At 46.1% G+C, this 144,179-nt stretch overlaps 1 protein-coding gene and 1 long non-coding RNA gene across 6 annotated transcripts in view; both read right to left on the reverse strand.

Moving 5' to 3' along the window:
* Positions 1-2,129: 2,129 nt before the first annotated feature.
* LOC138258586 (uncharacterized) lies at positions 2,130-118,409 on the reverse strand. Its single transcript, XR_011198435.1, has 3 exons — positions 118,323-118,409; positions 83,356-83,423; positions 2,130-2,243 (listed from the first exon to the last, which is right to left on the reverse strand). It is a non-coding gene; the product is annotated as an uncharacterized lncRNA (long non-coding RNA).
* Positions 118,410-141,906: 23,497 nt separating this feature from the next.
* ITPR1 (inositol 1,4,5-trisphosphate receptor type 1) overlaps positions 141,907-144,179 on the reverse strand; it is a 1,104,774-nt gene continuing 1,102,501 nt past the window's right edge. For all 5 annotated transcript variants that reach the window (XM_069206352.1, XM_069206351.1, XM_069206348.1 and 2 more), the window contains one exon: positions 141,907-143,391. In XM_069206352.1, coding sequence (XP_069062453.1) covers positions 143,305-143,391 — 87 coding nt within the window. In that variant the 3' untranslated portion in view covers positions 141,907-143,304. The remainder of the gene's footprint in view (positions 143,392-144,179) is intronic.

The raw sequence follows: 144,179 nt of genomic DNA on the forward strand, positions 1-144,179 counted from the left end.
GGGTATTCCCTTATTCCCCGTAGGAGGTAACCATGATTAATGAGTGTCTTCATAATGATAATATTGATGGTTTACTTGTGTGTGCATGTTAAAAGAAACTACTCAAGGTCTTTCAAAAAAATCCTCACCCCATGTTGGATGTCATTGTTGTGTAAATTAAAACTCTAGCTTAGCTCTACACGGCTTGTTTTCACACCCCTGGGCGACACAAGTGAACTTAGTTCAATGTACCAACAATTTAATGTGAAAGGCAGGTTATTGTAGCCCCACAGAGCCCCACCAATACAAAGTTGAGGTGGCATCAATCCTTTTGGGTTACTAGCAGTCCCTAAGTAGGGATACAGGGACAACCTGGTTAGTTGAAAGACCAAGTTAATTCTTTATAATAGCTCTCACATAATTCCCTAAGAAAAACAGACTTTGACTAAAAAAACATTTATTTCAACAGGCTCATATTGTTGCTTAGCACATCTAAAATAACCGCATAGATATCATTAAAGCAGCACAAATACTTGTTGTGAATAATAAGAGTAAAATGAGCATTTCTACCATAGTTAAAATGTAATCTAACACCCTAACACTTACTTTTATGCGCTACACTAGGAGAGCATGGAGTAGCATAACTTTCATCTAGAGTTTCTTAGGGAGAATCAACACACTGCATATCTGTTTACAGCAAAACACTGTAGTTATCAGGCGTTGGGGAGGCATTGTTCCCTGTAAAATAGAAACGTGCCTCATATCTCTCCTCTCCTCATGGACTTGACCGGGTATAAACACAAAGCACGATGCAGCAATGTCTCTGGCAGTCAAGATCTTCTCTGGCACTATACTGCATGATAATCTGGGTAAAGGACCTCTCCTCCCAAGTAGTCAAGTGGCAGCCTTTTTTTATATCTAATCTACGATGGAAATTTCTGACATAACTTCAAGAATGTCTGACATCTATGAAGATGCAAGTCTTATACACATTCATATAAACAAATAAGGTAAAACACTTAAATTGAGGCTACACTATTTTGGTTATTATTCTTGTCTGACCTTGAAATAGAGATAACACATCACTCCTCTCAGACTGATGTTGCATCAGGTGTTCTTATCAATGTCTTTGTCTGAGTGAGTTGCTACTTTTACAAGTTTTTAGAAAGATGACATCTGCATCACAGGCAGACACATCAATGAGTGTGCAAAAATAAATAAAATAAGTTGTGGCCTGCTCAGTATAGAGTCGGCCCAATGGAGCTTAAGTCAATACCCCCAAGGTGTGTTTTGGGGTGATTTGTGTCACAGGTGCAAGGCCCAGCCACACAAATGGGGTATCATTCGCATCTGAATATAAATGTGGGAACAGGAATTGGATTTTTTTTTTTTGCATTTGTGCCTTCCAAATTTAAGCCAGTGTGTAAGAAAGGAGACATTTTGCTAAATGCCCTCTGAATCACATGCCAGTATGGGTACCTACAAATTTGCAGATGTACGAATAACCACAGCTTCTAAATCCAGTAGCTAATGTACATTTCAGAAACGCACAGGTTTTCTTCATGCCCATTTTTCACTCTTCATATTTTACCATATGGATTCATCTATACTCGGGGCACAATAAAAAACCATTGTAAAGTGTAGCTCCGTTGTTGGTTCTGGGTACCTTGGGTTAATATACTGCCTACAAGTCATATATATTCCAAAGACCTGAAGGATATAGGGTATGTACTGGAATATTGCTTTTGTAAAATGCTCATTGCAGTGGCGGCCCGTCCTTTAGGGCGGAGGGGCCACGCCCCCCCACCTTTTGCCCCTCATGAAGAGTGTCTGTCAGGCTGAACAAAGGTCTGCCTGACAGACACTCTCCATGTTCAGCTCAGGCAGCCAGGAGCAGACATGCGCGATTTGCGCACACTCCTGGCTCCCTGAGCTCAACTTTGCTGGACTGAGGAGGCCACAGCTCCTATGGGCATGACCTCCTCGGCTCAGCAATGGTGCCTCGAGGCCTTCCCATGGGTGACGAGGAAAGCGTCACCAATTGACACTGGCTCATTGTGACAAGAAGTTACAGGTGAAAATGTTAGAAGTAGCTATTGTTTCCTACTCATTTTGTATATTTATTTATTTCAAGTGTTTTGGGGAAAACCGTGAGAGATACACACAAATGACTTCTTGCTCAATTCAATATTCTGTCTGCTTTTCAGAAATTAAAAGTTTTTTCTGGTTTCATCTTTGGGTTTCACATCTGTTTCCACCACCAACTGGAAGTAAATTGAAAACCACAGAATAAGGAAACATTGGCAACCTCTTAGAAAAGTGTAACAAACGTACTTTACTTTTTATCTAAGTTTGTTAACATGCCAATTAGACAATACAAACCACACAGCACAATAAAAACAAACATAATAATTCCTAAAAATATATAAGATGGAGGAATAATCAATAAGCACTCACAACTACCAAGTACACATATTAAAACGAGTACAACACAAAAATACCCATAACACATGCTAAAATAAATACCTTACCAAGCTCCAACCCTAAATTAGAAAGCCAACAACTTTTGCACCCAACCCCAAACATTTAAAAACTACATGAATACTATACTGAACAATGATAGCAGTAGAGAAAATGGGAATTTGACAAGCCAGATAGTGCAATATAGAAAACTATGTAAGAATGCATTAAAACATTAATGTAGAGGAAAATGTGTCTACTACCCTCAGATGATGCAAAAAAGCACAACCCTATGTAAAAATACACCTCTTTAGCTAAAAACTGAAGAATTATAGCAGAATAAAAAAAGGCTATACCCCCTTGAGAAACACCATTGTGCCAAAAAAGCAAGTCACATTATGGGGGAAGAGTACCGAGCAGCTCACCGGCTATAATGGTCAAAACGTTGGCCAGCACCCAGCAGACCGCTATATTATCACAATGCAAAATTATATTCATGAAGTCACTAATACAACGGACCTGCACCTCTCTGAAAACAGGCAATAGTTAGCATTTTTTATGTTAGTAAGAGGTACAGAAAACAATAAGATGTGAAAATGATAATACATCAAGGTTGAAAAAAGGGCAAAGGCACTCCCACCCCAGATGGACCCGGCCCATTTTATAAAGCGGGAACCTGGCCCAACTGGACCTTCAGAGCCCATCTCCTCACAGATCTACTCTAGATGCCCCTCAATTAAGGCTGAATTAGACCACTACAGTCAACTTCCACTAGGTGCTGCGCACTGCCTCTCCTACTCACATCCATTGAATCACTATAGAGGGAGTGCTCTCCAATTAAGCATCTTAATGCTTGTTTCTATTGGAGCACTGACATCACTGCAGGAGAATACCAAGTGGGCAAATTCAACGATGCCTCCACAACCTGTCGGTTCTCATAGTCCCTTAGGTTTCCCTTGCAGGTGAATTATTATAAAGTGCTGCAAAGAGCTTTTATCTGATTTCACCAGATCTGCCCAGTAATTGAGCAACCTCTGGCTATATTTAAAAAAAAATTAGTAAGGACAAACTCTAATTTCAGCGCACTACTCACTGAGCCTCTTGGTAATCCCAATTATTTTTCCCAGATGGTAGTTTCAACACTTTGCAAGCACTTAGCTACTTTTTGTAACAAAACCTCACCCCCATCGAGTAAAAATCCTATTTTTGCATTATAATCATCTCTCAACACTTCAAATGATTGTGTCAAAAAACCAAATCTAATCTCAGTAGTTAGCCTGCAATGGCCTTACCTCTTGATTTTTGTGAAGAGACATGACCGCAAAAGTCTCGGCTCTCGCTACATACCACACCGAGGTATCTGTATTCCTTAACCACCTCCATTTGGGCACCATTCATCCACCATCTGAACCTCAGGAGAAGCCTCTTACCTTTTGTAAAAAAACATTACCTTCATTTTGGCCATATTAATCTTTGGATCATTCCCCTTACAATACTGAGAAAAGGCATCCAATTGCTGCTGCAGCCCCACTGGTGCAAGATTTAATAACACTGTGTGGTACGCATAAAATGAAACACCTATGATTTTGGTCCCCAGCTTAGAAGGGAAGGTCTTGACCTGCCTTAAGCCCTCCAAAGCATCCGCTATGTAGATTGAGAACAAGACAGGACCGGAGCCAAGATACACCCGTTCCAACCCATTATGTGTACTAATCTTTTTGGGCAGGTCCTCATTACTGCCCCCAAATCCCCCACCACCAGTTTCCACTCTGGTCTGGTCCGGAAGCCCTCATGCAATTGGGCTATCAGCTTCAAGAGACCCGGGGGCACTTCCATCTAGCCACCTTTTTCCATACAATATCTCTATTTACGGTGTAAAATGCAGAGGACAAATCAATACAAACTACATACAGTAGCTGGTTCCATAAAATGGCATCATTCTCCAACAGCTTTTTTAATATCATGTAGCCATCTGTAGATGTACCCTTTTAGAAATCCCATTTGGGTCAGGTAATATTCTAACTGTACTCACCCAGTCTTCCAAAGGGCCTAACAGATGCCTTGCAAAAATGTTACTTGTAATATCCACCAGGGTAATCAAACGATAATTAGATGGCTGGGCTCTATCGCCCATTTTAAAGAGGGATACCCTAATACTCCTTTTCCAAGTTTCCAGCAAATTTTGACCCCCAATTATTTCTCTAAACATTGGAGCCAAGGTCTGTGCCCTATGGAGAGAATTTAAGTTCAATAATATTCGCTGAAATATTATCTGGACCTTGTGGCTTGGAGCTTTGTAAGCTTTTTATCACTGCTTGAATTTCACTAACACTTAGGATTGGAATGCTCTTAGCTGACCCCGTGACCTGTAGGCTTATCTGTAACGTACTGGGGGCAACCCCATCACCACCTTTAATTTTATAAAGGTCTAAGATATAGCTTACCAAAGCTTCTTCAGGTATTCACACTGCTGTAATGTATGTGAAAAGCCCAAGACTACGGTTGGAGATGCGCCAAAGGCCCATAAGGTTAACTGTATGTTGCAAAGAGATAGCACTAGTCCATATGTTCTCCTTTTACCTCCACTTAATTTGCCACATTTCCTTTCTAAAAGCTTTCCCATGTTGTTTAATCAAGCTCTCCCAATATTTCCCACCTGCTCCACACGCCTGCCTTATGTTCTTATTAAACAAAGCTTTGGCCCGGGACTTTTCCAAGCTAAAAACAATTCCGTCCTAACACTGTACCCTAACAGGCCTGCGGCCACCCAAATCCTTATAGAGGAAATAAGGTTTTCAAAATCCTTTACTGTGTGTTGTAATGGTGCATTAAGTTGCTCTATGCGTAGCCCCTCAAGACCATTTATAACATGCTGTTTTAATTGCAAGGGCCAGCTATTAGTCCACTTTCGCTTATCCTGGTCCCCCTAAACAGTGTGAGTACAAGGGGCTTATGATCACTACCCCCAAGGTTATCTACAAAAAATCCTTCACCATGCCAAAATACTCAGCAGATATTGCCACATAATCAATCAGGGAAGTTACTCTCCCAATACCAAATGTCAGCTGAGCCGGCTGGTCTCTAGGACACCTCCTGTTTATTATCTCATATTACAACTATTAAGTAGGGTCTCCAAGTGCCTGCCAGACTGGTCCCCTCTCTGACTCCCCAAGACCTGATAGGAATTATTCAAGGTCATATCTTTATCCCTTTGAATTGGGTCCCTCATCTGCCTTGTAGGGATTTTTGCATTAAAATCGTCCATCAAAAGCATGGACACACAAGGAGAACGCCCTTGAATCTGGCTCACCAAAAGTGGCAATTCCCAGAATAAAATATTTTTACCAAGTTTCGGGAAGAAATATATGTTGATGAGAATCAGGTCAGGTGATCCCATGTGGACCCCTCTGCACTGATCAGGGCAACCCTTTTTTATCCCCCTACCTATCATGATAGAAGGAAGCCCAGAAACGGATACAACTAAAAAGTTAGAAGAATCACTAGATAGGACAGACACACCAACATCATGCATAACAGAAACCAAAAAGGCAAGGCCCCCAACAGGTCTCCCTAAATACAGCATAATCCGGCCACCTCGAGTCCTCACGTTTCTTGAATGGCTGCTATCACCACTTTATTGACCTTGATAATCTGCAAAAGTGATGCCATGTCCTTTTCATGCCTGCTATCTTCCAGGTCAATATATTGACTCCAATCACATCAGTACCTTTGAAGAAGGGCTTTTGAAAACTCAATTTTTACGTTGATAGACCCTGTTATTTAGTCCCAATCCTGCTCCACCCAGTTAGTGAAAATGTGCCTGTCCTTCTCTGTTTTCACCACTAGGATTATATCCAGACCAACACTCCCTCCCCAGCCTCCCGCAACCAAAGGCAGGGGGCCATTATTAGGAATGGAGGGGTAGGACCCTCACCTGGCACCATGCCTGTTGGTGGCTGTTAACTGAGATGGCGGGGAAGCCTTCAACAGGGAAGGAGACACATAGATATCAAAGCCTGACCACCTGAGCTCATCCAACAATTTCAAAACTTCTTCCACTACCACCCTGGAGTAAAAGTGGACCCGCACAAAAGGCAGGTTGCAGATAACTCCCAGGATTTCGGATGAACCACTTTGGAAATATCCTTTGTAGAAAAGTTCGCCAGCTGAGGGATCCAGTGCCGGAGAAATATCCTTCTGAATCAGCAAAAATTTCTACAAATTGGATCACCCAGACAGCATCATTGGTAGAATAAGTCGAATTTATGGCAGATTTTAACCCCCACTAAGTGTCTTCCTCCAAATTGTCTTTCCCACTCCAGCTTTGCCTAAATGAGCCCCCGTCCGCATTGGAAGCCAAGGGCATAACTTGCTCAGCGTGGGTGGTTCTCAGCTCAGCTGGCATTGAGGCAGGGCCACAAGGTGCTGGGCCCTGGGGAATAGTGCTGATTCAAAAGGCACCACAGTAACAGATGAAATACCTGCATCCTGAAATTTAATCTTTCTTGTTCTTTTCGTAGATATCCTCCAAACTTTCCTTTTTACCTTCTTTTCACTACTCTTTTGTTTGTTGTCACTTAACACCCTACCATGCTGCAGGCCTGAATCTTGGGTTGTAGCTTCAGGGGTGGGCCACATAGCTTTGTTGAAAACTGGAAACACTTTGCAGTGCTCCCCTAGAACCAGGACAGGGCCAGCAGGGATATCTTCAGTATTAATGCCCTCATGGACAGATTACCTTTCCTCTATAAACAGAGCTTCCAAGTAACTTAGGACCAAAGATTGGTCACAACTTTTTTTTCTTGTTTATGAGGCCTACTCCTAGAATCCTCCACCTGAGTACTCACATCTACAGTGCAAGTAACAAAGCTCTTTGAAACAGACTTATACTCTTCTCCTGTCCCATTAGTCAGCAGATTATTCAATATTACAGATAAAATATCTAAAATATGGTCAGAATTGTCTGTGTTCCCTCCTAATAGGGACAGAATAGATGCCAACATACGTTCAAGAGTCTGCAGTGATCTTGAAAAGGAACCAATCTGAGGAGAGATTCATTAGGGGATTCATCATTAAATCAGGAGAAACAGACAAATTAACATGCTCTGATGGTGTGAGGCTGGGAGTGCTCGAATACAAGTCTAAAGATTATTTCCTCTGCATTAGTGTATCAGACGGAGCATCCATCTTCTCATCCCCGTAGGGACATTGGTTTAAAGGGTGATATATCCAGTAGCGTGTTCCAAAGTTAGAGAAGACTGAGTGACCAGTGGAACATATGAGGCCTCAATAGCTTCCCCTCCAGATGTTACATACAAAGGGGACAGAACCCCCGGAGAACGGCACACTTCCCCTACTCCCCTGGGGGTGCCCCTTGTACTTGAGCGGGAGAGGGAGTAAGAAACCTCAATTGCTTTACCTCCTTAAGCTTAGGGGGAGCGCTGACCTCCTCATGTGCCATCAGCAATGGAGATGAATGTACCACTTCTCCAACCTGGGATTTGTCCACTGGTAATTTCTGGAAAAAGCTAGTATTTTGCCCTCCCCTCCCCCCCCCAAGCTTTAAGTATTGCTAAATGGGGGACACTGTTCCTCAGCAGGTTGGCTTTGGTCTTCTGACATTGCCTGGCAGTTAGGGCACGACCTGACTTCAATTTTTTGGCAGTCATTTTTACCAAAATTATAGTCTGCAGAACAAGATGTAAATCCAAAAAAGCCTAAGCCTCTCTTCCACAGGGCGTTAGTCCAGAGCAATAGGTCCAGCCAGGTCAGGGAAAAACAGAGCCAACCAAAATTATCTAACGAAGAAACAAAGGCCCGTTCAGCCCTGTACCCAAAATATGACTGGTGCAAGGTCTCTCTTACACTAACCTTTAGACACGCTCCTATCCATAGAAACTGGTACACCACAGCCTCAAACTTCCTAGGACCCCAAGACTCCACTTCGCCCTTATCAGGTGTCCAAGAACCCTACAAGCACACATGAAGAGACACGTATATGCACCCGTATAAGGGCAAAACCCAGCCCACAAGTCGTACCCAGGCCGCCAGCCCAGCGCAACCCCGCTCATTACCCAAACACACTCAGCGGTGCGACCCACAGCCGAGCCCTCACTTTCCACTCTCCCAGCTCAACTGACAGATCCCTCTTGCCCCGCTACTGCAGGAACGCCACTCAGCTTCCCACCTCCTACGCGATGAGAGGGAAATGTCATCACCACAACATACAAACAAGCATTTTCAATGCAACAGGTCTCACATTTGCTCGAGTTAGAGCTATTAGCGTTGTAAACTCCTAACCGGACTTTTCGTGTCTCACAAATTAAAAGAAAAAAAACGCAGCGCGATCCCAATATGTAAAACGCAGCGCGATCCCAATATGTAAAATGCAGCGCGATCGCTCTGCGTGAAAAATAAACAGATAGAATAGTCTGGAAACCATGCTGAAAACATCAAGCCTCGTATGTTTTTAGTAGTTTACCGGTGCTGTGTAGGTGGGCTAAACGTATGCATGCCTTTCACAAATGAAAGCAAGTGGATTTTAAAAGGCAAGCCCACGAACCAATGAAAGTGACTGACGTGACATGGGCGTGGTTGGAAGCAGAAAGAGAGATTACAGCATGGGACGGAACGCTTTGCCCTCGCCCATAAAAAGGGGGACACTAGTAGGGGCCACAACACCTCCGTGCCTGGAAAAGGAGATGGGCCGGCTCACCAGCCGCGGCAAGCGCACCCGGGCCGTTTTCATGGTTGCAGCTGGGTTCAGCAGAGTCCAAACTTTCAGAGCAGAGACCCTTCCCACAGCCTCTGGTCTCTTGCATGCTGCTCCTGTTCCCTCTGTTCCTGACTCCTGGTCCAAGTGGGCAGAAGAAAGCAAGCGGCAAACAAACAACAGCCTTTTGGCACAAGTTTAAAGGCAGCACTCAGAGAGCACTCAAAGCACTCATCCGGTCTGACAGCCCCCTCCGCTCACTCTCCGCAGTTTACTCTTCTCACCGCAGCTCCAGCAACGCAGGGCTGGGCTGCTAAGGTAACGCAGACCAAACAGACCAAATGAACCCGGTGACAGCAATAGCCAGCAACGGGTGGCAACAGCCAGCGTCAACAGGGGGTGGAGATGAGGAGAAAAGGTCCAGGTTCCAGTCACAAATGTGGTAAAAAATAGTTTTTTGTTGCAGCTCTGCGTGTTCCCAAAAGCTGGAAAGAAGGCAATTTTAGAACAGGAAACCTTTTGTTGATGCCATTTTTAGGGGGAAAACTATTTTTTTTACCATTTTCCCCCCAAAAAACACAATTTAGCTATAGTTTGGTTATTTTCTCAGTCCTCTCCAGGGGAATCCAGACACCCTGGGTACCTTTAGAATATCCATTATGTTAGGAAATACAAGGACACAAATTAGGCCTGGGTATCTTATGTAGGTAATGTAGGTGTAAGGGCAAAGTACCCCAAATAGCCAAGAAAAGGATTAGAACTAAGGTGGAAAGACCTCAGCAGTTAGGGGGTTAATAGGACTCTATAGACAGGCCTTTCTAAGAGGCTGGTCTGAACAACTAATAATGAGGAGTTTCTTTTTAGCGGAAACATCTGTGTAAGCAGTTATACGCCAACTGGCATCTCACTCCCCTCCATAGATGTCTTTTTTCACCCCAAACTGAAATCAGAAGGAAATCTAGACATCAGTGTGCTCATCATTCCCAGAACTACCGCTGTAGAAGTGAGGGACCTGAATAAGACCACAGGTTTATCACAGGTTAACAGAATCTTCTAAAGTCAGGTCACATCAAAATAGTGGTTGTCTTGGATGGGAACGCTACCCATCATCCTTTTGATTTCAGTCTTACTTTGCTTGCACAATACTTCTTTCATCGTGAGAACCAGTGTCTTGTCTTTCTCGTTCTTTGACATGCTGCTTCCCCTATAACAACAGCTAGCAATGGCTGATAAAACAGCACCTCTCCATAAGATTCCCCTAAACGCCCGCCACATTATACTAGACAAGTGCTCAATGCTCTCTCCCCAGGGTGGTGAGCACCTTAGGCAAAACCAGAGAAGAATCATTCACCCCGAGAAACCAGAGAATAATCATTCACCCATAGTCTTATCTCTCCTTTTTACTCCTTGTATGCTCTGAATCTCCTTTCCTTCTCTGGTTGTCCTGCATTCTCAAGTATCCTGTTTCTGCTTCCCATCCTGTCCTATCTTCAGGAGCTCTGACCTCACCTGCTCCATTTGTGATACAGCGCTTCTCTTTACTCCACCCCATGTCTTTTTATCCTTTGTGAGGTACCTGCCTCTTGCCTTCGACTTGCCCTTTCATTCTTCGCAAGCTTAATGTGTCTCCTCCCTACCATAGTTCTCTGTTCACCACTATTCTCGTTTTGTATTCTCAGCTTATTCTTTCATTCTTCAGAGGCTCATCATCTCTCCTCCTTACCATAACTCTATTCATCTGTCTTCTTGTTTCTCACCCCTTATTCTTGCATTCTTCACAAGCTTATTATCTCTTTACACCCCTCTGTTTGTCTTGGCTGTCTTGTTTTTCCTTCTCACCCTTTTCTTTAATTCTTCAGAAACCCATTGTATCTCCTCCTTACTTTAAATCTCCATTCATCAACCTTCTTGATTCTCTCACTCTAGTCTTTCATTTTTTCACAAGCTACTTCTCACTCCTATTTTCATTTTATTTGTATTTCATCAGAGGTTCTTTGTATCTTGCAATAATCCTGCCCACTGATCTATCATGGCTCCCTGCCTCTCCTCCTCACTCTCTTTCATTCCTCACAGCTCCATGTATATTCACATCCTGTCATTTCATAAGTACCCTGTTTCTCCTCCTTTTCATCCTTTCCTTCTTCACAGGTTCCCTGTTTCTCCTCATCTCTCCGCAGGTTCAAATTGGCCTATAGAACAACTATTTTGGCGGTGCACCACTTTGTTAGCAATTATTGAATCAAATGTAGAGGAAGTGAAATTCTTTTATGGTGTAAGTAAAGCAAATCTTCTTTTTATTTTTTTCCAATTCCATTAAATTCTTCCATAATGATCTTGTTAAAGCATGATATACATAATGGTAACAGCCAACGCATTTCGCCCTTCAACATTGGGCTTCTTCAGGGCTGTAACGTAACATAAAACAATAATAAACACACCGACACCATTTGAATACATAATAAAAACAGAACAAAATCATAGGACAAGACATGGAAATGTATAAACATATATATGTGTGAATAGGTACACAACATTAAGAATATTTACTTGAAAAATAAAAGAATTGGACTTTCTCTACATTTGATTCAATAATTGCTAACAAAGTGGTGCACCGCCAATATAGTTTTCATTTTTAGGTTTTTCTAACCTATTGAGCTCACTATAGATACCTGAATATTTTATTCTTGGATGGTTGGGAACTTATAGGGATTAGTGCATTTCCTATGAGCCTGCTGCACCCCGTTGTTGTATAGTGGTCTACAGAACAATCGAGCAGTAACAGAAGGGCTGATCAGAGGGGCCAGCATGTGGGCTATTTTCATTTGCTATTTGTGAGCCAGGTTTATGGTCTAAAGGGCCAGTTATTACTACTGATTTCTCTGATATTATCACAAATGTTGCCTGTAGCAAGCACAAAAACATGCGGTCTCCCATACCTTGCAAAACAGCTTTACTTTACAAGATCAAAACTATCCTGATTTGCAGATGTGGACCACTTTTTTAGCTATCTGATTCACTAATGGTTGATTTCTCTGATATTACTGCTAACATTGCCCGCAGACAGCACAAATGCATGATGTATCCATATGTTGCAAACCATTTTTTTTAGCTGTCTGAGTCATTAAATGGACCACTTTTATTTTGGTCCTCTGGTGTTTTTTCAGCCCTGTTTCAACACGGTATCACTGTCAACAACCCAGTTGTTCCTGACTGTGTGGAAAGCAGATTATTATGTGGTATGGTTGTGCGACCTCACCATGTAATAAACTCACAAATCCATCTTGGGTGCAGTTTGGCTTATTTGTAAAACCTTAGCTCAACCCTGGGTAGCCGTGTCTTCGAACAGTCAGGTTTTATCAAAGAAACAAGTGCAAAGCAATTAGGAGTACCAAAACAGTTGAGGAAAGAAATATGACAAAGGAAATCTCTTATTTTTGTGAATTTTTAGACTCCAAAAATGAACAAAATCCACCTGAGGGGCCAGAAATATAAATGGTTATGCAAATAAAACATTACTGCTTTTAATTCAAATCGCAACAAGCAGTAGCAACTACTGTGGTTAGCGATTACTTGGAAAGTGTTTGAAAACTTTTGGAAAATTGTGTTCAGTTGTTTTTTGGCCCATTTTTGGCAACCAACTCCAGCAGGAAGCATGTGACAGGGACAACAAGTATCTTGTCAAGGCAGTTACCTCAGTCAAAGCAGTCTCTAGTGCAGTTCTAGCCTCTATGGTCCTGATGCAAGGTATACAAGATGCTGAAGGATACAAATGCCTGGTTACCTTCTTGGCTGATTATTGCGCTATACAAATCATGAGGACATACCATCACAAGGATGCTGATCAGGTGACTGGGGTCTTCCTGTGGCCACTCTTTGGTCCATGAACATGGTTGGGCGAGTTTGGCCACAGAGGTAGATGCCCTATGAAGTCCCAACAGGCAACTATTGCTACTGGTCTCCGGTTACAGCGAATCCAGTGGCTCCCTTTAACTGAGCCACTCAGTTGGGACCATCTTGGGAGACTAAACTGCACTCTGATGACTCTCCTGGGTCCAGCAGACTTGGGTGCAATTTTTGAGTGTCAAGACTTGGTCTCCTAGGCTGCATTTCAGTGTTCAGTGGTGGCCAAGTGATTGTGGCTAACAACCTGCCAATGCAGACTTCTTTAGCTTTTGTGGCCCTTGAGTTGTAACAGGAATTGAGCCAACTGACTCTTGAAGTCCCTTCTGTCTGTGGCTCAGGGATGACTTTGCCTCAAGCAGGGCACCACAGGCACTGTTCTGTCTTTGTTATCCCAACGATCAGCAGGTGCAATCCAGCCTTTCTTTGTCAGCTCCGGGGAACAGCTGGGCAGTCCTTTATTGGTCCCCTCTCCAGTGCAGATGTGATCTGAGGTCTGGGTGCCAGGGGTGCAACTCTCATATCAGGAACGTACCCCTAGGATTTGCAGTGACTACTAGCCAATGGGCTACCATGTCCCCTCCCATCTGATGACAACTTCCTGCAAAGTGTGGCATCTAGCTATCCCGTAATGCAATATTCTGCCCTCTGCCAAGACAGCAGAACCCCTCTCTCGGTGTGTAGGGCTCGGGAGCCCACAATAGAGGGCTACAACCCCACAGGAAAACTGGTTTGGCAACTGTTTCCCACACTCTTTCCTAGATGCCATCCTATCTACCAGAACAAAAGAGCAGCTCCTCGTGTGTGTGTCCACTGTTTGCCGTTCAAAAGCAAATTCCCCTTTGAAGCTCGCCTTTTGGGCTCACACCCTAGTTGGTCTTCCTGCCAGGGAGAAGCAACACCACTTCCAATGGCAGACCCTTTGTGTACCTTCCTGAGAGTCGTTCACACCTCCCCCTCAGATGGCAGAAAGCAGATTTGTGGCAAGCAACTGTAAATGGTCACTGGTAAACGTTTGGGCAACAGAGTGGCAATTTTCCTAGAGTTGCCATTTGCTTAGGAGTTACATTATATGTGGCTTGGGCAATAACTGGGGTTTAATGCAACGATTTGTTTGACACCTTAAAGTACCAACGTTCACAGTCCCATTCAGGAGTTAGCACTGCTGAGTTGTCAGCGTGTAACCATGTACACACCAATGGGGCTACTAGTGTTTCTACAGTCAAAATCACGATTGGGATTTTTTTACTGCAAGAACACATGATCACACATGTTCTACTTTTTAATAAATAGCACTCTGCCTTATGGCTTGATAGGCCTGCCTTAAGAGTGACTTATGTATAGTAAAAAGGAAGGTCTGGAGTTTGTCATGATTAAAAAGGCAAAGTCAAATTAGTAGCTCAACAACTGTTCTGTCAGACATCAATGGCAGGCTGGAAGCCATGGTTTGCTTTGTGACACCTGTGGTTGCACAGACTGTTTTAGTCCATGAAGGGGAGGCTTTAACTTACTGGCAGCATATACCAGGGACCTATGAGAAGGTTAACTTATGCTAATTGTGGGTGAAGAAATCAGACATATACCTTATAAAGGTCAGAGCAATAGCAATGAAGCCTGGTTGAAAGGTCTCAGTGCACTTACAGAATCAAAAAACCAGCAGCATTGGTCCAATAAATGTGGGGGTGATCATGAAAAAAAGAAGCATTTCCTTACATTTACTGATTATACATCACTCCTTTTTATGCTGTCCTTGTGTTCTACACAAGCTCCATGTATCACTCTGTCTGTACACTTACGGGCTTATTTATGAGAGTCTTCTGCCCCCTAAGCGTCACTTTTTCTGACTCTCCAGCGGAGTAAATCTCTCAAGCATATCTATGAGGCCATGCAAAGCTACTTTGCATAGTTTTGCATGGCCTCATAGATATGGAGTAAGACAAAGCCTTACTCTGCACCAGAGAGATGTTCCATGGGCGATGCAGTGGGTTTTCCCACGTAACACCCATGGATTTTGACGCTGCCCCAGATTTACTTAATCAACCTGGGGCAGCACCAAAACCTTAGGGGAAATTCTGCAGCACACATGGAAAGAGGAACACGCCTCTCAGGATTGTTTTTGTACAGAAATGTGTCCCTTCCTGCACGAAAACAATCCTGCATGCAATGCAGGCACCTTTGCACCATAGTGCAAGGGGGTCTGCATTTGCGCTAGGCAGCCAATTGTGCACCAGCGCAGGGGGAAAGAACAGGAATGCACCGTACTACACAAATATGGTGCATTCCTGCCCTTTCACATTGGCATAGATAGTGCAGCAAGAAGACCTGCTGTGCTGCCCTACGCCAGTTCCCCATAAATAAGCCCCTCAGTGCCCCCAGGCTCCCAGTTGGTCCTTCTCAACCGGTTGCAAGGGTGTCTGTGTTAGCGCGAAGCAGCTAAAAGTGCTCAAGCGCTAGGTAAGATAGGAATGTGCTGTATGTTAGATATGGCACACTCCTGCCCTTTCATGCAGCGCAAGGTGGCTTCCTGCGTTGCACTGCATGAAAGAATGATAAATCGGGTCCCAAACCCCACCCTCACACCACACCATGCTACCCTTAGGGTCTGGTATGTCAAAGGCAGGCCTGTGACTGCAGACCAGGGCTGTCAAAAGGTACTAGTGGGGTAAAAGCAGCAGCGGCCTGTCTTTAAGGGTGGACGGGCCACGCCCCTCCACCTTTTGGACATAGAGTGTCTGTCAGGCTGAGCAAACGCCAGCCTGACAGACACTCTTCATTTTCAGGTCAGGCAGCCAGGAGCAAGACATGCACTAAAAGCGCTGGCTCCTGGTTGCCTGATCTGAACTTTGCTGGGCTGAGGATGTCACAGCCCTGTGGGAGTGACCTCCTCAGCTCAGCAAAGGTCCTTGGGGCCTTCCCCCTCCTGATGAGGCAGAGCGTCAGTGATAACCTCTTACCTAGCGCCCAGGGTTGAGTGTCTAACACTGATACCTCATCACAGAGTGGGGTTAGCAGTCTCTCTGACCCCATCCTACTCTGTGAAGAGATGGGAACTTCTGCCTGCCCTGGGGTGACAGTAGTCCCAATCCTCCTAGCAACTACCAAGGCTTCTTTTCCAGAGAGCTGCAGCAGGTAAGTATTGTTTTATAATGACTGGTGCATGCGTGTATGAATGTATGTGAGTGTTGTGTGTGTCTGCATGTGAATGCATGGGTGGAAGTTGGCGTGCATGTGTGTGCGCCTCCACACTTCCGCCCCCCTCGAATTTGTACCTACCGGCCACAACTGGGGAACAAGGGTACAAAATGGCATTATGACCCAGTTCATGTACTTTCCAAGGCTGCGGCCCTTCAGTAAAATGTATGTACAGATATTTCATAGCAAGCACGCCAGTCATCATCTTTTATATTGAGACCATTTACTGGTCATGGCGCTGGATGAAGCCAGCTGCCATCTTTTCCCTTTATGTTTTTTTCTTTCTTTTAAATGGACAAGTATTATGGAACCTGCCAAAAATGGAAGAAGCGTCCAGAGGTCTCCACAGAGCTTTGTCTCCAGCCCTCACAATAACTTCTGACAAGCATGCTGCAGTCTCGCGTTGCACCACGGTGTTTAGAGGCCAAGTAACTGGTGAACGTTAAAAAAAAAAATCACCCTTGTTCCGTAAATGCTTTATAGAATTGCATAGACACAAGTTTTGCTGCTATATAAATAAATATGTTAAATAAAAAGGGACCAGACGTCCCGGGTTTTCACCAGCTGTCCAAGCAGATTACGGGAAATTTAGCTCATGTCCCGGTTTTTAAAGAGTCACCTGAAAATGATGGGAGGTGTTTTTTTCGTTTTCCAAAGCAGGGATACTTCGCAGGTGTTATCAGAAAGCAAATTAACAGGCCTTACACTGACTTTAAAAATTGCATTTTATCTATGTTCTTAGTGCCTCTCCTGTAAAAGCGCTGTCATTCTGTGCACTCGGTTGAAGTAAAATTGTAGTCCTTGTTCTATTTTTGTGAAATTTCCTGTTTTTTGGCTTTAAAATTCTGGTCATCCTAGCAATAGAACAACAAACCTACTTTGGTCAGAGGTTCTCTTCCCCTTCTGCCTCCTCTCCTCCCCAGTAAAAGGAGCGGGGTGTGGGATTTGTGGTAGACGCCTGCGTTGAGGGCAGCTGAGGAACAGATTGTCCTAATGGACCACAACCGGCCTGTTTACGTTTTACGGTTTGTGGCGCAGACGCGCATGCGCCTGTGGTGCCCACAAGAGACCACTGTAAAATTACCAATTCCAACCTGTCCGCAAATGTATACGTAAGCAGCACTCCGCACTTAGTACAGGCAGGCTGAGATATCCAAGCCGGCACTTAGGAACAGAAAGTGAGAGTGAGAGAGCTAGAAAGTGAGTGTGGGGTAGAGCCTAGCAAACCCTTTAAAGAGGCGAGAGAGAGTGTAGGTGTGAGAGGGGTATATCCAAACAGTGCCTTAAAAAGAAGTGAAAGTGAATGTGAGAGAGAAATATCCAAGCCACCACTTTAAAAAGGAGAGAGGGGGATAGAAAGGAATATGAGAGAGATATATCCAAGCCAGCTCTTTAAAGGGGAGAGAAAGAGAGCGTATGAGAGAGAGATATCCAGGCCAGCACTTAAGAGGAGAGAGTGGGTGAGAGATACATCCAAGCCAGTGCTTAAGATGAGAGTGTGTGAGAGAGAGAAATCTAACCTAGTACTTTAAACAGGAGAGAGATAGAAGGTGAGCGTGAGAGAGCTAGAGGGTGAGAGATATAGCCAAGTCAGTGCTTCAAAGACAATAGAGAGTGTGTGTGTCTGAGAGAGATACATCCAGCCACCACTTAAAAGGAGAGACAGAGATGGTGTGTGTGTGAAAGAGAGATTTCCAAGCCAGCACTCAAGAGGCGGGGGGGGGAGATATCCAAGGCAGCACTCAAGAGGAGAGAGAGGGAGATAGTGTATGTGAAAGTGAGATATCCCAGCTTACACTTAAGAAAAAAGAGGTTTATAGAGTGTGTTAAGAGAGATATCCAACCCGCACTTAAGAGGAGAGAGGTAGAGTGTGTTTAAGAGAGATGTCCAAGCCAGTGCTTAAGGGAGAGAGGTAGATAGTGCCTGTGAGAGAGATATCCAAGCCAGCATTTAAAAGAGAAGAGCGGGAGCTAGAGTGTGTGAAAGAGAGATATCCAAGCCAGCTCTTAAGGTGAGAGAGAGTGAGATGGCATTTGTGAAAGAGAGATATCCAAGCCAGCACTTAAGAGGTGAAAGGTAGATAATATTTGTGTGAGAGAGCTACCCAAGCCAGCACTTAAGAGGAGAGAGAATGTGTGAAAGAGATATCCAAGCCAGCACTTAAGATGAGAGAGGTAGATAATATTTGTGTGAGAGAGATATCCAAGCCAGCACTCAAGGGAAAGAGGTAGATAGAGTGTGTGAGAGAGATGTCTAAGCCAGCCCCTTAAGAGGAGAGAGAATGTGTGAAAGAGATATCCAAGCCAGCACTTAAGAGGAGAAAGGTAGATAATATTTGTGCGAGAGAGCTATCCAAGCCAGCACGTAAGAGGAGAAAGGTAGATAATATTTGTGTGAGAGAGCTATCCAAGCCAGCACTTGAGGAGAAAGGTAGATAATATTTGTGTGAGAGAGCTATCCAAGCCAGCACTTAAGAGGAGAGAGAATGTGTGAAAGAGATATCCAAGCCAACACTTAAGAGGAGAGAGGTAGATAATATTTGTGTGAGCGAGATATCCAAGCTAGCACTTAAGAGGAGACAGAGGGTAGAGGAAGAAAGAATATGTGAAAGAGAGATATCCAAGCCCGCACTTGAGAGGAGAGAGGGAGATAGAATGGGTGAAAGAGAGATATCCAAGCCAGTAACTAAGAGGGGATAGAGGGAGATAGTGTAAGAGAGATAGTATGCATCCAGCAGCCCAGAGGAAGAGAGAGAGAGTGAGTGTGTATTTCTCTCTAGCTCCCAAACCTAATTTCCTAAATAGCAGGGCAGGAGGCGAGGGTAGACGGCATCTATCCACTTTTTTCACAGGGTGGACGCCGTCTACCCTGCCAAGAGGCTGAACACCAACTTGTCCCAATGTGATTTTTAGACACCAGGACTCTTTCAGCACCGCCTGCTTGATTCTTAGGAACAACAGCATTCAGGCGGGGAAGAGGCTTATCAGATTCTATCTGGGCCCATAACAAAGGCCGCAGTTAAGGGACCATCAGAACTCCTTTTGTTGCGATATCCTGGGTGGGAGCTATGGGGAGCCTCACACCTAATGCATGGAGGGGAAACAAAGGCACATTTTATCACTTCACAGGCAATTAAGAGGGCACACTTTTGACTTTATTGGTTTGTCCCAGTAATTACACAAATAACAAATCAAATGCCACTATTTTGTTTTATTTCTTTTATAGTGCTATAGCGCTACTCATCCAAATATAGGGTGTCAGAGCACTTTACATCACTGATGATTTACTGGGCATACACAGATCTCTGCAGCAGGTGGCTTAACCCCATAAGATATTTTAAAAAGCAGACTTTGCAACCAATTAAGCAGAACAGATTTACTGCCACATCTCCTTGTTGCCAATTTCTTTGTGGCAGGGTTTTAAAAAACAAATGTATAAGGTGAGGCCCAGATTTTGCGTCGGTGTTGTGTGACTTTTTTGGCCCATCCCTGATGCACAATCTTTGTTAAATATTGTAATGCGCTCCTATGTACTCATGACAGGCCTGCTAAACAGATGTGTGAGGTCTTAAGATCTGCTGTCACTTCTTGTGAGGTCACTTCCTGTGAGGACATGGGCTGTGATGCCACTTCTTGTGATCATGTCACTCACCATGATGTCACTTGCACGCTTCCTAACTTGGTTAGTCCCACCACTTCTCTTTTTAGGACATGTGCACAGCTAAATAGGTGCTTTGAGGAATGTAAAGATGGCGAACATCTGTGGATGGCAAATAAGATGAGTGGTGCCATGATCTACTGTGTCTGACCCTCCAATGGCTGTATTGTGTTTGCAATGTATCCCTTTTCCCTTTTAGATGAATGCAAATCCTCCTCTTCCCCAGCCGTGCCATTCTGCAGATGTCCCATCATTCCCCTGCAAGACTGCTTTACTGGACTGTACTTGACTTTCACACCCAGGCCCTCTCAAGACCCCCTCTGAAACATCTTCTTTGCAGACCCAGTAATTATCTGGTTCAGTCACAGTCCACCACCCTGCGGGAACCTGAAAGCCTTCCAGTTTCGTACAGGCCTATGCCTGGCTCTGCCCCAGCCCTTCCAACAGTTCAAATGCCCCGTGTTTGGCAGTCAGTCTTGTTTCCTGTCACACCTATGCTCGTCTGTTCCTGCCCAATTACTCTTGTGGTGCAGAGGAGGCCCCCATCACTGCCGACCCATTTCCAACAGATCGCCTGCTCAAGCAGACTGCTAGCCAAACCAAATGAGTTGCCTGGCTCAGACTCGGTTAGGTACCGACACCTTACCAGTTTCCTCCAGGCCTTATCTATGCCTGACTCTGCACCAGCCCTGCCCACTGCTGCCTTTCAGAAACCATGTAATCAATTCTGTCCATATAACTAAAGGCCTACCTGTTTAAGATTCAGGTTGACTCATCTGAAATGGGAAACAGCCCCGCATCTTGAATGCTTTATTATTGTTGCTCTATTGCTGTGGGGGACTCACATGCCCCAATCTCTTAGATTACTACTGGGCTGCCCACCTACACTACAGATCCGAGTGGTTGATCAGTGTGAGTGAAAAACACTGGCTGCATATGGACCGGGCAGTGGCCTGCAGGACGCTATAGGACCTGGCCTTGCTCCTATGTCAACATACCCCGCAGTGCTTCCCTGGCTACCCCGACCTGCAGTGGGTCTACAGATCTGGGATAGGCTGGTGATGAGGAGGGGCCTCAAATCCTTTCCATCTCCAAACAACCAATAGCTTGCAACTCAAGCTTTACACTGACCTTCATCCTCGGCTCTTTTCAGCAGCGAGAAAGGGACAACTGTAGGACCTTGCAAGGTCTCCTCCACGGACTGTGATGGCGCGGACTACTGCAGCGTCCCTTTTTCAGGCTAGAATCAGGCCGGCAGTCTGCGTTTCGGGATGCCGGAACTGCCTCAGCCCATTTTTGGGTGCTCATTTGGCGTTTTGTGCCACAGTGCAGCCCAGGAGGCACATTTCATGCTCCGGGTCGCCCCACGGCCGCTGGCAGCCTCCCTGACTTTCCCTTCCCACTTGCCTTACTTGGGTCCTTTCTCTTTTTTCTTCTTTTAATTCTGTCTTCACGTCTTCTTTCTTCTTGGTCATCCATATTGTCTTATTCTGTGGCGGTTGTCTTCTTATGCCTTGTTCCTTTTCCTTTTCTACTTGGCTTTCTTTCTCATTCATTTCCCAATCCAAGATGGTGTTGTCACTTCCTGTTTCATGGTATATAAGCACTTCAGTTCTCTCCTTCCTTGCGTTGCAAACACTTCCGTCCTGGTGGTGATCCTCGCTCCTGCTTCTTCTTGCTCCTACATTTTTCCCTGCGGATTTGATTTCTATGTTGTCTTTTTCATTGTTTTTCCTCTTTTTCAGGAGTTCCTGTGATAGAGGTTTTTTCCCATTACTTGGGTTTTTCCTCTGGGACTCCTTCTGGAGGGTATGGTCTGCCTTGGCGTTTTTCTAGTCCGCAGCACCGTGGCTACTAGAAGGGGTCACCCTTATCTTGGCCAGTCCAGAACCAGTAAGAAACCAGGTGTCCCTCCACGTACTACAGCCTACAGCTGTAAGAGACATGCAGACTGTGACACGGACAGGCCCTCAAACCCTTTGAGCAATGCAAGCTCAAGTTCGCAGACTCAGAAAAAGCTCAGCATCAGTACTTCCAGTTACATCATTGGGCTTTAATGTCACAACTGGAACCTCTATGCTTCATGCCCCCTAGTCTCAAAGCACTCCACTTAAATGATACCCCTAACCCCTAGTGCTTCCTTACCTGCTTATTTGCGCTGTGGAATAGAAGGACCTCCCCTTTTTTTCAGTTCTGGCTTCTCCCATTTTCTCTATTCCTGGTGTGGCCAGTACGCTCTGATTCCATGTGAAGGTGATGTATATCCAATACTCGTATTTGCATTGGTAATACTTATGCCACTGATGTTTATCTGTCTCTCCTAAATTACTGGAATTGTAATATTTGTTGAAAATCTAATAGACTGAGTAAGATTCAGGCAGGCTAAATGAGTGCCTGAACACTCACGGCTATGGGAACTCAGTAAAGAGCCCACTCGCAGTTCCATAACAACGCTCCTTTCCTCCAGCCCCATGTGTCCTCACCACCTTTTGCCACACTGTGTTATGCCACAGTCTACTGAAGGCCAAGGGCCATATTATACCTTGCGCCCACTTTGTGCTCCTCAGGGACACTTTGGTTTTACAGAATGTGCCGCACACGTTTGTGCAACTCCTTCTGTAATACCGATAGTGCTAGCACTACTTGTGCACCAGCCCTATCAGATTGTTTGCTTATTTGCAAAAAGGCCCTTAAGAGGTGCCTTCAGAGTGCTGCACAAAATGGTGGCATACTATCAGTGCACCGCCTGACAGCCCTACTTGAAAGTTCTTTGAAGTAGCCGCTCCATATTTCACTGAATGCGATATCCCCAGGGAGAGCATTAATTGTATCAGGGTTCATAGATACCGTCTGTGACTGGCACACCTGTCAAAAGGTGCACCATGGGGCAGACAGGAACAGTGCACCCTTTGAATAATACTGCCCCAGAAATGAATGCTAGGAACTGTGTGCGTCACAGGATGGCTGCACATCTGTTCTGCTTAAGAATTTTTTATCCATGTCATTGAAATGCTTTCGAGGAGGGAATCAGACCGGCTAGGCCAGACCAGTATCCTGACCACATCTCCCATCCCAGAGGTGGGAGAGTCAGCAAATTAATAAGGATAGCCGAGCCACTGATCCTTCTTGGCTTCAAGAGCCAATGTGCGAGACGATCTTTGAAAAGGTGTGGCATGTAAATCATGTAACAAGCATCACATAGAGCTAGGATAAGACTTGTGGAAGCTTGTCAGTCCAGTACAATCGATCAGTGCACTGAGTGGCAAGTATTAGAAATGAGTTTCTAAAGATGAACTTTGGAACCACCCCTCTTCTGCCCTAACAACGATGCCATTAGCGAACCATGAGAAGCAAGTCAGGTGACATGGACCCTTTGCATTTTAGTCCATGAAGCCACACACAAGAAAGTATTTTGTAGAGTGCACACCCAGAACTGATCTCAAGCAAATAACTAGGATCACACAATTTGATCAATGGAAGGAGCCAGGATTGATCAGTGTTTCTGGTTCCAAAATGTGCAATTCGACCACTTGAATTACATGTTAAATTAAGCTGGCAAAGTATGTTTTCTTGAGAATATGACACAATGAAGGGAAGGCCGGTTACCTCTAATGACGCCACCTGCTTCTCCTGACATAACAAGGAGCCGACTTTAGGAGCGGCCCAACACTTAAGCAACTGCCATTACAAGTTTAGCAAAACAAAGGTGGGGGCTCCGGCAGCATGTTACAGAAGCAGAGTGACAGAGCACCCACTGTGAAAGCTATTTGCCTGTGTGTTTACCGTGAGCAGCAGGGGCTGTGTGTAGATGGGCTCTAGTGCTCCTCACCGTCTCCCCTCTGTGTAATGGCGAGGGAGCGAAGCAGACGAGTGCACAATGTGAGAAGTGCGACAGTAGCAGGCAGAATCCGCATAAAAACGTAACTTGCTTTGGGCTCGAGGGCTCAAGCGAAGCCAGAGCCAGGCCTCTGGTTCGAGCCTTCAGTGGCTCACCCACCTCTACCTATCCCCTGTTGGTACTGGGTGTGTTCTGCATGGGCACACAGACCAGTGCTCATGCTCAGCAGTGACCAAGCATCATCACCCATGGCACTAGGCGAGTTTGGCTTAGGAGAAAGATGGCTTGGACTTGGAGCTCTAGTGTTCTTAGGGGCGGATGCACATATGTGTAGAGTGGCACATTTGTTAGTGGAGGGTAGCATTGTTATGCTTACAGCAGGTCCCCAGGGAAGCAGGGGAAGAAGCATTTTACAGGAGTCAGAAATAAAAGGCAGACACAAAACCACCATTCACATACCACTTTGGGATTACATATGGAATAAAGGTGTGGGCACTAATGGATATGAAACATGGTGGGCTGCAGTGTATTTTCAGATGTAGCAGTAGCTGGTACTGGGAGGGGATGTGGTGTGTTGAGAACCGACTTGTGCAATACAAAAAAAAGCCAACATATTATGGGTCAGGTTTTCAAAGATATTGCGTGAGGTTTTTCATCACTTTTTTTGATGCAGACAACACTCAAAAGCATTGTGATATTTATAAAACAACACAAATTGTTTTGTGTGGGTTTGTTAAAAAAACAAAAAAAAAACAATGCAGTGCGTTGCGCTGCCTTACTTTGTTTTGCATAGGTAGGTGTTCCAAGGGTGGTGCATGGGCGAGCTTGTGCATGCAACCATGGATTTTGGGGCAAACCCATATCTAAAGATACTTGTAGACATGGAATTGCGTCAAAATGGTGCACTTGCCTAACGCTGGCGTCACAAGGACAAATATATTTATTTCTCCTTGTTATTCCCTCTTTGCATGTATGCTGAATTCTGCAGCACACATGCAAAGAGGAAATAGCCTCATAGGGACAGCTTTACTGCAGGAAGGTACAAAAACCATTCTGATCGTAAGTCAGACACCCTTGCACTATGGCACAAGGGTGCCTGTGTTGACACTAGGCAGCCACCAGTGTGCTAGCACATGGGAAGAGTAGATTGCTTTGATGTTACGGCGCCATTTCTTTGAAGTTATGGTGTATTTCTGCTGTCTCACGTTCACGCAAAGCAGCAAAACAACTTTACTTGCTGCCCTGTGTTGGGTGAACTCTTTGAAAATCGGTTCCCTGTATTTCCAGGTTTTGGCGTCTGGTGGTTGCTATTGTGAGACAGGAAGTATCCAACATAAGCGTAAGTGTTAATGTGGCAATAAGAAGGTGAACATGTCCTCAAGCTATTAGGGAGATTTGCCTTGAGATGCAATAGCTACGGTATCTTGTTTATGGATAGACATTCCACAGAAAGGCACTAACTTTTCACATACATTCTCAGTCAGAGTGGCAAAATTCTGTGGCCTGGCACCACAAGCAGGCAGAAAATCAAAGTGCATGCCCCCTTGGACTGTAGAAGATGGTGCATTCCTATCAGTTGATAAATGGCCTGATTGGAATGTTAAGTGCGTTGATACAATAGCATCGCCAGTGTGTTATGGGCCCTAATGCAGGGAAGGAAATGGGCCTCCTGCTGCTGCTTGAATTATAACATACAGGAATACGTAGGGTTCAGTGGGCGCCTCTGGTCTCAGTGCCATTGTACCTGCTGCACCAGTGGAAGCTACGCCCCTGTGCTGATGAAATCATTTACTTTCCGGAGACATAGTAACTAAGAAGGTTGGATGTGATGAGGCATTGACTGCTTCTGAGCAGCAGGTGGCGCTTCCTATTGGAGAAATGAGGAACAAAGTTTCATTTCGTTTTACCAATAGTGGCACTGGAAATATGACCCAGTGTCAGTAAGTTCAAGGCATTGGAAGGTTGGTTGAAACTAGAGATGCAGTGGGTACAGTGCGTTGATTGGTGCCAATGGAAATATTGAAGGGAACCCTGGGGAGGGAAGAAACATATTGAGGGAGTTCTTTTCCAAGCAACAACCCTTTCTATAAACCTTTGAATAGTAGCAGGAATATCTACTATTTTTGTGGCAATTGCCGTCTGCAGTGGAAGATTTGGGACTGTCACAAAAGTTTGCAGATGGTATTTTTGTTTCCATCTCTCCTTGTTTACGGCAACAGATAATTAAATTTATTTTTGTAAAGGACATGGGTGGACATTTGTACATGATAATCGCAGAACTTTCAAAGCTCGTACACACACAAATATATATATATATATATATATATACATATATATATATATATATAGCTCCGACGTGAGTTTGGGGGATGAGGCACCATCAATGGTGCAAACCACATTGGACTTCTCAGAGGAAATGCAAGTGCTGCAGATGTCAACTCGCAAGAAGGGCAGAGAAATGTCAAAATCAGGGCAATTAAAAAGAACAAGGCGGAGCAGGAAGAGTAGGGGCGCAAGGAAATAAAATCAAATGTGAAAGAAAATTTTTTAATCAATCTTTCCTCAAACTTTTTAAATTATAAACATATGGATCTCTAGAATAAAGGATTAACATTTTGTCCAACTGCAAGTATGGACTTGGCAACAGCGAGGATTGACGTATACAAAAACTGCAGAAAGTTAAAACTAAAGAAGCATTTTGCAAAAAAATCAGGAGTGAATAAAAGATCAAGTGCGTCCCAGGCCACATCATGTTTGACAAGAATGATATTGCCCCAGTGCGAGATTTATAAGTTTGGAACAAGAATCAAGTGTAACTTTGATTAGAAGTGAAATAGATTTGTCTGATTGGCAGTTTTGCACAGAAGTTGGAGTGGAAACTGATAAATCGGTGGTCAGCGGCTGCAAATTGAAATACAAGTTTTGCCCACAACTACCACCAGGTAATAAGATGGATGTTTCAGGAACTGGTGGTGGGGGATCTCAGAAACAATCAAAAAAGAGAAACAAAAGCTTAATGTTCAATCAAATACGAAAGATGATTGGCGGGCATTGAAAGATTTTCAAGAGGACAGCAACATTGTGATGAAAGCATCTGATAAAGGGGGAAATATAGTTGTAATGGACCGCAGTGAATATAGTCAAGAAATAAAGAGGCAAATATCGGATCAGGATAACTATGAGAGACTAAAAGAAGATCCCACAAAGGAAATTTTGGGAGATTTTCATGAGAGATTAAATATATTGCATGAAAAAGGTCTGTTGGAGGATGAAGAGTTGATGTATCTAAAAAAAGACACATCCGATAACACCTACCATATATGTGCTACCCAAAATACATAAGAGTATGACCAATCCTCCAGGACGTCTAATAGTTAGTTCCTGTGATTCTTTACTGGCGAATGCATCAAGGCTCGTAGATATTTTCCTCTTCCCGAACGTAGTGTCACTTCCTTCTTGCATTAGAGATTCCATGGATTTTTTTTAGTCGAATCGAGGGCATACCATGGAAAAAGAAATACATAATGGCAACAGTAGATGTTGTGTCGCTATATACCGCAATAAAACATGAGGATGGTCTGGAAGCTTGTGCATACTTCTTACGAAGGAGATCATTGAGCTTATTGGAAGATACACACAGACTGCTGGAAATGATGAAGTTCTGCCACAACATCTTTATACTTGAAGGAAAATATTATATCTAAAAGAAAGGGACGACCATTGGAATATCATTTGCCCCGATGTATGCCAACTAAATGATGGGACACTGGGAGGCTGAATGCATGTGGACAGAAGAGAATGTGGAGGTCCTCAAAAAGGACATTTTATGGGTCCGCTTCATTGATGAACTATTCCTAATTTGAGAGGGTGAGCAGGATGAATTGGAGACATTTCTAAGCTCCCTTAAGTGTAATCTGCTTGGGTTACAATTCACATATGAAATAAGTAAAAAGAAAATAACTTTTTGGGACATAGAGATCTACATTGATAACGAAAAAGCATGTGAAAGATAATATCGCAAACCCACCAGTTGTAACTGCATTCTATTTGCAAACAGCACATATTCTAAAGCACTCAAGTGGAGTGTACCTTACGGAGAGTTTCTAAGAGTCAGAAGGAACTGTTCGGAGGTGAATGATTTCAAGATACAGGGTGAGGAGATGTTTTCAAGATTCATGAGACGAGGATACCCAGCATCTGTACTAGAGAACGCCATGAAGAGAGCGATGGAAAAAAATAGAGAGGACGTATTAGTCTCAAAGAATGTGGGAAAAGGATCAAGAAAATATAATTAGATATATTATGCACTATAATGGCTCTGACAAAGAAATTAGGACAGTTCTGAGAAAAAATTGGTATGTGATTAGAAAGGATGATGAGCTAAGAAATCGGGTAGGAAAACATACTAAAATAACTTACAGAAAAACACCATCCTTGAATGATCTTCTAGTTAGAAGTTATCTACAGGTACAGAAGAGCAGGACAAAGAATTACCTCCAAAAATAAAGGCTTTTTCAAGTGCCTAAAATGTAAGGCCTGTAGATTTGGGAAGAATATGACAGAGTTTAAAAGCCTTGACGGTTCCATAAGGAAAACTGGAGAACTGCTACAATGTGAAACTACATTTGTAGTATATTCCCTGGAATGTGGCTATGGCAAAAAGTACATAGTAAGTAATGTAAATAAATTGAAGCTACGAATATTGCAACATCTAAGAGCGATAACAAATAAAGATTAGTCCTATGTGATCACGAAACATATCTGGGAACAGCCTGCTGGAGAGTATAACAGCTTACGTTATTATGGAAGCCAACGTGTCAGGGCAAATGTAAGAGAATGAGGGTGGGAATTGGCCCTTAGAAGCTCGGAATCGGAGTTGATTATGACAATTGGAACAGAAATACCTTAGGGGTTAAATACAGATGCTGACCTTTATGTACATCTTTGAATCTACATGCTTCTATTTTATAGGAGACCGGTACCTTGAAGCTTGGGATTAGGAGTGTAACAAGATGCATTTTTACATTCTGCTTTCCTTCGCTGCGGCATGGTTGGTTATTCTCGCCCTCTAAACATTTTTTTACTTTTACTCTGGCACATCTATAAAATGTAATTTGAATGGATTTATCTCCCCTTTTTTCTATTAAGTATGGCTATGAAGTTGTTTTTAGTATCACATTGAGCACTATATGTATAAATCATTTTTTACTGTTTTAACTTTCGTGAACAGCTGGCACTTTATTGTAGGAAGCATGAGTACTTTACTGTAATTTCTCTGTAAGCCTCTGACAATTAGGGAGTATGCAATAGCCGTAGTACTTCACGGTGAAATTTTTGTATATGTATTCATAAGGAAAAAAATATATACATATATATATATATGTGGTGGCTTAAAGAACAATTGATGGCACATATTATGAATACATTACTTTTACAAGATATGAAAAACATGATTTCACTCTAAAGATTGTATTTATAGAATTTTAATGAAATGTAAATGTGGTCTGCATGTTTTCTTTTGCACAAAAGAATGGGAGTGGGTATAAGGAGGAGTCTCCTTTGAAGAGGTACTTGTCACTGTATCACGTGATGGCCCAGTTGAAGGCTTTTTGCCGAAACGTATAGGCCGGTTTGTTTGCAGCACCTCACACTTTTGAAATGAAAACAAAAAGATATATCCTAGGGGCAGTTGCCAGTAGGTAGTTGTAGTTAGGTCTTCTTTAACATAGGAAGAGCGTTTTTGGATTGCTAATAACTTTGGCCCAATTTGTTGAAGCTTCACAAAACCTTTAAAAAAAATGTCATCCACCTCAGCTCTTTCCTGGAATGTTTCAGGGTAATTCGTCAAGCGCAGGTCTAGAAAAAAAGGGTTTTCCAAAATGCAAAATCCCCATGCATTTTCCATAGGCTTTTTTTAAATGGGTTACAGCAAAAACTGCTGAACGGAATTACATCACATTCAGCAGGAAGCTACAGCATGGTCTGCAGGTTGTGCTTTTTGTGATTTGGAGTAAAATCTGTCCAGTATTTTTTGAGAAATTAAGGAACAAAAATAATCGTATATCTGGATGGTTGGGTCAGCAAGAGTCTCAAGAGACTCTTGCGGGGGCAGCACTTTAAAAACAGAGCATTTTGATTGCTCTGCGAGATTTATTTCTCCTAGGCCATCCCGCCCCCAGGGGAGTTAGACTCCTGTGAGCGTTTTGATTGGCTGGCAGCAACATGACATTTGTTTTGCTGGCAGCCATTACAGGACTCAGGGACTTAGTCCCCTGTCCTGAAGTTAGATTTTTTTTTATTTAAGGGGCAGGGGTAGTTATACCCTCAACCCCGAGGCCCCATTGGGGTTGGGGGGGGCAGAGGGATGCTGCGATTCCACAAGACTCTTGTGGGATTGTAAAAATAAAAATAAAATGGTGGCTGGGGTGTATAAAAGTGAGGGACCCCCTCCCCGAGCCTCCAGAGCCCCCAGGGATCCCTACCCGGGCTGACATTGTTTATGGGAAGGGGGACGCATGAGGCCCCTCCGAGCCATCAGAGGCTGGGAAACCAACATCTGGGGCCAACATATTGTGCATGGGAAGCAGGGAATGCGTGGTCCCCCTCCCCCAGCCATCAGAGGCTCCAAGGAGCCCACCCTTGGAGCTGAAATCATTAAACAATGAGAGGGAGCTGCCCTGCCCCCATCCCGAAGCCATGACAGACCCAAGGGAGTCCACCCCTGGGGCCAATTACTTCAAGGGAGGGGGATCGCAAGGCCCTTCTCCCTGAGCTATTAAGAGCCTCAGGCCAGCCTGGGGCTGGCTCGGATGCTGTGCCTCAGGAGCCCACCCATGGGACATACAGGTATCCCTGCCTGCGCTGTTGCAAGCAGGGAAATCGCTGTTTGCTCTTGCTTCGTGGGAGCATTTTCAAAACTCCTGCAGAGTGGGAGCAAACACCAAGTCTGCTCCCAGCAGATGGGAGCTTTGAACCTGCTCCTGTCTGCTGGGAGCAGACTTTTGATCTATTTCGCTGCCTGCACTCATGTGGGCAGGGAAACAGATCAAAATACTGCTCCTGCCCGCAAGGAGCAACATTAGGAGCTGCTCCCTGTGGGTGGGAGAAATACTGGCTCCCGCTGTATGTGGGGATCTGGCAGGGGCCACGGGGGCTCCCCCGCAGAACCATTGACAGTATGGTGGGTGCCTTGGGTGGGCACCAGAGCACCCATCTTTAACAGTACAGGCCCCCGTGGATGGGGTCCCCGTGCCCAAAATTGGTCCAGGGCTGGGTACTGCATGCCCCTCTCCCCCTAAAAATCATGATGGGCCCCAAGAGATTGGGTTTCCAGGGCCAACATTGTCACAAGGAGGGGGGAAGTGCCCCCCTCAATACAACACCAGGTCCAGAGGATGGGGTCCCTGGGGCTGAAATCGGCCAGGGGATGGGAGGTCATGCATGCCCCCCCTTTATTTATAAAAATAGCATTCTGGGAAGGGGTCCCTAAGGCCTACTAAGACTCAGAAAGGGGGTTCACATGCCCCACTGCCCTGGTGGATGGGGTCCCCAAGGCCTGATAAGGTCAGGGAGGGAGGCAATGCGGCCCCCCCTTCCCTTTAATAAAAACAATGGCCCTAAGGGATAGGACCCCAGGGCCTAATAAGGATCAGGGAGGGGGATCCCTGTCCGATCTCTCCTTTATAAGGCCTTGAGAATGTGGTCCCTAAGGCCTAATGAGGCTTGGGGAGGGGGGTCACATGTTCCCCCTCCCCCTACAAAAAAAAGGCACTGGGGTATGGGGTCCCAAGGATGAGTTCCTCTGGCCAACCCCGCCGCCACACACGGCTGAGCCTGTGTGGGGTTGGCTGCCTTAAGGGGGGCTACAGGATATGGCCACAGGCCAGGCTTTCTGGCCAACTGTGCACTGCTCAAGGCCATGTGCAGTGTGCTGTTGGCTACCTTGACAAAACCAAATGTTCGTTTGGTTTTCTGAAAGAGGACTGGCTATCTTTGGAGCCAATGCATTCCTTATCTCTGGAATTTCCCGGAGCGCACCCAGGCTGCATGTTATATGGCAAAAGGCAGTTTTTTAGCATTTTAAATTTCCAGGCACCAAATCCAAGTCCCACATTACATCCTTCATATCATGACTATACTGTCGTAATGATAAGATGCAGCATTAGTTCCGGCTGCGGTCGTCTATACAACATTATTCATTGCAACCATTCTCCAGGTCACCGTTTGTCCTGATGAGACCCTAATATCTCTTACAAGGATCGAATCGTCGACAACCAACAGGACAAACCTTGTATTGTTCCCTTGTTCCATATATGAACTGCTTTATGGACATACTTTGTTGTAAAAATTATATGGAGGCTGTCTTGATTTTTACTGGTTCACCCACCACTGATTGTTAAAAGAACAGTGAACTCCTATTTTTTCGGTCTTTGTGGTGTCCTTTCTTCACTTGGGGAGCACTTCCTTTGTTTTGTACCAATCTTCAGTGTTTTTAATTCAGAATCTTTGATTTTTATGGTGATGTACAATAAATGTCATTTGATGCATTTAGTACTGGTGATATAATAGATCATTCTTGACAGAATACCACTGTCCAAATGAAAGAATCAATTGGCTGATTAACTCAGTTGCAGGAATTCAATGAGTTTCATGTGAATGTGTGCTCCTTTATATATTTAACCCAAATTCATGTGAGCATCTGTGTTTGCTTTTATAGCTACTTAGACCCAGAGCAAATAAGGCTCATAGGTGGGGGGGGGGGGCACAAAGCCTGTATGCACCAGGTACTAATCTATGTACATGTGCTTCTTTTCCTTCAGAAGATGGGATATCTGTAAAGGTTTCACTACACTATGAAGGTTGCAGATTTTATAGTCTTCAGCACCTTCAGACCTTGGTTATTTTATGTGAATAGTGTCTTTTTTTTTTTTTTTAAGTGTTGCATCGAATGTGCAATGGTAGATACCTTTTAGTACTCTCTGGTATATTTCTCATGAGAGTTTCAATGTCTGCAAACAGTGTGGTACTTAGTAAACTCTTTCCATAGAGTAAACAGTGTTTAGAGTAACCACGTATATACTCATATCAACTTAATTTCTCAATGTAGATCTGGTGGTTGTGAGAGGGTTGATACAGGTAAAAGATATCTGTAGTAGACTGTTAATTTTAAAACAGATGTTGAGTATCTTGAGTAACTTGGTTTTGTCTGAATAGTTGTCTACATATTGAACACCATGTGCAGTGAGGGTTTCCTGTACATCTGTAGTTGATTGTTGATGTGATCTAGAGTATATGGTCAATGTTGCATATAACACATGCTCGCTACACCTAAGGGAGTTGTAGCTGTGATGACATTAATAATGTTTCATATTATTCTGTGCTATTTTGTACTTACCTTCAGGACTCTAGTGCCATACTAGTTTATAGAGTAATATGTACAAAAGAAGCTTGGAGTATGTCATCAGTCATGTCATATCTGACTATCCCATTAGAAAGGACTGCATTACGGTATAACCCCTTGTAATGCTTACCTTCAGTTTGAGAGCAACTAGAAAACTGATTCAAGGACCCATTTTAATAGTAATTTAAAATGCAACTTAAAGATTTTAGATCACTATTTTGAAAATTACACTTTTAGAAAGTTGCCATTTTCCTGCTTACGCCAAGTGTACTTTTCTGCAAGTGTTCAGTGTCTTTTAACTGTTGATTGATTCCCTGTGATGGGATGTGGATTGCTCCCTGACAGAGGACAACGGGCTCAGGTGTGTGACGTTTTTTCCTTGAGCAGAATGGACTCTGGGCTGTGCCCAGTCCATTCCTGAGCTTCAAATATGTCTACTCTATATCTGGCAAATGTAGCTCACATCTAGGCCTGCACCCCTCTTATCTTCATTGATAATTTGTCTCTAAACCCTGTGGGAGGGGAAGCCACTCCAGAACTGGTTTGTAGGGACCACAAAGGATGGTTTGATAATTTTCATAGCCACACCTCTGGGAGGGCACAGGAAGCTCTGCACAGGGCAAGAAAGCGTTTGTCAAGTTGGTTCTAACTAGTGTGTGGCAATATTGGCTAATGTACAGTACAACACACAAAGTTCTGCAAAAGTGGGTGGGGTCACCCCTAGGAACTCTTACCCCATTGCTGAGGGAGTGGTCAGGAGTTTCCCTTATCACCTGGCTGTCACTAAACATAAATGTGGCATCCCAGTACCCACTTCAGAGCACTGCTGGATCTGTAGAAGACAGAAGAAGGGCTGCACCTACTGCTGAGACTTTTTAGGAGAACCCTAAGTGCTGGGCCTTCTCCCACCTATACCCAGGAATAAGAGGTAGACTCCAAGGGTCAGTTGGCTGACCTCATGTTAAGTTACAAGGACACAAATGTTACAAAAAGCTTACTTTCCTGAAAAGCCCAGCTGACCAATTTCTACTGGACCTGTCCCTGACACTGCTGGTGGCTTCTGTTGGAGTGAGTCCTAAACCCCAAGTGCTGTTCCTGAGCCTCCTTAACCCTTGGGTGTGTTACAAATTGCAAAAGCTGTGACTTAGAAACTTTTGCCAACTTTTTCGCCAAAGAACCGGGAGGGGACCATAACCGCCGTTAAATCACCATTCAGGTTCAACTTGCTGTTATGTTCTGCTGAAGGAGACCTGACTTCCAGAAATGTTTCTTAGTGAAAACGTTAAGGGCTTCATCGAGAGTGACATCAAGCCGAAGCCGATCAATGTAGAGACCTTCCTGGGCAAAGAGACCGGACTTCACCTGCTCTGAGCTTTCCCACCTTAGTTGATTACCTCATTGGGACCCTGCTCTATAACAGCCCTTCATTGTCACGTCCCAACACGTATTCCGCTTGTCCTGCAGATGACTTTTCGATGACTACCTTTTCTCCAGAAAAATGTCTAAACCCTAAATTAACTGATCTAACTAGGTCTCCTGTTCAACACGTGCTCCTTTGCGGTCAATCGCAAACCTTGCCTTCATTCCGGTCTAGCACAGTCAGCTACCCATGGTTAGCAGTTTGCGCTTTTTGATGCTGAAATTTAAATCAAACTTTTAAAAAATCGAATCTCCCAGTTCCCTTTATTTGTTTTTTAGTGGTTTGGGTCTTTTTCTCTTGTATTTTAATAAATTAGAGTGGGATTTTAATTGTGTTATGTTTTTGACTTTTTAACTGTTTTGGTATTTTTAAATGCCAGCGGTATCTCCTCCACCAGCAGCAGCAGCAAACCTTTTACAATAAAACAATCAACTATGTTTATTATTGTTTTATTGTAAAAGGGGCAGGCCATTGGGCATGACAGGGAAGTTGTGGGAATGCGCTCCCCTCAGTGTGCATGTATGTTTCAGCGTCCGTCTCTGGCCAGCCAAACACACATGCACACTGTGCTCTCTCCCACCCGGCACAGTGTTGCCGGGTTGGAGACAGCATGCAGAGGCTCCCACTCTGCCTCGGAGCGCCAACCCAGGGCGCTCCAGACAATCCGAACACTGTTTAGGATTGGCCGCAGGGCAGGCTGGAGCCTGCTGTGTGGACCAAGGAGCGGCGAGGCGGAGGAGGCGAGGAAGGTACGTTTTTTTTTATTATTTATTTTTTGTTGTGTTTTTCTTTCACCCTTGCCACGCGCTGCACTGCCTCTTCCCCCCTGCGAACCACGACTGCTAAATGCTTTACACTTTTTCTTAAGTTACCTCTGTTTTAAATTATTGAAAACTTTAATGGAGTTTACAGGACTAGTTCCATTATTACAGGCAGTGGACTCCTTTTTCTACAACGAATAATCCACGTTCTCACATCTTCCAGTACAAAACCTTTGCAAGCTAGCACATGTGCACCTTTGCACTGAAGCGCAAAAGTGTGTGTGTGGTGCTAGGCAGCCATCAAGAGCACTAGCACAGGAGAAGAGAGAAGCAGCAAGACTTGTTTAATAAATATGGTTCTGTGCTGCTCTCTTCCCCAAGCGAAGCATAACCAGCAACTTTGGTTGCTTTGCCACTCTATATATTTGTAAATCTACCCCCTTAGCCTCTGGAGCACACAAAGGCTTCACAGAATGCCGGTGCCAACCACCTTCAAGTATCAGCACAAATTAAGCAGAATGCTTGCTCTGTGCCACAAAAACTACATAACTACTCCCACCAGGAGCACCAGTGCTCGCTGCATAACCATCTACTTGAGTTGTCACTACCTGCTCCAAGTTAGAGTGCTCACTTTGCAGATCTGATGGCAGCACACACCGAAAACTCAGCCAGAGTAAATTTTAACTTAATTTCTGTGTTTCCACCTATTGGTCTACTGTCTGATCTACTTTACTTTAGGTTGCCCAGGTTTCTCTTTTGGTGTTGCTTTCGTTCAATCAATGGCTGCGAAGGAATAGCCACTGCAGACAATAACAACAAGAATTTATAAAGCACAACAGATGCTCCGAAGAGTGTCATGGCGCTAGAAATATAGGGAAGTCACTTAAGCCAGATCAAAAAGCTAAGTCTTTAACTTGTTCTTAAATGCTGATTCAGACATTCCAAGGTCCAGCTCAAAAGGTAATTTATTCCAGGCAGTGGGTGCCTGAAAGGAGAAAGACCGACCATCTCTCCTTGAGTGATTAATCCTTGGCACCACTGCCAAGGCTAACTAAGAGAAGCGTAGCTCTCTGATGGGCGAATAAAACTGTAATCTAGCTCCAAGATATTGAGGGCCTACGTGATATAAGGCTCTGTGAGTCAGGAAAAGTGCTTTAAACAAGATTCGTTTCCTGACAGAAAGCCAATGAAGAGAACAAAGATAAGGCGAACTGGAGTCTTAAAGGAAGTAGTCTTGCAGCCGTGTTTTGTATTACCTGGAGCCTGTTAATTAAGTAGACAGGCAGGCGTAGGTAGAGAACATTAGCGTAGTCCAATCTAGAAGTAAGTAAGAGCTGAACCACTGCTTTCCTAGCAGATAAAGCCAAAAAATTTAAAATATGTTTTAATGACCTTAGCAGTCCATAACATAGCCCCACCAGTGCTGTAAACTGACGCCAAAAGGAAAGCTGATTATTAAGCTTAATCCCCAGATCTTTTACCATTTCGGTATGGGAAACTAAAGGGGCAGCACACCCGGCCAACATTTGGACAGTTCCAGAGGAGGCTCAAGCACAAAAAAAAGAGAACCTCTGTGTTATCTTTGTCACACATATGCTGGATTCTGCATCCAATTAAAGACTGCTCCCAGACATAATTTAATGTGATCGGAGTCAACCTCTTCACCCTTTATTTAAAGAGAAAAGCAGGTGTGTGTCATCAGCATGCCAAATAATTTTTGCTACAAAAGATTCCCACCAACTGTGCCGAAGGAGTAATATAAATATTTCAAAGTGTAGGCCTCGGGGCAGAGCCCTGGAGGACGCACACTTCTAGAACCTTTGTGTCTGATGAGAAAGAAGGCATCCAAACCTCTTGGCCTCCATTCTCCAAAAACACACTTCATCCAGCTCAATTTTAGGAAATGTAAGCCAATGGCATGTAAACGGAGAAGAATCAAAGAGAGTGATACCGTATCAAATGCCACTGATGGATCTAACAATATCAGCATGACTTTGCCACCCATATCCAGGAAACCTTTATTGTGTTCTGTCTCCACCAAAAGAGCAGTTCTGGTAATTAAATTAGTCCGAAACACAGACTTACTAGGCTGAAGAAGACCATTAGTCTCCAAATACGAGGAAAGCAGTGAATTGACGAACTTCTCCAAAACCTTCAAAAGTGCAGCAAGTAGAGAAATCGGTCAGTTGTTTGCCAAAATGCTGGGGGCGGTGGATGGTGTTTTCAAGAGAGGAAGAATTCCAACCTGCTTCCAAGCTCAAGGAACCACAGCCATAGAAAGTGAGCCATTGAGTAACTTATTCACCACTGGATTAATCACATCCACCCACTTGACCACAAATCCATGGGACACGGATCAGTCAGAGAGCGCGAGTTAAGGCGGAAAAATACCAGCTTTGGATTCTTCCAAGGAGATGGAATTGAACTGAGGCAAAGAGCATTGCCTCTTCACTTCCAGCACAACTGAAGGAGTATTAGCTTTGACCCACTTACCGACAGAAGAGAGATTGGATTGTATTCTGCTAATTTTATCTTGAAAATTGTAGGCAGCTTCTTGCACCATTCTGGGGGGCTGTGAGCAGGGGCAAGCTTCTAACCCAAATAGTGGGTACAAGAAATCTCTAAACAATGTTAAACATTTCCCCAGACATGTTCTCAGCTACCTCAATTTTCTCCCCTAAGCTTTCTTAGCTGCTTCAACTAAGGCATGATATTTCCTTAAGGCCGCCTGTGTAAACAGCTTAATTGTCTTCATAGTAATGCTTGCACCAGCTTCTTGCTACCTTTTAGCAGAATGTATTTGCTGCAACAAGGGCTTCAGAGAACCAAAGAGCCAAAAGCTTATTTTATGAAGATTTGTGCTCTGTGATAGGGGCCAATTTATCTACAGTCCGGTGAAGCCATAATCAGCAGTGTTCGCATCGACCGCCATATCACCTAACAGTATAGAAGCAGAAGCCTTCCGTGCATTGCTGAACTCGTCATCCTTAATCCTACTGTAAGGTCTAAACAAATTCATCCCCCTGCATGCATCCCATTAGACATATACCCAGACAATCTAAATGTAATTAAAAAATGGTCAGTCAGGGGCAGGGGAAGAGGATCTGAGATGTCCAGGTGGACATTAGAAAAAAAAACCACTAAATGAATCACGTGGCTTGCAAGAAGGGTGGGCGTGGTGACAAATTGTGTCAAATTGGAAGATGACCTTTTGTCTAACAGGGTAGCGGTCTCGTTCTCCGAACAGCGATCAACCTGGATGTTAAAATCAACTATTACTATAAAATGCGCATAACAGTGAGCAAGATGGACGAGTGCTTTATCTACCGGTTAAATAAAGTCCCCTGCACAGCCTGGCTGTCTGTATATTAAGATGCCAGCTAACAGTTGTTAGGATGGCAGAGATAAGCAGAAGCCAGAGGCCTCTGTCCCTAGAAGCTCATCAGTCTTAAGGGTCGAGCAATGATAGACTTGCTTGTAAGCCGTAGCCACACCACCGCCTCTCTGGTTCAGGGGATCAGTCGGATAAACTATATCCCAGTGGAAAAAACATTTTGATCGCGAGGAGAGAGTACTCAGTCTGCCAAATCTCAGTTTAAATTAAGACATCCAGCTGCTCGTCGCTTAGAATGTCAAAAATGTAGGTGCTTATCCAGAGACCTAACTGAGAAAAAGCAACAAAAGAGGCTGAAAGTATAGTACTGGAAGTAGCACCATCTGATGTTCCCACTAGGGGCGATGGACATTGTTAAAAGAACAAGTAACAAGCATTTGCAATGGAATGGGTCTCGCGTTTGCTTGAGTTATAGCTATTAGCGGTGTAAATTCCTAACTGACTTTTCTTGCCACATAAATTGAAAATGAAAAGTAAAACAGTTGACATAAGCGAGCCGATTCTGCCTGCCAGAAGCGCGACGAGGACACAAAAAAGGGAAAAAAATTACTTACAGTCAAAAATATCGGCAAACGAGCAATTATCCATCTAACAGGGTAGTTGAGTAACAAAACCTCCCCAGGGAGTGACAAATTTAAAGCATTTACCAATGATGACGAAGGATTTTTGAATGGCAGGCCCATGAACGAGTGATAGTGATGGGCGTGATTAAAAGCCCACAGATAGATTAGAACACGTCAGAGTGCTTGCGACCTAAAAAGACCCCCTCCGCACTACTGAGATTAAATGTAACTGAGCACGGGTTCAACAAGACGTGAGGCGAGGTTTCTCTGGGCCCTAATGCAAGCAAGGAGGTTTCTCTGGGCCCTAATGCAAGCAAGGAAATGTGCCACCTGGAGCCTTGTTGAGCACTACCAGAGGTACTTAATCGGTAGTGGCCCCCAACCCCCAAACAGAGGCTTTGGGAGCATCCCCAGGTACTCCGAACAGTAGCTGCCCGCGCGCATTGCCTCCAGCATCAGATCACATGTGGACCACATGACATTCTCGGTAGGAGCTGAGCGTGTGCGCGCGCCCGACACGGAACATTACTAACAAGCAGGGCTAGCTTTAGGGGAGGGGGTGCGACCGCACTGGCGCTGACCCAGGGGAGCGCTGTGTTAATCAATAACTTTCTATTTAAAAAAACCTGCCGCAGAGTCCCTTGGCAACAATAAAAATGCTAAGAGAACGCGTGTAATTTAATGGCCATAAAATAGGGCAGAGGGTTAAAATCCCTGCTGCTAAGAACAGATCTGTATTTTATGTGGCTAGCTGTCCTGATTAGAAAGCCTGTTTTACCTGCGTTTTAAAACAAACGACATGTATGGGAGAGAGGGCCTATGGAAAGGTGAGGGGCACTTTTGACGAGCAGTAGTGAGGGAATCCGAGGAGGTGGTCACGGGAGTGAGGGCCAAGTAGATTGTCGCACCGGGCGCCACCGGCAATAAAGCTGGACCTTCTAACAGGATCAAAAGATTACCAACAAGATACTGCCAGCTAAATCACACCCGTTGAGAATGCCAGGTATTCCTAATAGCTGGCTACAATACCCCGAGGCGCATGACCTGCTCTCAACAGTTGTCCTCTGTGGCGCACAATAATCTGCTCCTGTGCCCTTGTCCTGTGGCACAGAGATGGGCTTACAACACGGTACTCTACTCCTGGTGGCAGTGGCATCTGATACACATATGGTAATGTTAGTACCCAACAAGAAGCCAGGTGCCACATTTTTCTTGCTTGCATTAAGGCCTACAGGAACCTCGCCACACGATTGAACGGAAGCAACACAGAAAGAGAGCCTCCGGGCAGCTTAACATAAATTATTAATATCATTACTTTGTAGACCAGACACAAACAGAGGGGAACGCACTGGGCCTAAGTCAGTGTTTACTCTGGCTGAGGTTCCTCCCGCGTGCTGTCGTAAGCTCTGCAAGGTGAGCGCGCGCCCTTGGAGCAGATAGAGACAACTCCATGAGGCGGCTGTAGCGCGGACCCCGCGCTCCCGGCGGAGGTGCACAGAGAGCTAATTTGTGTGCTGAATGTGTGCAGGTGCTAAAAGGTGGTGGGTACCGGTTTGTGCAGGTGCTAAAAGGTGGTGGGCACTGGCCATCTTTCTGGAGACCATGGTCCAGATTCTCAAAGGTTTAGCGTCAGGTTAGAGCTACTTTTGTAATGCTAAACCGACGGTTAACTTTTTTTGCGATTCACAAACCAATGCAAATTTGTATTTGCGTTGGTTTGTGTGGCAAAACAGTGGCAAACACTGCTTTGCATAACTTTGGCATCAAAGGGGTGTTAGATATGGGCGTACCCATGCTACCACCCATGCTTTTTGGCGCTAAACCCTATTCTGAAACATCAGTAGAAAGGGTTTAGCGCCAAAAATTAATGCAGCTGAAAAGCAGGCGTTAAATGTTCTTATTTCTCCATGCTTCGCAGACTTTGCATGTAAGCTGCACTGTACAACACAAACAAATTAGGGGAACCATTTCCACTTGTCTAGACATAGTATTTTGTACAGGAAGGGTATGTTTCCTGTACAAAACCAATGCTAGACTCACGCACACCCCCAAGCACTATGGCAATCAGGTGTGTGCACAGTGCAAAGCAGCTGAAATCAGCGCTAGGGAGAGGGGAGGAGGATGGCATTTCTATATGAATATGATGCTCTCCTACTCTCTCCTTGTCATGCTTGGCTGCTGTGCTGTGTTGGTTGACAGGTTTCAGAATCTGGGCCCACAACTTATTTTTCACCATTGCCCACTTTGACCCAGAGCAAAAGAGAAAGGGAAAAAGTGCAAATGGCAAGAACAGGGATGAAAAAGAACTGTATGACTGAGATAAAGGCAGGAAATACACTGAGGTGGAAGAGAGGTTTGAGGTGTAATCACGACAGGCACAGTATGACAACACCAGCATTCGGCTGCATGGATTGACAGCTCATAAGGAAAATAACATGTTTAGGATCTGCACTTTAAAAAAAAAAAAAATAGGTACTGGCAGGCAGCTGTGAACCTGAATTATCTGCAAAAGAAAGTCGCTGTAGACAGTCTGGCTATTCCATAGGAACAATGATTTAGATATAGAAGTGGAATCCCAAAATTAGGCATTTGAAAGCGTCCAGGGACTGTGAAGTGACTGTCCTCCGGCCAGGCGGCTGTGAAGCAGTCACTGATTTATCTCACAGAACAGGTGGTTCAGTATTTAACCCCTATACCAGAAGGCAGTAGGTGTAAACCAGAACAAAGGGCTGTGGAGCAGTCACTGTTTATCTCAGAGAACAGATGGCTGGGTTGGGGTGAGTGTTTAACACCTAGACCAGAACGCAGTGTCTGTCCACCAGAACAGAGGGCAGTGGAGCATTCACAGTCTGTGAATTACAAAGGCTAGGAACTGTGAAGTGGATGGGGTCAACCCTCAAAGCACACAGCTGTAGAGTGGTCAGGGTCAATTACACACACAAAGACTGTGTGGTAGTGAGTGGCCATTAGAAAGCCAACTTCCATCGTTCTGATCAGGGGACCAGAAAGAGGTCTTTAGCTATCAATCTGTGCAATCGAATGCTGGTGTTGCCAAATAGAAAAGCACAAAAAGTGTGGTGGTGTGATACATTGTCAAGGTTAGTGCCTACCTCAAGTCACAAAATGTCCAATCCAAAATCGGGGATTGCTGGGAACTCCGATTGCAGCATACAGAAAGGAAATCTTTCTTAATGGAAGAAGAGGTCTCACACACTTAATCGTGCCATGCTTCATCATTGACCACCTCTCCCCACCCTGTAGGATCATGCCACCAGGGCGGACTCAACCTCTTGGTGATCCTGGACAAGAGGGAATTTTTAGATAAAGATCTACTGGATAGTAGATGGGATCCAGATATGTTAAAAATACCTTAAGAACTACCAGTAGATTTTACCTTTATTAGTGGTGTCCGTAGGTATGGTTAAAAACAATGAAATGGTATTCCTGAGGGTAGTGGCTCAAACCATCTTATATAACCAACATATTTCTGCCCTCACAATGAGCCTTATCCTGGTCTGGGGCATTCTTCAGGGCTGCGGATCCCTACTCAAAATGGTTTGCTAACACCATATACAAATTATGATAAGTCACCCAACTCCTGCCTAGGTGAAGGCATTTTTTTGAAAGCCTAAATAAAGAAAGAACAAACATGTATATTAACTCAAAATATTGATGTGCCTTTTGTGATTTTTACATCCAAAGTCACACACACATGCGAGCATGCAAGTGATAGTCACTGCAAATAACTGCAAACAAAGTGCAAAATCCGTGCCTGAAGTCATGAGTTCCTAAATAGTACTAATACCAAGATCGGGTTGAAGGTCTATGGAAGAGAATCATTGCAGTTCTCTTCCCAATTGAATACTCATCTAGATGGTACACTAAAGTATATTGTTAGTGGACAAAATATAAGAAATACCTTATCAAAATTATAAAGGGCACGGGCTCCTGGTCTGGGGCTAGGACGATGGCCTTTGTAGTCATACACTAAAAACCACAATCAAAAGGTGCAGTCAGTGAAGAAGTCCACCCTAAAATGTGGTGGGCAATATCAGGGAAAAATAAGTGTAGAGGAAGAGCACCAAAAGGAAATACGAAAGCAGGGTTGTTTCATAACCCCAAGGACAATGTGCCGGAAAGAACCAGGTATAATTATTGCAGGTGGTAATAGAATGAAAGACATTCTTTTCATCAAAGTTATTATGGGTTCCACTCTCAATCACTCTCATTCAATTGAACATTAAAGTAGTGATCTTACACACACTTGTTCGTTCTTCCTCAAATCAAGCATTCTCAAGGATCCAGTAAAGAGTGAGCCACCCACACAGGTCACACCATGAACTCATTAAAATTGTGATAGTTGAGTCAAGTGTGTATGCTCCTCCTTCCACCATGTAAACACTAGTTCCCATAGAAAATGGTCCACTTAGCAGAGACACTGGTTATCTCTTTATATCACAGTAATACAGTGTAACTTTCACTACGATTATTGCAGAGCACTATATTGTTGCAAATAATACATTCCAGCTACAACTTAAACCCTACAAGCGAGCCTATGGAAACCCCTTCAGATCGAGGGGACTTTTTTATAACAGGTTATACACATAGAGGTCAACGTTTTTCCCAATGTTTTTCCCGAGTAGCCACCCATTTGTCACCAGGTTCACCTGTCGTTTAGCCCCTTACTCAATTTATAAAAGGGGTAAAGGAAGTGTGTGTGAGAAGGGCGGGGGAGGGGGTAAAGGGGACAGCGTAAACTCCATTACTCAAGTCATCAAAAGGTATATCCTTCTCGGCACCTACTCGCTTCTGCTCCCAGCCGCTCGCACAGTTTCACTGCAGCGGGATCAGACATTTTCAAGCCCCCCGCGGTGTGATGGAACCAACCGTGAAGACGCAACCTAATGGCGCTCCAAATGCGTCATTCAGGGAGCTCCGTTCTAAGGTAACATGGGGGATGCATTTCCTGCTCCAAACAGCATCCCGGTTTTGCCCCAAATCCAGGTCACATCGTAAGAAAATAACAGAGGAATAAAACAAGTATGTATACCCAGCTCTCCGCTGAAAAAAACCTTACAAAGCTGGTAGAATTGCGATAAAAAAACCTGGTTGACACGTTACCTGAGTATTAATATTATGTTTACTGCCCTAAAGACACGTAGGGCCATGAGTCACACCCAAGTGAAAGTGCAGGGAATATAGCTACACAAAAGTGAATGCAGCCTGGTGTATGGGCTGGTTATCTACCTAAAAACGGTTGGCTACTTAGTGTAATAAGAATTGTTATCAAGGGCAATTACAGCATTTATATTGGGAGTTACAAGTTGAATTTGCCATGCCATAGCAATAGCAATTCTCGTACACAACTGGAACCGAACCAAACCCAATTCACCTGAGAAAACATGTTTATTAAATGACTTGCGACTCCATGGAACCAAAGGAGACCCAGACCATCATGTTACAAGGAGAGCAGCTGATAGTATGTATCCTTCAGATTCTAAGTACGGGGGCACCATCCACGGCCATAGCCCAGGCAACCTAGCATATACCCTTCAGAATTTAAGAAGGGAGGGGCATTATTTATTTATCATAGCCCAGGTAACCTCATCATTAAGACCATGGCGGTCAGTACAAAGTCTTCATATCCATCTCTGTTCAAACCACAATAATGAATGTGTCATGTCTTGCAGTGTCTGTGTCCGTTTTCCAATGACACACCATTCAATCTCATCTTCACTGAGATTCTTTTTTTCTATGTAGTGGTTGGTAAGCCTGGTAGAGTCCATTTGCATCTAATTGTGCTTCTGTGTTCACAAATGTGTGTCCCTACACATCTTATGGTCATTCTAATGTACTTCAAGTTACAGGGACATTTGATCATGTATACCACATTCTTAGTGTTACAATTAGACAGGGTTTGCAATCTCCCTAGGGTCTTCAGTCCAGGATCTACGTTTGTCATCCTTCTAGTGAATAGGCAAACACAACAGTTACCACATGGTGAATGGCTAGTTGGTAGTGGAAGATTCCACAGTGTTTGTTGTCTGTCCTTTTCCACCATTTTTTAAGAACATGTGTGCACAAGCATATCTTTGATGCTCTTATCTTTTTTGAAAGAGTGCATAGGCTTTTGGAATGGAAGACCGCCAGACACTAGTATTTTCCATTTATTTTTGATGATTTTCTGCAAGTGGTTAGAAAGGGGACTGAAGGTGGTAACAGATCAGTTTGTCTATTGCAAGTCCATACATTCTAATGACTAAGAAGCAAAAACATAAAGGAGAGTGACAATGAAGCTAAACAATGGAGAGCAATGGGTGGGCTCTAAGCCCACTATATTCTAACAATATGTCTCATAGTTGTTTTAGGTGAGACCTAAAATCCAAACCTGAATGGAAACTGTCTCCCCCTAGAAGTTCAATGTTCTTGCCTGATTTTTATCTCTCGAGAGTCTGTCATTCACTAGAGACCGTTCTTTATCCTTCCAAAGCCAGGAATTGAGATGATAAATAGATTACGGTTCAGCCCTATTAAAAGATGGACCACCTGCAAAACTGTGTTTTTCCTGTTGATCAGAATTTAAGCATGTCATGGCACTGTAGTTTGTCTGTTCCAGTAATACATTTCCTACAGCAGAGCTATCAAGATTTGAAAATTCTTAGCAATAACAACTAATCAGAATATTTGAAGACAACACAGAATTAAAGTCATGCAACCTTTAACACCAGAGACAACACTAGAAGTGACACGAGTGAAGTGCTAAAAAAACAATAAATGTAGAATTTAATGATACCACAGCCTCACTAAAGCAGTCTCATGCTTAAAAGAAATGTAGTCAAACAGCACTCAAGTGTCCAATGCGGCTTCTTTAATCAACTCGAGGGGCCTGTAGGAGAGCTCTGCTTGTAGTAGAATGGCTTACAAAATCCTAAAAGTTCAAAAAAGCTATTCTGCATAAAGGAGTGCTCAGGAACTTAGTCCTATTTAGAATTCAAGATTTAGCCCCTCTCACTAGGTGTGAAATTTAGACTGAAGTGAGTGAGAGCTCAACGTGGCCACCAAATGTGTCTCACTCACATTGAGGCCGCTTGAGATATTTGGTTATCAGCCCTTAGGAATCTTCTCCCATAGATGAGCTTGTTTTTGGTTTTTCATGCAAGAGGCACTAGGTGATTTAGTGTACCATTGGGTGTGATTTGTTCAGTATAATATTGCCGTTTGTCTGGTAGTAGCAAGGTGTTTGGATCCTGCCTGTTGCTGAGTGGTATCTATCCAATAGCCCCTCAATTGTAAGGGAGATGTGTACATTTCACCCCAAACTTTCCTGGACCAGGGAGTCATCTTTATTTACTTCTCAAGTAGCAGAGGAGGAGAGGATGTAGGCTAGTGGCTAGAGGTACTGACTTTAGAACATGGGGTCAAATCCCAAACTCAGGCTTTGGCTTATTGTCCTCTGATTGTGGGCAATTCACTTAGGGGTTGATTTAGAATTGGCAGGGTGGGTTACTTTGTCACAAACGCAACAGATATCCTGTCCACCTTATTACAAATGCCATCTTGTGAAAAGGCAGACAGGGTGGCCTTGACATTTTTGAAAGAGTAAACTGACGGCAACATTTTAAATCAGCCCTTTAACCACCTGGTCCTAAAAAACATATGTAACTGTTTGGTTCTGTTGTAAAGTGTCATGCCCTTGAGCTAGGCCTGCACTATAAATACTGCGAAGCCTCTGTCCAGTGAGCCACTGTACACTTTCAGTCTAATGTCTTTCTCTCCAGCTGAGCTTACAGGGTCTCTCTAGCTAGCCTAGCCCTTGCAGAATGTGTGAGGTCACGTGAGTGTGGGGAGGTTAACTGTGTGCGTCCTCCTGCCCTCAATAATGGCAGATGATGGTGCTGCTCAATTTCTGGCGGCCAGAGTCCTTCCAGCCTGCTCGTGTCTTTACTTGTCCAGGGGACAACTAGCAGGTTAGGTTCTGTGTGGGCAGATGGACAACATGGCATTCCGCACCACTGCCACTTCTATTCTCCTCTGCTACTTCCTGGCCTACCAGTCCACATACTTCCATCTTTTTCAAGTCTGACATTTGCATAGAACTGCACGAGGGACTACTTTAAAACTATATCCTCCCTCTCTCTGCACCTCCGTGCCCGTTCCCGTGTATCTCACTCTAATGTCTTAAATCTAAATGTGATAATGCTTTAAACTCAGACCTATTGGCTTTGCCAGTTCTTCCTTTAAAAAGTAAATAACTGGCACACTGCCACGCACTTTTCACCCCCTCTTCTTCTCTAGAGGGCTTTGCAGTCAACAGTAATAGAGCTGAAGGCACTTGACATTCTCTGTCAGCCAATCCCAGCAGAGGAAGAGACCTCCTTTGACACCCGCAGGGCAGGGCCGACCCACAGGAGACAAGCGAGAGGGCGGCTGCAGTCCAAGAGCCTTACCTGCCAGCCCACGGACTCCTGTGGTCTGTGGCGGGGCAGATGGCCCTTCATCATCTGTAATTTGCTGCCCCCTCATTCTCTCTGGAGATACAGGTTTAATGTGTGATGAGCACCAGTCTTTCAACATTTCCTTCGGACCTCTGGGGACCACATCCAGGAAAGGGAAGGTGGAAGGGAAACACTGTTTTTTTAATTTATTTCTCACAGCTGTGGCCTAATAACATTGAATATCCGGATTACAAATCTGGTGTTCACGCTACGGGCGTCCATATGGGAAACTGGAGACATATTTTTTCTGTGTGACACGGGCTTGGCAAGAGAAAATAATCGTCATCAGTTCACATGAGGATCACGCTGCCCCACGTACACAAACATACACACACACACACATATATATATATAAATTGGTACTAATGATAGGAAATTAAAGGTCGAGTGAGCCCTACCTCATCTGCCAGACAAACACAGATCTCTGCAGCAGGCACAGATCCCCTCTGAACTATCTTTGTGTTTGAATTGACTATCCCCTTTACTGTCCTCTACACTAATTCGGGGTTGCAGAAAACTCCATCCTCCTCTGTCCACCTACATAAATGTTTTGACAGGCAACAGTGATATCGGCCTCCTGACTTCCTCCTCCTCGCATTAAACTAGTCCACAAGCTTCTCACTCGCCCCCAAAAGCCACAGAATCCGCAGGCCCCCTCCTTTTACTCAGATCTCCACTCCTGCCACAGCCTTGTGATGCAAACCGTTCAGGGGATTTCTGGTGTTTTCAGAGTGCATGAAACTCCAGCACAGGGGTCTGGGCGGGACACCGTAAACCAGGCAAACTGTGTATAAGAAACTACTTTAGTCCGACAGATATCTTTGCACACAATTGCACTCTTCGCAGATGAAATGAAATTAAACGAAAATTTCTAAAGCGTATTATACCCGAGGGCGCAAGGCGCCAAGTCAGTTCAGCTCTTAAGCCTAAAGCAGGAGGATGAAAACTTCCACGAACCCAGAACTAGGAAGCGAAAAGCCAGGTGTTCAGATGTTTGCAGAAAACTGAAACTTTTACTGCTTCCAGACACACTGCCTCCTCAGTACAAAACACAGGCCAGACCAACTCCCCGCAAATATCCCCCCACTATGGCCTGCTGGCTCCTTCCACATTTAAATCTGTCCCCTTATGGCCAGTGGGCAGTCTACTTACCTCTCCCAAACCCCTGGCACCTGCTCTCCCACCTCTGATATCTTAGCTGCTGTCATCCAGAGCTCATGCGCCTCTCCATTCCCAAGTCGGATTGCCCATCCAGGAATGAATGTCAACCCTCCGAGTTCTGCAACATCTTAACTCCACTCTCAGGAAAATCCTCCCAGGTGGTGCCTTTCTGACCCACAACTTCTCCAGTTTGAGACAACCGGCCTACATTTAGGAGCAAACCATACTTGCACATCTCAACACTCTTACATCACCCCCCACCAAATCCAACAGATGCTTTAATTCCCCCAAAAAGTGGACACCACCGTCAGCAAGTGGCCCATAGTCTTTATATTTAATCCCTTAGACATGAATGCAGCAAATCCCTTCACATTTACAAATAACCTCATTTGTGTGGGAGTCGCACTCATGCCCTTCCTTATATTGTGTGCCTTCCAGGCTCCCCTCCAAACCCTCGTACGTATCGACTCAGTTCATACTAGGCATGGCTCCAGCACCCCCTAAGATCTTTCAAATCTTTTTTCATTCTTTAAGCAACACCGTTCCTAGAACTGAACCAAACTCCGTTCCTTAAAATAAACCACTTTACATCCTGACAGCGCCTTCCCATTGCTCTGGACTTAAATTCTTTAAAGAACCTCTTCGCCTCCTCTCACTCACCAGCTACTCCTGCCCTTATTGCAAAATGTAATGGGTGGGCCATTCTGATACTTGAAGTGTCTCTAAGGGGGTAATGCAATCCTGTCAGGAAAAACACATTTACACCATACGGATAATCAACAGCGACTTACAGGACCAATCTTCAGGAGTTAAGTATGGAGCACTGTCCATGGCAGCACCAACAGGTCACCTTGAGGAGCTCTGGGGCGTCCAGATGCAGAAGTGCTTTACGATGTTGGGTGCCCTGTTAGTTTCAATAGAAAACTATGCTGGGGAAAAGAAGTGGCAGCTAAGGACTGGGGGCCAGTCTGGCTGAACCCACAGGGGGGCTCAGGTCTTGCGATGCTGGTGTGCATAGGTATACCTTTGGTCCTCTTCTTCTTGGTTTCGGAAGCCGGGTGCAGAGGTGTCCTGAGGCGTCGGGTCTTTGTCACTGGAGACAGCCGCGGTAGAGGGGACCTGCACAAAGAGGCTGCAAGCAGCATCAGGAAGTCCACAGTTGAGCAACTCAAGGTGAGCTTGTATCCTGGAGGGTCTGGGGACCATGCTGGCACTGTTGGCCCACTTTGACTCGAGCTAGGGGGCACAGGTGCAGTGGTGCCTTCCAATGTTGGATTTTTGGTGGTCCAGAGTCTTGGAGGTTCTTATTGGGTAAACCAAAATATTGCACACACAGTTCCAAAAGGCGGGAAATAGTCTCTACCGGTTCCGGGGAACCACATCGATCGTAGGTTTGCAGTGGAACCACGTCTTCACATTAACCATAGAGGTTTCTTTCAACATCATGTTTGTCCCCCGAAGAGGCCCCGCATTTAGTTTTTGAAGGGTTCTGCTTTCCCTAGTATGGGCAGCCCAAATATTTGAAGGATTAGGTACATTTTTTGAGGTCCTGACGAATTGCATATCGAGACACATGTTGACCAGTAATGTAGAGTAACACAGGGGACCCTGTGTTTACCTCATTCCACTTATACCACTCCCTAGTATGAGAGGCGGTAGCTATAAATAGCATTTTTCACGTTTTATGGGGAGTGTAGACATTATTTTACTATATCCCTAGCCTTTTGTTTTTAATCATGCCAGAGGTACTAACATTTAATTAAAGAATTCAACAGTTCTTACCTCTAGACATTTTTAACCTTTCTTATTCCAATCCTTGTTTTCTACTTTTGACCGGTACGCATTTTCACTCTAAAAGATCTCCGGCAAAGAGCCCCCGTGTGGGGCCCGTCAGGCATTGCAGCGCCGGCTTGACGAGGAGCACAGCCCTATGATGAAGCATGTCACTGAAAGGTGAGTGAGGGCTCGTGCTTACAACCTTTTGGTTTCCCTGATTTGCAGAACCGGTAGAGACTATTTCCCGCCTTTTGGAACTGTGTGTGCAATATTTTGGTTTATACAGTATTGGGAGCTCCACACACTGGACCAGGAGTTTATCCTCCAAATTTCCCTCTTACAGCCCCTCCTGTTGTTGTTTTTGATGGTTCTTATTGGGTGCCTGCAGTGCATATGGAAGTAGCTCTGCTACTCCATGGGAGATTCTGGTGCTTCTTGAAGTGCAGGCAGTCCTCCCAGGCTTCTGGAGGCAGACATGGCAGTCGCCTTTGATGCAATTGTCGAGGACTGCAGGCAGGCTGGCAGGGTCAGTGTAGGAAGTTGGCTCTGTATGTGCTATTTCAAAGTAAGGAATAGCATGCACAGAGTCCAAGGGTTCCCCTTAGAGGTAAAATAGTGGTAAAAATAGATAATACTAATGCTCTATTTTGTGGTAGTGTGGTCGAGCAGTAGGCTTATCCAAGGAGTAGTGTTAAGCATTTGTTGTACATACACATAGACAATAAATGAGGTACACACACTCAGAGACAAATCCAGCCAATAGGTTTTTATATAGAAAAATATCTTTTCTTAGTTTATTTTAAGAACCACAGGTTCAAATTCTACATGTAATATCTCATTCGAAAGGTATTGCAGGTAAGTACTTTAGGAACTTCAAATCATCAAAATTGCATGTATACTTTTCAAGTTATTCACAAATAGCTGTTTTAAAAGTGGACACAGTGCAATTTTCACAGTTCCTAGGGGAGGTAAGTATTTGTTAGGTTAACCAGGTAAGTAAGACACTTACAGGGCTTAGTTCTTGGTCCAAGGTAGCCCACCGTTGGGGGTTCAGAGCAACCCCAAAGTTACCACACCAGCAGCTCAGGGCCGGTCAGGTGCAGAGTTCAAAGTGGTGCCCAAAACACATAGGCTAGAATGGAGAGAAGGGGGTGCCCCGGTTCCGGTCTGCTTGCAGGTAAGTACCCGCGTCTTCGGAGGGCAGACCAGGGGGGTTTTGTAGGGCACCGGGGGGGACACAAGCCCACACAGAAATTTCACCCTCAGCAGCGCGGGGGCGGCCGGGTGCAGTGTAGAAACAAGCGTCGGGTTTGTAATGGAAGTCAATGGGAGATCTAGGGATCTCTTCAGCGCTGCAGGCAGGCAAGGGGGGGGTTCCTCGGGGAAACCTCCACTTGGTCGAGGGAGAGGGACTCCTGGGGGTCACTCCTCCAGTGAAAGTCCGGTCCTTCAGGTCCTGGGGGCTGCGGGTGCAGGGTCTCTCCCAGGCGTCGGGACTTAGGATTCAAAGAGTCGCGGTCAGGGGAAGCCTCGGGATTCCCTCTGCAGGCGGCGCTGTGGGGGCTCAGGGGGGACAGGTTTTTGTACTCACAGTCTTAGAGTAGTCCTGGGGTCCCTCCTGAAGTGTTGGATCGCCACCAGCCGAGTCGGGGTCGCCGGGTGCAGTGTTGCAAGTCTCACGCTTCTTGCGGGGAGCTTGCAGGGTTCTTTAAAGCTGCTGGAAACAAAGTTGCAGCTTTTCTTGGAGCAGGTCCGCTGTCCTCGGGAGTTTCTTGTCTTTTCGAAGCAGGGGCAGTCCTCAGAGGATGTCGAGGTCGCTGGTCCCTTTGGAAGGCGTCGCTGGAGCAGGATCTTTGGAAGGCAGGAGACAGGCCGGTGAGTTTCTGGAGCCAAGGCAGTTGTCGTCTTCTGGTCTTCCTCTGCAGGGGTTTTTCAGCTAGGCAGTCCTTCTTCTTGTAGTTGCAGGAATCTAATTTTCTAGGGTTCAGGGTAGCCCTTAAATACTAAATTTAAGGGCGTGTTTAGGTCTGGGGGGTTAGTAGCCAATGGCTACTAGCCCTGAGGGTGGGTACACCCTCTTTGTGCCTCCTCCCAAGGGGAGGGGGTCACAATCCTAACCCTATTGGGGGAATCCTCCATCTGCAAGATGGAGGATTTCTAAAAGTTAGAGTCACTTCAGCTCAGGACACCTTAGGGGCTGTCCTGACTGGCCAGTGACTCCTCCTTGTTTTTCTCATTATTTTCTCCGGCCTTGCCGCCAAAAGTGGGGCCTGGCCGGAGGGGGCGGGCAACTCCACTAGCTGGAGTGTCCTGCTGGGTTGGCACAAAGGAGGTGAGCCTTTGGGGCTCACCGCCAGGTGTGACAATTCCTGCCTGGGGGAGGTGTTAGCATCTCCACCCAGTGCAGGCTTTGTTACTGGCCTCAGAGTGACAAAGGCACTCTCCCCATGGGGCCAGCAACATGTCTCGGTTTGTGGCAGGCTGCTAAAACTAGTCAGCCTACACAGATAGTCGGTTAAGTTTCAGGGGGCACCTCTAAGGTGCCCTCTGGGGTGTATTTTATAATAAAATGTACACTGGTATCAGTGTGCATTTATTGTGCTGAGAAGTTTGATACCAAACTTCCCAGTTTTCAGTGTAGCCATTATGGTGCTGTGGAGTTCGTGTTTGACAGACTCCCAGACCATATACTCTTATGGCTACCCTGCACTTACAATGTCTAAGGTTTTGTTTAGACACTGTAGGGGTACCATGCTCATGCACTGGTACCCTCACCTATGGTATAGTGCACCCTGCCTTAGGGCTGTAAGGCCTGCTAGAGGGGTGGCTTACCTATACTGCATAGGCAGTGAGAGGCTGGCATGGCACCCTGAGGGGAGTGCCATGTCGACTTACTCGTTTTGTCCTCACTAGCACACACAAGCTGGCAAGCAGTGTGTCTGTGCTGAGTGAGAGGTCTCCAGGGTGGCATAAGACATGCTGCAGCCCTTAGAGACCTTCCTTGGCATCAGGGCCCTTGGTACTAGAAGTACCAGTTACAAGGGACTTATCTAGATGCCAGGGTCTGCCAATTGTGGATACAAAAGTACAGGTTAGGGAAAGAACACTGGTGCTGGGGCCTGGTTAGCAGGCCTCAGCACACTTTCAATTGTAAACATAGCATCAGCAAAGGCAAAAAGTCAGGGGGCAACCATGCCAAGGAGGCATTTCCTTACACAACCCCCCCCCAAACGAAAGAGGATGAGACTAACCTTTCCCAAGAGAGTCTTCATTTTCTAAGTGGAAGAACCTGGAAAGGCCATCTGCATTGGCATGGGCAGTCCCAGGTCTGTGTTCCACTATAAAGTCCATTCCCTGTAGGGAGATGGACCACCTCAACAGTTTAGGATTTTCACCTTTCATTTGCATCAGCCATTTGAGAGGTCTGTGGTCAGTTTGAACTAGGAAGTGAGTCCCAAAGAGGTATGGTCTCAGCTTCTTCAGGGACCAAACCACAGCAAAGGCCTCCCTCTCAATGGCACTCCAACGCTGCTCCCTGGGGAGTAACCTCCTGCTAATGAAAGCAACAGGCTGGTCAAGGCCATCATCATTTGTTTGGGACAAAACTGCCCCTATCCCATGTTCAGAGGCATCAGTCTGCACAATGAACTGCTTAGAATAATCTGGAGCTTTTAGAACTGGTGCTGAGCACATTGCCTGTTTCAGGGTGTCAAAGGCCTGTTGGCATTCCACAGTCCAGTTCACTTTCTTGGGCATTTTCTTGGAGGTGAGTTCAGTGAGGGCTGTCACAATGGATCCATATCCCTTCACAAACCTCCTGTAATACCCAGTCAAGCCAAGGAATGCCCTGACTTGAGTCTGGGTTTTTGGAGCTACCCAGTCCAGAATAGTCTGGATCTTGGGTTGGAGTGGCTGAACTTGGCCTCCACCTACAAGGTGGCCCAAGTAAACCACAGTTCCCTGCCCTATCTGGCATTTGGATGCCTTGATAGAGAGGCCTGCAGATTGCAGAGCCTTCAAAACCTTCTTCAGGTGGACCAGGTGATCCTGCCAGGTGGAGCTAAAGACAGCAATATCATCAAGATAAGCTGTGCTAAAGGACTCCAAGCCAGCAAGGACTTGATTCACCAACCTTTGGAAGGTGGCAGGGGCATTCTTTAAACCAAAGGGCATAACAGTAAACTGATAATGCCCATCAGGTGTGGAGAATGCTGTTTTCTCTTTTGCTCCAGGTGCCATTTTTATTTGCCAGTACCCTGCTGTCAAGTCAAAGGTACTTAAGAATTTGGCAGCACCTAATTTGTCTATGAGCTCATCAGCTCTTGGAATTGGATGAGCATCTGTCTTGGTGACAGAATTGAGTCCTCTGTAGTCCACACAAAACCTCATCTCTTTCTTTCCATCTTTGGTGTGAGGTTTGGGGACTAAGACCACTGGGCTAGCCCAGGGGCTGTCAGAGCGCTCAATTACTCCCAATTCCAGCATCTTGTGGACTTCCACCTTGATGCTTTCCTTAACATGGTCAGACTGTCTAAAGATTTTGTTTTTGACAGGCATGCTGTCTCCTGTGTCCACATCATGGGTACACAGGTGTGTCTGACCAGGGGTTAAGGAGAAGAGTTCAGGAAACTGTTGTAGGACTCTCCTACAATCAGCTTGCTGTTGGCCAGAGAGGGTGTCTGAGTAGATCACTCCATCTACTGAGCCATCTTTTGGATCTGATGACAGAAGATCAGGGAGAGGTTCACTCTCTGCCTCCTGATCCTCATCTGTTACCATCAACAGATTCACATCAGCCCTGTCATGGAAGAGCTTAAGGCGGTTCACATGGATCACCCTCTTGGGGCTCCTGCTTGTGCCCAGGTCCACCAGGTAGGTGACCTGACTCTTCCTTTCTAGCACTGGGTAAGGGCCACTCCATTTGTCCTGGAGTGCCCTGGGAGCCACAGGCTCCAGAACCCAGACTTTCTGCCCTGGTTGGAACTCAACCAGTGCAGCCTTTTGGTCATACCAAAACTTCTGGAGCTGTTGGCTGGCCTCAAGGTTTTTGGTTGCCTTTTCCATGTACTCTGCCATCCTAGAGCGAAGGCCAAGTACATAGTCCACTATGTCCTGTTTAGGCTCATGGAGAGGTCTCTCCCAGCCTTCTTTAACAAGGGCAAGTGGTCCCCTTACAGGATGTCCAAACAGAAGTTCAAAGGGTGAGAATCCTACTCCCTTCTGTGGCACCTCTCTGTAAGCGAAAAGCAGACATGGCAAGAGGACATCCCATCTCCTTTTGAGTTTTTCTGGGAGCCCCATGATCATGCCTTTTAATGTCTTGTTGAATCTCTCAACCAAGCCATTAGTTTGTGGATGGTATGGTGTAGTGAATTTATAAGTCACTCCACACTCATTTCACATGTGTTTTAGGTATGCTGACATGAAGTTGGTACCTCTGTCAGACACCACCTCCTTAGGGAAACCCACTCTGGTAAAGATACCAATGAGGGCCTTGGCTACTGCAGGGGCAGTAGTCGACCTAAGGGGAATAGCTTGCTTCAGGATACCTGGTAGCATGATCCACTACTACCAGGATATACATATTTCCTGAGGCTGTGGGAGGTTCTAGTGGACCAACTATGTCCACACCCACTCTTTCAAAGGGAACCCCCACCACTGGAAGTGGAATGAGGGGGGCCTTTGGATGCCCACCTGTCTTACCACTGGCTTGACAGGTGGGGCAGGAGAGGCAAAACTCCTTAACCATGTTGGACATATTGGGCCAGTAGAAGTGGTTGACTAACCTCTCCCACGTCTTGGTTTGTCCCAAATGTCCAGCAAGGGGAATGTCATGGGCCAATGTTAGGATGAACTTCCTGAACAGCTGAGGCACTACCACTCTCCTAGTGGCACCAGGTTTGGGGTCTCTGGCCTCAGTGTACAGGAGCCCATCTTCCCAATAGACCCTATGTGTTCCATTTTTCTTGCCTTTGGACTCTTCAGCAGCTTGCTGCCTAAGGCCTTCAAGAGAGGGACAGGTTTCTTGTCCCTTACACAGCTCCTCCCTTGAGGGTCCCCCTGGGCCTAAGAGCTCAACCTGATAAGGTTCAAGCTCCAAAGGCTCAGTTCCCTCAGAGGGCAGAACTTCTTCCTGAGAAGAGAGGTTCCCTTTCTTTTGCTGTGTTGCAGTTGGTTTCCCAACTGACTTTCCTGTTCTCTTGGTAGGCTGGGCCATTCTTCCAGACTCCAGCTCTACTTGTTCACCCTGTGCCTTGCATTGTGCTCTTGTTTTCACACACACCAGTTCAGGGATACCCAGCATTGCTGCATGGGTTTTTAGTTCTACCTCAGCCCATGCTGAGGACTCCAGGTCATTTCCAAGCAGACAGTCCACTGGGATATTTGAGGAGACCACCACCTGTTTCAGGCCATTGACCCCTCCCCATTCTAAAGTAACCATTGCCATGGGATGTACTTTTCTCTGATTGTCAGCGTTGGTGACTGTGTAAGTTTTTCCAGTCAGGTATTGGCCAGGGGAAACCAGTTTCTCTGTCACCATGGTGACACTGGCACCTGTATCCCTCAGGCCCTCTATTCTAGTCCCATTAATTAAGAGTTGCTGTCTGTATTTTTGCATGTTAGGCGGCCAGACAGCTAGTGTGGCTAAATCCACCCCACCCTCAGAAACTAGAGTAGCTTCAGTGTGGACCCTGATTTGCTCTGGGCACACTGTTGATCCCACTTGGAGACTAGCCATACCAGTGTTACCTGGATGGGAGTTTGGAGTGGAACCTTTCTTGGGACAGGCCTTGTCTCCAGTTTGGTGTCCATGCTGTTTACAGCTATGACACCAGGCCTTTTTGGGATCAAAGTTTTTACCCTTGTACCCATTGTTTTGTGAAGAGGCTCTGGGCCCACCCTCCTGTGCAGGTTTTTGTGGGCCTGTAGAAGACTCTTTACTATTTTTAGTTCTGGTTGTCTCATCACCCTTCCCCTGGGGAGTCTTTGTGACCCCTTTCTTTTGGTCACCCCCTGTTGAAGTCTTGGACACCCTTGTCTTGACCCAATGGTCCGCCTTCTTTCCCAATTCTTGGGGAGAAATTGGTCCTAGGTCTACCAGATGCTGATGCAGTTTATCATTGAAACAATTACTTAACAGGTGTTCTTTCACAAATAAATTGTACAGCCCATCATAATTACTTACACCACTGCCTTGAATCCAACCATCTAGTGTTTTCACTGAGTAGTCAACAAAGTCAACCCAGGTCTGGCTCGAGGATTTTTGAGCCCCCCTGAACCTAATCCTGTACTCCTCAGTGGAGAATCCAAAGCCCTCAATCAGGGTACCCTTCATGAGGTCATAAGATTCTGCATCTTTTCCAGAGAGTGTGAGGAGTCTATCCCTACACTTTCCAGTGAACATTTCCCAAAGGAGAGCACCCCAGTGAGATCTGTTCACTTTTCTGGTTACACAAGCCCTCTCAAAAGCTGTGAACCATTTGGTGATGTCATCACCATCTTCATATTTTGTCACAATCCCTTTGGGGATTTTTAACATGTCAGGAGAATCTCTGACCCTATTTATATTGCTGCCACCATTGATGGGTCCTAGGCCCATCTCTTGTCTTTCCCTTTCTATGGCTAGGAGCTGTCTCTCTAAAGCCAATCTTCTGGCCATCCTGGCTAACAGGAGGTCATCTTCACTGGGAGCATCCTCAGTGATTTCAGAAATGTGGGACCCTCCTGTGAGGGACTCACTATTTCTGACTAACACAGTTGGAGACAGGACTTGAGGGGTCCTGTTCTCCCTATTTAGGACTGGAGGAGGGACATTGGCCTCCAAGTCACTAATTTCTTCCTCTGTGATGTCATCATCAGAGGGGTTGGCTTTTTCAAACTCTGCCAACAGCTCCTGGAGCTGAATTTTGGTAGGTCTGGAGCCAATGGTTATTTTCTTTATATTACAGAGAGACCTTAGCTCCCTCATCTTAAGATGGAGGTAAGGTGTGGTGTCGAGTTCCACCACCTGCATCTCTGTATCAGACATTATTCTGCTAAGAGTTGGAATACTTTTTTAAGAATCTAAAACTGTTTCTAGAATCTAATTTCAAACTTTTAACAAACTTTTAAACTCTAAAAGACAATGCTAAACAGGGACTTAACACACAAGGCCCTAGCAGGACTTTTAAGAATTTAGAAAAATTTCAAATTGCAAAAATGAATTTCTAATGACAATTTTGGAATTTGTCGTGTGATCAGGTATTGGCTGAGTAGTCCAGCAAATGCAAAGTCTTGTACCCCACCGCTGATCCACCAATGTAGGAAGTTGGCTCTGTATGTGCTATTTCAAAGTAAGGAATAGCATGCACAGAGTCCAAGGGTTCCCCTTAGAGGTAAAATAGTGGTAAAAATAGATAATACTAATGCTCTATTTTGTGGTAGTGTGGTCGAGCAGTAGGCTTATCCAAGGAGTAGTGTTAAGCATTTGTTGTACATACACATAGACAATAAATGAGGTACACACACTCAGAGACAAATCCAGCCAATAGGTTTTTATATAGAAAAATATCTTTTCTTAGTTTATTTTAAGAACCACAGGTTCAAATTCTACATGTAATATCTCATTCGAAAGGTATTGCAGGTAAGTACTTTAGGAACTTCAAATCATCAAAATTGCATGTATACTTTTCAAGTTATTCACAAATAGCTGTTTTAAAAGTGGACACAGTGCAATTTTCACAGTTCCTAGGGGAGGTAAGTATTTGTTAGGTTAACCAGGTAAGTAAGACACTTACAGGGCTTAGTTCTTGGTCCAAGGTAGCCCACCGTTGGGGGTTCAGAGCAACCCCAAAGTTACCACACCAGCAGCTCAGGGCCGGTCAGGTGCAGAGTTCAAAGTGGTGCCCAAAACACATAGGCTAGAATGGAGAGAAGGGGGTGCCCCGGTTCCGGTCTGCTTGCAGGTAAGTACCCGCGTCTTCGGAGGGCAGACCAGGGGGGTTTTGTAGGGCACCGGGGGGGACACAAGCCCACACAGAAATTTCACCCTCAGCAGCGCGGGGGCGGCCGGGTGCAGTGTAGAAACAAGCGTCAGGTTTGTAATGGAAGTCAATGGGAGATCTAGGGATCTCTTCAGCGCTGCAGGCAGGCAAGGGGGGGGTTCCTCGGGGAAACCTCCACTTGGTCGAGGGAGAGGGACTCCTGGGGGTCACTCCTCCAGTGAAAGTCCGGTCCTTCAGGTCCTGGGGGCTGCGGGTGCAGGGTCTCTCCCAGGCGTCGGGACTTAGGATTCAAAGAGTCGCGGTCAGGGGAAGCCTCGGGATTCCCTCTGCAGGCGGCGCTGTGGGGGCTCAGGTGGGACAGGTTTTTGTACTCACAGTCTTAGAGTAGTCCTGGGGTCCCTCCTGAAGTGTTGGATAGCCACCAGCCGAGTCGGGGTCGCCGGGTGCAGTGTTGCAAGTCTCACGCTTCTTGCGGGGAGCTTGCAGGGTTCTTTAAAGCTGCTGGAAACAAAGTTGCAGCTTTTCTTGGAGCAGGTCCGCTGTCCTCGGGAGTTTCTTGTCTTTTCGAAGCAGGGGCAGTCCTCAGAGGATGTCGAGGTCGCTGGTCCCTTTGGAAGGCGTCGCTGGAGCAGGATCTTTGGAAGGCAGGAGACAGGCCGGTGAGTTTCTGGAGCCAAGGCAGTTGTCGTCTTCTGGTCTTCCTCTGCAGGGGTTTTTCAGCTAGGCAGTCCTTCTTCTTGTAGTTGCAGGAATCTAATTTTCTAGGGTTCAGGGTAGCCCTTAAATACTAAATTTAAGGGCGTGTTTAGGTCTGGGGGGTTAGTAGCCAATGGCTACTAGCCCTGAGGGTGGGTACACCCTCTTTGTGCCTCCTCCCAAGGGGAGGGGGTCACAATCCTAACCCTATTGGGGGAATCCTCCATCTGCAAGATGGAGGATTTCTAAAAGTTAGAGTCACTTCAGCTCAGGACACCTTAGGGGCTGTCCTGACTGGCCAGTGACTCCTCCTTGTTTTTCTCATTATTTTCTCCGGCCTTGCCGCCAAAAGTGGGGCCTGGCCGGAGGGGGCGGGCAACTCCACTAGCTGGAGTGTCCTGCTGGGTTGGCACAAAGGAGGTGAGCCTTTGAGGCTCACCGCCAGGTGTGACAATTCCTGCCTGGGGGAGGTGTTAGCATCTCCACCCAGTGCAGGCTTTGTTACTGGCCTCAGAGTGACAAAGGCACTCTCCCCATGGGGCCAGCAACATGTCTCGGTTTGTGGCAGGCTGCTAAAACTAGTCAGCCTACATAGATAGTCGGTTAAGTTTCAGGGGGCACCTCTAAGGTGCCCTCTGGGGTGTATTTTATAATAAAATGTACACTGGTATCAGTGTGCATTTATTGTGCTGAGAAGTTTGATACCAAACTTCCCAGTTTTCAGTGTAGCCATTATGGTGCTGTGGAGTTCGTGTTTGACAGACTCCCAGACCATATACTCTTATGGCTACCCTGCACTTACAATGTCTAAGGTTTTGTTTAGACACTGTAGGGGTACCATGCTCATGCACTGGTACCCTCACCTATGGTATAGTGCACCCTGCCTTAGGGCTGTAAGGCCTGCTAGAGGGGTGGCTTACCTATACTGCATAGGCAGTGAGAGGCTGGCATGGCACCCTGAGGGGAGTGCCATGTCGACTTACTCGTTTTGTCCTCACTAGCACACACAAGCTGGCAAGCAGTGTGTCTGTGCTGAGTGAGAGGTCTCCAGGGTGGCATAAGACATGCTGCAGCCCTTAGAGACCTTCCTTGGCATCAGGGCCCTTGGTACTAGAAGTACCAGTTACAAGGGACTTATCTGGATGCCAGGGTCTGCCAATTGTGGATACAAAAGTACAGGTTAGGGAAAGAACACTGGTGCTGGGGCCTGGTTAGCAGGCCTCAGCACACTTTCAATTGTAAACATAGCATCAGCAAAGGCAAAAAGTCAGGGGGCAACCATGCCAAGGAGGCATTTCCTTACAGTCAGGGTTTAGTCAGTAGCTGCTCCTCAGTTCTTGCTTTTCACGGCTCTTTGGTGTCCTTCTTGGGTCCAGAGAATCTGTCTTCTGGTGTAGAGGATACTCAATTTAGGGGCATTTAGGCGTGTGTATGGTAGAAGCCAATGGGCTACTTACCCTTTGGGTGCCTACACTGCCTATTTGACCACTTCCTGTGGGAAGTGTGAATATTCCTATCCCAGAAGGCCTAGTTCCAACCAAAAACAAGATGGTGGAACCCTTCCTTGACTGTCCACCTCAGGTATCCCACCTTAGGGGTGTGGCTAGCCCAGAGGTAGTACACACCTACTGACTAGCTAATTTTCCCGTCTGGCCGAGTGCCAAATGGGCCTCAGGGTAAGGGCAGGGGGCTACACCCAAGTCTTGGGAAGCTGGCAGCTGCATACCAAAGGCAGAAGGGTCTTTGAAGGCGCTGGCCTCGGTATGCAGATCTGCTAGCCATACTGCTGGAGTGGGTGACAACACCACTCTGGAGCAGGCTTTGTTTCTGAACTCAGAGTACGGGCTCTCCCCCCAGGGGGTCAGAAAACTGTCTGTGGTGGCAGGCTGGTTGAGACCAGTCAGCCGACATACTAGGAGACTAGTGAGGTTCAGAGGCACTTCTAAGGTGCCTTCTGGGTGCATGTCATAATAAATCAGAGGCTGGCATCAGTCTGGATTTATTAAGATGAGGTGTTTGGTACCAAACACCATACGTTTCAGTGAAGCCATTATGTGACTAGATCACTCGTGATGACAAGCGTCCAGGACACACTTTAAGATGGTTTCCCTGTTCACTTGCACTGCTCAGCAATGGGGCTGGGCATCACAGGGTCATATCTGCTTGTGAAGATAGGACCGCACAACATATATACTCAGATGATGGGTGTGCCATGTGGTGTTTTTGTCTGGCTTGCACTAGGACATGCAGACTGCAATGGCAGCTGTGGGCATTTCATTTTTAGGGTGGGGTCCCTGAGGGTGCCACAATATGTATGCAGTCCTTAGGGACCATCTCCCCTACCCAAGCCCTAGGTACCAGGGGTACCCCTTACTAGGGACTTACACAGGTAGGAGTGTGCCAATTGTACACATTGTTACCTGTTTTTAGGGAAAGAGCACTGGCACTGGGGACCTCTTTAACGGGGACCCTGTGCACCTCAGTCAAAAAACCTCAGTACCAGTGAGCAAAAAGTGGCGATGACCCTGTCAAAAAGGGCACTTTCCTAAAGCATCAATGAAATTATAACTGCCCTTTGTATAATGCCAGCACAAAGCAAAATCTATCCATGTGTGCCTGCAGCTTGATGAAAATGACCAATCAGTGGTTGGTCAACAAGCATTTATCAAAAAGGATATTTAGATGAGGTCTGTTAACTAGAATAAGATGGATCGAGGGACACAGTTATCCAGGTGCCCATCTCAAATCTAATCATCTCCCTCACCAATGATCCGCACACAGCCAAAGCCAACTTCCACAACGGAATGAAGGCAGTCGCCGCCTGGATAAAGGAGAGATGCCTCAAACTAAATGTCGGAAAAACACAAGTCCTCATCATCAGCAACACCCTCTCAGCCTGGGACATCTCTTGGTGGCCCACTGCCCTCGGAAGCATTCCACCCCCCACCGACCACACCCACAACCTCGGCTTCATCCTGGACTCAGCACTCTCGATGAACCGTCAAGTCAGCGCAGTCTCCTTCCCCTGCTTCAACACCATGTGCATGCTCCGGAAGATCTTCAAATGGATCCCAACCGAATCCAAAAGACCAGTCACCCTGGCCCTCGTCAGCAGTTGCCTGGACTACGGCAACGCACTCTACGCTGGAACCACCACCAAGGTACGGAAAAGACTGCAACGCATACAGAACGCCTCTGCCCGTCTCATCAAGAACGCCCCCAGACACAGCCACACCTCCGCCCTACTGAGCAACCTGCACTTGCTCCCAATAGACAAGAGAATTACATTCAATCTTCTCACGCACGCCTACAAAGTCCTTCACAAAGCCGGACCAAAATACCTCAACCACGGACTCCACTTCTACACGCCCAACAGACAGCTCCGCTCCGCCGACCTCGCTGCTGTCCCATGCATCCGGAAGTCCACAGCCAGAAGATCCTTCTCTCACCACTCCGCCAAGACCGAGAACAACCTTCCCATCCACTTCAGAAGATCTCCCACTCTATCGCAATTCAGAAAAGACGTCAAAACCTGTCTCTTTGACTGAACCCTCACTGCTCATCGACGACTACTCACTTACTGCCCACCCCCCAGCACCTTGAGACCCTAGTGGGTGACTAGCTGCACTTTACAAGTATAGTTATTGATTGAAATCGCCAAAAGTATGTGTCATTCTGCACAATGTGAAAATTCATTCTCTATCACTATTCCAATAAAATCTCCATTCTCTTAAATGACTATTTCTCAGCCTCTTCTCCCCCCACACCTGATCAATTTTGTAAACAAATGCACGTCTTTGTTCCCATTTAAAGCACAGCGCTAGAGCATTACCTGCCAATCCACAGCCACCCTCTGGTCTGTGGAGACGTTGGGCAAATAATAGGCTTCCATCCACCATTCTACTACCTTTGAGGACCTAGAGGAGGTGCAGCTGCTCATGAGAGCTAGACATTTTGCATATTTCGCTGAGTATTTGGAGAATCCCGAGAGACTGGGATATGGCAGTGAAACAATACAGTCTTCAAATATTTAGATTGTTGGCGACATAATACAGAATAACCATAACTGCAATCCGGTTCTTACCCCAGTTGCTTCCATAGTAATATAGTTATATACTTATAACATGCAGGAATATCAGTTAAATTGTCCTGATGCCAGCTATGGCTCACAAGCAGCTGCCAAGTTCTCTGAACTGGAAGAAGATCCAATTTTTGTAGCTACAAAAGAGGAATCCCACCACCAGAATCAGGCCCTCCCTAAGCTTGGTAACCAGCAGGAATTTGGCAGAAGCAGATCTGAGAGTCCTAGATTGTTGATACGTCACCAGAGGATCTCAGTGACAATAGGGCCATCGTGATAAAAGGGTTGGTGACAAATGCACATGCTGAGCCACTAGAAGATGATGATGCTTCAATAAATGACCTGAGATGGAGGAAGAGTGAGGGATGTCCAATAGCAGAGTCGGATTGGTAAGGTGGGCAGTCAGGCTTTGGCTGATGGGTCTGTGCCTAAAGGTGACCTGTGGGCCATTTGTTTAGGGCGTCTGTCAACCGGACAACGGCATACCCGTTCCCTCATTCTTACCTTTCCAGACCATCACCCTGAGGCTATGCTGGGCGGGGGAGGCATTGAGTCTGAGGTGCAGCCTCGCTGGGGGCCAGGTGCTGTTCTGGCACTTATACCATTCTCACCTCTGCCCTTGTGGGGCTTTCCCTGCCCAGAAGCAATGTCTTTCCCCTTACCCCTACTTCCCCCTTCCCCCTCCACCCCAACTGGGCAATTACATTCAGGACATGGTGGGCAAGGAGGGTCGGACTGGGCAGGACCTCACAGGGAAGGGGGGGGAAATGGAGTTAAAGTCAGAGCTGCTGGCTTTCCAACTTGAAACTATATTCGATGAGTCCCAGCATTTGCTCAACATCCTGTGATTTTGAGCAAATGACCCTAAGCTTAAAAAAATGACGTAACTCATCAATTGCTCCGGTGCCCTTGGGCTTCATTAAGTGAAATATAAAACTGTAGGAAACTGGCCCCTGGTTATAGTACCCGCCCCACACTTTTTGCCTGGTTTCTGAATGCAACTTGGACTGTAGTGCACTAGATACCTGCTAACCGTGTCCCCAGTGCCAGTGTTCTTCCCCTAAAATATTTTTTTAAAACAATTGCCAACATCTTAGCTGCCACTAGAAGTCCCTAGTAAATGGCACTTAGATACCCAGGGCATGAGGTACTAAGGGTAGGCCCCTGAGGGCAGAAGCACAGATTGTGCCACCCTCTGGGACCATGCTTCCAAGTGCACCCAGCACTGCCATTGCAGGCTGAGTGTCCTAGTGCAATCCTAAAATGCAAAACTGGCATGGCACACAGCATGTGAGATCTGTTCACTACACACTGCATGCAGTATAGGTAAGTCACTCCTCTGGCAGGCCTTACAGCCCTAAGGCATGGTACTTCATATTATATGTGAGGGCATAGCTGCATAAGCAATATGCCCCCACTGTGTCCTTGCCAAACCTGGGACATAGTGAGTGAACAGGGTAGCCATTTTAATACATGTGCTGGACACTGGTCAAATATGAGTTTCCCAGCTACATGATGGCCATCCTGAACCCTGGGTTGTTTAGTATCAAACAGCTCAGAATGATAAATCCAAACTGGTATCAGTATTGGATAAATCGCAAAATGTACCCGGGGCCACCTTAGAGGTGTCCCCTGCAAAAGCTACCTACCCTGGTATGGTTGGTTGCTGGCTGGCCACAACCAGCCTGCCACCACCAGACAGGATTCTGGAACCCTGAGGTGAGAGCCTGTGCTCTCTGGCTCCATATGCAAAGCCCTTCCTGGGCAGAGGCTTTACACCTCCTCCCCAAGGAATGTGCACTGCCCTGCCTGCGTGCTTCAAAGGTCTTGCCGCCCTTGAAATTTGACCTCCAACCCTGCTGCTAGCTGCTGTTGGGTGCTCCCATTGCAAACCTCCACTATTGGCAAAAGCAACGGCAGGAAAATCCACAAAGGACAGGAGGAGAGGCCACCCCAGCCTTCACCACCCCTAAGGTGTTGCATGCGAGGTGACCCCTCTATTCATCTTCCTCCATCTTGCATGGTAGGAAAATAGCCAATCAGGGTTTGGGAAGTGAACTCTGCCCACAGGAAGTGGTCAAATAGTGGGTGTAGCCACCCTAATGTAGATGACCCACTGGTCACGACTAGGAACTCCTCAAAATGCCCACTAAATGCAGTATTTAGTGAACAGGCCTAGACTTGCAGATCAGATTCCAAGAACACAAAAAGAGCAGCAACAAAGACGACCCAGGGTGCGAGAACTGCATTCCTGCTGCACAAAGAAAAAAGCACCAAACACTGCTGGCTGCACCCAGGGTTCGACGATCGCCGCTGAGGGGTTGCGCGGACATCAGCCGGACTATAAAAATCCCCAGAGGACCTCTGCTCTTCTAAAAATCACCGAAGATCTCCCTCCAGAGTGAAGACATCACTCTCCTGCAACAAAGGTCTCAAAAGACCAGTGAAGTCTATTTCACTGACCAGCTGCTGACCAAGGAACTGGACACCGCAGCCAGACCAAATTTCACCTGACAGACCGTGAGGAGAGATTCTGCAAGTGAGCCAAGTTTGGTGGCACTACAACCTCCAGTGGCTAAATCCTGCAATAGCTCCAGGAACTGGTCACTCAACATCAGACACCAGGAAGGAAAGTCCACTTCAGACTCCAAAAGGACCAGGAGGAAGACCCAGTTGAGGGACTTCAAAACCCCCAAAACCACCCACCAGAGTGGCCCTGCTGACCTGCAAGTGACCCTCAAAGTGACCTACCACCTGCTTCCAAGGGCACCTTTGAGCACAGCTCTTGGATCATCTATCTGCTCTGCACTTGCCTCCCTGGGCCGTCACCAGAGATCCTGCTATACTCTAAGGATTCCCCCACCCCTTGCAACCTTCACACCCAAAGGGGACCCACCAGACTCACCTCTAAGTGGTCCCCCGCAGAGGTCCTGCACCAACTCCAAGGACTTTTCAGCAGCTCTTCCTGCCAAAACCGGGAACCGACCAAACTCCTCCCTGCTGGCCCATAGGACTTCTTGATGGCCTTGACCTAAAATCAAAAGGAGACATTGGTAAACACACTGCCTGATTTTATATGCATTTTTAAAGTTTTGTCCCAGTGATTCCTATGGTACATAATTACACACAAAGACTATTTTTGCTCAACTTTGACAAATCATAACTTAATAAATACTTACCCGATTTTGATAATCTTGGTCTTAAATTTTTTATGAAAATCCAAAGTATATTTGTAAATTGGTCTTGAGTTATTCTGAGCCCACCTCCTACAAAAAATAAATAAACTGCTAATTGACCATGTTTTAAGATTCTGTAAAGGTTGGAGCAAAATATCTAAAGAGGGCTCTTTATATAAAAACATCTGTATTTTTTATGCATTGGATTTTATGCCTTTGTTTAGTTTAACTATTAGTCATAAGGCAGCTTTAGAGCACATTTTTAAGTGCTTCTGCTTTATGTCTACTCTTTAAAGTATACAGTGGTCAGAGGAAAAAGTTCCAGCTTTGGTTGCCTTTCTTTAATTTCCAACCATGTCTTAAGGTGGCAATCCCAGACTCATCAGGTGTTGTGGCTCTTCGGCTGCTTTTTTCACCTCTTCCTCCCGACCAAAATACAGTGCTTCTAGTTTACACCAGTATAACTTGCTCAATAAGCTTTAAGATATTTTTTAAAACATTTCTCTAAAAATTAGTCCAATTACACTAATCACATAGTGTTTCAGGAAAGGGTGCCATCCAGGACTGTGGGACAGTTTTTTTGGCACTGCCTGTGCCTAATTATGATCTTAATGTGACCCTGCCCAATAGGAGACGGGCCGCTGCATTATGGGTCACCTGCATGCAATGGCACAAATATGGTTGCTGATCAAGATCTGGAGAATGATAGTAAACCATAGTTGAACTGATTAATGTGGGAAACTAGTAATGCATTGTTTTTATTACTTGTGCATTCTAACATCAGAATGTTCCTATTTTAAGAAAATAATCTTCGTGTTTTTAAGGCATTCATAGTTTCTGTGTATGGCTAAATGCTGGCCATTTAATAGCGCACACTGCAAACTGAATTGTCAAGTGGCACTTTTATAAAAGGAGTTGCTATTGTGATGTATATGCATATGTGTATTGATATTGTTTGATCTGTGGTCTAAGTAGGCCTGGGTGAAATGTTTGTTATGCCGATATAATCTGGCATTATTTCCAAATGTTTGTGTAGCGGTTGTTACGCAAAATGCCCAAAATTATGCCATTAAGAGATGTAACGCAATTTTTCATTTGTTCAGGGAACTATCCTATCACAAGAGTACAGGGAAATAGTAAATGAACAAAACACAAGCATCTGCTTTTCACCTCATATGCGACTTAGTGATATTTTTAGCACAAAATTTGTCCTTGTAGCCATGCGCTAAAATACTAGTGCTAAATGCTGTGTTTGCAGCTGGCCTAATTTTCACAAGATTGTGCATAATTAGGCAAACTAAAATCACATCAGTTATGCACACTGCTTAGTTCTTACTTGCTTCCCCCCGCTTCTACCCAACCCCCATCATCCTTGCCCCTACTTCCCCACTCACCCTTCCTTGTGACCCTTTGTCTCTTAGGCATACATTAGAAATGTAGGGGGAAATTCACAAACATTTTGCTCTGGGTTAGCATCACAAAAGGGACGCTAACCAGAACAATATGTTTTTTTAACAATTTACTTTCCAGTGCAAAACTGGTTTTGCACTGGAAAGGACCCTAAAAGTAACGCATTACTTAGCACCAATGGGGCCTTACATGGGTGGAACATGGGCACTCCCATGCAACCACTCATGCTTTATGCGCAAAACCCTATCCACTAACATTTTTGTGCCACAAATTTACACCTTGTGAAAGTAGGTGTTAAACAGAGAAATGTGTTAATTTCTCTGTGCTTTTTGGATTTTGCATGTGTGCTGCACTGTACAGCACACATATAAAGTAGGAACAACTTTTAAACTTGCCTAGGCATAGTATTTTGTACAGGAAGGATAATCTTCCTGTACAAAACCTATGCTAGATTCATGTACACGTCCTAGCACGATGGCTGTAAGGCATGTGCGTGGCGCTAGGCAACAAAAATGTGCGCCGGTACTAGGGAGTGGGTTGGAGAGTGCCATATCTCTGAATATGGCACTCTCCTTCTCTCTCCCTGTCATGCAACGCAGCATCGTTAGGTCCTGTGTTGCCTGTCAGCTTTGGGAATCTGGACGTGAGTGTTTGACTGCCTAGTGTCGGCTTTAGCGCCGGTGGCCCCCGATGCAACAATCTTTTTTGTTGCCCACACCCACCACGGACTTCCTCCTCGGATTCCATCACTACCACCCAGTAAAAGTGCCCCTCATCTCTCTACAGCCCCTCTCTCACATACATTTAATTTGTTTTAAAGTGCTGATAAACGCTGGCTTTACTAATCCAGAGAGCTATCCACATAAAATATTGATCTGTTCTTTGCAGCAGACATATTAACCCTCTGCGCTACTTTATGGCCAGTCAAAACCCCCACTAGACAAAACTCTGCTCTCTCTATCAGGAACAATAATCACAGGAGTGATCTTGGCTTTTAAATTGCTGCCTGAAGGATAGACACAAGGAACTCTGCAGCTGGTGCTTTTAAATCGTAAGTTATTGCTCGATAGCAATAATAGAAATAAGCCCCGTCAGGCGTACCTTTCATCTGCAGATCTCCGCAGCAATAGGTGCACAACCTACTGAGCCAGACCGATCATGCACTATTCATTCTCCTCTATAGTACTTTTGGAGGGGGGGGGGGGGGGGGGGGGAGACCGCAGCCTCTTACCTCCGCTGCTAACCCCCCACCCCCTCCCCACACACACACACACAACACACACACGTGTTTTGAGAGGCAAGTAGCATCCTGTCAGGCTTCCTCCCACTCCAAACACAAACATGCACACAGACGGGGGCAGAAAGCGCCCAGTCATTGCTCGTTCGCCCCCAAAAGCCACAGAATCCGCCTGCCCTCTCCTTTTACTCAGATCTTCACTGCTGCCGCGGGCGCGTGATGCAAACGCTTCTGGGGATTTTTGGTGCTTTCGCAGTGAATGAAACTCGAGCAGGGGTTTTCCAGTATTTTTTTTGGCAGACGGCAACACACGGTGACGCTACCACGCAGCAGGCAGCAGGAAGGGGCCTGTGGGCAGTTTTATTCTAACACGTTCAGAAGGAGCTCGTGGGCCTCGAGGGATTCGCAAAGTGTTTTTGTAAGCAGCCCTGGCAGCGTCCACTGCTGACTGACTGCTGGTCTAGACAAGAACTGGGCGTGAGGGCACGCTGGAAGGCCGAGACAGACAACAGCACAGCCTGACCGGGGTTGGGGGGAGCTCGTCTAGTACAGAGATCCCGAGGGGACGTGACCTTCAGAGTTCTTAACCAAATATTTTATGTGGGAAAACAGATTTTCAGTTGCGAGACTTCAGAAAGTTTAGGGGCGCAAAATGGACAGTGGAGCGGGTGAGACTCGAAGTACGTGCTTACGGCCGGGGCGTTGCTTGGTCTGTAAGATTTGTGCTGGGGGTGGGAGGAGATCTTCAAATATCCCGAAAATCACGCTGGCATATGGTGATAAAATACATTTTTTGAGAAGCAGCGCATGAGGGGGCTTAAAGTACAATGGAAGGGATAGCATTGCGGATTGTTAAGGTTACTTAAAAGACGATAAGTTGTAAGATAACCAACATTTTTAAGAACTTCAAAACTGAGAGGAGAGAGTATGTGTGTGTATGTTTTTGTCTGTGTGCATGTAAAAATCTTAGGTGAAATTCGACAGCCGCCTCACCATACCTGACTAAAAGCACCCTCACCCAACTATTTAGTATAGAATACATTTATGAGTGGGTGTAACACCCCCCCCCCCCAACCTACGCCCCTGCTTACACCTGTGCAGTGGTGCGCAAACGGTAGGCCCTAGGGTGACCACCTGAGAAGAAGGCAAATTCTGGACAGGGACAGTAGTAATTCAGGACAAACGGTTAAAACCCAGAGCAAAAAAATCAGGCGAAAAAGTCATTTTCATGAACATATCTGACTGAGAATGTCGCATGATTATAAAATAGCTGGCAGACATACAAGCTAAAATAGGTTTGTTCTTTAGTTTACATTGCACATTGGAGTAAACAGCAAACATTCACACATAACTAGATGTATTGAAAGATGAAAAAGCTAGCAAAAATATATACACCAAGCAAAATTTGACAGCTGACATAAAGGGTAGTTTTCTCAATTCTACCCCCATCGGCTTGCCCACCTCTAGCTTAGAGTTAAGAGTGCCTAATTTGGAGAAATACAAACTCGTGATTTAAAACATACCCCAGCAGATGGTGTTGTTTTTAATAATAAATATCCATTATTATACCAAAAGAACCCTATTTAGCAACCTTAGAATAACGAAAAATTGGGGGAAAACTACTGCAAGTAACAAAAGGAACATGTGACAACAGGAGTAACCCATTGAACATTTGTTTCATCAGTATGTTACACCTTGTGCATCGCAGGAGGTACTTTATTTCACTGCGCTACTTAGGCTCTGAGCTGTGCTACACAGACTCTGAAGTCTATAAATGATATTTTAAAGTGCAGGACTCTCACTCTCCCTCTCCCCTCAGAGCTTGGCCCCTGGTGCGATGCTAGAGCCCCTGGATAAAAACAGAATGCCCTGCCATAGGCCGGGGCAGGAGAAAGCCTAACAGATGCTGAGACTGGCCCATTGTCATTCTATATGTGGTAATCAGCTGCAGACATCATGACAATGGGCAGGTTGATCGCCAGTGCCCTGACCCTGCTCCAAATGGAACACACACCATAGATAGGTCCCATGTGCCACTGGAATCAAGCTATATCCAACTAATGAGCCCAAATAATGACAAAACCAGTCTTGAGTTGATTGTGTTCTGGGTCAGGGAGGACCTGGCCTGGCAGTTCAGGCTGGACTATTTTCATTGGTGCAGAGTCAAAATTATTTTGCATATGCCTGGGTCCAAACTGAGGTGGCACAGTGTGCAAAATAACAATGGACTGGTATAAGCCCAAAGTAACGACTAGTGGTTGTGATTAATTCAAGTGTTCCATTCATCACTTTCTGTATACTTCACTGCCAGCTTTTCAGCATCACCACTGATGAAGGAAATATGTTCCATTTAGAGTCACTGTATGTACATTGATTTGATGTGGATATCATGGAAATCAGAGGCGCAAACCCAACTGCGCGTAAAGAGCTTCTGCTTTCTTCCATCATCCTCTCTCCCTCCCACCATCGGAGACCACGGACTTGGCTGGCTTAACTGGTGCTGCTAACTTGACCGTCAGCACACAAAAAGTACTCTCCTCATCCACAGAACACATTTTTAGCCTTGATTAGTCACCCTTAATGCTTTTTGAGGGCTGGCATTAGCCAAGACCTTTTGAGTTTATTAAAATTATATGTGTAATGCACTTACACAGGCTTTCAAGTCAGCCCCGTTGATCTATTGGTCAGATATTGTCATTCAGATTTTTCTTCCACCCACTACAGCATACAGAATGGGGGTCAGTAGGTTAGCCTAATTCAGAAATTTGCTAACTTCACTATGAGTGCCATCACTCTGACCATTCACAAGGACCACACCCAAAGTGCAAGAGACTACCATGTCCGTGTGCTTTTTGAAACCAAAATAAAATATTTTTTGTTTTTTGACAATGTTTGTATTTTTTAGACTGACGAGGGCCCAGCAGCTTCTAAATAAAACAAGCATTAACAAAGCCAAACGGCTGACGACCAAGGCCAGATCTTTTGGCTTTACCAATGCTTGTTCTTGCTGCTGCCCCCGCTCTCTAATCATTTCAATTCCATACCAGAGAGCAGTGAATGGGTGTTGGAAAATGTCCAAGGGATGTCATCAGAAATGAATACTGACTATCACAAATCACTCAATCCACAAATTAACATCAGGGATACCCAACAGCCCTCCTCAACACAAAAGACGCCAAACAAGTGCATTAAGAACAGAAACAGTACTACGCCAGAAGTATTTTGCCTTCCACTGAAAAAGTCTATAAACATTGACCAGTGTATTGAATTAGAACTTCCATTTTGTGGTGTGCTTTATATTCATAATGCTGTTATGCCATTCATAATGTGCAGCATTATTGTAATGTAAATTGAAGAAAATAAATTTTGCTATTAGGTAAAAAAAGGGCATAACTTAACTATCCTTCGTGTAATGTAAGTGTCAAAATTGCTGTGCTGCATTGTGTGAAGGAAAAAAAAAATCACATTACCAGAAGAGGTCAAGTGTGATTGTATTGTTGGTTTATATACATAAAAAATGTTTTGTCCTGTGATTAGCCTTACGCTAGGGAGCAGATGAGCATCTCTCATGTTAAATGTGTGATTCTGCAACAAACACACACGTTATACTAGGTATATCATGCAGTATCTCTCTTCCACCCCTTTTTTGTGCCTAGTTTCACTTGAGTTCTCAAAGTCAGGTCAGGCCATTTTAGTTGATGCAACGTCGTGTCATATTTAAGGAGAGTTTGCACTGATCCACCATGGAAAAACACTCCTCTTTGCATAAAATACCTGGAGGTTGGCACTTTGCAGTGCAAACCAATTGTATGCTGTATGAGGGTTGTAGGCAATCTGTCTTTTTTGTGTGTTCACCCCATATTTTTCACCTTTTGCTGGACCCTATATTTTTGGTCGCTTTAGGTGACTTGCTGTGCTGCATAGTTATTTGATAAATAAGGCCCTAAATGTTAACATGTCCTTACAGTAAATAAGATGCAAATGCTACTTTTCACTGAGGCAGGCCTAGCTGTCCTACGTAGCAAACCAGAGTACAGATTTTAAAATCCTAATACTGTATCTCATAAATAGGACAAACAAGAAAAATAATTAAACAACTATTTTGAATAGTTTTTACAAATTCAATTCAATTATGAAGTTAGATTTTTAGTAAACACTGAGGAAAATTCACTTTGAGAAACTTACCTTTTCCCTGCCTGATGTTCCTGGAGGCTAATTTGCATTTTCTTTCCCACTTCTGCCAGCCAGTAATTAGCATTTCAGTAGGTGTGAAAAGGGTGAGAAGTGGTTCCCAGAAGCAAATAGTAGGTTGACTGGAACAGGCAGATATGACTCCACTGAATCTGACAGACTATGCAGGCTGAGAAGGGACTGTGAACATCTGTTTTGACATTATAGTGTCAAATCCTGTTTGAATGTCAAATCCTGCTTGACAGGACTGATGGGTTTACCTATAACATCAGGAGTACACTGAAAGGAAGAGATACATGATGCCAAAACAATTCTTGTGTATCCACCGTCTGTCTGCTGGAAAACCCCTTTTTGTTCCAGAAGGCACCAGTCTTTGGGTTTATTGAGGATAAAGTGGCTGTTTCAAGCCGTATTATTTTGTTAAATGTGGATGGACTCTGGGATTACCATAGTACACTCCCCCCACACACTCTTAGCCCTCAAAGCCCAAGTTTAGTGTGGCCGAAGACTTTGCCATCTTGAAAATGCCTAAATGGGCAGGATTGACCCCCAGATCTTTAATCACAATGGTTAGGGCATACCCAGGAGTCATTCCCACCAACTAGCTCATGCCTGGCTTTAATGTGGCATCTCCATGCAATGACATTAGAACCCTTCTGGACCGGATCAGTAAGAGGCCTGAAGCTCTGACTGCAGCCTGAGAAAAGCCTTGAAAGCACTGGACCGGATCTCTCTTTTAACCAAGGACAAAGAAGTGGACTCCAAGGGTCATAAGGCTGACCACATGTTACAACTACAGGGACACAGCAAGCAACACTTCTCTTGCAGCAGCTGCCCAGCTGAACATTGGCAACTTCAGCTGGACTGAGCCTTGCTGCTTGGCTTCTGCTGACACCCTTTGGGTCTCTAATTGCCTTCCTGGAGGTCCTTGGGGCTTTAGAAGTGTACTCCTATGGGGGGTTGGGTCTTAAAAGACTAAGGGCTTGATTCATATCTTGGCAACAAGGATACTCCACTGCAGCGGCAACTGAGTTTCCTTACCGTCAATATAATGGTCCATCCCCCAGAAGCAGGTAAAACATTAGTGTAACCAAGGAGGTGACTACTCAATTCTCTGCCATGGTGACAACCCTCCGATGGCCCGACGGAGTAAGAGCCGTCGGAGGCTGGCCTCTATGTCTGCCCATAGAGTTTAGATGGGGAGATATACAGGTAGTTTTAACTGCCTCTCAATGCCAGGAAAACGGGACAGTGAAAACTGATCAATGCTCCCCTCACCACCGCAGAGAACGTCAATGGCGAGGGGAGCATTTTTTTTATTTTCAAATAGAAAATCACATTTTAGGATTTTCTTTTTAAAATAAAAATAAGTCAAACGGACAGCTCTATCATGTTGATGGAGCTATACGTCAAACTTAAAAAAGCAATGACAGGAACCACAGTGAAAAGGTGCCTGCAAATGCTTTGGAAATGACCACCAGCTTGGCGCCCTTTTTTTAAATTTGACAGGCGGAGTATCCTTGGCCAGGCAGATGTTAAACCCTCTACCAGGCTGATGGAGAACACTGTGCCCTTAGCCAGGTGGTAAAATCTTTAACCAGGATGAGCCTGGTTGATGTAGCAGACTTTGAAGGTTTACCATGACTAGGTCTGTGATTATTCCTTGAGGTTTGTAGTCACCCTCCCCAAATAATAATCCAATTCGTTTCTAAAAACGTTTAGCTCAGGAAAGCAGAATGCTGCTGCTGTTTGTACCCTGAAATACTGCATTGCACTGAACATGCACCTGCACAAACCTTTAGTAAATCTGGGGCTAAATGTTTTATGGAATATTCTGCATAATGCAGATAGCACACCTCTGGATGTAAGGGTGTATATGGGCCAGTACTGAGGCCACTGCAGACAGTTTTGGATAACCTACAGTGATTTTGAATTCCATAAGGGGTGCCTAAACCTATTATATTTCTACAAAAGGCTATCACTGATTTAACCGAACTTTTGTCATTTACAGTGGAGGTTTCGATGCAACTTAAGGCTACCACAGATGTCAACTGTAACACCTAAGTAAACGTATTGAAATGCATCACTAAAAGTGCTTTCATAATGTTATATGTTCTGTAGTCAGTCATAATTAATGGTATTGTTTAAGAGTATTGTGTTTTCTTTAAAAGCAACTTTACCTAAGTAGTTCAATACCTTGCAATATTTTAAGTATCGTAGTGAATACCAATTTCACCCTTAAAACTTTGTACTACATGTTTAACACTAACTAAGTTGGGTTATGCTGCCCAATAATATACGGTATTTTCCAGTATGAATTTGTATCCTTTCCATGTTTGCTTTATAAAATGCATGCATTATTGTTTTTCCTGAATAAATGTGGCTTCACTTCATACGTTTGTTGCCACCTGTAAATGTGTTGTTGCATAGATACTGTTAAAATATGTAATTCCTTCTGTGGATGTACATTCACAGGCCTACATGAACATTATTTGGTGCAGTTGTACATCCATAGGTTAATTTTACTTTGTCTGAATGTACATTAACTCATTCATTAAAGTTCAGGTACATTTAATTAGGCTTAGTTCTGTATGTGACAGGCAGTTAATGAAGTGGACTTCTTACCATACAAGCTTCTTAATGAAATGCCTATTTCATGATGACTAGGCAGCAAATAAAGTTACAGATCTTGCCATTACAATGTGTAGTGAATCTGCCGTTACTACATGGTCATTACAAATTTTTGCCTTTTTCCGGACCCTATATTTGCTAGACTTGGAACTTTGTGCATTTGACCCTTGCTAAACAGGAGTAAAGTACCTATGCTCCCCCATTAAACATGTCAAAAATGGCGTGACTCTAGTTTGAATATTTGGCGTTCCTAGGGTACAGGAATACACCCAAGACATTGAATATTAAATGTCACTTGTGGACTGCACCACTGGTTGTGCCATCCACTACAGTGACAGAAAAACAGCTTCAATCTTATCTTTTGTAGCTGACTGCAGCACCCTAAACCCTGCTGTACAGACCTCTCAAAATAACCCTTTTTAACAGGCAAGAAAACCTGCTTTTTAATATTAATATGTCACCCCTAAGTACACCTTATTGCCCACAAAGTAGGGTGACTGATAGTCCTAAGATGAACATGTGTGAAATTAATATAGGAGTAATTATGCCTCAAAAGCTATGTTCATTGGAAAGGGCTGTAGATGGATCCTAGAAAATGTCAAAGTACTGATCATAAACTTTAATTTGCAACTTCTGACAGGAAACCGCTGTAAAAGTTATTCAAAGTATTTAGTTAAAATCCAATTTAATGTTGAAGTCATACTCTAATAAATATTTAGGAGAAGTACATTTTAGAAAGGTACCTTTTACCTGCCTGAAACTCTAGTAGGGGCATTAGAATTAGCCTAATGGCAGCTACTAGGCAAGTGCTTGACACTGATGATGTGTGCAAATTGCTTCCAGAGCAGAACAGTGCCCTGGGTGTGGGAGTTTTTCTTTCCTTTCCCTTACATGGAGGCCAATTAGGGTGAAAAAAGGAACTTCATTATCTTGTAAAGGGACCTGCCCTTTCACAAGTGAGACCTGAAGAAGGCAATACTTTTTCCTACCAGCCGGGCTGCCATCAACACAGTAGAAGGGGGGCTATCCCCAAAATGATTTAAAGTGACCTCAGAGAAAGGGACTGCTCATTTCCCTGGCCACACTGGTGCTGCACAATGGAGGAAGGGTTTATCCATTTTGGATTTCAGGAGTGAGGGGCACTATAGGATTATTTGCAATAGGGCAAATATGAACTGCTGAAAATGTTGGTAGGGTTGGTCCTGGGAACTTTTATCTGACCGACCAGACACCTACAATCCATCAGCCTTTCCCTTGCAGACATCCCCTGGATACATCAAAGCAGCATCAGAGGACGCTCCTTTCACCTAGCAGCCAAAGCTTGGCACGACCTGCCCATGCACCCCAGGACCACCTCTTTGCTCAAGCATTTCGGGAAAGGACTCAAGACCTGTCTGTTCGAATGAGCATATGACCACCAAGCAATTAACCACTCTATCGCCTTGAGACTCTCAGGGGTGATTTGCCATGCTTTATAAATCTTTGATTGATTGATCCCATTGGTTAGGGAGGACCCTGGAGTCACCCCCCAGCCACTAGCTAGTGCCAACCATAAATGTGTCACCAACAAGCCCTATTCTTTAAAACAATTTCTGGACCCGCAAAGGAACAGAAGAGGACTGGGCCTTGCATGGTATAACTTTAGGGAACTCCTGAAGGACTGGGCCTGCTCCCTCTTGTATCCAACACAAGTGGACACTAAGGGTCAGTTTGCTGACCTCCTGTGTGATTACAGAGATACAACAAGCTGCAAGAGGTTTTTTTCCTGAAGTGACCATTTCTGACTGGACCTTGCTGGTGGCCTTTACTAGAGTGAGTCCTGGCTCCTTCGTGCTGCTATTGAGGTCCTGGTAGTGTTAGAAATGACCCAGAGGAGCTCTTCCAGAAACCTCAGAAATTTGGAACTTTGACATTTCTTGGACTTCTAAAACCTGTAGATCCACCAGGGGGACCTTGTGGCAACTTTGTACGATTTCAGTGGACCTTCCTCGGATACATCTTCAGGTTTGCCCCACTGGAAGGATTTTGAGCTCCATATAAAAATACTGTCAGAGTGTTAAATGTTTGACCGGGTTGAACCTGCTTGGGGTATCTGACCTGTGTGGTCAGCCTGAAATCGCACTTTATCATGGTTTACTGCTTCCATAGACTATCATTGGCACTTAGTGGTTTTTGGCACTATTTTTACTTAAAACATTAACAGTTCGTATCTGCAATTCCCCATATTGGATTTTTGTCAGTTTGATGCCATTTTGTTTATTAAATATTACTCTGTTTTTCTCATTCGGTTTGAGATTTTTATCTGGTGTTTTGACTTTATTACTGTTTTGGTATTGCATAAATACTTTACACATTACCTTAAGTTAAGCCTGTCTGCTCTGTGCCATGACTTTCAGGGACTCCAGCTTAGGTTAATTTAGTGACTTTGAGGTTCTCCTGACTAGTTAGTGTAATTTCTTAAGTTGGGAGACTGCAAAGCCTAAATAATAATCAACTTTCGTACAAGATGGCTTTGTGGAGTACTGCACCCTTCATGTATTTTCGGATAATGACAGAACATGACCTCCTGTCTCAACACATACACACACTCAGGAGCGGCTTGCGGGTTGTGGAAGGGGTGGGTGATGCGTGGGGGAGGGGAAGAGATGGGGGTGTGGGTGGGAGGTGGGGTGATAAACTTTAAAAATATTTTTTAAAGAAACAAAAAAAAAAACACTTAGCTTGTCCGTGCCGCGCTCCTCTTCCCTGCTGGCTGGCTGAACGCAGGCACAGGCTCCTAACCTTCTCTGCAGCCCAGCAACTGTGTTGCTGTGCCGCAGAGAGCACACTGCGCATGTATGTTTGACCGGCCCGAGCCTTTCGGGCAAACATGCATGCTCTCTGAGGGGAAGTGCTGACAACACCCTCTTAGTGCAAGTCACAGCCTGTGGCCCCACCCCTTTGAAAGAAAAGGATAATAAACAAAGTTTATTATCCATTTCTTTTGAAGGTTTTGCAGCTGCCGCTGCTGGCGGGGGAGGAGGCGAAGCTCCTCCACCCTTAAGGAGGAGCCACCCCTGCCCACACTACAGGTAAGACTTGAATACGTTTAACATGTGTTTCTCCAACGGCTAATGCTGGGTATATTATTTTTAATGTACACTTGGGTTACACAGATTCTAGGACCTTGGCCAGCACTACTGAGTCACAGTGTTGACTGCTCCTAGCAGGACTTGCCTGCTTCTCCAGCAGCACCTTTACCTTCTGTAGTTTGTATTTTGTTGTTGGGTGCTTCTCTTCAGAGGCATGAGGAAAAGGCAGTTTTTTCCTTGACTGCACCCAGACTGTTGTGCCTTGGGGTTCTGGCATTGCTGCTGGTGATGGGGACTCGTGGACCCTTTGTGCCATATATCAGTGGTCCCAATATCTTCTCCCACTGAATGCAAGATGTGTTGTGGTGCCGTGCATATGTAGCATCTACACATGTGCCATTTGTGTTTAAACCTGCAGTGGGGCAACTACTTACAGGGTACCTACTATGGAATCACTGGGCTGCCTCATAGCAGGCTTTTGTACCATCTTTTGTGGGGTCTGAGTTCTAACCTGATTGTTTACAGGTTAGTTTAATGTCCATTTTCAGATTTTTCCTGTTTTGGGGGGAGGGCAGACTCCAGATTTCTGGGTTTTTGTGGAATTCACGGGGGGAGATTGGCCTTTGGTGTCTACTTACTGCTGGTTTCATTGAGTTAACTTGCTTTTGTGCACCGGATTGTCTGACGCACTGGGGAATGCAGTGACATCCCGGTCTTTTACATGTTGTAGCATCTATATCCACTCCTTGCACACAGGGACAAACTTCATCTTATCAAGCTTCCTCCAAATGTTGATAAATGAAAAATTATGCAGGCGCAAAAAATATTTTCTCACCCTAGTTTTTGAGGTCTGGGAGAGTGTGACGCAAAGAAAGAGGGAAAGAATGGGCAAAAAGAATTAAAAACCCGAGATAGAGTGTCTATAGTACATGGCTTGGAGAGAACAACCTCCGCTGTAACCCCTTTATCCAAATCGATTCGTAGTTTTGTCACAAAATATTTCAATCAGTTAATGAATCACCTGAAGATAAATATTCAAGTCAAATATCTAAAAATTAGATTGTTGCGGGCATTATGGAACAGAATTATACTTGTGAAATAAATGTGAGCACCATAGGTGAGATTCCATTATCTCCTCTATCTAGCTTGAATGGAGGCCATGGTCACTCATATGTGTCTTGTTTGCTTGAGCAGCCGTTTAATTAACACACAAAGAGTCCCAGTCTGAGGAGCCAGCATCCAGGGTTGCCACACCACTGTTCCTCCATCGATTATACACCATGAAGAGCTCTCCATGGTTCAGGGGATGCTTCTCTGTCCTTAGCAGCTGCCAGAATAAATCTGAATTCAACTTTGTCATCATTGTTACTTGATGTCCTTTTTTTGTTATTTCTCTTACCAGCCCCCCGGATTTAGAAATGTTTTAAATAGATAAAAAAACTGCTGGTGGCGCTCCCAAAATCTCAGATTTACACATTGTTTATAGAGCAGTGGCTTGCCTTTTTCTTGGCCTTGCAAACATGACCTGGTCTCCATGCAGTCCTTCTAAACTCCACTGCCTTGCAGGGGACAAGCTGATGATGTCCCAGGCACCGTGTTTGGTTCATTGGGCGGCCCCTACTATCTCCAGAGTAATTTGTGTCACTACGCCCCCTCATGCAACCCATGATCCTTCCCTCTTCTCACTGTTCTGTGTATGCGTCAGATGCAGCACGGTGGCCATTCCATTTCTTACTGCTCTGCGTTTCTCTGGATCTCACTTCCTCTGGGCCTATATACCACGTCTAGGCCATCTTATTTTAGAAAACTGATCAAAGACTTCTGCTTTCCACTTTAGGTTTGCTTTTGACATTCAGTGCCAGCAACTGGGTGCTCTACAAACTCAATCATCAAGAGTTGGAGAAGATAGAGGAAGTGAGTGAAATGGCTGTGGGTTGGAAAACAACGGGGGGGAGGACTGGAGGATGGGACAGCTTTAAAGAGGGGACATGTGGACAGGAAATGAGTTATGCATAAGGTGAGTTGAATGCTGAGTGGCTGTAGGATGATGGGCAGGGCACTGACTGACAGAAGGGTGAGGTCTGGGGAAGAGCTCAGTAGTGTAGTACAATGAGACGAAACTCCTTGCGGTGAAGGTGATCGGGAGAAAGAGGATAGAGATTCAATATTAATAATCAAATTCGCCTGAATGACTTCTTAGGTTCCCGTCCAGTCACTGCACAGACCAACATGGTATAGATGAGTAATTCAGATAGAGAACCAGGAGCAGAGAGAGACAGAAAAGATGTGAGCAACAGTAAGTGAGACAGAGGGAATTGTAGTAAAAAGGGACTATAGAAGTTGGCTGTATGTGTCATGAGATGCTATGTTGCTTATTTGATCAGTACCTTAAGCCACAGTGAGATGTCTCAAAGCACAGACAAGGTGGCAAAGAGAAAACAAGGAACAGAGCAGATGGAAGTACATGAGGCAGAGGCAATAAAGAAAACGCTTTGTAGCTGACAAGAAGACTTCTTCAAAAGATTGGTGTCTCTCCAGATAGAGCAGCAGCACTTTGTGGGTGACTGCCTTTAGGCATGGGACCAACAAGTAGGGAGTGAGTAAAGCGAGACATAACGGGGAGCAGGGAAGACCAGAAGAGGGAAGGAAGTTGTTAGGGTTTGGGTCGACAGTGACAAGACTAGGGAGTGAAAGAACATTTGAAATCACGATCCACTGAGTTAGAGATTCTAGGACAGGTCAGAACGCCACAGAGACAGGAGACTGTCAAACTGATTCACAATATCTTACATCTCCCGAGTACTTACATTTCGCTTTGAGTCAGCTGCTGAAGATGCACAGCTGTCAGGATAAGAGGTATTCGATGTTTAAGGTTGTGTGGGCGAGGGCTAGGCTAGCAGGGGAGTGGGGCGGTTCTTGAAATGGACTGAACTAATGGGAGGTAAATATTGTCTTGGAGAAACTGCTTCTTGCTGGGCATTCTGCAGCTCTCTTTCCTCATGCGATGATTACTCCAGTTTAAAGAAACCCCTTTTTCAGTTCTTCAGATTTAACCATATCGGTCCTGTTAGAACAGTATCTGCAGTATTTACTATGAGACAACAACAAAGAATTCATAATGCACCAGCAAGACAATTTCTTTACCTGTAGTTTCACAATCACATCTCACCTGCACTGAAGGTTCCACGCTGGCTGAGTGCTGCCAAAAGATATATCTTCAAGCTGCTGGGCAATAAACTGAAAAGGAACATTATTTTTACAGGTTAAGCTCAAAAGATACTCTCCAAAACGGATAATACACTTCAGTGTGACCCTACAGCTAACTGTTTTGTCTTATAAGAAGAAATTGGTCGGTGGCCCATCCTGTTCGCTCCAACTCACCAACTATGGAATTCACTCCCAGTGAAGGTATTGGTTTAATCACCTGCGTTTTAGAAAAATGCTTGCAACATGACTATTCCCATTTTGCTCTGAGTAGTTAAAAAAAAGAAAAGAAAAAAAGATTCCCTATCAGTAGGTAGTGGCAACCTAGTGTAACAGCAAGAAACTAGAAGGATCACATATCCCTACACATTATCTAAAAATTTGAATGTTCCAGAGCAACACATCCTTTATGAAGATGGACTATCAGGTTACACCTACAAATGACAATGAAGTCCTGCTTCTAATTTGCATCTCTACTGGGAACCAAAGTATGTTACTGACCTTCAGTAACGCCTTATCTGGTAGTCAGAAGTGACATCAGGGTGCATATATAAGCGCCACTCCGGCTTGCTGACATCAGTTTTTTTTTGTGACTGTTTCCATGCCAAAAACACGGAGCCATGATGAAACCAATGCAACTTTGTTGACCAGCATGCAGAAGCTAGCAGGATTTTTTTTTATTTTTTTTTGGAAGAGTCCAGTTCGCAAAGCTAGGAGGATGGGAGGGCCATTGAGGAATATGCAGTTAGTCTCTACCAGATAAGGCATTATCAAATGTACATCTGAAGGAGACTTCTAAGCGCAAATACCGCATCTTAGAATAGATACTCTTAGCAATACCTCCCCAGGGCTGCGAACTGGCTAGACCAGAAAGTCCTGGAAAATCAAATGGGCAAAATGCCCTCATGCGGACCTGGCTGTCATGGCAGCAGTGGCTGGTAAATGTGTGCAGACACCTCTCATGGCTGCCCAATACATTTCCAGGACAGGGAACCTGCATGCTAGTGCAGTAGTGATGGCCTTGGCCTAGTGGAATGGGCATGCTGGCCATTATTTCTTCACCAGTGCCTAGCAGATTTTGGTACAAAGCACAGTCCATTGGGAGATGGTGCGCTTTTGAAAAGCCTTGCTCTTCTTTGCTCCAGCAAACACAAAGAGCTGATCATCCACTCAGTGGCCTTTGGTGCTATCAGTGTTAGATGAGAACACTATTTTGGGACCTAGGCAACTGTGCCTCTCCCCTACCTTGGAAGGGTGAGGTGGATAATAGAAAGCAGATAGAGTGATACTCTGGCCAACAGAGGGGGCGACCACTTATGGGATGAAAGAGGCATGTGTCCTGAGGATCAGCCTGTCTGTGGTAAAAGGTAGTGTCTGGAGGGCTCACAGAAAGTCTGAAGCTTGCTGACCCCTCTGCAGATGTGATAGGAAGCAGAAAAGCAGTATTACGTGTGAGGTGCTGCAAAGGCCAAGAATGGAGCCCATCAAAAGGGGAACACATTAGGAAGGTAAGAACAAGATTTAGATCTCATTGGGACATGACAAATGGGACAGGAGGAAAAAGAATTTGCAAGCCTTTAAGTAAACGAATCAGTGCCTGGAAAAGGTAAGGTTGGTCCTGCAGCTGTAAGAAGGCCTGGATGGCCAACTAATTACCTTTAACAGTGCCGAAAGGAAGGCCTTGATGGGCTAGAGAAGGGACAAAGAACAAAACCTCTGATAGAGGTGCAGAAAAGGGATCCCCCCTGGCATGTTGAACACCATGCCACAGAATTCTCCCAACAGGAGCTGTGGATGGATTTGGTAGATGAATGCTTGGCTGACAAAATAACATCACATACTTCAAGAGAAAGATCCAACTGTTGTTGCGTAATCTCCATATACCAAGTTGAAGAGTGCATAAGCTCAGGTGCATCACCCTGCCCTGATGCTACATCAGGAGGTACTCTGGAAGGGGCAGCCTGATGGAAGGAACAATGCTAATGTGAGCTGGATACCGCACCCTCCATGCCCGATCTGGGGCCATTAGTATGACTTGCACCCAGTCGTTCCAAATCTTCGCATCAGTGAAATGGCATGCAGGATCCCTGAGCTCCACTCAAGAAGACTTGTGCCTCCCAGCAAGAACTGCCTTGAAAAACTGATGGCATTGTGCTTTCTCTTTAGTGGTAAACATATAAAGCCAAAGCTCGCCCCTCAAGAAACAGAGTGTGCCACCTCTGGATGTGAATGCTATCAGTGGTTCGCAAACACAGCCTGCTGAGTTCATCCTGGCGTCAAAGAGCCCGCGAGGCGCTGAACTACCAGGAACATGTCCTGCCGCTGTAGCCAGGTTCCAGAGCCGCCTGGCACAGGGTCCACAACCCCACCAATTTGTTTGTTGCAATACCACATGGCAGTGGTATTGTCCCTGAACACCTGAACCAGCCTCTCTTTGATGGATGGTAGGAGGGCTTTCATTTTTTTACTCCAACAAATGGATGTAGAGCCGAGACTCTACGGGAGATCAGAGTCCTCTCATCTCCATCATTCCCAGCTGGCTAACCCAATCCAACCCAGGAGTGAGGCATCCGTCATCACTGTGAGTTCTAGGTTGGTAAGTTAGATGGGCCTACAGCTGACCAAATTGGGGTTATTTAGCCATCACTGCAGGTCTTTTGCAGTTCCTTCCTATATTTGGACCAATATTGGAAAGATTCCCTTGCTACTGCGTCCACTGGGAATTCAGGTCCCACTGTAAAGCCCTCATATGTCAGTGGGCATGATTTACTAGCAGGATGCACGAGGTCTTGAGGCCCAGCATGCTCAGTCACTCTCACCGAAATCCAGGATAAGAGGATAAACATTGGTATCATAGTCTGATTATCCTGGACCCATAGCTCCGGAGGATAGGCCCGAAACTGCAGTGTGTCCAGAATGGCTCCAATAAAAGGGAAAGACCGAGTTGGAGTCAGGTGCAACTTCAGCATATTGATAGAAAACCCCATCAAATGCAGGCGATCTGATGTAGTATGGTGGTGGGAGTCGACCTGGGACGAGCTTACGTTCTACAGCCAGTCATCAAGTTAGGGGAAGGCTGGAACACTCAAGCAGCACTGGTGAGACCAAAAGGGAGGACAGCAAAAGGATAATGCCCTTGGCCCGCTGTGAAGCACAGGTAATGTTTGTGGCCAGGCAGGACAGGGATTATGGCAGTAGGCGTCCTGCAAATCCAAAGCTACTATCCAAACTCCAGGCTTGAAGGCTGACAGTTCTTGTGCCAACGTGCATTTTTTAACTCTTTCCACATCAAGTAATTGAGGGGGCGCAAACCTAAAATAGGGCAGAGGCCTCCATCCCTTTGCGGTACCTGAAATTAGCAAAATAGAAACCATGCCCTCTCTATGGCATTGCCACCGTCTCAATGCCCCCCTTGGTCAAGATGGCCTGCACTTCTTGGCGGAGTAAAGCAAGATGCTCCTTGGACAGCCATTCTTGAGAAGGTGGTAAAGGTTGGGGGTGTCCACAAATGGTACAGCATACCTTTTCTGCACTATCTGGAGCACTGGATCATTGGGACAGGTGATGTTTGATCCAACCTCCCACAAGGTGCGCGCCTCAGGAGGGTGGCAAACTAAAGAAACCTGGAGGCTGCGCTGGCCAGGGGAACGGGCAGCATGCTGGGTATGGTTTCTCTGTCTTCTTTGTGCCAGCTGTTGTACCAGGCAGGGCTGGTACTGAGGATGCCCAAAATTGCCTCTTCCTCAACCGCTGTAGGGATGAAAAGACAGTTGTTGCAGCCAAAAAGAAAGGAAGAGGCCCAAAGATAGAGAGGTGACTGCTCTCGCTAAAGAGTTTCAGTGCTGCGTCTGGCTTCTCACAGAGCAAGTGAATGTCTCTCAGGGATGATTGAACATCCCCTGAGGGAACAGTGCACTGTAACCAAGTGTAACCACTTTAAAGGTCATGGCCCTACCAAGGGAGTTTGTGGTGTTTTGTCCGGACCGTATGGCAAATTTAGCTGCATCCCTGCTGTCCAGTAAAGCCTAGCTGAAGATAGCATGGTCCTACTAAGGCAGCATGGGGGGCAATTACACAACCAAATCCTACAACACATGAGAAGAGCAGCCCAAGAGGCCTGTGGAGTTCACCGGCCACAATGAAAAGCTAGTGGAATTAAATATATGTTTCCCTAAGGTATCCAGCCTCTTGGTTTCTCTATCTGGTGGTGGGCTAGGGAACATGCTTGGGTTGTATTTAGCCAGGGATGCTCTCAGGGGCTGAGAAAGGAAGGCTGCGTTCCCCTGGATCAGGATGATTCTATCAGGCAAACATGATCATGCAGTGCAGGGGAGCAAGTACAACATTTACACTACAAACCAAGCCTGGCGTCCACAGTGTAGCGTGCTACTTATCCACAAAGCGCTGCAGCGCCTCATCAGGGATAGTGCTATATAAACCTACAGTACAATATGCCTATCTCTAAGCACGTGTCTGAGCGCGCTTTTCCACTTGCGCTCCTGTCTTTGCGCCTTCTTGCGTTTGTTTGCACCCGTGTGTTTGTGCACACACCTACTTGTGTGGTGGGCCACTTGCCACTGAGTGCATGCGTCTCCGCGTGTGTTTGTGCACCGCTGTCTTCGTGAAAGACTGTTTCGGAGCGATTGTCTAATTGGAAACTGGTATAGCGGATTTGCTTGCAACTAGTAAAAATTGGGCCAATATTTTCATTTTTTGTTGTTGTCAGGACTGCAAACATGGGATTTACAATACTTTGCGAAAATTGGCCAAACGTCTGTTACTCTGGAAACCGATAGTGCTTGGTAATGGTGTCCGTGTAAATTGGCAGTATTCACTCTAGTGAGTCTGGCAGACTGAGCGAAAATGTTCTCACATTGGGATGAGATTTGGCAGGGCTGGCATGTGACATAATGGCTTTGTGCTGGCTACCTCTATCCTACTTTATTAGAATGAAAGGCATACTGTGTCAGCAACTGATGTGTTCTGGTTTGCTGCCCGTGTGCAACAAATCGATGATGATAGTAGTACGACTAAGTACGGATATGAACCGTGTGCACAGTTTGAAACGTGGACCATCGTTTGTTGATGTGTGAGATTGTCGCTTACTGGAAAGATTTGTTCCAGGGAGTATTATCATTCCTCTGTGAGTAACTGGAAGTTTGGCATCCACAGAGCGGTGTGGGTTTCTGGCAGATGCACTTGTGGCCGCTGCTGCTATGTAAGGAGCCAGCTGTTGGTAGCTGGAAATGGTGTATTGTATTGTCAATGTATGTTTGCAGCACATATACCCCGTGTCACTGCAAGGTGTCGCAGCACATTATCCAGCAGTTTGCACGCTACATTGTGGGGAGTGCTCGCTGGAACAGTGTTTGTTTGCTGTGGGCTTATGCGGGATGTGTTTTGGTGTCGTGCATGACTTACCAGAGTGGTGCTCTTACAAACTCTTGGGTCGCAGCACTTAGCAGGGTTAGGGATTAGAGAAAGTGGGCTCAGTTACATTAGTTGGCGGCTGTAAGTTACTCTACAGGCCGAATTCTCTTAACAGTGATTACTAAAAACTACCAAACCACCTCAGGTGCTGGGTACAGCAACAAAGGCGGTCTCTTTCAATATATTGTTGGCACAGGAAGGAAATGCTCCTGGATAGTATGAGCTGCACTTATCCCTCAAACTGTTCTCAGATAATTTTTGTACATTAGCTTGTCCAGTTTGAAACTGGTGAGGGGCGACAGCGGGACTTGCAGAGGTGGATTGTATTAATGCCCTCCAAGATGGCAGCTGTACGTGAAGGTCCCCTTCAGGCATTGGTGCCAGTCCTTTTCAGTATTGACTTGGCTGGCTTAAGTGGCTTGTTGGTGGTTGCTTGCCATTGAATACCTGTCACATGGGTCGTGATTGCCCTACAGGTCCACGTAACAGCCCATCAGGATAGAGGCGACCAGTTTATAAGGAGACATTCTTTATGCATATTGTGTTGGTCATATCATTGATAGGAAGTTGTCGTGCAAATAGTTCTGCAGAGGTCTCATAAATTACCTGCAATCTCATGCAATATGTCCTGAGTGAATTATTAAATGTTTCATGTGGGTTATTCAGATGTTTGCACATGCGGTCGTGACGTGACCCCACAGGCAAAAAATACAAAAGGTTATGGGGATCACTTGAAATGAGGAGCTCAACCCAAGGGAGATTATCCAGGGGCTCCTAGACCTCAGTGGGTATGTGAACGGAGTGTGAGTGCTGTGGAGTGGTGGGGGAAGGGAAGGGGATTTCCTTTACGTACTAGGTGGTCTCACACACTACATAGTGTCATGCTTCATCATTTGACCATCTAGCCCCACCCAGGTACGACAATGCCACCTGGGCGGACTCAACCTCACCGTTAAAGGAACGGGAGGGAGTGCGTAAATTAGTGTTATCTGGAATAAGCTAAGCTAGGGAAAAATATAAAAACACCTAGGCAGTTACCGGTGTGCAAACTACACTTTTAATAATGGTATCTGCTGGTGTATTAAAAGCAAGGATGGGACACCAGGGTGAGGACAAGGACTCACTGGGTCACCTATCTTAAAAAATGGCCGACGTGTTTCTGCCCTCTACAATGAGCCAAGGAAGGTCTGGGGGCATTCTTCAGGGCCTAGGATCCCTAAACGTCATGCAATGCAGAGACATCCAACACTCAGTAAGTGAGTGGGTGCAGAAAAATAAGAAGAAATAATGCTGCCTACCTGTGTCGAGGAACTACCTACCGTAGGCCCCAGGTCTAAAGGCTACTAGCCCCAGATTCCAGGAGAGGGAGTGTCCCCTTATAGTCACACTTACATCAAAGGATGCGCTCGCTATGCGCCTAGTCCGACCCATCACTGGACTGCTTGAGGTAACACCCCACAGGCAGTCATGAAGGTGCAAAGCAAGGGTCCATGCATGATTTGATGCTGAGGCCACATCAATTGATAACTACATCTGTCAGTAGTGGTACTATTGAAGTCAACGCAGGGATGTCAGAAAGCCAGACCCGGGCAGATGTTTTAATATGTATTATTAACAAACGTTTGTGACTATAAAATTCACACCTCTTGGTCCAACTAGGTACAGTTTTAGCTGTCTACATGCATGCATAGGATAGATAAATATGTCTGACATTAATACGCATGTCTGTGCTTGAACACATTAGCAACTTACGGCCTGTCTTTGCCAAAGCTTTTATCTGTTGACCCAAGTTCCAAATTAAACCTCAACAGGATCACATTTACACAAGTCAAACAGGAACAGCAACCACATCTGGGCCCCTGCCCCTTCTCTGATGTCACAAACCTTTTATTAGAATGGCGCTTCACAATGGAGAAACAAAGGTGGGAATCAGGAGTCTTTGAACAGGCGAGATTTCTTACACAACTCGGATCCACCACCTGGTTTTGTGGATTTATGAATCCTTCAAAAGGAATAGCGGCTACTCTAACTCACTCTAAGCTATTTTGATTCATATCTAACGGATTACATCCTTTTTAGGCACTTTGTTGTTCTCCAGTAACGTTTTTTTTTTTTTACAGATACCTACAAACATGCATACAGCAATCTACGTGCTGTATTACAGTTTTTACTAGCTTCACTTCTGGATATGGAAGCAGACATGGGGTGAGGTCCCCCGCAGGGTTATAGGTTACTACCCTCTACTATTTGTCTTGATAGTGATGCCCCACCATGTGTCACCTACTTTGTGATTCACAGGAGTCGTGTTGTTCTGGGTGACCAGTGATCCCTCTTCAACTCCAGTGAAGGACTGGGGTGCAGAAATCGTCAAGGCCCGAATGGGCCCCTTGAAAATCGCTAGAAGTGGCTCTAACTGACCCAGTGCTTGCCCATCAAGTCACTGTGACCATGAGCATCAAGTCCCTTATCCTGGAAAGTCCAAAAGCTGGCTTGGCTGTTCCAAAGCTAATCATTCTTGACCCCTCTCAGAAAGATGGATAGACATGAACCTCCACAAAGCACAGCTGCCCTGCTTAACAAGTGTCCTCTAACTCAGTCTCCTAGAACATAATCACTTTTGACATACAACCCCAATTCCCTAATGGTACTCACCCAATGAGTCCCTAGCAGGCCCAAGTTACTCACACCAGACCCAGAGCATACACAGTGTAGGACATTTCCACTCCTGCAAACATGCTCAGACATGAAAACCGGTTCACAAACACACTCATCTACAAGAGGGAGACCCCACTACACCTCTGAGCAGCTGATAGACTGATTTAACTACAGCCGCTTACCATCACCACTCAGCCTGCCCAAACAGGGAGGATTAGGGTCAGAACCTTTGGTCAGACATGGCACATACCACTGCATGTTTTACCCATCACAGATGAATCTTCGGCCTGTAGCATTTTTGTAACAAATTGCATTGTCCCATCTGAACGCCATTTTAACTTCCTGTTTACTGTGTATTAGTTTCTAAGGGCCAGATGTGGCAAGCAGTTTTGCCCATTCTGTGTCTATGGGAAAATGTGTTCGTACATATGGCCCTTAATTCGGTATCTTCTGTTGTAGCATCATATACAATTAAGTGTGCCTGGTGATCCCATATTTTATATTATTTCACAGTAAAACTGTGGGTGGGCTTCATGGACTGTGTATAATAGCTCATATATTTGGAGTAAGCTACTTACAGACAATGTTAGTGTGTATGCATGCATATATTATTTATAACCAGCCCTGTTTGTGTCTTATCGGCAATTGTTTTCTTCGATGTGTATTCTTTCGCACTAGTTTAGTTAGTATTGCGTTCCTCTGTATTATTGTTTATCTTTGTTTATTGTATGAGGTATAGGGGGGCAGGGTGTTGTACTTTCTCATGCACAACCCTTGCCCAGAGCTCTGGCCAGCTGCTTTGACCTCTCTTTCCATGTGGTCTTCTGCCTCTTTGTGGAGCGCTGGCCAGCTTTTCTGACCCCTCTCTCCATATGTTCTACTGCCGCTTCATTGCCACACAAGCCTATATGCCTTGTAGACCACCACTCCCCCTGGGGCTGTAAGTCTGGTCTGCAGATGTGCAAGTGAATAGTTCCAGGCATCGTCACCCAACCCCTTAATGGAATAGATGCATGGAATATAGCTCCTCTACAAAACCAGTTGGATGCAAAGGGTTGGCTGGCTAGAAGGCGGACCACCCCAAGGGCCATATAATTTTATTATTTTACTTTGTGGCTCTTTTATGCGACTAGGCAGAAACTATTGCACTCCCTCTTTCATGAAATGGAACCACTAGGCATGAAGTAACTGGTGGGTTCATCCCAATCTCCGGTTCCTCAAGACCCTAAACACAACTTTCTACGGTTCCCTGTGAGCTGTACTGCTGCCTACCCCCGAGAACGTGCACTGCTCCTACAGCCTTGAACCCTATGATGCCCTGCATCCTACCCTGCGCCCCCCTTGCACTGAGCTTTTCCCACCAGAGTGTGCATTATGCCGGCCAAGCAATACTGCTCCTCTTGGACCCTTGGCTGCGTTCCCTGAGCTCCCACCCTACCCCACGCACTGTACACCCACCCTCCCCATTCAACACTGCCCCGCTCCTGCATTATACTCCCCTAGGATCCAACAGCCTCTCCTTTGGGACCCAGTCCACCCCCACCATTAGCCCTACTCGTTTTGCCTTCAAATAGCAAATGATGATTCCCCAAGCTTCAGGATTATACAACACTAGTACATAAAGAGGGCACCACCATTGCAAGCTTCACTATAAGTGGGTAATAAGCAATCACAACTGCTACATATGTGGTATTTCTTCTGCCCATCAATCAAGCTTGCAACCATATGTTTACTATTCAACACCTAAAACGATTGGTATTGCCAATGCTTGTTAAAACGGTTATCAGCCACGCTTTCACAATTGGTGATTTCGGCTTCAGTTAAAGGCCCTCCCTAGGGAGAGCTGAAGAGGTAGAACAAAGAAAACCTCTCGACTATGCTACTGAAGAGCTCAGGTGACAGCCAAGATTTTGGGATTTTACTGGGTAGGACTTGAGCAGTATCCAACCCTGGGCTCGCAGGCACACAGGTGTCAACATTTCAGGCTTCGTGAGGTGGCCTGACTGAATACCGCTATCAGGACACCTGGCAGCTGTGCTGTCGAACCCAGACACTGACAGCAAATTCAGAGCTGCCTAGCCAAACAGTACGTCTCTTACTTTCACTGCCCATTTTTAATTCCGTTTTCTAGAAAAGCGCACCTCCCACTCTATTTGCATACAATTTTCTTAGAAAGGAAACTAATCGTTTCTTCTGAAAAATAGGAAGTTGTGCTTGTACTTCCTCTGCTTTTTCCATCACGGTCATGGACTACATCTAGCAGGTGATTTCCGGTCATGAGCTTGTAACCGCCAAGTCACTTCCTGTCAAACCACGCCGCCACGAAGTGCTGTACGGCGCTGGGAGTGTGGGGGTTAATAGGTCATGCAAGGCTCCCGGTTAGGGTATGCATCTGCTATAAAACTGGGACAAAAACAAATCTCCATAAAATAAAAATAAAAATAAAGCAGACAGTGCTATTGTACTGGGAGGAACGAGTACTGACAAATTGTGCACTAAAAGCAAGAAAAGGATGGCATGTAGGCAAGGCAAGAAATCCTATCTAGTCTCGAGGTGGAAGATGGGAAAAATAAATAAAAGCTGCCAAAGCACATAAAAGGATTAGGGGCCAGAATTTGGAAATAAGAAATTAAACAGATTTTTTTTTTAGAGAGCATGAGCGTGAAAACAAATCTGTTGACTAAAAATGTACAACTATATCGCTGAATTTAATGGTTGTCAAATAAGAGGACACTTCTTACGCCCATGCACGTGGCAGGTTAGGTTTTTCAACATAAAGGAACGCTGTCATTTGGATGCTCAGTGCGGGGTGGGGAGGGACAGGCCTGCTAGATGAGAGGGAATCGGGGAATTCAATACATTTTAATATTAGTACGAAAGCCTTTAATTTGGGCAGCAAATAGCAGACCAACTTTTAAAAGAGATTGCTGTTCAGGTGAGAGCTGATGCTTGATTGTGGGGGAAGCAGTGCTTCATTTGTGCTTATTGTTTCCGGCACCTATTTTTGAGGACCGGGGCTTATTCTTCTTCATCAAGCATTTGCTGCGAGCAAAAGACACATATGGGAAAGACAGAGGAAGAGAAAAACGAAAAAGCGTCACCAAGGGAGGAAGCAGAATGCTGCAGGAGTGAGTTGAAGGGGCAGGGAGTGGCTGTAAATGGATTGAAGCGGCCCGAGATGGCTTCAGGATTACACTGCCTAAGTATTCCATGCTCGCACATTTAAATGCAGCAGCCGCGTGTTTAAAAGGAGGGCTTTGGGCACCAGCACCTTTTTATTTACAAATTAAGCACTGGGGGAAAGGGTATCTAGACACTTGTGTGGCAATATCAAGAATAAAGAACATTTGCATTAAGTTGGTTAACATAACTACAGTAAGATTATTTGATGTTCCTTTTTTATGTCAGAGCGCTGTGTGGGCCCTGAACAAGAAGTTACAAACCACTCGAACCCGATTCATGTTTTTTTCCCCAAATGTAATTAGTGGAGAGAAAAAAAAGAAAAAATAATAATAATTAAAAAAAAATGTATATGTGTGTGTATATATATATATATATATATCTCGCTGACAAGGGATTTTTTTAAAATTATCAATTCTTGTAGGGGATGAGAAACTGTATTGTAAATGGTTAATCTACAGTATAAAACAACTTTGCTTGGGCAGAGACGATTAGTGCTGCTGGACAAAAGAAAAAGATAAAATATTGATCCAAACTGGGATGAGAACGGGGTAATTGTCTGGCCTGCTCATCGAGCACGCTTTCAAGTAGAGTGTTCCTTAGAGGAAATTTGAAAACTGTACAAGAAAAGACGTGTACTCAGGGGCTGATAAAATATTGTTAAACAGCGTGGCCCTGATGCAGCGACGATAGTTACTGTATGGGAAGGAAAGATGTGTTGGTTTGTTTTGTTTAGAACCGAATAATTGAGAATTATCTGGAAAGTCAGACTGATTTGAATACAGCAGTGCTCATCATAACCCATGACCTCAATTCATGATCTTTAGTAGTTTCTATGAATAATACCAGGGGGTACTATATCCAGTGCTTTAAATGGAAAAATAGAAGTGCAGGTACTCTCTATCAGAGTACCTGCTGGTTTCTGAGAAGTGCCGGTACTCTCCAATTAAAAGTATTACGTTTTTCTTGAGATGTGCCGGTACTCTCCCTCTCAAAATAAAAAAGTGCCGGTACTCAGTACCGGACAGTACCGGCCCATTTAAAGCACTGACTATATCTTGACTGAGGTCAAAGACTATTAAAAAAAAAAAAAAAAGCCCCTCTTTACACCTTCTTTGTTGGATTACAAATTTACACATTGATGTCAATAAAACTAAGTGAGATCACAACCCTCCCCTCGAATGAAAGCACCACAATATGAGCAATCCCAAGGCATCAACCCAAGCCAGCTCCAAACACACTTTTTAAATCATTTTAAAACAGTCCCCCATCCTTGATTTGTAAGTTGAACACACAACAGCACAAGTTGTTTGGTTGTGAAATACTTTTTGTGAACTTACAGCCCGGCCACTGATTACAATTGGTTGGCGTTGTCAGTCTTAATTGCTTGCTTATATCATGGCTTGATTGCCTCTCCTTTTGCTTGTCCTTGCCCCCTTTATGATCCCTTTGATTGGCTCATTTGTATCCTTACACCCCTCATTTTAAGGAACTACTTTTTCAGCTTTCGTCCAGCACTCAGAGTGCACAGGTTTTCTAGCTCTCTCCCTGGTTTGCTATTTCCACTTCCCAGCTTGTCCGTAAAAGCACACCAACAGGGATATTTTTGCTGGGGTATGGCTGAAGAGCGGATTTGAAGGGCTGTTTTGGTCCAGTCTCATACATGCCACACAGTGCCTGAAAGTATACAAAAAAGTGTTTGATGCAATACTTGAATTAATCTTAGCAACTAGTAATCACTTGGGCTGCATACCAGTCCATTGTTATTTTGCATACCATGCCACCTCAGTTTGGACCCAGCAAATTGCAGCTCACTCTTGACCCTGCTTCATTAGGAACAGTCCTACCCGAAATGCCAGGCTAGGTCCTACCTGCACTGGAACACAAGCAATCCAAGAACAATTTTGCCCTGACTGGGGCTCTTCAGTCTGGTGTAGCTTGGGACCAGTGCCACAGTGAGCATGGGTCCAAGTCTGGGCATACCAGTCGCACTTAGGGCTTCGCACTGAAGTATGCAACAAAAAAAAGTAATTGATAGAATGCTTGAATCAATCTCAGCCACTCAATATCTCAAGTTTGCATCCCAGGCAATTTTAGCACACCATGCCACCTCAGTTTGGACCCACCCATATACAAATCAGTCTCTGCTCCATATTGCATACAAGCACAAGCTGTTGCACACAAAGGCTTTTATGATGCTGGGAGAAGGGGCATCAGCTGCACTCAACTACCTGGCATCTGAGGCAGAAGACAGAAAAAGTATTTGGCCCCGCTTCTCACAGAGGACCTTAAATCTCTTCCCTGGGCTACTATAATAGGACAAAATGGGTAAATCCTGTGGAAAGTAAATCAGGCAGTGGAAAGCGTTTTCCTTTATATTCTGATACTTTCTTATTCTTATTCTTTTTAACTTCTAATAAATTGCTTTAGTGACAAGAATTTGAAAAATACACTGTGCTGTTTATAAAGACTGGAACATTGAATTCAAAGTTTTTTCAAACCTTTACCACAGAATGGTCAGGCACGATAACTTCACAGCCCTGTGGCTGTCAGCATCACCAGAAGTGACAACAGGATGAATGCAATTGTTGTCTCACGCACTCCCACCCCCAGTTCCTCATACGAAAACTCCCACCACCTGAGTGACGAGTAGAACTCAGAGGAAAAAAACTAAAAAGGGAAGAACAAACAACCACGAGAAACATGGTGACTGTGTAGCGTGCCCAGTGCTTAATTTGTAAATAAAAAATGCCCTGTGCCCAAAGCTCTCCTCTGAAGCACGGAGCTGCCGCAATTAATTGCAATTTCGATAAAAAATGGTCCTCTTTTAGGGTTCTGTTATATAGTTTTGTAGATATTTGTATATATAATAATGTTTTCACTATATTAATTGTAGGAATTATTGAGCACTATTAAAGGTGTTGGTGAACAGGAGCGGGCTTTACCTACTCCTGGTGTAAGTGGTAGTTTATATGTTGGTTCATAGAGTGTGGTAACTTTGGTGTATTATAATTGTTTAGGCACTGTTGCTTTTGTCCTGAGGAGGCCGCACTTGATAAGGCCGAAACGCATCGCCTATATCATACGAAGGAGTGACTGTTGGAATCTTGAATTGGACTGAATATTTCGGGGAATGGATTGAACTTTCATCTCAGTGAATAATTGTCTTCACTATACAGGATATTTCCTTCTCACAACAGTCACCACCTGGAATTACGACTGCTTGCCACTAAATGGTTTAGCAGCTTTTCTTTTATGTACCACGGTGCTTTTGTTTTTTTTATATGTGTTATGGTTATGTACAGGCGATATTTGGACTTTAGGATTTAACATATCTATTTGGAAAAAAAAAATTATTTTTTCAGTAAAAAATTAAGGTTTTTGCTTATATAATTAACACAGATCTATCCCTGCTGGATACTTTGTTTTTTAGCAATTAAATGTGTGAGCATGGAATATTGAGGCACTGCAATCCTGAAGCCATTGCGGGCATCTTTAATTAATTTACAGCCACTCCCTGCCCCTCCAGCTCACTTGCCGCTTTCTGCTTTCTCCCTTTGTGACGCTTTTTCACTTTTCTCTACCTCCGTCTTTCCCATATGTGTCTTTTGCTCGCAGTAAATGCTTGAGGCAGGAAAAATAAGTGCCGGCCCTCAAAAATCAGTGCTGGTGCCCCGCACTGGCAACCATCGGCTCAAATTAAGCACTGAGCATGCCCCAGCACATCCTTATGAAATCAGAGGCCAGTTGAACAAGTTACTTACCTTCGGTAGCAATATATCTGTCAAAGACATATTTTGATTGCAGATTCCTTACCTGAGAATTTCCCCCAGGCGTCAGATTGGATCCGGAGATTTTTTTCTTGCAGTACCCCTCCGAGCCGTCAGATGGCGTCCATCTACTCCACGTGGTTGTTGGCATCGTGGCCGCCGTGATGATGTCTTAGTCTTATATAGGCGCCACCCTGGCACGCTGACGTCAGTTTCTCTTCACGACTTTCCACGGCAGTAGCACGGAGCCATGAAGAACACTGAGAATGGTGCACCAAAACTAGGGCTCTTAAAGGGAAGTTCCTGTCCCTTAGATATCAGTTCACAGAGCAGGGAGGATGGGTGGGTCAGTAAGCAATCTGCAACTAGAATACGTCACTACCAGATATATTATTACCAAGGGTAAGTAACTTGTTACAGACTTCTAGTTGCAGATTCCTTACCTTAGAATACATACCCGGGCAATACCATCCTGGTGGTGGGCTGCTAATTAAGATCACACCAACAAGTCCTGCAGGACCGAACGGCAGAAGTAGCCGTCTCTGAAGACCTCACTATCCAGGCAGCAGTGAACGTGTGCAGGGATGCCCACGTCGCTGCCTGGCAGATATCAAGGAGTGGGATTCCGTGTGCTAATGCTGTGGTAGCAGTTGCTCGGGTGGAATGAGCACGCAAACCTTCAGGGCGTTGCTTTTTTGGCAAGGCGTAACATCTTGATGCAGAGGACTACCCATCACAAGATGGTCCTCTTCTGCACCGTCCTTCCTTTCTTTGCACCTACATAGCCTGGAATTCACTCACTCTGCAAGTAAAGGTGATTGCAATCAAGAAGGCAGTTTTAAGAGTCAAGTGCTGCCAGGGACCATTGTGGAGAGGCTCAAAAGGAGCACACAAGACACGTGAGGACCAAGTTGAAATCCCACTGGAGCATTATCAACGGGATAGGAGGGAACATGAGGGCGAGTCCATTAAGAAACCTCCCAACAATGGGAGATTTTAACAGAGAAGGTTGATGTGGCAGCCTTAAAAAGGCAGAGATGGCAGACAAATAACCCTTGAGGGTGTCCAGAACCCTGCTGGGCAAGAGAGAGAATGAAGAGGAGAATCTCCTGGAGAGGTGCAGAAAGGGGATCAACAGATTTGTTGATCAACCATGCCACAAATTTGTTCCAACGACTGGCGTATAGCGTTTTGATGGAGGGATGCCTGGCTGCCAAGATAACATCACAGACTTTGGGCAGAAGGTCGAAAGCTGTAAACTGCTGCCGCTCAATCTCCGCATAGGAGGCGGAGACTGGACAGAGTGAAGGACAGTCCACTGCTGCTGCGACAGAAGATCCTCATGAAGGAACCGTCTGATCGGAAGATCAATGGCTATGCCAAATAGCTCAGGATACTAGACTCTTCATGCCCAGTCCAGAGCCACCAGGATTACTCAGGCCCAGACAAGCCGGATCACCTTCAAAACTCTGGGCAGAAGTGGTATTGGAGGGAAGGCGTAAAGGAGGCCTGAGCTCCATTCGAGATGAAAAGCATCACACAGCAAGTGTCTCCTTGGAAACTCCAGCGCACAAAACAGCTGACATTGAACGTTCTCTGCGGAGGCGAAAAGATCTAGCCAATGCTTTCCCCACTGCTGAAAGAGACCTTGCCCCTCCTCCAGATGTGGATGCCATTTGTGATTGACTATGCATCAACAGCTGAATTTGTCTGCTCTGGCGTTCAGAGAGCCTGCCAGATGTTGAAACACCAGGGAAATGCACTAGCGTTCCAGCCATGTCCAGATGTGAAGAGCTGCTAGACAGAGGGTCATGACCCACTCTGCCCTGCTTGTTGCAGTACCACATGGCGGTGGTGTTGTCAGTGAACACCTACACCACTTTCCCTTTGATAGACAGAAGGAATGCTTTCAATGCAAGTGGGATCACCCGGAGCTCCAAATAGTTGATCTGGAGCCTGGACTCCGCCGTAGACTCGATGCCTCTGATCTATACCCCTCCCATGTGGCCTCCCCATCCCACGAGTGATGTATCTGTCACTACTGTGATATCTGGTTAGGGAAGAGAGAGATCTGCCACTGACCCTATCTGGATTTGACAGCCACCACTGCAGATCTAGTGCAGTCCCCTCTGAGATCAGGACCATGTTGGAGAGATTCCCCTGAAGCTGTGCCGACTGGACCTCAAAGCCCCACTGCAAAGCCCGCATATGCCATCTGGGATGTTGGACTGGCAGGATGCCATGAGGCCTCAGAGTCATTCGAACTGAAACCCATGATAGAGGCTGAAACATCTCAATCATAGCCAGAATATCCTGGACTCACTTTTCAGGAGGATAAGACCAAAAGTGCACTGTGTCCAGAACAGCTCCGATGAAAGTGAGCGTCTGAGAGGGTGTTAGGTGTGACTTTGGCACGTTTATAGTGAATCCCAGCAAATACAGAAGGTTCACCGTAGTCTGAAGATGGGAGACGACAGCCCAGGATGAGTTCGCCTTCAAAAGCTAGTCGTCTAGGTAGGGAAACCCCTAACCTGCAGATGAGCTGCAACCACTACCATCACCTTCGTGAACACACATGGGGCGCCGGTAAGGCCGGAGGGGAGCACGGTGAACTGAAAGTGCTTGTGACCTACCACAAATCACAAGTAACGTCTGTGGGCCAGCAGGACGGGAATGTGGAAATAGGCATCCTGCAAGTCCAACACTACCATCCAGTCTCCAGGGTCCAGGACAGACGGTACCTGAGCTAGAGTTAGCATTTTGAACTTCTAGAGGAATAAATTGAGGGACTGGCAATCTAAGACAGGGCATAGGCCCTTGTCCTTTTTGGGCACCAGAAAGTAGAAGGAATAACAACCACAACCTACTTCTGGTGTAGGCACCCTCTCCATGGCTCCCTTGGCCAAGAGAGCCATGACTTCCTCACTGAGAAGTGCCGAATGACCCTTTGACAGATGATCGTAGGATGGTGGCATGGCCAGAGGGGAAGTCTCGAAGGGGAGTGAGTAGCCCCTTTGGACAATTTGCAACACCCACCTGTCTGTGGTGATGAGTAGGGCAGGTGATGGCAGTTCCTGCCACCAACTGGGCCAGGATGTTCCAACGGCCTAGGAAGGCGTGGAGGCAGTGGAGGTGGTGGACTGGGTGAACCGCTGGTTCCCTCATCCATGAGCACATGGGATCCTGCGTCCACGGGCACACAGAGGCTGTGAAGCATGCGCTGGTCGGTGGCCTGGTGGAAATGGACGTGGGCTGGGTGCCCCTTCCATAGCCATGAAAGGGGCAAGGAGCTGCTACGAAGCCAAGGGACCGAGCTGTAGCCCAGGAATCCTTAAAGTGCTTGAGCGCTCAGTCAGCTTTGTCTCCGAAGAGATGGGTGTCATCAAAGGGCATTTCCATAAGAGATCGCTGGACATCCCCTGAAAAGGCAGATGTCCTCAACCATGCATGGTGCCTCAAGGCCACAGTCAGTGCAACCGATTTACCTAGTGAGTCGGATCTATCCACCCCACAATGAATCATGAACTTTGCTGCATCTCTCCTGTCAGTAACAGCTTGGGAGAGAACCATCCGGGCCTCCTCCGGGACTCGAGGCAGCAACTGCATGACCATATCCCAGAGAGTATGAGAGTATCAGCCCAAAAGGCATGCAGTGTTCACAGACCACAGCGCTAGACTGGTGGAAGAAAACCATTTCTTCCCAAGGTTATCCAATCTTTTTGATTCCCTATCCGAGGGGGCAGAAGGGAATGCGCCAGAAGAAGAGGAAGCCTGGATTACAAGGCTCTCAGGCGTAGGATGTTGGGTCAGGAATTTTGGGCAGGTTGGCGCAGGCCGATGGCGTAGGCAACCATCCTATTCACAGGAGCTCTTGTACTGGGTCTAGACCAAGTACCCAGTAGAACATCGGTAAGGACTTCATTAAAGGGTAGGAGGGGTTCCAAATTGGAAGCCCCAGGCTGAAGCACCTTCTTCAGGAGGTTAGTCCTGACCTCCACAGAAGGAAGCTCGAGGTCCAAAACCTCAGTAGCTCTTCTCACCACCATGAAGTATGAATCTCCCTACTCCGTAGCCACTGTAGGGGGAGAAAGCATGCCAGCATCAGAAGAGGATCTAGTCCACTACCATCACCCAAATCCTGAACCCAGTCCATATCAGGGTCAAGCTGGTATTCTAAAGGGTCCAGTGACCCCTCTACACTATCTCCATATCCATACCCATACCCATAGAAAAGGGTCAGGATCCACCCTGGGCCCAGTAGAGCCCATGGAAAACACAATCTGCGTCGAGTGACACCATTCCGGGCTGTGGGGGATAAGTATAGGATCGAGACAGATTGTGGGCCCAACCAACGTTGGAAGCATCAACATCTGTCCCAACGTCGGGGAAGGTCACGTTGGAATGACTGGCGTCGGTATGGATCCAAGAGCGGATCCGGAGGTGCCTCCCGGAGCTGAGGCCAAAGTTGCTGGCACAGAACCAGAGGGGGCCCTCATTGACTCTCCTGGGCCAAAGGCGCTGAGGATGGGTTGGTCTGCCCAAAGATGAGGCACATGGCCTCATAGAACTCTTTCAACTGGGTACGGTTGGCACAGGCTCCCGGAAAGACGGGGAGGCACGGAGCCGACCCAGGCACAGGCTCCGAAGACTGATGCCTAGAGCATAGACACTCTACCTGCGTCACGTAGTCCGAGCGACGGTGCGAAGTTGAAGTAAGTTTGCCCTTCTTTGACTTCTTCTTGAGACCTGAGCTTCCCGAGGACTTGGAATGGGACGAGGCAGATTGATGACAACTCCACAAGCGGTCTGGTGACCTTACTGTCGAACAAGAGCTTCAGGGACCGCTCACTCACAGTCTTTGGGTTCATTGCTCCACACTCTGACTTTGGGTCATGGTCTCTCTCTAGACACCAAAGGCAGACGAGATGCAGATCCGTCACTAATATCATTCAGTGACAGGAGTTGCAGGGTTTAAAACCGATCCTCCGGGCCATCCCTTGATGCATTCAAAACTCATCAAAAAGTCTTCGACAAAAGTGTCGCAGTTAGTCAAAAAATTACTAGGGGTATCTCTTCTTTAGATCTGCGCGTAGGCTGGCATGGAAAGAAAAGAACTGACGTCAGCTCACCGGGGTGGCGCCTATATATGACTGCAACGTCATCATGGCAACCATGACGCCAACGATGCATGCAGAGTAGACCAACGCCACCTGATGGTGCACAGAGGTACTGCTTGAAGAAAAATCTCCAGATCCAGTCTGAGGCCTGGGGGTAATTCTAAGATAAGGAATTTGCAATTAGAAGTCTCTAAAAGGTTGCATGGGACACTATGACAAGATACCCATCTCTGTGTCCATCACCTGTGAAGACAGGATAAAAGTGTGTCTTGGATCATGAGAGTACATCGACTTCCTGTTTAACACACAGGATAAAACGTAAACTGACTGCGGCCAAACAAAATAGACCAGGACACCAAAGGGGAAACATTGCTGATGAGAAGCACAGTTAACATGTATAGACCACCGTCTTACAAACTGGCTTGCATGCCTCGTGTAATTAATAACCATGAATAAAATACTTACATGCATAGATAGAAAGCTCTGGGTCAACCATCCTCATCCATTGTTCCATTAGTCTGTTGCTGAATGTTTTGCTTTGGCACACTACTGCATACACCAGGAGGAAATGCAGAGACAGCATTTAGCATCATAAGATGCCCATCTGCCTAAAAAGTGCACTTCTTGGCTGAACTTATGGGCACAATAATTTACTTTGCCAATGCCTTTTTAATTTCTATTCTTAATCCCTTATTTGTTTTAGTTCTTTTTTAGACGTTTAAACTAAGTCTTCAGTGTAAAGTTAATTTCCCTTGCACTGATATGGGTTATACATTGAGTCCATTAAATTTAACAAGGATTGGCAAATCTCCTAGGTCAGGCTTTAGCAAGCCTGCAATTTGTATTTTCACAAGCATATGTAATACAGAAAACAAATGAAAATGGGACTATTTATAGGTGGCATGTATGTGTGCATAAAATAAAATAAAACCATGAAAAGAAAACGGAAATTAAAGCAAAGCTTTGTCCACTAGCCCGGACACTGAACTGGACTATTTTTCCATGGATCCAGTGCTTAATTTGTAAATAAAAATGTGCCGGCCCCCAAAGCTCTTCTGTGAGACACGTGGCAGCCAAAATTAAATGTGTGAGCACAGAACTTTGAGACAACGTAATCCTAAAGCCATCTCGGGCCTTTTTACTCCATTTACAGCCATTCCCTGCCCCTGTAGCTCACTCTTGCAGCTTTCTCCCTTTGTGACGCTCTTTTGTTTTTCTCGTCCTCCATATTTCCCAATGTGTCTTTTTCTCATAGTAAATGCCTGATGTAGAAAACTAAGCGCCGGGCAAAAAAATAAGTGCCGGTGCCTCACACCGGAAGCCACTGACTCAAATTAAGGATCATAATGAACCTAACCAGTGGCTGGCCCATTTTTCCAGTGCTGCATGCTTTGGTGGGCTGAAGCAAAATGTTCATGACACTTGAATAGACTAATCAAGAGTGGTGACAAAAAGCACCTCTGTATATAGGTCTACATGTATTTTTATTCATTTATTGGGGAAAAAATTCAACTGTTTCTTGATCACAACTAAAAAGGCTTTCTATACCTGTTCTGAGTACCTTTGCCTGCCAGCAAGTACCGGTTCCCTCTATTAAAATTAGATTTGAAGTTAGTTTTTTTAATTTAAAATTTGTTTTGCAAGCTTAGGCCTGCCACATTTAGACAGCAGCATTTATTTTTGTTACTTTTTATTTTTTTAACCAAAAGTTGCAATAAAGAAAAATAAAAAGTTAACAATTACGTCAGCATGCACAGCCTAGTCCTGCTGGCTTTTCAAATGCTTGTTTTTTATATTGTATTGTAATAGTATTTATATAGCGCTTACTACCCCTGCCGAGGCATCGAAGCGCTTTTCGGTGAGTAGCACGCTACTCTGGAACCCAACAAGAATTAGTGATGGATTAGTATTGGGAAATATGAGTACAGTTTTAGTATTATTATTAGTTAATTTGAGCCGCGGATATGAGAGTTTGTTAGTTAGATTGACTGGAGTAATGGAGGGGTGGACGAGGAAAGAAATCCAGAAGTGTTAATTGGGAGTATATCCCTCATTTATTAAACTCAAAGGCTTGGGATGAGTAAAGGGGGATGGAGGAGGGAAGAGTCTGTGGAAGGGTTAGGGAGAGCATGGTAGCAGGGTGAGATAAATGAGGAAGAATTTAGTAGGGTTGTGTGGGAGGTCATGGTAGTAGAGTGAGGTTTGGTGAGTTAGTTGTGGAAGCGGAGGGAAGAGCTTAGGCAGAGTTATTTAGGAGATGAAAGTAGTAGAAAGGATTTGGGATGAGTCAGAGTGGGAATGGAGGATAGTTTGATAGAGACATGACATATGATGATGGGTAGATAAGTGTGATAAGATGAGAGCAGGGATTCACAGATATCTAGCATAACAACCCACCCAGGAGCCATGCAATGACCCACGAACATGCCAAGCATAGAAACAACATATACACATACATACATATATATACATACACACACATACAAACACACATGAATACAGTACACACATATATGTACATACACTACATTATTAGAACCATGGGTAAATATATGAGGTATAAAGTGTAAGTACCTAGAAACCAGGCCAGCCTCCTACAACAGTACCTTGCGTTCGGTTCACAAAAGGCTACCAAGAACACAGTTTTAGACAGAGGTTTATTGATTTTGGGTTAGAGTTTATGGGGTGCTTAAATATCAACTCCTGGCAAAAGATTTCAAACTTACAGCACATGGTGTGGGGTAACAAATTTAGACATGCATACAGTTTACAGGACGGATGTGTAGAAGTGTGCAGATTATATTGGCAGCTCTCACATTTACAAGAGGCTCAGGAGACTGGAAAGCCTGATCAAATACCTCATACTAGATTATCAGTATTCCCCTTAGAATTTTTATGTGGCTACCAATTCAAATTGTCGGCTTCAGCTTCTGGTAAGACTTGTGTAGACCAGAGTGACCTCAATCAGTTTAGTGCCAACATTTGCCCTAGTCATTCATTCATATATATTGCAGTTTTCTAGCATGCAGACAAGACTTAAATTGGGGGACGTGGGTCAAATAGCTGTACCCAGAACGTAATTACAAGTGAGAACCAACACATCAAAACGTTGGACTATTTTTTTTATAAGGCCATTTCCATGGCTCTATATAGACTTATCACAGGTGAGTGCGATACAGAAGTAACTGATATTTTGATCCTCTTTAGAAGGTTTTGAAGAAATTCTTTTGCCACACACTCAGGCAAGGGTTGTCAAAGTGTTCCTTTCATTTGGAAGGCTGTTGGTCAGAAAGGAGAATACAATAAGTTCAGTTTATCCAAGGTTAACATATAAGCTCATAATGCACTGGGAGAAAGATTTAGTCCTGGTGTGTCACTTGGTATGGCAAGTGCTCGCCATTCCATACACTTATGAATGTCTTATTTTGTGCACTTCCATAAAGTTGAATTTAACCACACTTACTAGAGAACACACTCCTGACCCAGCACATCCACAAGATGTCCGAACCTTTGTTCTGCATCTCAAGGCTAATACCTCACCTTTGTTCAGTACTAATAAAAGGTGCGTTGTGAAGTTAGGGTTTGCGAAATATACAAACTATTAATACAAATCTCGAAGTTGAGGCCCAAATGTCCTCTTGCTTGCTGTGGGGTAAAATGTTTTAGTGTAAGGGAGGAGAGCTGAAAGGTTGTTACCCCCTTCAGTTTGGGTGTGGGCATAACCTTGGCAGCTGACATGACCCGCTGCTAGATGTGCTTCAGGCCCTGCAAACCTCCAACTTTTCTTGAAATCAACATTTTTGTGATGGAACCTTCCGGAATCTCCAGAAATCCACAAAATTCCTACCACCCAGCATTGCCTCATCTATATCGATAATGTCCCACTTGTCAGCCTAAAAATGTTTTTTTCCAATCTGCCCTTTTGGACCCACTTTGGTTCACCCTCATTTTCAACACGTTTTTGGCTCTTTCCTGTCACAGGCATTTGGCCCACCTACACAAGTAAGGTATCATTTTTACAGGGAGACTGGGGGGGATGTTGGGTGGTAGGAGATTTGTGTCATTGCGGTGATCCCACACAGAATTGTGGGAAAAATGTGATTTTTTTTTTAGCTAAATTTTAGATTTGCTGAGGATTCTGGGTAAGAAAATGATGGGCGATCCATGCAAGCCACACCTCCCTGGACTCCCTTAGTGTCAAGTTTTCGGAAATGTTTGGGTTTGGTAAGTTTCCCTAGATGGCTGCTGAGCCCAAGACCAAAAACGCAGGTACCCACCCCCCGGCAAAAACAGGTAGTTTTGTATTTGATAATTTTGATGTGTCCACATAGTTCTTATATGCATCTGATTTATGAAGCACAGACTCAGATGCAAAACAATAGAATGTTGCACAATAAAGGCCAGAGTTAAAAAAAGGTCTGTGGCAAGGGAGAAAAATGTTTCTAGAGAGTTTGCAAGTGGGGAGGGTTAGCCAGTCGAGATATTTTAAGGTCTCAGGAGATGCTGTGTGAAGACAAATTCCTCATTCGCTTATGAAGGTGGAAGAGGGAATGCGCTTGTCAGGTCAGGATTTGGACCTTGTAGAGACTCTCAAGGTGTAGCAGAAGGAGGGGCCTCACTGTATGGTTCCCCATTTTGTTATTAAAAAGTGATATGTTTCTTCTTATTCCTCCATCTCCTTGACCCAGTGGCCCTCTAAACCATCTTTGTTTCACATGTGTGTCCATGTTCAGATATGTTCTCCTGTCTCTATACCTGGGTTTAACTGGGTTTTGAAGAACAAGTTACCTTCGTTAACAGGTTTTTCTGATAGAGACTATCTAACCACCTACTCCGCACATTTTGAATATTCCTCAGGTGTAGAACTGGATCCATAGACCTTTTGTAACTCTGTGGGATGGAAGGTGGATGCACACGGATACCGTTCTGCTCTGGACAGCACATGCAGGGCCTCTTCCTGATGTCAGTTGCTCTCAAGGCTGTCTGCAGCCCTCAGATGCACAGCCCCAACCCAAACTTGACCAGTGTGCAGATTCGTGGACCTAGTTTCTTATTAAACTGTAGAGTCCAATTAACAGAACGTGGAGGATTGGAACTTTAGTGAAAATGTGCTTTTACAGCCTCTACCAGAAATCCCGTAACTGAAGGTAACTTGTTCTTCTGATAGTTACTTCTACCCACAGACTGTTCATCTTTTGAATAGATACCGAAGCAGCAGGGTCAGATTGGGATCAAAAGTAGGCATAGGCAACCCAAACGTTGAGGCCCACAATCGCTTATCACAACCTTTCATGAAAAACTGCTGGATTACTATCATGGGGGCTCACCTTTTGCAAATGTGTGTGGCAAATTAGTCATTTTAAAGCTTATAGGGTATCATTAACATCAGCCAAGACTAGAAACACTCCATCTTTGATAGACGAATACTTGCTTGCAGTGTCAGTGCCTTGACCAATAAAGTGATTCATCCTCTCCTTGACAACTACCTCATGGACTCTGATCATCACAAAAATGTAGTCTAAAGCAGAGTGAAGGGTTTAGGTCAGCCTGCATTGGTCAGTCCTCAGTGGAGGAAAGTGGGGCTGAAAAGTGAAATAGATGGTCCTATGGAGTTGGTGCTCCGGCCTGGTGATACTCCTGATTTGGCAGAGTTACAGAGAAGAAAGCGCTCGGTAACCCTGGGTGGTTTTAGGTGGGAAATTTGTGGTTTGACTCCTACCTGGGCCAGAGTAAGTGAACTAGGCAACTAAAGGCCTTGAAAGCATGATGCCTTCCTCTTAGGCAGGAGGTGGCTGGGACATAAGGAGTTGAAGTGGTCTGAAGCAGAAGTCTTTTGAAGCATAGTCTCCTGCCTACTTCTGGGCTGGTTAGCTCTTCGTTTTGTCCTCCTGCTGTGACCTTTGGATCCTGCTGATAGTGGGCACTGCATAAATCATTTCTCACCTGGCAAAAGTGGGCATAGAAATCAGGCACTGGGAAGGAAATCTTTAAATTATCACTCTGCTCTCCAGTACCCTGTGGCTAGATGAGAAATGGGTGAGGTCAGAGCCTCGAGGTAGAAACCCCCTCAGGCCTGCTATTTTCTGTGCCAATGTAAGCACTGTTGGTGCCACAGGCAAGACCTATCTTGGGGGCCACTGTTTAGAACAGTTGTGACATTTTTACTTATTTCAGTTAATGTAAGCCCCCATGATTGCAAACACTAAACTACAATGTAACCTTTCAGAAATGGGGGCATGCACTAACAGCCGAGGGCTGAAGCGTCTTATTGTGCGCCAGCCAAGAAGTACCAAATTAAAGCTTGAACAAGCATTGATAAAGCCATATCTGTTTGTTTGGATCTAAATATGTTGTCATGCAAAATAGTCTGCATACAATCAGTGCCTATTAAGCTGGTTCTTATCATTGTAGGAAAGACATAGTAAGAGTGACGTGGTGGATGCTTATTAGACCAGTGCATGATAAAACGAATGCTCATAGTGCTTGAGATTGTAGCTTTCATTGCTGAGTAACAGCGAAGAGGAACAAAGTGAGAAGTAGGGTATAGAAAGATAATTTAGGTAATGTGAGCAGTGAAGCAAAGAGAAAGGTCTGTACAGAAAAGAGATGAAGTAGAGTGACAGATGTGGTAGAGAAAGAGAAGAGGGGAGATTTAGACAGAGAAATAATGAGTGTGAGGAAAAGCCTGAGAAGTGAAGTAGAGATCTAAAAAAAAAAAAAAGAGGCAGGGAAGGTATGTTGAAAACTAGCCCAGAGATATATTTGGAAGAGACGAAAAATGCAATAATAGCTTAAAAGAGGGCTAGAGGTAGAGAAAGAGTGTTAGTAATAAACAAGGTAGTGTGTGAGATCTAAAGTAGAGAGAAAGGAAGAAAAGAGTGATGAGGTAGAGAGGGGGGTGAGAAAGGTAGAGAGACGTGAGGCACAGATGGAGTGGTGAGGTATAGATATGGTTGAGAAGGGTCAAGTGGATACAGGAGAGACAGGGCAGCGAGATGTAAAGCACTGAGGTACTGGAAAAGGGGTGCAGTAGAGATGCAGTAGGCAGGAAGAGATGTGGAGGTAGGCACAGGTAGGAGAGAGTGGTTGTGGCAGGTGGGATACAGAGAGGTATTTTAAAGAGAGGCGAGGTAGACATAAATGCAGTAGAAAGGGCTGCAACAGAAATTGAGTGGTAGGTACGCAGAGGTCTAGAGATCAGTGAAGAGAGATGGAAAGAAAAGGGGCGAGGTAGAAGAGCTGGAGTCAAGTAAGGGTAGAAATCTGAGACAAACAAGTGCTGCCTAGAAAGAGAGGTGGGAGTAATAAAAGAGGTAACAATTGTTAGGTTGTCAGAGACTGGGGGATGATAGATCTAGGCAGGGATTTAATGATTGGTGGGCTAGAGGGAAAAGAGGTAAAAAAAGCTAGGTAAAAAGAAAAAGGAAGTATAGAAGTGTGGTTACGCAGGCCAACATGGCGGCTGCATTTTAACAGAGCTCCACAGCCCGCCTTCCATCCGCCCAAATCCTACCTGACCGAGCAGCCCCCAACGGTCTTGGTGGCCGTGGGAACAGCAGGGGTGGCCGGAGGACACAGCTGATCAGACCAACGCGAAGGAGAAAGGAGGCAAAACGGCGAGACGTGCCAGCCCGGGGGGCCCGCTTGGCCTGGCGCTGCGTATGACGCTCCTAGGCCTCGGCGGCTCCTGGAGTGAGGACGATCTTAGCGCTGCTACCCCTAGTCCCTTAGGGTGTGTACAATTGGCGTTTATCACAATCTCATGCATGCAACATAATAAATGATAGGACAACATTTGTGGGTATAATATGTCGCAAGTTTATTATTTACACAGGTTGGGTTAGCTTACGGGCGATCCCAGTGTCGGAGATGAGTTTCTTAAACATTGGCCGACACCCATCCTGAGAAAGCTAGAGCTGTTCCGTCTGGTGTTCTCTGCACCAACGTGCTTAGCATCTTACAGCTCGTTCCTTTATTGTGGTTTACCACTTTATCAATTTTGTCATGCTCCTGACAAGTCAGAGCGAGACCCCGGCCAGTCTCCACAGTTGCTCAGGATTCCAACTGTCCCTTGCGGGATTAAGGAGTGCCGTTGCGACATCCCAGGCCTCGCCGTGAAGGGTCCCAGTAGCCTGAGGAATAGCTTTTGGCTCCAGGAATCACCATCTGGAGGCCTTTTAATCAATTTTAAAGCTTTAGGATCGCCCTGTAACTCCACCAAGCCTCGGGGATGGCATCTCGCGATAACCGAGGCCCCCCCCACCTGTGCTCCTCCCTTACTTGCTAATTACAGGTTGTGGCCGGAGACCTGGCTCCCTGCCACACATCCCCTGGGATCATCTCAGACCAAGTTATTTCCCCGTCTTTCATTCTGGCGGCAATTCTTGCCAGACCCTGGATCAAGGCTTGCCACAGTGGACCTCTCCCACCAGTAGTTAGGTTGTTTCCACCCAGGTGTATTACAAGCATGTCAGGCTTAAACTCTCTCTTCCCCACCAACTGGCCAACTCTAGTCTCCAAATCTCATTCCTGGGGTTCCCATCCAGGTGAGTTTGAGGTTACTGAAACCGGGGTTCCAGCCACCCTCTCTGGCCTGGCGTTCTGCTCTGGCCACCAAGGAGTGGCCCATCACCATACTGTTGCAGCCATATATGGACGAGAAGGAAAGCATTAACACAATTTTCTTGACCTCCGTTACAGCACATGTTATGGCTCAACCATGCTACAATACATTCAACACGTTTAGCGCCATAGCCATGCCCTTCTCTCACCTTGGATGTGTCCGCCATTTCCGCCCTTGGTACCCTGCTTTTGCTATTGCCCACCTCAAGACCCTCCTTATTTGGAACTGCGTTAAGTACTGCCGTCTAGGTGAAGTAATAGGTATCCTGGTTATGAGGGACCCCCTGAGTAGTTCTATCGGGCAACATTGGTGGGGGTCCCCTATTCCTCTCAAGCAAACCCCCCCGCCTTTTTCTTTCTGGTCAGTTTTTGAGCGCTGTAATTTCCGTTCCGCCATGTCCTGCCCTCTCTTGAGATCACCCCCCATCTTAGTGCCCTAACGGAAGTGCCGCCCTTCGCCTTTGCCATTCACTCTAAGGTGCAGAACGCTCCATGGTAAGCCAGGGGAAATTTGACCGAACAACCGCTCCTCGTACTGTGTTACAGCTGGCCGGGAGTGCCCCCCACCAAAGCCCTGAGCGTGACTAGGTCGATGGGAGTCCTTGGTCAGGTGTCTTTCCTTCCTGTCCAGCCCATCCTTTTAGTGCTGCCCTCTAAGAGAAGCCCGCCGTCGGATCTCCCTCTCCCTTCACTTTCAAGAAATGGGCGATCGCCATCGAGTGCCTAGAGACCCAAGCGTGCGATTTCCCATTGTCTTTTTTTAATTTTTTTTATGGCACTACTCAATGGACCCCTCCTGATGGTGGTTGGGCTTCTCCAGCACCCCATGACTGTGTTACTGATGTGAACCTGTCAAAACATGCCTTATGTCTCACTCGGGTAGCAGGGGCCAGCGATAACACTCCCAGCGCCCCTAACCTTTGCTCCACTGTCCCAAACGCCACCACTCGCCATGTTCGGTCTCATCTCCGCATCAATCCACTCTTTATAACCAGCAAACGCTCACCACCCCCCTCAACAGCCCTACCAATACTGGGCGATTCCCTGACTGGCAATTGATGGCCTGCACTATGGTCATGTTGTTCGCCAGAATGTAATCCTCTTGTTGGCTAACCGTTGTGGCCATAGATGGAGAGGGAGGACAATTGGGAACATTTCCTGTAAGATGCTGCTCTTTGTGGGTCCCTGGCTAAACCATACATTGGCCCGTTTCGCCGCACACCACTGGTGGTCAAGTATGACCCCAAAGCCTTCTCTGCCTGAGGCATCGGCGGCGAGCTGAAGCTGCTGCCTGGTGCACCAAGGAGTGCACCACAATAAGGTACCATTGAATTCCTCCAGAACTGGCCGCCACATGCGCAGTTCTTCCTTCAGGCCTGCCTTGAGGCGCACCAAGTGCCGGCATTTCTTTCTCTTCACTGTTGCCCTTGCTAGCCACTTGGCAAATCTTTTGCCTACTGGAATAATCCTCGCTGCGGAGTTGGGCTCGCCTAGGAGGCTCTGAGTTGTGGCTCGCATCGCTTTATCCTTGCTCAGCACCTGCGGATGTCGGCATGCAGCACTGTGACCTTGTCCTCCGGCAATTGGCACCTCCCTTCCTTTCAATCACTCTCCATGCCCAGGTCCCTGAGTCCTTACAGGGGCCAATGGCACCCCCATGACTGACTGAGGTGTTGAAAATGCACTGAGGGTTGCCCTACACTCGCTGGAACAGGCCCCGCCTATGAAGAAGTCATCCAAGTACTGCAGTGAACTCCCCTTTGGGGGGGTGCTTACTCTCAGGGCCCATGCCAAGAAGCATACAAAGGTTTCGACTAATGAACATGACACCACACAACCCATGGGCATGCACTTGCCGTAAAGTCTTGACTCGCCCACTGCATACCTAGGAAGTGAAAGCTACCTAACCTTCACTGAAACCTCCGCACAATAGCTCGCGTACCGTTGTAGTGCACTGTGCTAAGGACTTACCAATAAATGAAATATGCCAACCATGGATGACCAATTACATACACATTTTTGTACAGGAGCACTTGCACTTTTATCGCTGGTTGGCAGTGGTAAAGTGCCCGGAGTAACAAAACAGCCACAACAAAACAGCAACAATCGAGTCCACCCCGCATCAACAAGCTGGAAAACATGGCAAAACATTAAGGGAGACTCCGCCAAGGATGAAAAGTCTAACACCCCCTTTATAAGGGACAGCAAGTGTTCAATCTTTAAATGCTTTGTAAATCTTTGCCGCTAATGGCTCTCCACCTATCACGGACCCTGTCGAATGGTATGTGCAGTAGAACTGTTTTTTTTGGTACTCCCTCGGGCTTTACAATTCTCCTCCACAGACCCTTCCTGCTGCTATAAGAGAGTCAAGTGATACTGCAGTACCACGTCAGATGAAATCTCTGCAAAAGCAGAGATTGCTGTTCCATTGCAACCAAAAGCTCTGGACACTCTTGACTCTCCTACCTTACTACTGCCCGTTTTTGAAGGCCTTTACTAAAGACTGAGCCGTCTAACTTGAATCGGTTCCAGCCTTAATCGGTAAATGCACTGATGCAAAAATACATTCCCATCGATGAATCCACCCTCTATCGGATGCATCAGTGCGAGAGGAATCCTCCAAGGTTCCACCAATCAATGTTGACAATATTGCAGTCATCTCATATATATGTTCAGGAGGGGAGTCCTCCCTTTCCCAATAAACCTTGTCAAATTCTTGGGACAGTCGCCTTAACCATCTCCTCCCCGTCTCTCATTATCATGTCTCTACTTCACCCATGAAATAGCAGTGCCATTGAACGGTTTACGCATTAAGAGTAAAGAAGCACGTCCACCATCCAACTGAAGAAGAAGGGAACCAAGTTTGTTTAGCACGTGAGACAAAAGCTCCCCATCCCTTCCTCTGTTCGCAGGCGTAGATGGACTAACGATATCAGGTCCATCGGCGTCTGACTGCTCCTGATGCATGGAACCAGAACCCACATGCCTTCCGCATACCTAGGTCAGCCTGCTATGGCCCTTTTGCCTGTCTTCTCTACCAGGTTATGGCGCTTTCTCTGGTTCATAAATGGAGGAATCACATTCGCAGGAGGAGATTCACCTGCTCTTCAAAGTCTTGCAGGAATATGACCCGCATCAACGGCAGCAGATGATAGCATATACCACCCTTTACTGTTCTTTTCCCCTACTTTGTCCCAGAAGTGCAGAGGGGAAATAGAAGGACCAAATTATAAATATATATAACTAGAAAGGCCACCCATCCATTGACTCTCTTGCAGAACACCCCCATCATATTTAAAAGTAAATAAACCAATAGAAACGCATGGCTATCGAGCTGCAAGTCTTTAATATAACCAAAGAGGAGCCTAGCTGTATCCAAAGGGGGCGACTCACTCTATTGCCGCTGCTTGCCGTCGCACTCTCCGCTTCCCGCCCCACAAGAACCAACTCAATCGGTTTCATGGGGTGGGGTTGCCTCACAGGTAATGGTAACTTGCGCACTTTCCTGAAACTCACCTTACTGTTCAGCTGCCATCCCCTTTATAGCCTGAGACAACTAAAAGATATACTAGTGATAGACTAAAAGAACAGCAGTCAAAATGTTCCCACCTTTGCGTGGTCAAGGTACCTATAGTCGCCTTGCCGCGATGCTCCTTTCACTGCATGCTGTTGCCCTTTGGCTCGGTTTACGCTGCGTAAATACCATATTCATACATGCATTTGAGGACATTGGTCATCCCCGCGCTTATCTTTCCTATGGCATCAGGGTGGTGCTTTCCCAACGGTGACTGTGAAAGTGCACACTGGCACCCATAGCTACTAACACCCGAAACCCTCGGCTTTCGCTCTTCTGACTATCCCATAGAGTGTCAATGCGTTGTTGTGAAAGGCCGGGCTGATGCCCTGCAACTGTGTCTGTGTTTTCTGCAATCATAATATGAGGTGCGAGACAGAGAAAAGTGTGCTGCTCGACACTACGAAGCACTTTTGCTAACGGTATTGCTGATCTGGCCTGATGCGGCCACGAATGGAAAATGAAAGACTTGCATTTAGCGAGCTTGACCGGGAAGGTATGTGTAAATCGAACTCAGCGAACAACAACCCTATGTGTCTCTATGCGGCTTTCTTTTTGTGTTCTAATAAATATCTCTTATCCCCAGGCACACTTCCTGTCTTACAGGGTGTACCATTACAGAAGAAACAGGAATCAACAGGTTTGAAGGGATGAAAGCAGAGGCTGCTTTAAGATTGAGGGCCTGATTCTAACCTTGGCGGACGGCGGAGGCCGTCCGCCAAGGTTCCGCCGCCGAATGACCGCACCGCGGTCACAAGACCGCGGCGGCCATTCTAACATTTCCTCTGGGCCGGCGGGCGCTCTCCAAAAGAGCGCCCGCCGGCCCAGAGGAAATGCCCCTGCAACGAGGACGCCGGCTCAGAATTGAGCCGGCGTAGTTGCAGGGGTGCGACGGGTGCAGTTGCACCCGTCGCGTATTTCAGTGTCTGCATGGCAGACACTGAAATACTTTGCGGGGCCCCCAGGGGCCCCGCGGCACCCCCTACCTGGAGACCCGCCAGGAACAGGATGGCGGTAGGGGGTTTCAGAATCCCCATGGCTGCAGAGCGCGCTCCGCAGCCATGGAGGATTCCCCCGAGCAGCGGAAAGTCGGCGGGAGACCGCTGACTTTCCGCTTCTGACCGCGGCTGAACCGCCGCGGTCAGAATGCTCGTGGGAGCACCGCCAGCCTGTTGGCGGTGCTCCCGTGGTCGGTGGCCCTGGCGGCCACCGGCCGCCAGGGTCAGAATGACCCCCTGAGTGTAAAGGTGGTCAATCCAATAGAGTGCCGAAGGGATGAGGTTTAATAACTGCGCGTCTGCCGTGGGATGGGCACGCTACGAACCAATGTTGCGCGTGCCCCTGCTACGATGCCCTCACTTCGCCGAGCCCCACGCGGCCCGATACTGGTGCGGCACGCCCGTCCCCAGCACCCATGACCAGGCACCCTCCCTTTCACCGAGCACCACTCGGCGCGATAAAGGCACGGCGCGCCCGCCTCCGCGCCCCTGTCCAGGCACACCTTTTTTTTTTTTTTTTTTTTTTTAAACCACAGTGGTATTTTTTCATTTATTTGGCTATGTAAAAAGGTTGCTACCCTGGGCGAGATTCGAACCCTTGTCTCCACACGTAAGGGTCACCAAAGGCAAGAGACTTCACCACTGAGCTACAGCCCCTCGGTATTGGGTTATGAGTTACAACTACCTCACCTCAGCCATTGCACTCAGAGTTGCCAGCCGCAAGCCACTTCCAATGCCCGTAGGGGGTTAAGCATCGGCGAGATCGAGATTGGCGATCTCACGTCTCCTGCCAGCCCCTTGTGGCCCCGGGTCTCTGGGAGCTCGCTCTCCTTTGCAGGAGATGCCCCGCTGGAGCAGTTGCTGGTTCTTATCTCAGACCTTCCCCACGGTACATGAGTGACAGGGGCACTCTGCATGTGACCTCAGTAATGAGCTTCCTCCGTGGGCACTGAAGGGGCTGGCTGATAAATTTCGCCAAGCACCACTCGGCCCTATACCGGCATCGCCCCACCCCGAGTACTTGTTCCTTTCCGCCTCTTGTGACCCGGTTGTGAATCGAACCTGCGATCATGAGGTTGCCTACGATTCCCGCACTTGGCCGATTCCTTCCACTGAGCCACCATACTCGGCCCTGCGGCATCTGCTGGCTCAGTAGACTGCAGATTAATGCCCACCTTCCATTGGACTGTTTGTTTTCTTTCATGGGTAATAAAAAAAGGGGGGGGGGGGCTCAAGCCCCGGCCCTCCGTGCCTCTGAAAGCCGGTTCTTTAGGATGGGCGCCCGCATCGGAAGCATATTGAACATGCGTTCCGCGGAAATAGAGTGAGATGGTTGGGTGGAGGAGGGGCGACTGCGGAGTTTGCTGATGCGGCCACGAATGGAAGGCCCCGGCGGTTTGACGCATCAAAAGGTGCACAATGGTCTGACCTGCAGTGCGGTCGTGCCCCTTGTGTAACGCAAACTTTTTAAACTAAGCCAAGATGTCCCTCACCCCACATCCCACCGAGAAAGTAGCCTTATTCGTACCAAACCAATTGCGGATAGAGCAACCCTCCCACGCTACCCCCCCAATTACTAGACTAACCTCGTTCTTGACTTGCTTCGTATGCCACAGCCGGGTATCCGCGCCAGCAAAGTTCCCTCAGCTACTTTCTCTGCTCGCCTTTCCCCCAAAGAGGCCCAGCCCTGTGAGGTCACCCCTTAAAAGGACCTCCTGGCCTCACTCCTCCCTCCTCACACCTTGGGGGCCATAAAACGAGAGGTGGACCACCCTCCCTAAGTACAGAGGCTCCTCCTGGCCATTTACCTCCCTAACAGGGGAGCGACGCTAGGGAGCTGTCCCCCCCTATTGTCGCCCTACGTGCGACGTGGCCAGCTACATTCCGGCAGCCCTGTGTCAGCCCCTGGCTTTCGGACTACCAATTGACTAGGAGTGGCCGAAGGAGGGAGAAGAGCTGGCCGCCGAGGAAGGAGAGCGGCATCGAAGGAACGGAGTGTTGGCGGTGCCTGTCTGGCCTTAAGATGGCAGGCGCCGGGTGACGCAGGCGCCGGGTGACGCAGTCACGGGCCTTGGTGGCCTCTTGGCCCAAGGCGCTTTGTGGGAGGCCCAGGGGCTGGCCCGAGTGGTGGCAGAGAGAGAGAGACGCCCTGGGAGAAGGAGGGCGAGAGAAGACAGTGAAGCAGCAGTGGCTTGGAGGTGAGGTGGGGGGGGCAGCTGGAGGGGATGTGAAGGAGTCCTGGACACCGGTCTGTGCCTGGTGGGAGGCCCCCTGCTCCCCCCCCTTTTTTTGTTTAGGTCTGTGGTGCCCATCGGACAGCAGCCTGGTGGGCCTTACATCCTAGTGGATCCTTCCACTTGCTGGGTAAGACGGTGACACAGGGGACCACCGAGACAGTGGCAGAGTGGATGGCTGATTGCGGTCTCTGGGCCGGGCCAGGCGAGGCTTCCTAAAGAAGGCAGGTGAGGGCGGCCGCTGGGACTGCTGTCCTCTCCACCTATGGCCCCAGGGGCCAGTTGGTCTCATCATGGGCTGGAATAGGCCATCGCCACCCACATAGGTCCAGAAAACAATGGATCAATATATGGTCCCCACCCCTGCGTCTGATGGTGCAAACGGAGCGTCTGTTCGTTCCCCTTGGCCTGCAGCATCACAGCTGGACCTTGGTGCCACCCTTAAAGTGGTTCAGGTCTCACAGGAGGCCGTAGAACACAAGGTTGACGAACTCTGCATAGACCTTTCACTGATACAGCAAGAGGAGTCATGGGGAGAGTCTGAGGCTGAAAAGCAAATTTCTAAAACAGAGATGAGGTGGCCGCCCTAAATCGCCAGTTTTCTAAACTTGCATGTTCGATGGCTGAACTACACGAGCGAGCAGAGGATGCTGAGAACCAGGCTAGGTTCAACAATTACCCCATAAGAGCACGGGGTAGGGGCTGGAAGTTTAATTGCCATGCCAGATCCGGGAGCGGGGAGAGATGAACCCCTAAGTATTTGAATACATTTCGCCTTACCAGGATATCTGGGCACAACTCCTCTCCCCCAGCGGCTCCTCGCACCTCTACCAACAGTGACTTCATGGGGTTCTAGTGCAGCCCCGAGGCTTCACCATACAACTTCAGGAGATCAAGACAACGAGGAGCCAAGCTTTGGGGCCACCCCAAAAACACCAAGACATCATCCTCGTATAGGGAAACTGCCTTGGTGGCCAATCCCCCACCTCCAGCCATCAATAAGCAGGTCATAGCAGAGAAGGCAAGCCAGTGGCTCGATGGCTAGGGCAAATAGAGAGGGTAAATAGTAAGGGGGGAAGGGTGAAATGCTGACGTGTCCCCCGCTTGATCAGGAAGGGATCTGATAGAAAAGCATTGACCCGCTCCTGCGCCGAAAGTTTGTGATACAGCAGATGGACCATGTTCCTAAACTTCGGGCAGAAGCCCATTCGCACCAGGACCTCCTCCAGGAATTTCCAAGCCAGGGGACCTGACCCACTGGAATTGATTGCCCCTGAACCCATTGGGTTGCAACACCCTCTTCAAAATGATTGGTCTCCCCCGGTACTTGTATGTCCTGATAAACTTTCCCCATTTGGGGCCCCACACCTGGTTCCGATTCCTCACTTCCAAGCTTACCTCCTTTATATTGGGAGGGGGAGGGGGCAGGGCGCCATCACATGGCCTTTTGCTCCATATGGAAATCTCCCTATGAGGGTGGATTGGTAGTTCCGGACCTATACGTCTATTACGTGGTGGCCCAGTTGGTTCTGGTCAATGAGTGGTTTCCTGGGGGATGGGATGACCCAGCCTATTGCCTGGAGCTCTGCCATCTCAGATTCGAGGGCCTATTGGGATTGCTGTATGGTGGTCCGGTCCCCCAGGAGACCCCTTATTGCACACGGGTGGCAGTGCAGTGTTTTTGGCGGGCAGCCCTGCGGTTGACAGGCTGGGACCGGTGCCTCACCAAGCTGACACACTTGTGGCAGGGCTTCTGGTTGCAGCAAATGTCCCGGTGTTGGAGGGTTTTAGGCAATGGGATGCCATTGGAATTACTTACCTGGGGGATGTTTGCACTGGTGACAGTCTAAAGTCCTTTCAGCAGCTGAAGGAGCATTACGCCCTATCCAACTCCCACTTTTTGCCTTGTGTTGATGCCAACTTTGAAAGTGTGCTGGGACCATGCTACCCAGGCCTCAGCACCAGTGTTCTTTCCCAAAAACTGTACCTTTGTTTACCCAATTGGCACAGTCCCGGCACACAGTTAAGTCCCTTGTAAAAGGTACCCCTGGTACCAAGGGCCCTGTGGCCAGGGAAGGTCCCTAAGGGCTGCAGCATGTATTATGCCACCCTGAGGGACCCTCACTCAGTACATGCACACTGTCTTTTCTCCCCACCAGCACACACAAGTTGCAAGGCAAAGTCGACATGGCACTCCCCTCAGAGTGCCACGCCCACAAACCACTGCCTGTGGCATAGGTAAGTCACTCCTCTAGCAGGTCTTACAGCCCTAAGGCAGGGTGCACTATACCACAGGTGAGGACATAGCTGCATGTGCAATATGCCCCTACAGTGTCTAAGTCAATTCTTAGACATTACAAGTGCAGGGAAGCCATACAAAGTATATGGTCTGGGAGTTTGTCATTATGAACTCCACAGCACTATAATGGCTGCACTGAATACTGGGAAGTTTGGTATCAAACTTCTCAGCACAATAAACCCACACTGATGCCAGTGTGGGATGTATTAGAAAAAGGAATAAGAGAGGGCATCTTACAGATGCGCCCTGTATGTCAGCCAGCCTGCTAGTGTAGGACTGACCGGTCTGTGCCAGTCTGCCACTTCCAGACGAGTTTCTGACCACATGGGGTGAGTGCCTTTGATCACTCTGTGGTCAGAAACAAAGCCTGTCCTGGGTGGAGGTACTTCACACCTCCCCCTGCATGAACTGCAACAGCTGGCGGTGAGCCTGAAAGGCTCAGGCCTCGTGTTACAGTGCCCCAGGGCACTCCAGCTAGTGGAGATGCCCACCCCCCGGACAAGCCCCCTCAGCCAGGACAACATCTAAGGTGTCCATAGCTGAAGTGACCCCCATCCTGGGGAAATCCTCCATCTTGCTTTGGAGGATTAGGACCAATAAGGATAGGAATGTGCCCCCCTTCCCAAAGGAAGTGGGCACAAAGAGGGTGTAGCCACTGTCAAGGCCAGTAGCCATTAGCTACTGCCCTCCAACCCTAAAAACGCCCCTAAATCTTGTATTTAAGGGCTCCCTTTACCAAAAGATTTAGATTCCTGACAACCCCATGAAAAGAAGGACTGCTGAGCTGAAAACCTCGCAGAGAAGAGAAGGAGACAACAACTGACTGGGCCCCAGCCCTAAAGGCCTGTCTCCTGCTTCAAAAAGCTGCAAAAGAAGAAGCTACGCGTTCTACAGGACCAGCGACCACTGAAAAGCCTCCAGGGGACTGCTTGCATCACCGAGGAAAAAACTCCCATGGACAGCGGACCTGTCCAACAAGAACAAAAAGCAACCATCTTTAAAGAGACTCCCACCTCACTCCAGAAGCATGAGTCCAAAACTACTCTGCACCCGACGCCCCTGACCTGTGTCTAAAGGAACCAACCAGCCAGAGAGGACCCCCAGGCGATTCTGACCAAGTGTCCGCCCTGGGCTGACCTCTCCACCCCTCCACGGCGACACCTGCAGAGGCAATCCCGAGGACCCCCCTGACAGCGACTGCCCGGCACAAAGATTTCCCACGCCTGGAGAAGCACTGCACCCACAGCCCCCAGACTCTCGAGAGAGAGAGCGCACCATTGCAGCAAAGACCAGCAGGCAGCCCTCTTCCCTGTCCAGTCAGTGGCTTGCCCAAGAAGCCCCCCGTGCTTTGCCTGCAGCACCTAAGTGACCCCTCATTGAGTTCCATTGGGAACCCGATGCCCTGTTTGCATCCGGCCGCCTGTGCCGCTGAGGGTGTGCATTTCGTGCCTAATTGGGGCCCCCCAGTGCTCCTCTAAACCCCCCTGGTCTGCCCTCTGAAAACGCAGGTACTTGCCTGCAAGCAGACCGGAACCAGAGTACCCCCGTCTCCATAGGCACCCACGTTATTTGGCTCCTGTCTGACCTCTGCACCTAACAAGCCCTGTGTTGCTTTTGTTGGGTGTTTTTGGGTTAACTTGAACCCCCAACGGTGGGCTACCCATGCCCCGGAGACTGAGTCTGCAAGTCGATTACTTACCTCCAAATCTGTATTGTATTTTCTTCCCCCAGGAACAGTTGAAAATTGCAGTGTCCACTTTTAAAATAGCTTTTTGCTATTTTAAAGAAATCTGTATGTATTGTCGATTTGATTCAAAGTACTGAACTTACCTATGCAAAGTACCTTTCATTTAATGTACTCACCTGCAAACTGAGTCTTGTGGTTCTAGAAATAAATTAACAAAAGTTATTTTTTTTTAAATATAAAAACCTATTGGTCTGCAGTTAAGTCATTGAGTGTGTGTTTTCACTTCTTGCTGGTGTGTGTACAACAAATGCCTAACACTACCCTCTGATAAGCCTAACTGCCCGACCACTAGAGCATTAGAATTATCTATCAACCTCTAAGGGGAACCCCTTGGACTCTGTGCACACTATCACTTTGAGATAGTATGTACAGAGCCAACTTCCTACAATCCTGCATTCAAAGATCCTATGGTGGTTCACTACTAGGAAAATTCCTTGATGGTCCAGGCACTTCTAAAAGGGTAGTGCCTCCTAACACAGGATCCACGACTCCACTGCACCCTGTTTGTTGTAGTAGTGCTGTCTCTAAGCACTTGTACCAGCCTCCACTTGATGGATGGAAGAAAGGCTTTCATTGCCAAGCAGATGACCCTAAGCTCCAATATGTGGAAAGAGGGCTGGTACTATACCAGAAGCCTCTGACTTGCACCACTCCTAGATGGCCACCCCAACCTAGAAGTAATGCATCCGTCACCATTGTCAACTGTGGGTGAAGTATGAAGAGGGGTCTGCTGGCCCAATGAAATTCCAGCACGCCACTGCAGATCATTTGCAGATGCTTCTGAAATCTGGATGTGGTTGGAAAGGTCCCCTTGATGTTGGGCTAATAAGACCACAGATCTCTCTGCAGAGCCTGCTTATGCCACATGGCATACTTGAACAGCAGGTTGCAGGAGGCCATCAGTATCAGTAGCCTCGGAGGAAACCTCACTGAAATACAAGGCAGAGACAGAAAGATCAGGATCATAGCCTAAATATCCTGGACTCTCCTTTACGGGTGAAAGGCATGAAACCGGATCGTGTCCAGAATGACTCAGATGAAGGGAAGCATCTGAGAACTGAGGATTCAGGTATGGCTTTGGCACATTCTAAGTGAGCCTCAAAAATGGCAGGAGGGTCACCAGAGTCTGGAGGTGGTTAATAGCTGCCTGGGGCGAGCCCACCTCCAACAGCCAGGCATTTAGGTAGGGGGAAGACTAGCAACTCTGATCTCTGAAGATATGCTGCTACCTCTACCCTCACTTTTGCAAACACAGAGAGGCAATGGTGAGGAGCACAGAGAACTGAAAATGCATCTGTCCCACCACGAATCACAGGTGATGCCCATGGACCTACAGAACAGGTACATGGAAATAGGTATCTTAACGCCACCATTCAGTCTCCAGGCCAAGGGGAGACGAGACCTGGCCAGAGTGAGTATTTTCAATTTGTCCTTCCCATAGGGTACATGTCCAAAATAAGATGAAGGAATTCAATCTTCTTCAATACAAGCAAAATGGTGCAGTGGGCAACACTTAAATCACAGATCTATCACAGCAATGATACCTATTTCACAGTAGGTATGATAGTATATCAATAAATGGGCAATGGGCCCAAAAATATGTCAATAAGATATGTCATCTCAACATCATCATATCAGAGTAGACAAGCAGTGGCAAAGCCAATTGGTCTCTGCAATCTGAGATGTATTGGCGTTAACAACAATACTGTCTTTTACCTTCTATATTCTGATTCTTCCAGTATTGCTATTTGCACCTTAAACATAGAATTGCAGGGTCGTAGATGCAGAAAAGAGGAACAGGGAATCTGTCGGTGCACCAGTTTACCTATTAAGCTCCCTGCCTTAATTGTCACTCACAAGGCATGTAAATATCCCCAACATGCACAAAGATAACACAGAAATCATGCCACATATGGAGGCTAAAAAATAGCTCGCTATACACCTGGGTGACAACAGACCTACTTAATTATGCTATGGTAGTCCTTTCTTTACTCCATTTAAACTGTGCAGTGTGACATCGAAGATGATGTGGATGGAAAGTGGAGTCTTGCCTGATCATTAAATCATTTGGTGTTTCCAGCAAATAAGACAAAATAGACTACATTTCACACAATCCAAAGGTTGATTGAAAGCCTTTCTGATTTCTGGGAACACAGCCAATCTTAAATGAAGAGGTCAGCAGTGATGTTGCTGGAATTTATAAAAAATGTAATCTACTATGTTCTTATTTTGGAAAAATCAGAACTCTTGAGGACACAATTTTTATTTGCTGAATTGTCATTTGTCAACATTTCAAACTATGCTGCAGATGTGTAAATCTGACCTCATTTTCATGGTGGCCTGTTCAAAACAAGCATCAAAGTTGGGAGGGGGTTTTTGGGGGACGGAACAAGAGCCTTTGGGAAACAGCATCTGACATTTCATCTTGGTCTTTGAACGCGCAGCAAATGTGACGAGATAACAAGATTAACAAGGCCTGTTTATAGAAACTGAGCAGAGATAGCTCAAAGGGAGTGAAAACAGGACCAATTGTGTGGATTGCTTTTCAACAATGAAACAAGTACTTCCTAAAACAGATGCTAAAATTGTGACCAGTAGATTGATATAGTCCTTGGTCTCAGCTCTTGGAGAGGGCAAGACACAAAATGGAGAGAAAGGAGAGTGATGACGGAGCCAGCAAATAGGAAGCCTATGGGCGGGCTGAAGACCACAAAGTAACTACAACATGTCTCAAAGAGACAGCACAAGCGCTGTCTAGCCGAGACCTAAAAACAAATCTGTGTGGATTGTACAAGATGTAGTTAAGGTACTCAGTGCAAGAACAAAGAAAGCGTTTTTTTTTTTGCTATATATATATATATATATATATATATATATATATATATATATATATATATATATATATATATATATATATATATATATATATATATATATATACACACACACACACACCAGTCATTTCAGGGATAGTGAAAGGAGCGGCAGAGTGGCCAAAAAGGATAGGGTGTACATACCCCTCCTAGATAATTTCCAGGACCCACCTGTCTAATGTTATGGCTTGCCAACCCGGTAAGAATCATTCGATCATGGCTCAAACCAGTGGTCCACTAATGGCACACTAAGGGGGTTTGGTAGGTGGGGCCACATGGGGGCAGTAGACTGACCAGCGGGCTGTCCCTGACTTCAGGGTCGGTGGGTGCCACAGACCATGTCACAAAATGACTGGGAACACTGCTGAGACTGAAGTGAGTGTCTATATGGGGTGCATCCGCCAAAGCTGACAAAAATCAGGAGGATTGCTGTGGCTGGCCTGCTGAAGCAGTCAGGCTCAGGGAGTGAGCTGTGGTCCTGGTCTGAAGCGCTGCAGAACAGAATCTGCCTTGCCCCAAAGAGGTGAGTCCCATCAAAGGGCATGTCCATAGGAGGAGACTGTACATCATGTGAAAAACCTGCTGAGTGAAAGCAAATGTGGCAAAGAGCAAGAGTAGTGCCAATTGCCTGTCCAGTGGAATCCATTGTATCTAGGCCACAGCAGATTGCGAACTTGGCAACATCACAGCCATCCTGTTTGGACTGGGTCCATATGGGGCACAGGTCTTCTAGTACATGAGGGGATCTCAACTACCAAATCCCAGAGAGCTTGGTAATAATGGCCCAGCAGACAGCTGGCATTGACTGATAAGAGAGCTAAACTAGTAGGTAAACATTCTGTCTTCCCTCAGGACTAGGCTCTTGGACTCTGTAACCGTGGTAGTAGTTGGGGAAAGTGTTATGGTTTGCCTGAGTGGTGGAAGACTGCTTGACCAAGCTCTCAAGAGAAAGGTGGGGAGGAAAAAAGCCAGGGCCTCCAGGGGCAGTTCGGTGGCACCCTGCAATCTGGTAACTGACTGCAGGGGCTACAGCAAGCTTTGGTCCAGGCCCCTGAGGTGGGAGCCTCATTGAAAGGCAGCAGGGGCTCAGAATTGGGTTGATCTGCTGCTGGAGGACTTCTGTCAGAACATTACCCTTGACCTCCAAGGAGGGGAGCCGGAAGTCGAGACCTTTGGCCACTCTCAGCATGACTGTTGCTAAGGACAGACTTTCCTCAGTAGCTGGCCTGGGGTGTGAGACCAGGCCAGATTCAGAAGAGGTGCCAACCCCACTGGCATCCTGGAGGTCATCATACCAGTTTCCTTCAGGGTATGGTTGGCCAATTACACCACCAGCATCAATCATTACCGGAGTGCATTCCAAACAGAGTACTGAGACCTGCTGTGTGGTGTTGGGACACGAAGGGGGCTAGATGAGGAGGGGTACAAATAAACAAGAACTGAACGCAGCCCCGGTCAAGGTCAGAGCAGCGCAGTCTTTGTGTCAGAGAGCACAGTGGGCACTTTGTCCTCTGTGTCAATCGAGTCAGCATCGGTGTCAACATTCTGGGAACTGGCATGGGTCATGGAACTGGCAGCAGTCTCATTATGGGCACCGGAAGAGGCCCAGTGATGGGTGCAGAGGGTGGGACCTTCTGGTGGTATCCCAGATGGAGGGCCTCTCGGCTCCTTGAGGCCCACAGGCGGGGCAGGAGTCAGAAGGGATCCAAAGAGCTGGCTCATGGCCTCAGAGAACTCTTGGATCTGCCTGTGACACAAATTATACTGGAAACTCTGATTGCGCTGGAACAAATTGCGTGATTGGCTCCGACGTCAATCGTCTTCAAGAGCGAGAGGCATGACTACCCCTTGCACTTTCTCCGGTGTATGAGAGCGGCAGGAATGGTCCAAGACCCTGCATAGATTTTTTTAAATGTTTTTTCATCCACTTACCTAAAGATATGGAGCTCAAGAACAAGCAACCTCTGGATTGACTCCTGTAGCTTCTGGACCAGAAATAAAACTGATCTCGACATTGGACGGGTCTTGACAGGGAGTCTTCCGATGCTTGACGATGTATAGCTTTGCCTCACTGTCTTGCATGGCCTTCAAATTCATCCCTGCAGTTACTGAAGGCCTTGTGGTCCAACCAGGGCAACAAAGGCGAACCTGATGGGGATCTGTCAGATATTTTGTTACTACAGTGTCCACGAGGTTTAAACCCTGTAGTTTTGGGAGGTGGCATTTCCCTTGCCAAGAGGTAGCTCCAGATCCACGTATGGTGGTGCAGAAAAAATGAAGTGATGGGAGTGGTGCCTATATAGACTGCATGTCATTTCAGGAGCGTAACAAACAGTAAGGCGCTGCATGGCACCACCTACTGCTGCACAGAGGTACTGCTCAAAAGTTTCCGGATCCAGTCTGATGCCTGGGGAATATGGGGAATATTCAAAAGGTGAGGAATCTGCAGTTAGTAGTATCCATCAGAAATCAAAGCCGACAGCTCACATTACTATGCATTGTAATCCTCTACCTACAGTATCCACCGCAGAGCAGACATTTATGGATTATGGTGCAAGTTCATATACCTATCTCTAAGTCACCCATTCAGGTTAGCTTGAATGCCAAACCTCAGACTTTCTAGGTTCAGGTTTCATGTACCCTGTTAACCGAGCCTACAAACAATTATGAGTGTACAGTAACAAATCTGCACCTTAATTTTGATAGCCAAATAATTTGCACTATTTTGTCATCAAAAAACACCCTGGTCAGACTTCATTTATCACCATGCGTGCATGTCAGACTGGTCCTGTACCTGCACAGAGATAAAAGCATGCAGCAGGTCATTTTTGGCTATAATGAACATGCAATAGACATGCTGATTAGCTGCCTAAACAAAAAAAAACAGGGAATGGCAAAGCCTTTAGTCCTGGTGTGTGCTGCTATTTTTTTTGGCTTTTGCAATGCTTGTTGTATTTTGGGGGCCGGGGAGGTAAAACACTGTTGGGTAAGCTGGGAGTACTGTCCAACATACATATATAAAGAATGGCAAAAATATTTTTTGTTCTCAAAAAGTACATATTGATGGATTAACTAGCACTAAAAGAAAGTACTGTGTGTCCGGATGTGCTCTTTGTAAAAGAGCCAAATGCCACCTCTCGGCCACTAATCAATGACTTAAGTGGGCTGGCCCATTGCTGTATCCTGTATTTGACAGAAGAAATACGTGAATGACAAGAGACCAACTGATGAAGAAGGCTGGCTAAAAAAAACCTCTACGTAAGTATATTTATTTTACAGATATTTAGTAAAATCAGAAGATCTTGGTTAACAGCAGAACTAAAAATGAGTTAAAGGACATTGCTGTACACAACTTTTGAGTGCCAGAGAAGTCGGTTCTAGTCAACACTCTGTGTGAGAGAAATACAGACCTGGCAAATGTACACCTTGGACGAACCTGAAGAGAGGCGGGTAGAATGGCTATGTATTAGCTGTGATACATGCTGATTTCAGCTAAACAAAACATGTATTAGACAGCTCTGACACTGTAGTGCTGGAAAAATTGTTAGAGTGGGGTGCTGCCATCCATGCTACATCACTGAAGTCAAAGTATCATGCATTGAATAAGTGTAGCAAACAAGTGAAGCCCATTCACTCGTTTTAATGATGTAAGGGTGTAATATGTATTCAGTGGGGTTTTGAAGTGCACTGTCACAAATCTATTAAAGCATGTCTGGTAGTGCATACTGCACATTTTCCACTGAAATGACCACAAAATTTGCACTGATGTGCGGTGTTATTGATATACCTATTTTTGATATAATTATATAGCACACAAATGATGATTGGAAATTGGATTTCAGCAAAATGCGTCATTTGCATATCACCAAGTGATTCGATCCTAGTAAACCTTTGTTTCCATATTAATTCAGAATTTAAAAAAGTATATGCTTTATTTGTGCTTTCCTAACTGCTGATAGATTTAGAAACACTTCTACAGTTTATTTACAGGTATTTAAAATTTACAGGTATTTAAATGTTTTGCGTTAGAAAAGAAATGGGAAAACTGACATCCTGGGGCCTTTCCTTTCACACTCCCTGTATCCTAGCTAGATTGCAAGAGAGTTCACTATTTTCTAACTTTGCAGTCAAGAAAAGTAAACCCCAACCTCCATGTTAAAGAACAAGTTACTTACCTTGGGTAACAAATTATCTGGTAGACCTATATCGTAGTTGAAGATCTCTTACCTTAGAATTTCCCCCAGGCGTCAATCCAGATCTTAAGATTTTTCTTGAGCAGTACCCCTATGTGCCACTGGGTAGCTTCGATCGACACGGTCTGTCGTTGGCATCGTGTTCACCGGATAGGATGTCACGGGTCGCATATAGACACCACCCCGGTGCCCTGACGTCTGTTTCTTTTCATGACTTTCCATGCCAGAAGCATGGAGCCATAAAGAACACAGACCCTAGTGTGTCATAACTAGGGCCCTAAAAGGGAAGCCACGCTCCCTAGAAATCAGTTCACAGAGCGGAGAGGATGAGTGGGTCAGTATGGAATATGCAACTAGCATATATCTCTGCCAGATAATTTGTTAACGAAGGTAAGCAACTTCAGATTCCTTGCCATAAATACCCAAGCAATACTACCCCTTTGGACCAGACTGTCCAGTCAGTAATGTTGTGTGCAATGATGCCCACGTTGCTGCCTGGCAGATGTCCAGGACTGGAACTCCGCAATCTAACAGTGGTTGCAGCTGTTACTCTGGTGGAGTGAGCATGCAAACCCTCAGGGGGTTGCTTCTTAGCAAATGCGTAGCACATTTTGATGCAGATAACACATCTGGAGCTGGTTCTCTTCTGCACTGCCTGACCTTTCTTCACACCCACATAACCCACAAAGAGTTTATCATCCACCCGGAACTCTTTGGTACGATCAAGATAGAATTCCAATGCACTTTCTAGGTCCAGGCGGTGGAGTCTCTCCTCTTCCTTAGAAGGATGTGGGAACACAATAAAGTAGGCAGGTTGATGGTTTGGCCTACATGAAAGGGCGTGACCACTTTAGGTAAAAGGGAAGCCCTAGTATGAAGCACCAACCTCAGGAAAGCAGAAATAGCAGACAAGTAACCCATGAGGGTATCCAAAGCTAGAGAAAGAATTATCAAAGGGACCTCTGATAGAGGGGCAGAGAGGGGGGTCAACAGACTTGTCTACACCACAAATTTGTTCCAACAACAGGCGTGTATCATTTTGTTGGAGGGGTGCCTGGCTGCCAAGATAACATTACAGACTGAGCAAAAGGTCAAAAGCTGCCGCTGCTCAATCTCCACCCAGGAGCTCAGAGACTTAACAGGTTCATGTGGAGATCCATCCCCTGCTGCAACAGAAAATCCTCCCGAAGGGGCACGATGATTGGAGGATCAATGGCCAAGCTCAGGAGCCCTGTACACCGTACTGTTTGCGCCCAGTCCGGAGCAACAAGAATGACTTGGGCCCGATCGTTCTCAATCTTTCTCAGAACTCTAGGCAGATGTGGTATTGCTAGAAAGAAAGCCAGAGTTCCCCTCAAGACGAAGTGTTGCTGAGCAAGTGCCGCCTTGGAAACTCCAGCGCACAAAACTACTGACACTGCGTGTTCTCTGCAGAGCTGAAAAGATCTAACAAAGGCTCTCCCTCACTGCTGAAAGAAACCTTGCGCCACCTCTGGATGGAGACGTCATTCATGATCGACCTGGGATTGACGGCTGAGTTTGTCTGCTCTGATGTTCAGAGAGCCTGCCAGATGTTGAACCACCAGGTATATGCCCTGATGTTCCAGCCATGTCCAGAGGCACATAGCCTCCTGACAGAGGTCCACAACCCCACCCCACATGGTTTGTTGCAGTACGACATGGCAGTGGTGTTGTCTGAACACCTGCACCACTTTCTCCTTGAGTGGGGAAAGAATGCTTCCAATGCTAGCCTGATTGCCCTGAGTTCCACAAGATTGATATGGAGCTTGGACTCTGCCAGAGACCAGACGCCTCTGATCTCCACCTCTCCCATATGGCCACCCCATCCCAGGAGCGACGCATTCATCACTACTGTCAGATCTGGTTGGGGAAGGGGGAGAGACCTGCCTCTGACTCAAATGCAGTTCAAAAGCCACCACTGCAGATTTTGTGCAGTTCCTTCCGAGATCTGGACCATGTCGGAAAGATTTCCCTGATGCTGCCCCCCTGGAACTTCAGTTTCCATTGCAGAGCCGGCATAAGCCATCTAGCATGTGTGACCAGTCGGATGCCAGAGGCCATGACGCCCAGGAGCCTCAGAGTAATTCTCACTGGAAGCCAGGATTGAGGCTGAAACATTAGTATGATAGCCCAAATATCCTGGACTCGCCACTCAGGAGGATAGGCCCAAAACTGTGTCTAGAACAGCTCTGACAAAAGGGAGCATCTGAGAGGGAGTCATGTTTGACTGCCAGCAAATGTAGGAGGTCCACCGTAGTATGGAGGTGGCATATGATAGCCAGGGGCAAGCCCACTTTCAATAGCCAGTCATCGGGGTAGGGGAACTCTGAAACCACTAACCTGTGCAGATCAGCTGTGACCACTGCCATTACTTTGGTGGACACCCAAGGAGCGCTGGTAAGGCAAAAGGGGAGCACAGTAAATTACCTACCATAAACCACAAGTAATATCTGTGGGCAGGCAGGTTGGGAATATGGAAATATGCGTCCTCCAAGTCCAACGCTACCATCCAGTCTCCTAGATCCAGGGTAGAGGGGACATGAGCCAGAGTGAGCATTTTGAACTTCTTTTTGAGGAAGAGATTGAGGGACCAGAGGTCTAGGATAGGGATGAGGCCCTTGTCCTTTTTTGGCACCAGAAAATAACGGGAATAACACCGATCTATAGTTGGCACAGGGACCTTCTCTATGGCTCCCTTTGCCAAGAGAGCCATAACCACCTCGTGGAGAAGTGCCAGGTGATCCTTTGTCATCTGATTGTAGGATGGTGGCATGGATGGTGGGTTAGTCTTGAATGGGAGGGAGTAGCCCCTTTGTACTATTTGCAAAACACACCTGTCTGACGTGATTGATTCCATGTGGGGCAGGTGATGGTGAATATTGGTCCCTGATGGGGAAGTGTCTGACTAGGAAGGTTTTGAAGCGGGAGGGGTGGTGGACTGGGTCGACCGCTGGCTCCCTGATCCACAAGGACATTGGATCCCACGTCTCTGGCAACAGAGGCTGGGCAGCATGTGCAACACAGTAGCTGGTGGGAAAAGGATGCAGTTGAGCGCCTTGCCCTCCTCAGCAGACTGAGGGGGGTGAGGGACAGCAGTGATGCCCAAGGACTGAGCCACAGCTGTGAGTCCTTAAAGTGCCAGAGCACCGAGTCTGCTCTATCTCCAAAGAGACCTGTGTCAACGAAGGGCATGTCCATAAACACTGCTGGGACATCCCCTGAAAAGCCAGACGTCCTCAACCAAGCGTGGCACCTCACAGCCACTGTGGATGCAACCTATCAATATCCAGCCCACATCCGATAGTGAATGTAGCTACATGCCTCCCGTCAGCAACAGCTCAGGAAAGAATGGTCCAGGCCTCCTCCAAGACCTGTAGCAGCACCTGCGCAACAGTGCCCCATTAAGTATGGGAGTAAAGGCCCAAAAGGCATGCAGTGTTCACAGACCACAATGCCACACTTGTGGAAGAAAACATTTTTTTTCCAAAATGTTCCAGTTGTATGATTCTCTATCCAGGGGAGCAGAATGGAATGTGCCAGAGGAGGTATAGGCCTGGATAACCAAGCTCTCTGGGGTGGGATCATGGGTTAGAAATTTCTGCACAGGCCTATGGTGGGGCTATTGTCCTGTTTAAAGGAGCCCCTGTGCTTGGTTTGACCAAGTCCTCAGCAGGACATCAGTGAGGACCTCATTGAAGGGCAAAAGGGGTTCTGAAGAAGCATCCCCAGGCAGAAGTACCTCAGTCAGGACGTTGGTCCTGCCGGCCACAGAAGGCAGCTCAAGGTTCAGGACATTAGCCACTTTTCTCTCACCATTAAGTACGAAGCTCCCTCCTTTGCAGCCACAGTAGAGGAGGAAAGCATACGAGCATCCGGGAAAGTATCTAAACCACTGGCTTCACCCAAGTATTGAGCCTAGTCCATGGAGTTATCAAACTGGTATTCCATTGGGTCCAGCCACCCCTCCATAGCCTCACCGTACTGGTAACCGTAAGAATAAGGGTTGGGATCCAACCTGGAGAGCAAGATCCCCTCTGTCTGAGTCGAGCCACGCTGGGCCGGCTCAATGTCAGAATCGGCGATCAGTAATCAGTATGAGATCAACACTGACCTTTTCAGTCGTCGACATCTGCACCGGCATCAGGGAAGGTTGCAGTGACATGGCTGATGCCAATGCGAATCCGGAAACTGATCTCTGGCTGCCCTTTGAAGCCAAAGCTGCAGAACCAGAGGGGGGCCCCTGATAACCCTGCAGGGCCCAAAGGCACTCCCGGCTGGGTCAGACTGCCCAAATATGAAGCGCATGGCCTCACAGAACTCTGAGTTGGGCAGGGACGGCTCCAGCTCCCGAAAACTCAGGGATACGCAGAGCCAACCCAGAAGTAGACTCGGAGGATGGAGGCTTACAGCAACGATGCTCCTTTTCCCATGTCACCTGACTGACGAGGCGAAGTCAAATAAAGTTTGCTCTTAGACTTCTTCTTGTGCATACCTGATCACCCTGAAGATATGGAATGATACAGTGAAGAGTGTGGGCTCCGCGACCGGCTTCAGGACCTTCCTATCGACCAAGACCAGGAGTGACCAGGAGCTGAGCGCTAGGCCGCAAGAAGCTTTAGGGACTGCTCCCTCAAAGTCTTTGGGTTTATGGCCCAGCACACAGGGCACAACCTCATTGGTAGTGATTACACTCCCAACACCAAAAACATATGAGGTGCAGATCCATCATGGACGTCATCTGATGACAGGAGTCGCAAGGCTGGACGCCCGTCTTCCGTGATGACATACTTGATGCAACAGGAGGTCAAAAAAGCTTTGACAAAAGTAAAAAAATAAAAATAAAAAGCCAGTCAAAAAGTGACTGTGGGGTACCTCTTATTCAGATCTGTGTGTAGGCTGGCGTGGAAAGAAAAAACTGACGGCAGCACGCCAGGTGGCAACTTTGTGACCCGCTTCCAACAAGCACGATTCCAACAACTGACATGGAGTCTACCAATGCCACCTGATGGCACGCCAAGGTATTGTTCGAGAAAAATATCCAGATCCAGACTGATGCCTGGGGAAAATTCTAAGGTAAAGACCTGCAACTAAATGCCTCTATCAGATATAGCTGGAGCTTACAGCTGCCTTTGACACATTTGACCATCCCAACCTCATACACACTAGTCTCAAATGTGATTCACTGGAAATGTCCTTCTCCAGTTCTCCTACGTTACCAAACACCACCAGTTTCTTCACACAGAGATCTTAAAAGATTCCCATCTCCTAGAGAGTACTCCAGGATTCCCATACTACCCTTCAACATCAACATGGAGCTGCTTGGTGTTCCACTCGCAGATAACCGCATCAAGATTCACCAGTTTGCTAATGATACACAACTCTACTTTGAAGTCTTCGCTGCTTCAGCCATCCAGCACCTCAAGCAATGCATACACATGCCCAGTGCCTACCTGGAACTCAACCCAACCAAGACTGAAATCCTGTTTTCCAGGAGCAGAAACAAGACAGTACAAATGTGGCTCAATGAAATGAACCTGGACAGCTTTGAACCTAAATATTCACTGAATGCCAAGTAACTTATACTCATCTGTACATCAAACTCATCCTCAAGAACACATTGCCTAATAAAACAGCCTGGTACCAGCTCTCCTCTAAACAAATAAACAGTTTGTTCTAGAACAAGACTTTAGAACTTCTGTACATGTTCTTGCACTCTTATGTTTGAATAAAAGCTCTGTAAAGCCTTGCTTGCACCTCAATGGCATCCTACAAGCCACAGCACGTTTTATTCAGGCCTGAAGAATTATAGTCACATCACCCCCTACCTGATGGTTAGTTCTCTTTGCTGGACCACGCCATCTTTAATATCAGTAGCATCTTTTACAAAAGATCACGACAAGCACCCAGAATATCTTTCCGAAAGCTCACTATCTTTGGTGGTTCACAGCACACCTTCAGCCAGAACACCATCATACTGCAGACTAAGGGCATGATTTAGAGTTTGGTGGATTGGGTTACTACATCACAAACCTTGATAGATATCCCATCTGCCGATTTTCAATTTTATTATAACCTATGGAACTTGTAATACAGCTGACGGGATATCGGACATGTTTGTGAGGCAGTAACCCCTCCACCATACTCTAAATCAGGCCTAAGTGTACAAAAGAAAAACCAATGTGGTAGGTATTCCCCATTTATGTACCCAGGAATAACATTGCCATATCCATTAGGAATGCCTCAATGCTGCTCTAGTTTAGGAAAGAGCTGAAGACACCTTTTTAAAGAACACTACATTGCTAATCATTAAAAGCCCACAAACACCCTATATCTCCCATCACTTCAGTTTGCTGACAACTGTATACTGTGCACTGCTGCGTTTTATCTAGGTTCTCCCTATAGAAGTGTAAGGGACTTACCTTTTCAGGTGGAGACTATCCTATTGCTGATTCTTACCTCAGAATATACCGCAGGCATTAGACTAGATCCTTAAAACTTTAAAGCATTACCTCTGTGCACTGGGGGTGGAGCTTGCAGCTGTGAGGCAATGTTACCCATGCCAGATGTGATGTGCACTGGTCCATATAGGTACAACCTGTGTACGCTGACATAAGTTGCTCAACTGAATCTTCAGCGTCCACAGACCCAAAGCCAAAATCAAATTGATCTGGACTAATGTGTGGAGTCCTAGATTGGGATACTTTTAGATGAAAGTGCCCAGTTCACATAGGAATGAAGGGGCGATGAGGAATCTGCTATTAGAGACTCTACCAGAAAGGTCATTACCAAAGGTGCGTCACTTGATCTTCTGATAGAGACTTGTACCCCTAGATTCCTCACCTCAGAGTAGATACCAGAGCAGCATTTATTAAGGAGTTGGGTCTGGACTGGCTCAAACTAAACAGCTCTTACGACTGAACAGGCAAAATGCCTGTCGCAGAGGATCTGGCTGCTCAGGCAGTAGTGCTTCGTGAACGTATGGAGGGGTGCCTAAGTATCAGTCTGACACATTTTCGAAAAAGGCACTGGAAGCAACCTAGGCTCTGGTCAAATGAGCTTGTAAGTGTTCTGGAGCCTGCTTCTTCACTGCTGCAAAGCAAATGTTTATGCAAAGCACAGTGCAGTGGGAAATGGTTCTTTTCTGCGCCACCTTTCTTCACTCCTGTGAACCCAATAAAGAGCTGATCATCCTTAAGGTGCTGTTGGGTACAATTGGTATAAAAATAAAGAGCCCTCTTCGGATCCAGTTGATGGAGTGAAGAACGTCGGAAGGGTGATATCTTGCTTGATGTAAAAGGGAGTCACCACCTTAAGCAAAAAGGAGACACAAATTTGAAGAACCAGCTTGTGCAGATAGATGGTAGTGTACGGAGAGTTCACAGAGGATGACACTCAACCTACAGGCCTACGTTATGGGCACCAAGAAAACTGTTTTAGGGTGAGCATTCTGGGAGGACAGCTTTGCATCATATCAAAAGGAGAACACACGAGGATGGTCAGAACTAAATTCAAATCCCATGGAACATAAAGGTGAAGGGGAAACAAATGTTGAAGCCCGTTGAGGAACAGCATCATAACTGATGATTTAAACAGGGAAGATTGATCTTGCAAACTCTGAAAATCAGAAACAGAAGACATGTCACCTTTAACATTGCCCAAAGCAAGGCCTTGCTGGGCTAAAGATTACAAAAAAAACAAAACCTTGGACAGCTTGAAATGAAACACGTGAATCTGGCTAGTTAGTTGTGCACCAAGTGACAAATTTGTTGCAATGGAAGGAATATACAGATTTAGTGGAGGGACACCTGGCTACCAGGATAACATCCACTACTTTGGAAGGTCATAATTGCTCAACAGCCGCTGCTGCAACAGGAGATCCTTCTAAAGGAGGACAGGTGCCCAAGCTCAGGAGATCGGGACACCATACTGTCCGTGCCCAGTCTGGGGCCACTAGGGTGACTTAGGCCATTTGTCTCAGTCTTCTTGAGAACTCAGGGCAGTGAGTCTCACCTTGGAAACTCCAACTTGCTAAGGTGCTGATGTAAGCGCTTTCTAGATTGAGCCAAGGTTCCCCCATCTAGAAAGGAGCTTATGTCACCTCTGGATGCAGTCTATATATGACCCGCTAGGTCACTGAGCAAGATGCAGGTGGCTAAAGACCAGGACCATGCCTGAAACATCAGTATTATAGCCTCAAATGCCCTGGACTCATTGATGAAGGAAATGCTCAAAACTGTACCGCATCCAGAATAGCTTCAATTAAAGAAAGCCTCTGAAAAAGAGTCAAGTTTGACTGGCTTATTGATATTGAACCCCAATGAGGTCAGGAACTTCACTGTAGTCTAAATGTCGCCTATGGCGGACTACGGCAAGTCCACTTTCAACCGCTACTCATCCAGGTAGAGAAAAACTGAAATCCCCTCCCTCTGAAGGTGTGCTGCGACCAGTGTCATCACTTTTATAAACAACCGAGGGGCACTGGTGAGGCCAAAGGGGAGAATGGCACCTGAACCGCAAGTAGTGCCTGTGGGACAAGCATATGAAAATATGCTTCCTGCGGGTCCCAATACCACTATCCTGCCATCTAGGTCCACAGAACCAAAGCCAACATGAGCATCTTGAATTTGTCCTGACGCATGAAGGTGCAGAGAGGTCTGCGCTCTAAAATAGGACAAAGGCCTCAGTCCCTCAGCAAGGAAATAGTAAGAACAGCCAGTCCCTATTTATGGGTCCAGAACCCTCTCTAATGCACCTTTTGCCAAAAGAGGCCACTCTTCTTGAAGCAAAATTGATATGTGCTCTTCTAAAAGCACTGAGGGTGAAAGATGCGGCAGGTTGGAATAGCAGCGCCCTGTTGAACAATGTGAAGGACCTATCTATTGAATGTAATATGTTGCCACCCTTAGATTAAATCGACTAGGGTGCCTGTTGGACGGGTAGAGGACCTTGGTGCTGCCACTAAACCAACCTCTTGAAAAGCCCCTAACAAAACAGCTGAGAAAGGAAATGAAGGAGTGGAGAGGCCGAAGAAGTGCACTGTGACCCAGATTACTTTAAAGCATTCCAGGGCAGAATCAGCCTTCTTACCAAACAAGCTAGATCTGTTGAGATGCATATACATTAGTAGCGTCTGCACTTCTCCAGAGAAGCCTGTGGATCTTGTCCATGCATGACGCCAAAGCGCCATGCTAGTTCCCACTGCTCTGCCCAAGCAATCAGTAGTGCCTAGTCTGGATTGTAGGACGTCTTTAGCTGCATCCTAACGATCATGGGTGGTTTGTGCCAGTGAGTCCGAAAATTCTTCAAGTACTGCCAGCAAGATCTCAATTACCACATGCCAGCAAACAGCTGCCATCAGGGCTAGATGGCCGATAAAAACATTTCTTTCCTGAAGGCCACAGTTCTCTTCAACACTGTGTGAGTGAGTCAAAGGGAAAGAATTGGGGTTTATGCTGCTAGTGAAAACCCGGGCATCCCAACCTACCGGTGTGGGGTATTGCTTTAAAAAAAAATATCAGGGTTGCCTGGGCTTGGTCTGTGATGCATGGTTACCATCCAGCTCACTGGTGGGCAAGAGCGGTGGCCAGTAAGGTCAGTTAGTGTAATAGAGGTTTAGAGGAAACCTTCCAGGCATTAGAACCTTAGCTATAACGTTTGTCAGAACTTCATAACCAAGACGTTTTTATGTCCAATACCTTATGTGTGTGTCATATTAAAGCAGCAAAGGAATCACTTAGTGTCCAACTAACTGACCTCCTTTAAATCCATGAAAATGTTGCCATTATCATGGTATGGGCGTTAATTATCCCCAGCAGCATCACCACTGTCCTCTCAGTCTGCGTCAAAGGGACCGTCATGGATTTCGATGCCAGAATGGGAAATGGTACTGAAGCCGTAGCACAACCAGAGGTAGGCTGTTGGGTGGTCAGACATGCCAGGAACAGATCTATTGGCAACTAGAAGCCCCCACAGATGTTTTGGGCCCAAAGGCAAGCTAGAGGAAGCCGAACAGTGCCAAAATATGCAACATGGCCTCTCGAAACACCTCAATCTGTTGTAAAGTTGCAGATGGCTCGGAAAACTGACTATATCTGGATCAGTTGGTGAGTTGACTCCTCTGCATGGGAGCGAGACAGAGGCACCCTGACATCCTTGCAGCATCTCTGGCAGAGAGTGGTGGGACAGGGACATATCCCACTTAGCCCTTTTGTGCTACACCTTAACGGCAAACTTGGACCATGAAGATGCCCTGTTGCAGGAATGGCCCTGAGCACGCATCTGCTCCCCTGACTGAGTGGGACATGTGCGATTTCTTACAGTGTTCACTAATGTACAGCTTTGCTACAGGCTCCCTATCACCTTTGGATTCATGAGGGCACGTTCACTGCACAACTTGGAGTCATATCCCACACTCAAATACCAGAGGTATATGCTGTGGGGGTCGGTCACAGACATTTGCTTGCAACAGTCCTAACAAGGTTTAAACCCTGTAATTTTCAGAGGGGAACATGTTCCCCATGCACATTGGTTTTCAGAAAAAATGTAGGAGAAACACTCATTAACCAAACAGAAACGGGTGGGAGCAAGCTCTGGATCTGCATATTAATGCGCGGAAAGAAAGGGATTGACATTGATGCGCGGGGATGGTGCTTATATGCAGCTGTTAGTTAATGGGTGGCACAACTGTGCAGTGCCACCTACTGGCACATTGGACCAATGTGGTTTTAAATTTTCCAGATCCAGTCTGATGCCTGGGGAATTCCGAAAGATTAGGAATGTGGGGTTGGAAGTATCCATCAAAATCAAGCAGTATGTTAATTAATGGATTCTGAATTCCTGTGGATAAAAGACATTCTGTCCAAGAGCTAAATGTGTACAAAATGTATGCTGTATTCCATCAAGGCCAGAGATGGAGTGAAATGACACATTTAACAAAACGTCTAGGTTAATGGTGCTAGCGCATGTAGACATGAATACACAAGTGTGTAGGCAGTTATGCACACTTTTGGCAATGATGAGCAGACAGAGGGAGAGGCAGGGATAAGTAAAATAGTCCCTCAGGCACTGGAGGTAGAGGAGTACACCAAATATAAGATGAAAAAAAAACGTTCCCATGGGCTCGGCTATGATGTGACTCAGCAAGTCTCAAGACAATGACTGAAAAAGAATGGTCAAAAAGCAAGTGGCTGAAAATGGCAGACCCAAGGTATGTAGGCTGGAAACAAAAACAAAATTGTAGCTCCGCCTCTTGACTGTCACACAGAATAGATGCCTAATGCTACAAGGCTCTTCCAGGAGCGCTCACAGCTGTAGAGAAGAATGAATCAGCAATCCGAATAATTTACACTTTTGGTGGCAAAAGCACAAAAGTCAGTACAGAGGGCTAAAAATGAATGGACTAAATGATAATTGCATGATAATACACGTGACAGCAAATAAAAGTCAGCTGGCAGAACCATGCAGCATTGAGAATATCAGTATTCAGAGAATCAAATTAACAAATAGGGATTTCGGTGATGGTGTTGTAAATTAGGCCCCCATCTACAATTTACATGATGCATCTAAGAACCCATCAACATTTCAGCATTATTATATTTTGTAATGACGTGCTCTACATTTTCGAGGTTTTGGACCAAAACTGTGCTTTGAATTTGAGTTGACATTTGGACCAGCACCAGAACAATCAAGCTGGTCAACCAGGAAAACCGGCACTGGACCTTGGAGGTGAATAATCTGGTCTAAATCTCTGGGCGAAACAAAGGTTAAGAGGTGCAAGACTAATAACCATGACACCATTTACACATCATATTTACTGCTTCATATTTATTTAAATATTTTAGGGATTTACAAATTCTCAGAGCATTTAACACTATCGCCAAAAGGATTGCTCTTGCAAATTGAGGTCAGTGTACAAAACCATGTGATTTATATAGATAAAAAAACAAGACAAATGAACAAAAAAATAAACACGGATCTCTCTTCTGTACAGCTGCCCAGAGCAGGAGAAAGCATGTGAAAACATCAGGCTGCCACTAAAGGTTGTGGGTCGCAAAGCAACAGGACAAATCAGTGCTCGGCTATATGCATAGCAGGAGAAACTGGCTCCGGGGGTCGGTGGGGGGCATGCAGCCACATCCATGCCAGAGAAACTGTGCACTGCCTGCCACAGTGCAGTGGTGACTGTAGGTTGCTGGAAGTCACTGAATGTGGGATGGACAAAAGGGCTGCCGATCAAAAGTTAAACCAATAAGAACACGTTTTATTTGCAACAATCAATGCGTTGATCAGAAATGCTGAAGACATCATAACATGACTGAATGACCCACAAAAATAGGAGAGCCTCAACTGTGCAGCATCTCAGACTCATGGGTACATCTATGAATTAGGAGCAAGTCAACGTGACATTACCTCAAGTGGAAAGAGAATAAAGGGCACAGTATATAGGTGACCATTTTGTTTATTGGGAACTCTGCAGCTAATCAACATGGGGGGGTGGGGCACAGGACCAGAAAAGGACATGAAAGCAAACTCGTTTGGCATGATCAAAGAATCTGGTACAACTTTCTAGGGTGAAAAAAATATGTACACTGCTGGGGGAGGGAGGGGAGGGAGGTTGGAAGTATTCAAGGACAGGAAGTGGACAGTATTTGCCTCTCCCCTGTACCAGACTAGCCACAGGCAGAAATAAAATGAACTGGGAAGCATGTAGCAGCATTTACATAAGAGTAACTATGGTTGATCTGCCAGTAACAAAGTGGTGAGATCTCTCTACCCCTAACCCCAGGACAGTCAGGAGATCGACCGCCAACTGGAAGAGTGGTTGCATACTTCATATTGCACAACTGTATAAAAAAATCCCATAAATATAAGCTATTCTAGCTATTTCTCTTAAATACAAAATACAGGTCACAATTCTTTTCAGGTAATTCATACTGTTCAAGTGCAATTCAGGTGCTTTCTTTGCCACAAAAAAGGCAGTTTGAAAAAGAAAAGAAAAAAGTTCAGCCGGAAACAAGTTCCCGCGCCCTGCCGTCGTCCCGCCGGTGACTGATCTGTCTCTTCTATGGCCTTAAGGGAACAGTGTAAAAATTGTTCATTTCTAGAAAAACCAAGGGCGTGGTATCAAAAATCCCAAAGGTGGTGCTGGCGCCCAGAGGGTGGCTTCAGTCGAAGCGTTTCGTGGTGGTCCGGGTACATCGCCTTAGGCCGGCTGCTGCAGGTTGGCATTCATGTGAGGCGACTGTCCTAGAATGCCGATTCTCTGTTTCTGCTTCCGCTGCTCTGTCATCTGGAAAGTTTTTTTTCCACAAAAAAGAAAGAAAAAGAAAATTAAGTTGACTCATTAAACCCCAAGACGTTTCCTCTACGTCAAAGATCACAACGAACCCAAACTTCACCTCGGTGGTCACGGTTTACACCGAAAGCCCCCCTCACTCTCAATCATGCGCGAGACCGCAAGCCAGAGACAACACCACAGCAAACAGCTATCCTGGTCACAAAGGCGGGGAATTCCAGGAGCAGGGGATGGCGCGAGCCCACGGGCTGGTGAGCAGCCGAAGGGCTGAGCAGGCTTCAGCCACACACGATTCATGCTGCAACACGGGCGTGTTGCAAAACATTTGCCCCTCTGCAGTCTATTAGGTAATGGGCAGTGCTATTTTTAATACAAATGTCAACATTTGCAAACCATAAAGGAGGGAGTTTGTTAAAAAAACAAAAATCGGGAGACTTTATATTCCTCCTCGACTTGTATTGAAGTGGAGGCAATTTTAAGTGGGAGAAAGGAATAAGAAGGCTTTAAAAATCGTGAGTCTTCCTGAATCGGGTCTATTAGCGTGAATGGCACAACATGTACAGTGATGGGAGAAGCCCACTGCCCATCATGGTTGCCCTATTAAAAAGGCAAAGGACTCACACGCCCCTCTGTTGCATTAGGGCCCACTGAGCCCCTGACACACACCACTGACCGCCTCTGATTTGTCACGTTTTGTGCTTTTTTTCACAACTATTCGTAATGGTTCAACAAGGTCTGTTATGCATTGAAAACATTAATGTTGAAGTGCTCTAGAGCTCCCT

This window comes from Pleurodeles waltl, chromosome 9 (assembly GCF_031143425.1).
Source record: "Pleurodeles waltl isolate 20211129_DDA chromosome 9, aPleWal1.hap1.20221129, whole genome shotgun sequence".
Classification (NCBI taxonomy): Eukaryota; Metazoa; Chordata; class Amphibia; order Caudata; family Salamandridae; genus Pleurodeles; species Pleurodeles waltl.